The sequence below is a fragment of the Ricinus communis genome, chromosome 3, assembly GCF_019578655.1.
Source record: "Ricinus communis isolate WT05 ecotype wild-type chromosome 3, ASM1957865v1, whole genome shotgun sequence".
Classification (NCBI taxonomy): Eukaryota; Viridiplantae; Streptophyta; class Magnoliopsida; order Malpighiales; family Euphorbiaceae; genus Ricinus; species Ricinus communis.
In genome coordinates, this window is record NC_063258.1 from 21,417,358 (window position 1) to 21,561,536 (window position 144,179).

The 144,179-nt window shown below is 33.5% G+C and overlaps 3 protein-coding genes, 3 long non-coding RNA genes and 2 pseudogenes across 12 annotated transcripts; 4 read left to right on the plus strand and 4 right to left on the minus strand.

The window, feature by feature from the left end:
• Positions 1-28,999: 28,999 nt before the first annotated feature.
• On the minus strand, positions 29,000-30,961 carry LOC107262233. Of its 3 annotated transcripts, XR_007214975.1 has the most exons (3): positions 30,665-30,946; positions 29,745-30,005; positions 29,000-29,663 (listed from the first exon to the last, which is right to left on the minus strand). It is a non-coding gene; the product is annotated as an uncharacterized LOC107262233 (long non-coding RNA). The 3 variants fall into 3 exon arrangements; XR_007214973.1 differs by having other exon boundaries at positions 29,000-30,005; positions 30,665-30,961; XR_007214974.1 differs by lacking the exon at positions 30,665-30,946 and adding an exon at positions 30,117-30,495 and having other exon boundaries at positions 29,000-30,005.
• A 23,069-nt stretch (positions 30,962-54,030) lies between these two features.
• LOC112536212 lies at positions 54,031-58,745 on the plus strand (annotated as a pseudogene).
• Positions 58,746-59,362: 617 nt separating this feature from the next.
• On the minus strand, positions 59,363-60,276 carry LOC107261931. Its single transcript, XR_007214976.1, has 3 exons — positions 60,192-60,276; positions 59,647-59,963; positions 59,363-59,522 (listed from the first exon to the last, which is right to left on the minus strand). It is a non-coding gene; the product is annotated as an uncharacterized LOC107261931 (long non-coding RNA).
• Positions 60,277-60,283: 7 nt separating this feature from the next.
• LOC125369410 lies at positions 60,284-61,108 on the minus strand. The gene is made up of 3 exons (XR_007214977.1): positions 60,567-61,108; positions 60,387-60,457; positions 60,284-60,310 (listed from the first exon to the last, which is right to left on the minus strand). It is a non-coding gene; the product is annotated as an uncharacterized LOC125369410 (long non-coding RNA).
• Positions 61,109-68,203: 7,095 nt separating this feature from the next.
• On the plus strand, positions 68,204-70,265 carry LOC107261932. Of its 5 annotated transcripts, none has more exons than XM_048372081.1 (5): positions 68,204-68,795; positions 69,069-69,097; positions 69,218-69,355; positions 69,459-69,527; positions 69,772-70,265. In XM_048372081.1, the coding sequence occupies exons 1-5, from the start codon at positions 68,786-68,788 to the stop codon at positions 69,796-69,798; spliced, it is 273 nt and encodes a 90-aa protein (XP_048228038.1). In that variant the 5' UTR covers positions 68,204-68,785; the 3' UTR covers positions 69,799-70,265. The 5 variants fall into 5 exon arrangements, 4 of the variants coding, with proteins under 4 accessions (XP_048228038.1, XP_048228037.1, XP_048228039.1 ...); XM_048372080.1 differs by having other exon boundaries at positions 69,634-70,258; XM_048372082.1 differs by having other exon boundaries at positions 69,610-70,255.
• Positions 70,266-72,170: 1,905 nt separating this feature from the next.
• Positions 72,171-87,849, plus strand: LOC107261929 (protein pleiotropic regulator PRL2-like). Its single transcript, XM_048372352.1, has 7 exons — positions 72,171-72,174; positions 72,275-72,423; positions 72,731-72,851; positions 81,408-81,489; positions 81,616-81,678; positions 82,321-82,402; positions 86,709-87,849. Exons 1-7 carry the CDS (start codon positions 72,171-72,173, stop codon positions 86,727-86,729), a joined length of 522 nt encoding a protein of 173 aa, XP_048228309.1. The 3' UTR covers positions 86,730-87,849.
• A 675-nt stretch (positions 87,850-88,524) lies between these two features.
• Positions 88,525-89,478, plus strand: LOC107261928 (annotated as a pseudogene).
• A 6,368-nt stretch (positions 89,479-95,846) lies between these two features.
• On the minus strand, positions 95,847-98,108 carry LOC125369574. The gene is made up of 4 exons (XM_048372353.1): positions 98,054-98,108; positions 97,389-97,645; positions 96,937-97,154; positions 95,847-95,868 (listed from the first exon to the last, which is right to left on the minus strand). Exons 1-4 carry the CDS (start codon positions 98,106-98,108, stop codon positions 95,847-95,849), a joined length of 552 nt encoding a protein of 183 aa, XP_048228310.1.
• Between the last annotated feature and the right edge of the window lie 46,071 nt (positions 98,109-144,179).

The window sequence follows — 144,179 nt, forward strand, 5'->3', positions numbered from 1 at the left end:
AAGGTTTTGGATGTTTAATAGTAGGTAATTTCAGTTTTTTCATTAGCAAAGTACTAGCAACATTAGTACAACTTCCATTATCAATAATCATATTACACAACTTATTAGCAGTTAAACAATGAGTATGAAACAGATTTTCACGTTGTTCGCCAAACTCATCATTTTTACTTTGCAAGCTAAGATTGCGTTATACAACCAAAGCATCTCCCCTAGCATATTCAACATCACTAACATCTTTTAAAGGTGGTATTTCATCTCCATTCTCATTTTTACTTTCAGACTCAACATCCCTATCTCTCATCAACATTACCCTTTTGTTAGGATAGTCACGTGCCATATGACCAAATCCTAGACACTTAAAGCACTTAATTCCTCTAGTTTGATTCTCACCTTTACCCTTGCTGCCTATTTCATTTTTATTCTTAGACTCTTCAAATTTAGGCTTAACAATGGGTTTATCATCCTTTTTACTCTAGTTTGAATTCTAAGAAGTAGAAGAACTCGAATAAGGTTTAGAATCATACTTACTTGTAACCTTGCTTTTGAGCTGCTTTTCAATTTTCATAGCTATATTCACCATGTCTTCAATCTCCACATAGTGCTGTAATTCTACAAGGTCAGCTATGTTCTTATTTAATCCATTTAAGAAACGAGCCATAGTGGCCTCATGATACTCCTCGATATTAGCCCTTATCATAGCTATTTCCATCTCTTCGTGATATTATTCTACGCTCATGGATCCTTGTGTCAAAGTCTGTTATCGATGGTGCATATCCCTATAATAGTGGTCAGGGACAAATCTCTTTCTCATTATTCGTTTCATCTCCAGCCATGTCTCAACAGGTCTTTCACCATTTCGACGCCTGTCTTTACACAATTGATCCCACCAAACAATAGCATAATCACAAAATTCAACAGCACCGAGTTTTACCTTTTTCTTATCAGAATAGTTATGGCATTCAAAGATCATCTCCATCTTTCTTTCCCACTCAAAATATGCATCTGGGTTGTTCTTCCCTTGAAAAGGAAGAATTTTCATTTTGATGCTACCAATATTTTGATCCACATTATCAAATCGCCCTCTCATATTTTGTCTTCTAAGATTAGCATCTAAACTAACAACGGTGGCTTGGTCATCATCTGTTTCCACTCCGCCATCATAAGCATCACGAGCAAAGGCTGGTTGTCTTCTTCTTTGTTGAGATCCATCTTGTAACTGGGCAAGTGTTGTATCATGTCTTTCTAGATGTTCTCTGATATCTCCCATCATGGTAAACATTCGTTCAAATTGCTGTTGCATTGCTTTGATTACAGGATCATTTGACGAAGAGCTTGTTTCTTTATCTATGTTAGACATTTTTTTAATGAAAATCTGCAATAGAAAAATGGTAAAACAGCTTCACAAACTCCCTCACGTGTTTCACACAATCAATGATTTCGCTCCACTCGTGTTTCACACTTTAAATGGCTTTTCACGATACTGGTCTCACCTCTCTTGCCTTTTACCTCTCTTGTTTTGTTCTTTGGTTCTTAGATAAACTAAGGTACTCAAACCAAACAATTCAGACTGTAGCAATTCAATGGAGTGAAAATGGGTAGGTCTAAAAAAGAAATATCAGGATATGCTAAATTTATTTTTTTTACACTTTTTTTTATACTTGAAATAGTGCCAAATATAGTGAATGAAGGGCAAGAGTCGAAATTGAAGGAAAGGAAAATATTTACTTTTGTTTTTTTTTTAAAGTAATGGAAAGATAAATCAACAAAAAATTAAAGATACGCAAACCTCAAACTTGAAGCAAGCTCTGATACCAAAATGATAGAAATCACCAATTTAGCAACCATACACCCCATTAGCTAAAGAGTTATGATACATATGGAATGCAAATTAACACCCTCCAATAGTTTGAAACAGCCCTAGATCTTTCAAGATTGAAGTCAGATTAACTATTCCAATCACTTTATCAATTGAATGGTGATAAAATAATTAGAACAACACTTTGATTTTCTCAACACGCCACAAACAAGAAAGTTTGATAAGTAAAGAATGAAAAACAAAGATTTTGGATTTTGAACGCCACAAGCAGAATAGCTTGATAAGTTCTATAGTTCATACAAGAACTAAAAATAAAACGCTCATAAGTGCTCAAAATAACTTTTATATATATCAATGGTGTCTTTTTACAAAGGATTCAAGCCTTCTTTATATAGGCAAAGGCTGAGAACAAAGAAGGCCATTAGCTAACACATATGTAACTCCTACATTAAATGACAACTCCATAACTCCTAAAAGATAGCCCACTACTTTGCCTTAATAAAGGAGTATGTTTTTTTTAACCATTAAAGCTTATTTGTCCTTTATCCTTTGTTATGCATCTTAATAAGATTAAAACCTAATTTTAACAAAATAAAAATATTCTTGGCCGATTGAACTTTTAACCTCCAAACTTATTCCATTAGGCTTTTTATTTTTCAAGCTGATTCCATTGGGCTTTTATTCATCAACCTGGACTTTGGCTTGCTTGAAGTATGTTGAACAGCTTTAACTCTTCTTGCTTCCATGAAATTGGCTTGTTCAAGTCATGCATATTTTGTTTACACCAAATCTGATCTATGAAGGAGATTAAGGCCTCTTTCATCTTTTTAGTTCTAGCACGTGTGATTGGACCTTTATACATGGTTAATGGATCCTTGACTTTCTGGTTCATGTCATCCTTGGCCAATTGATGATCAGTTTGTAGGTCCTCATCACATCTTCAAAACATGCTCCAAGTAAGAATTTAAGGCTTGCTTGAACTTCTTACTCCTTACTGGTGTCATTGGTCCTCCATAGGCTAGTAGATCCATGGTAGTTGACTTAGATGCATCCTTGGTTGCATCATTCCCTGCCCTCTTCGAAAGGATTCGACCTCGAATCAATGCCTTCATCAAAATAAAAAGGAGACAAATCAGCAACATTGAAAGTAGCACTAACATTATACTCACCAGGTAAGTCAACTTTGTATGCATTCTTGTTAATGCGCTCTATCACTTGAAATGGACCAACACCACGTGGCATCAACTTTAATTTCCTTTGATTGGGAAACCTTTCCTTCCTGAAATGCATCTAAACCCAATCACCAACTTCAAACACCACCCTTTTGCGACCCTTATTGCGTTGTTTGGTGATTTGTTCATTGCGCCTTTCCAAGTTTACACGCACTTGTTCATGCAACTTCAACGCAAATTCAGCCTTCCTTGCGCCATCTAAATTCACTTGTTCACTCAAAGGTAAAGCAATCAAATCTAAAGGACTTAAAGGAATAAAGCCACAAACAATCTCAAATGGGCAAAATTGAGTAGAAGAATGCATACTACGATTATATGCAAATTCAAGATGCGGCAAACAATCTTCCCATGTTCTCAAGTTTCGTTTAACCATGGTCCTAAATAATTGTGACAAAGTTCTATTCACTATCTCGGTTTGACCATCGATTTAGGGATGACATGTAGTAGAAAAAAGCAATCTAGTTCCCAATTTACCCCATAAGGTCTTCCAAAAATAGCTCAAAAACCCGGTGTCCCTATCACTAACAATAGTTCTAGGCATACCATGTAAACTTACAATTTCTCTAAAGAACAATTCAGCAACATGTTGTGCATCATCGGTTTTCCTACATGCAATAAAGTATGACATCTTTGAAAACCTATCCACCACAACAAAAATACTATCATGCCCATACTTAGACCTAGGTAATCCAAGCACAAAATCCATAGATATGTCAATCCAAGGAGAATTAGGTATGGGCAAAGGCATGTACAACCCATTAGGTTGTGACTTAGACTTAGCTTGCTTGCATACAATATAGTTAGCACATAATCTATTCACATCAGATTTCATCTTAGGCCAATAGAAATGATCATGCAAAACATCTAAAGTCTTTTGAACACCAAAGTGTCCTATCAAACCATCTTCATGTGACTCTCTCACAAGCAATTCACGCATAGAACACATAGGAATACATAGACATTTTTCTTCGAACAGAAATCCATCATGTCTATAAAATTTATCAATAGCACCATGTCATGTAAACCTTCTATGGAAGAGAAGATTACATGCCAAGATCAATACTTATAAGGTTTGCCAAAAGTTATTTGTGGAACTATCACCCTTATTTATAAAGAAATAAAATCAATAGCTATAATGAGATGAATTTAATTAATCCTAGAAACTAACATGTTAATAGAATTAAATTAAGGTAGAAGTGAAATCAAAACCTAAACAATAAGCTTTAATCTCAAGAACATTCAAAGAAACTCTTTAAGCAAAAACAAGGTTTCTATTCAATCAAAAGATTATGCTTTTGCCGAATTACATAGCTCTATTTATAGAGTTTAAAACAAAATAACCCTAATCCTAGAATGACTAGGATATGCGGCCAAGATCCTAAATAAACAAAACTAAAAGAAAAGAAAACTCCTATTTTGACTTGGACTTGTTAAAAGAAAACTCCTATTTTGACTTGGACTTTGACTTTGAATATTCAACCTTGGACTTGGGCTTTACGTTTGGGCTTGAATTCAACACAAATCATACCTGATCTTCATGTCTTCACGTTGGGCTTTAATCCATGAATGAAATACAATTAATCAAAGTTGAATCTCGATAGGACTCCTAATTGGATTAGGATTCCTAATGGAAATAGGATTCCTTTTGTCGCTTGAATTCTTGATGTCATCAGGACTCTTTGCTGGATTAGGATCTTTAGTGGAATTAGGATTCTTTGTTGAAGTAGGATTCCTTGTGCTACATGGGTTCTCATCATTCCCATTTTCTTTGAAAAGATTCATCCTCGAATCTTGCTCGAATATTGTGAAAGAAGCAAATGTATAATCTCAAAGAAAAATACTAACTCATTATCAACCTGTAGATCTTTCACAAAAGTTGTTAGAGGAACTTCAGAACAAATAATACTTTCAATGCCAATAAAATCAACATGTTTAATTGGCTCAATGGCATCAAGTAAAACATTTTCATTCTTCACCAGCTCAACTTTTGCTTCATCTTCAATAATGGTCTCTTCATTTTGGATTTCGCTCAAAAGTTTATCTTTTTCACCATCTTCATTCATTATGCCTTTTGTATCTTCATTGACTTCAGTAGAGCAATTTACCTTTTCTATATCATCAATATTAGTTTCCAAAGATGGTTTAGACTCAGCTTTATCTTCAAGATGCTCCCATCCCTTTAAATCTTCAAAACTATTTTTAAGGCTACTCCTTAAAGATTTTATATCCTTTGAAAGTTCATCAATGAAATGTTGATGTGATTGTCTTTCTATCTTCTTTGGCTTAGGTTTAGGATTATAAAAATTTTGCAAACACTTTTCATAATAATCATCATACTTTCGTCCCCACAATCTATCATAAGATTGATAAAAAAGATCTCGACGTCCTCTAGCAAACTTCTCCTGACAAAACATATCTTACACACAATCGCATGTGTTTAACACTCAAAGTAAAGACATTTACTCTCGTGTTTCACTCAATTAGGCTTTTACCCTCTAATGAGCTCACCATTTGCCTTTTACCACTCAATCTCTATTTTTTGGCACTTATAGAGGCTAAAATAATCAAATACCTAACAACCAAAGTTGTAATGACTCAATAACCAACGAATCAGATTTAGAACATACAAGATCACAAACTAGGTAAACGAAACTAGACTTAATGACCAAGATTAACTCTAAACATAATAAAAACACACAAGAATAAGATGAATTAATGACGAACTAATTTTGATAAACAAATTAAATGAAAAGGACATATTTGATTTACATAGAATAAAGAATGCATTTAACACTTAAGAAACAAAAGGAGCGAATGAATTGGACTCTAAGAATATCAAAGAAGACGAATTGAATAAAAGAAAATACTCTAGACAAGAAAACGAATCACAAAGAAGAAGAAACTAATGGATTGATATTTTTTTTATTTTTTTTTGTAACATAACAAGAAAAAAACACATAGAGCTTAATTTGATTGAAACGTCTCGAAGACTTTGATCAAGTAAATTAAAGGAAACGAAATAACAAAATAAAGATATCACAGATCAATTTATCTAGAATGTCTCGAAGACTTCAACCAAACAAATTGACGAAGAGAATAAGATGAAGAGAAATCTAAAAGTAGAAGAGTATGTGAGTAGAAGAATAACAAAGATAACAAATAGGATACGTAACCAAACCTTGTAAGCTAGCTTTGATACCAAATGATGTAAACTGATGCAATAAAGACAAGAATTACAAATAATCCTTTAAGCTTTCAAGGAGGTCCAATGACAAGATTTAAGTCTAAAAGGATGCAAGAAGCTTTGTTAGGCTTAATTAAAGACATTTGGAGTGTTAAAAAACAACAAGGCTCAGCCCAAGATTTAGGATTGTAAAAAGGATCCAAAATCATCAATTTAGTGCAATAAGTTTGAGCTGAACTCATAGGTCCAATAAGATTCATTTGAAGCCTTTTTATTTTCATTTTTATTAGGTTTTTCTTAAGTTATGGTGTGATTAGTTGTCTTTAAGAGTTACAAAATGGATGCACATAATTAGTTGTCATTTGGGAGTTACAAAATGAATGACATCAATGTAAAAACAGCCACTTTTAATAAGTTTTAAGGAGAATTAAAGGGAGAAACATGGGGAAGCTCAAAAGATATCCATTTAGGTTTCTTTGTCTTGTTTTGGCTATAAATATCAAAGTCAAATCCATTTGTAAACATAGAATTTTGAATGATAATCTTTGTTTGCTCTTTGTGAGTGTTTTTGCTTAAGTTCTTGCATGAACTTTGAATTTATCAAACTATTTTTAGTTTGTGGCATTCTCTAACCAAAATCTTGTATTTGATTCTTACTTATCAAATCATTCTTGGTTTGTGGCATTTGGAGTTGAATTCAAGTGCTAGTTTCATTATTGGAACTAGTTTTTCCTACTTCACTTGAGGAGATCCTTGGGTTTTGGAATCATCTTGATTGGAGGGTGTTTTCTTGCATCCTATATGTATCATAACTCATTAGTTATTGGGGTGTGTGGTTGCTAAGATGATGATTTCCTATCACATTTTATCATCACAACAAATCTATAGTTGCATATAAATTATTAGACTAAAATATGTTTATACATAAAAGATCTAGCACTGGAATAATAATTAAAAATAAAATTATAACTGAAGGCTTATGATTACTTCTATCAATCTTTTCTCATTTAGAAATTTTGGGAGCATTCTAGAATATTTATATACACACATATACAACAACAGGCTTTTTTAGCTCTTCATCCAAAAAATAAATAAATAAAATTATATACATATATACATCCCAAGTCTAGTTCTATGCCAGACTTAGAATTATAATCTTTTTTTTTCATTTCTTATTATGTATAAATCAAATTCTCTTCTGCTAAAATCTCTTTTCTTTTTTTTTTGTTTCTATAATTAAAGAGCAACCTTTTTTTCCAAAAAATAAAAATAAAAATTCATGCTACTTAAATAAGAGAGCTTTACTGATCTTCTTTCTAATCTTGAGTGTGACATCTAAAACCTTTCTATACCAATGTTCACATTTCTTTTAAAGTGTTGGATCGAGGTCTTTGTTCATGAATCTAACTTTAGACATTTTCGGCAATAATTTCACAACATATTTCTTGCAAAATCCATCAAGAATCACATCATTTGGTATCAAGACATAGGCTCAAAATCAAGTTCTATTTATCTTTTGATATCTTCCTTATTTATGTGTTAAAATTTTGTCTTACAACCTTAATCTTTTTTCTTTCACCCATTCCTTTGAAAACCTAGCTGCCATCTATCATCCATTCACCAAGTCTGAAAGTTTGATCCTTCAATTCATGTTCTTTGTTTCTTTGATTCAAGTTTAGTTATTTCAATTTAGTTGTTGATAAAAAAAACAAAGAAAAATAGAGAAAAGAAAAGAAAAGAGAGGAATAGCATAAGTAAGAAAGTTTCGGGTCTTCAAAAAAAATTCAAGTTTGTTATATTTCTTCATTTGTGAGTATTGATATTTTATTCAAGTTATTGATGCTATCTTGTTTATCATTTATTACTGCGGTATATCACTACCCTCACACCATACTTGTTATTTTACTTTTACCTTAACCTTTTCCTTTGAACCACTTTTCTTAAAAATGTGCTACTTAAGCTTTATAAAGATTTTGAATGATTAGTATCAATTGAGCTCTAAAAAGGCTGTTTTGATTAAGAAACACTTAGTTCTTACAAGAACTATAGAAAAGATTTAGAGTGGAAAAAGGTAATAGTGTGTCACTCTAAAAGAGGGTAAAAGTCAATTTGTGTGAAACACGAGAATGTGACCCTTTTTTACTACAAACATGTAATGGAGTGTGTGAGGAACAATAAATTTCTTTATTTGCAGATTTACATAATGTCTCAAAGTAAAGATAAAGGGATTACGGAGGAGTCAGAGAATGTGGACCTAAAATTGTACATGAAAGCTATACAAGGGACCTTGGAACGGCTCAATCTAAGGTTCAAGAGCATGGATGAGAGGTTGGAGAGAGTGGAGTCAAGTTCTAAAGAGGGCAGCCTAGGCATCTCAACCAACACAATGGGAGGCCGAGGTACACCCATGACATGGACTACGGAGAATATGACGACGATGACTTTGAAGAGGTGGAATATAGGTCTAATGCAATACCGGGATAGATTTGACAGTGATGAAAGAGGAGCAAGGAGAGTAGATGGGAACTTGGGAAATATTAATATGAAAATCCCAATTTCCTAAGGAAAGAGCTATCCCGATGCTTACCATGAGTGAGAAAAGAAAGTGGAGCTTGTGTTCGATTGCCACAACTACTCGGAAGAGAGAAAGGTAAAACTTGTTCCTGTAGGATTTACTAATTATGCTATTATTTGGTGGGATCGACTTGTGATAAGTAGGAGGAGGAATCGAGAGCATCCTATTTCCATAGGGGAGGAGATGAAAGTTGTGATGAGGAAATGTTTTATTTCTTAACATTATCACAGAGAGTTGCACAGTAGATTGCAAAGTCTAGTGCAAGGATCTAAGAGTGTTGAAGAATATTATAAAGAAATGGAGATTGCAATTATTCAAGCTAACATGGAAGAAGACCGCAAAGCAACAATGGTAAGGTTATTGCATGGATTGAATCGAGACATATCTAATGTGGTTGGGCTTCAACACTATATGGAGATGGAGGATATGTTGCACATGGCCATGAAGATTGACAGATAATTGAAGAGCAAGAGTGCTAAAACCAATTCGGCCTCAACTTTCCCATGGAAGTCGAATTGGATGAAAATGTAACTCCTGCATTTTCTCATCACACATATTATGTGCATTTACATTTAATCATTGGGCAAATGATGCTATATTAATAATATTTTTATTTTATGAGAATAGATATATATTAATTATGAGTAGAGAATAAGAAGCATGATATTAGATTATTAATTTAGATAAGTTGATTAAATACTTGGGTTATGTGTATTAAGTCTTAAGACTTAATTGAACCAATAGTTGAAGGTTTGGTAAATAGATTGGACTTAAATGACACAATTGAAAGTTAGTATCTATGTATAGTTAGCAAGAATTAAACTAGGAATGATAAGACTAATTTTAGTAGGTGGTAGCATTATGAATTAGGAGCTGTCAATTAAGAGATTAATCTTGAAAATTGGAACCATGAGCAAGCTCATTTTACCTCTTCATTTCTCTAAAATTCATACCTAGACAAAAATCTAAAATTTGGAACAAGAGAGGAGTGAAATACCGAAAAAAACCTAAAATTAAGATAGGGTTTTACCAACTATTGAAGGAGCCAAGCTAAAGCTAAAGGATTTGAGCATATTAGCAATCCACAAGCTGAAATTGGTGAGTTGTTACTTGAGTATTATTAATTTGTAATTAGGGTTCTTGATTATAAATTGGAAAAACTTCAATTGATACTTTCTTAATTAATTAATGGTCTGATTATCATGAATTAATAGAGTATAGAATGATTGCATAGAAATTAAGCTGAATTTAAGCTAAAATTGAGCAAACGGATTACTGCTCGGGTACAGCAAGCTGTATGACCCTTGCTCAGTAATTTGGGAATAATTAAATCTATAAAAGTCAGAATTGAGTAATTCTTCTTGGATATGAAACTATACATATAAAGGTATATGTCTATTTAATACGAGATTTTTATATTAAGCCAATTTTGCCCAACAATAAATATACTTTGGTACTAAATTTTGTCCAAAAAACATAGATGTTGGAGATTAGTCTTATGCTATTTATTTGATATTAATTTGAGTTAAATTGGTATATAGCTAGATGGAACATGTTTCTATGATAGTAAAACAGTAGTTGAAAGTCTAAGAGGAAGAGTTAGACATATGAATTAGAAATGGGATGGTATTCTAATGCATTAGAACTAGCATTTACATGAATATTTGGAATATGCATGAAATGTGAATTGATGAATGTATTAACAGGAACTCAAAGGCCTGGAAAGGAAGTGGTGGAGAAAGGAGGTCCTTCTATAGTGAAGGAATAAGTGTATTTTGAGTAAGTAAATAGTTAATATTTGGTATATTCATATATTTAATCAAATGTTCTGCGGATGGTTATATTTGCTTAATATGATGTTATGTTTGAATGAATGAGATGGAAATGATTGGTGTTGAGTGGAACAATTATTATTGCTTGAATGTGATATAAGTGAAATGATTTAACTGTAATGTTAAGTGCGTATGCACATGTGAATGGTGGATTTCCTTATGAAATATATATATATATATATATATATATATATAAAGCCTTGGGAGGCTAAAGCTTAGAGAGGCTATAAAAGTGTGTAATGTGAGGATGAGGCGGAGCAGCACGTTAAAGGGGATCCATGAGCCATGAGAACTAACCATAATTGTTGAACTGTATTTTCTTATGATGGTTGTAATGAATTGAGTAGAATGGTATGAACTTATGCGTAAATTATAAATCATGGTAAGTTATGTGATTGAGTGGAAATTGTATTAAGTGTATGTGATATAGATTATGTTGATTATTTATTTATTCAGTTAGAGGTTCACCCTTCCAAAATTGTTTTTCAGGTTTGTAGATAGTAGTGCATCAGTTGGTTGTATCTGGGGTCTAGCATTTAGTAGTTCTGTCAAGTTGGGCCAGTTTTGCGGAGTCTTCTCATGATGCATTTTGTATGTAGTTATGTAATGTATTGTGCCTTGTAAGGTATAAGAAGATGTTTTGAATACTTGTTAAATGATGTTTAAGTATAATCATATGTTTATATGTTAATAATCTTGTGTTTTGATTCTTAATAATCTGTATTTTGACCTATTTACATGTAGTATATAGTCTATGATGCTTGTATGCCACCTGGCAAATATATGTTGGTTAGTATGTAACGGGGGTATTACCTTTAGTGGTATTAGAGCGGGGATTAGATTCATTGGGAGAAGATTCATGTTGCACATTAAGCATATGACATATGCTCTTTAAAGTTGACTGAGTCTTTACAGTTCATATATATAGATGGAGAGACAAGGAGAACATACAGCTGACCCATATGAGTCATTAGAGTCTGCATGGTCATGAAAATGCATTTGAACATGATCAACACGATGCCACATTTTGAAAATGCTGCACAACCGAATGTATAAAATTTTATGGAATAGTTTATGGATTTTCTGATGCAAAGGGTAGCTCGACAACAAGCACCGGCACCTCAAGCTCAACAATAAGAGGCCGTGATAGATAAGAATTATGAAAGGGTTAGGGAACAAGGTGCTAATGTTTTTCAGGGTAATACTGATCCTGCTGAGGCTGAAGAATGGTTATGAAATATAGAAAGGGTGTTGAACAAATTTAATTGCACATCAGAACATAGGCTTCTATATGCAGTGTCTTTAATAGAAAAAGATGCACTTGATTGGTGGGAAACAGTTCCAAGAAGCAGAGATCGACCAATGACTTTGATTTGGAATGATTTCTTGAGAGAATTTGCTAAGAAGTATACTCTAAAAATTTATGAAGATAGAAAGAAGCTTGAATTTCTTTAGTTGAAGCATAATGACATGTCAGTTGCAGAGTATAAAGTTTAGTTTGTGAGATTATCTAAGTATGCACTAGAAGAAGTAGCCAAAGAAGAACTGAAAAGGAAGAAGTTTGAGGTGGGTTTGAGGCTTGACATTCGTAAGAAAATGGTAGTAAAACCACAGAATTATAATGCCTCAATTGAAGCTGCTTTGAGAGCTGAAGAAACATCACTCAAGAGGAATACTATGGAATCTAAAAAGAAGAAAATCACTGGTACTTATAGTAATCATCCAAGACAGATTAGTACTTCTTCATTCAGAGGCTCTGGTTCATAGAGGAGTATTTATCATGGACGAGGGTTTGGTGGTCAATTTAGTAGATCCTCCACAGTACCTTATAGTAGAGGTGGATACAGTTCTTCTAGATTTGAGGGAGGACAAGCTTTGGCTAGTAGAGGGTCTGCTCCTGTTTGTCCTACATGCAACAGGAGACATATTGGAGAATGTTGGGGACCTAGACCAATAGTATGTTTCACTTGTAATAGGCCAGGACATTATTCTAGATTGTCCTGTGAGAAGAAATAATGTTGGAAAATCTTATACAGAGGCAGAGGAGGTTTGACTATTTCAGCAACACTATTAAAACATATTGGTCAACCTCAGGCATAAGCTAGAGTATTTGCTACTACTAGAAATGAAGCATGTCTAGCACCTGAAATTGTACTTGTATACTTTTTGTTCATGATTATGATGCACATGTTCTTATTAATCCTGGATCCACATGTTCATTCATATCACATGATTTTGCATCGCGTGTTCATGGTAATATAGAGGCATAGGGTTATGATATATATGTATCTATTCCTACTAGGGGTATTATCACAGTAAATACGGTAGTGAGATCAATATCCTGTAGTAGTAGATGGTGTCAAACTACATGCAAATTTGATTGTTTTTAATCTTAGAGAGTTTGATGTTATCTTGGGGATGGATTGGTTGTCAAGACATCATGCTATTATTGATTGTAAAAGGAAAGAAGTGGCTATGGAAATACAAGGAGAAATAAAAATAGTAATTATGGGTGAAAGGAAGACAATTCCTAATTGTTTGATTTTAGCAGTGACTGCATGCCAGTTAATTAAAGATGGATGTGAAGCATATCTGATTAGTTTTGTAGATACTACTGAGGTCAGTCCAGGGGTATCAGATGTTTCAGTGGTCAGATTTCTTAATGTATTCTTAGATGATTTGCCTAGTTTGCCACCAAATCGAGAGGTTGATTTTGAGATTGACATCATCCCTGGTGCAACACCTATTTCCATTGCACCATACAGAATGGCTCCATTGGAATTGAAATAATTGAAGAAGCAATTAGAAGAGTTGCTTGATAAAGGTTTCATCAGGCCAAGTAGTTCACCTTGGGGAGCACCAGTTCTGTTTGTGAAGAAAAAGGATGGCAGTATGCGATTATGTATTGATTATAGGCAATTGAATAGAATTACAATGAAGAATAAATATCCATTGCCGAGAATTAATGATTTGCTTGATTAGTTAAAAGGTGCAACTATGTTCTCTAAAATTGATTTAAGATCAGGTTATTCGCAACTCCGGGTTGAAGAGAAATCTATTGCCAAGACAGCATTCAGAATAAGGTATGGGCATTATAAATTCATTATGATGCCATTTGGGTTAACAAATACTCCTGCTGCTTTTATGTAATTGATGAACAAGACTTTCTAGCCGTATTTAGATCACATTGTTATTATGTTCATCGATGATATTCTAATTTACTCTAGAAGCCCAGAATAGCTTGAACAACACTTAAGAATTGTTTTACACATTTTGAGGGAAAAAACAATTGTATGCAAAATTCAGCAAATGTGAGATTTGGATGGAGGAAATTGCATTCTTGGGGCATATTTTTTCTAGAGATGGAGTGCAACCAAATTCATTAAAGATTAAATCAATTACTACTAGACCAATACTTGCATTGCCATATGAAAATGGAGGTTATGTTGTATATACTAATGCTTCTAGGCAAGGACTTGGATGTGTCTTAATGCAGCATGGGAAGGTTATAGCTTATGCTTCAAGGAAATTGGGACCTCATAAGCTGAATTGTCCTACACATGATCTTAAATTAGCAGCCATTATACATGCAAGATATGGCGACATTATTTATATGGGGAGACATTTTAAATATTTACTGATCATAAGAGTTTGAAATATATCCCTATGCAAAAAGAGTTGAATTTGAGACAACGGAGATGGATTGAGCTTCTGAAGGATTATGATTGCACTATTAATTATCATCTTGGAAAAGCAAATGTTGTTATTGATGCTTTAAGTAGGAAGACATTGGAACATTTTTCAAGTATGATTTATTATAACATGGACTATCTAGTTACACTTAGAGCTATGGATGTGAAGTTTTATGTTTATGACGATGTTCTGTTAGCCACATTACAAGTGAAGCCTTTGATTGGAGATCAAATTAAAGATGCACAGTGTGAAGATTCTTATTTGCAAAAGATGAAGCGTAGAGTACAAGAAGGAAAGAATACACAATTTGTGTTGAGAGATGATGGTGTCTTATTGAATGGAAATCGTATATGTGTACCTAATGTAGGAGATTTTAGAAAGGAAATCATGCATGAAGCACACTATGCACCTTATGCAATGTATCCTGGAAGTATAGAAATGTAGAAAAATTTGAAGCCTTATTATTGGTGGTCGACAATGAAGGATGTGGCAGAACTTGTGAGTAAGTGTTTGACATGTCAGCAAGTGAAAGGAGAGCATCAGGCACCTGCAGGTAAACTTCATTCTTCATCTATACCTGTGTGGAAGTGGGACAAGATTACTATAGATTTTGTTATGGGATTGCCGTGTACATTTAACAAGCATGATGCTATTTGGGTAATTATTGATCAATTTACTAAATGTGCTCATTTCTTACATATGAAGCAAACAAATTTACTTGATAAGCTTGCTGAATTGTATAAGTTTGAGATTGTTAGATTGCATGGTGTGCCTATATCTATTGTATCAGATAGGGATCCAAGATTTACTTCTCGTTTCTCGGAGAGTTTGTAGAAAGCATATGGTACTAAGTTTCATTTAAGTACAGCTTTTCATCCTCAAATAGATGGGCAATCAGAAAGAACTATTCATACATTAGAAGATATGATGAGGGCTTGCGCACTTGAGTTCAAGGGTAACTGGGATGATTACTTACCGCAGATGGAATTTGCATATAACAAAAGCTTTCATTCAAGTATCGGTATGGCTCCATATGAAGCTTTATAGGACAGGAAATGTAGGACTCCAGTATGCGCTTCTTTTCACTTTAGATGCAAAACTATTAGGATTTTAGCATATTAAGATTTTGATTTTTGCAATGTGTTTAGTGCTTGTGAGTAAGTTGCGTTTGGCAAGTTCTATAGGCATGATGGATACTTCTTTATGAAAAAAAGGCTTATGTGTGCCTATTTGCTCTTTGCATGAATTGCTTGTGAGGCAAGCTCATAGGGCCGGTTAATTCGTCATTTTGGTATTACCAAGACTTTAGATATGTTGCATGAACATTTCTTTTGGCCTAATATGAAGCGTAATGTTGTGTGAATAAGTGATAATTGTATTACTTACAAATAGGCCGAATCCAAGGTTAAACCTTATGGGTTGTATACACCATCACCTATTCCTACTACACCTTGGATTGATATCTCCATGGACATTGTGCTTGGTTGATGCAACCAAAGATGCATCTAAGTCAACTAGCATGGATCCACTAGCCTATGGAGGACCGATGACACGAGCAAGGAGTAAAAGGTTCAAGCAAGCCTTAAATTCTTACTTGGAGCATGTTTTGAAGATGGCTAATGATGGTGCTTTTAATGAAGATAACAACGCCTTGAAGATAGTGACATTAATTGCTATTAATGAAGCTTAAACTTCTGGTCATGGAACAAGGTCAAGGTCAAAGATCAGGGATCAAAGTCAACAGGCTTTCCTAGGGTTTCTAGAAGCATTGGGCCGCACATTAGGGTTTCTAGAAGCATTGGGCCACACATTAGGGTTTCTAGAAGCATTGGAGGTCTCACCTAACCCTAGGGCAGCCACCACTTATGCTTAGAGAAGGAGGCAGCCCGCATTAGAAGTCTTTTAGGGTTTGATTCTTTATTGCTTATCTCTTAGTCCTTTTTAGGGTTAGAATCATTTCAAAACTCTATAAATAGAGCTATGTATTTCGGGCTAAAGGACATAAGATCAATATACATTTCTGAATGAAGTTTAATTTGAGTTGTTAACTCTTATTCCTTAAGGTGTTCCTTATTGAATTTCTTGAGATTAAATTAACTTGTTTGATTTAGTTTCACATCTACATGTTTGATCAATCAATTAACTTTTTATTAGTTTCTTGAGTTGTTTGAACATTCTTCATCTATTTATAACTAAAGGGCTTAGTAGTTCTATTGCTAAGTTTGTTAGTTCCATAATCAATTGCAAACTTTCAAGTTAGATCTTGGGGCGACAAATTCGAACTTATTGGTAAGGGTGCTTCCTCTTAAATAGGGAGAGCGTTTATCAGTTTGATTTTCTCACCATTACTTATCTTGGTGTTTGAACGTATCCGGCTCGAGTTCGTATCATTTGGTATCGGAGCCAAACTTGTTAGTTGGTTCATTTTTTTCAATTAAAGAGTCTGTCTTCTATTTCATCTCAATTTCTGTTCGCATCATTATTAAAAAAAAAAAGTATACTATTTTCATTTCACGCCCGCATACCAAGGCAGATTTCCAAAAAAAAAAAAAAAAAAAAAAAGGGAAGGAACGGAAAACTAACCCTAACCATTTCAGGTTGGGTAGTTCTCGAAGAATTGACTCTTGATTGATTCATTCCGCAATTCCTTTTAATTAATTGGAGCTGTTCTTCATTCTTATAATTCTGATTTGGGTAATTTTGTTTGTTTTCTCTTAAAAAGCTTTTCTTTTGGGTTAATTGAGTCTTGTTCGATTAGTTGTAAGCTTGTTTTGTTCACACGCTTATAATTCGTTTTATTGATTCACGAGTGTTCTATTGAACTTCAGAATTAATAAACGTTAAGAGGTTGTGAAAAACTTGTTCTTGTGATTACTAGAACAATTTGATTTAATTTCTATAAGGAATTCAATTCTTTGTGAGTGAAACACGTGAGGGAGTTATCTTTTCTTGTTTTTGCCTTTAACTATAAGAAGCCTCCAGGAGTATAACACTTGATCACGTCCTTTTTCTTAGTCTTTTGGTTTAACCATGTCATCCGAACCATCATTGACTTTGGAAAATTTAGCTTATACATTGAGAGATGTAGTAGAACATATGACAAAACAATTTCAAAAACAAGATGACAAATTAACTAGGTTATTGAATGATATGCCTAAAACGTCTAAAGGGGATGGTTCCGATAATGACCAAGAAAGTGAGTCTAAAGGGTCTAGACATAATCTCAAACCCAAAATTGACACTAATTTGGGTAGCATTAAGATGAAAATACCATCTTTTCATGGTAAGAGTGACCTCAAGTTTATTTGGAGTGGGAAAAGAAGGTTGAAAGGGTTTTTGAATGTCATAACTATAGTGAGTCTAAAAAGGTTAAACTTGCCATTGTTGAATTTTGTGATTATGCCGCCATTTGGTGGGATCAATTGGTGAGTGGTCGAGGCGCCATGGGGAACACGAAGTTGGTTCATGGGATGAGGTTAAACGCATTATGCGTAAAAGGTTTGTGCCATCGCACTACCAAAGGGATTTGTACAACAAGTTACAAAATCTAGTACAAGGTAGTAAGAGTGTTGAGGAGTATTGGCAATCTATGGAGATAGCTATGATTAGAGCCAATATAGATGAGGATAGGGAAGCCACAATGGCAAGATTTTTGCATGGTTTGAATCGTGATATTGCTAACATAATTGAATTGCAAGCATTATGTAGAGATGGAGGATATGTTGCACATGGCCATAAAGGTGGAAAAGCAATTAAAAACCAAGAGCGGTCGCCCCTAGCTCAAAATGGAGTAATGCATGGAAAGGGAGCAACCAGCCCCCTAACAAGGGTCGTGAGGCATCAAAGGACATGAAGCCAGCCCCTAAATTTGATGTTAACACTAAACCAACGACGCAAAGTGACCTCAAATCAAAGAAAGTGCAATGCTTCAAGTGTTTGGGGTATGGACATATATCTTCCCAATGTCCAAACAAGCGAACCATGGCAATTCGAGGTGGTGAAGTGGTCTTTGAGAGTGATGAAGAATCCGAACTAGGTGAGGAGGATTACCTATACATGCCTGAGTTGGAAGAATGTGATGATGTGCAATTGGGTGAGGTTAGTAATGTACTTATAACTTTTAGAGCTCTTAATTTACAACCTATTGATGATGACGATCAAAGGGAAAACATATTCCATACTACATGTAAAGTACAAAACCATGATGCTAATTGTAGTTTAATCATTGATGGGGGTAGTTGTACTAATGTAGCCAGTGCTATGATGGTTGATAAACTTAGACTTCCAACTATTAAGCATCCTAAGCCATACACCTTGCAATGGCTTAATGATCAAAGTGGGATTAGAGTTACTAAGCAAGTACGGATTGCATTTAGTGTAAAGAAGTATAATGATGAGGTATTATGTGATGTTGTTCCCATGCAAGCATGTCATATGTTGCTAGGTAGACCATGGTTATATGATAGATCCGTAATTCATAATGGTCGAACCAATGCATATTCTCTTGTAATGGATGGAAAACCGTATGTTTTGGCACCATTAAGTCCTAAAGAAGTTTGTGAATTACAAAAAGTTGTAAAGGACCGAATGGAAGCATATGAGAAAGAAAAAAGAAAGTGTGAGAGTGCATATGAAAAAGAAAAGGTGCACAAGCAAAAGGGGAGTTGTGTGGAAAATAATGAGGGGGGAGAGCAACGAGTGGTAAAAGGAGAGTTTAGCGAGGGTTTGCGCAAGAATGTGAGCAAAAGAACGAGTAAGGCGCAAGAAAAAGGGGAGGCAAGCGAGAAAAAAGTGAGTTTCTTAGTTAGAGAGCGAGACATGAGAAAGGCTTTGAGTGAAAATAGGCAAGTACTTGTACTTATGTACAAGGAGACTTTATTTAACACTAATAATCTTAACTCTTCTCTTCCTAGTGTGTTTGTAAGTGTTTTGCGGAATATGACGATGTGTTTCCCGAGGGAGTTACCTAGTGGGTTGCCACCACTAAGGGGGATAGAGCACCAAATTGACTTTGTGCCGGGGTCATCCATTCCAAATAGACCAGCCTATAGAGTCAATCCGGAGGAGACCAAAGAGCTGCAACGCCAAGTTGAGGAACTACTAAGTAAAGGTTATGTTAAGGAAAGTCTTAGCCCATGTGCTGTTCTTGTTTTGTTAGTCCCTAAGAAAGATGGGTCTTGGCGTATGTGTATTGATTGTCGTGCAATTAACAAGATTACCATTAAATATCGTCATCCTATTCCTAGGTTAGATGATATGTTAGATGAATTGCATGGAAGTGTTATCTTTACTAAAATTGATTTGAGAAGTGGCTATCACCAAATTAGAATGAATATAGGTGATGAGTGGAAAACAGCATTCAAAACTAAATTTGGTTTGTATGAGTGGTTGGTCATGCCTTTTGGCTTAACTAACGCACCAAGTACTTTTATGAGACTAATGAACCATGTTTTGCGTGCGTATATTGGTAAATTTGTGGTAGTATACTTTGATGATATTTTGATTTATAGTAAGAGCTTTAGTGAGCATGTTGAACATGTTCGGATGGTGTTGATGGTTTTGCGTGAGAATTCTTTATATGCTAACCTTGCTAAGTGTGATTTTTGCACAAACAAACTTGTGTTTCTTGGTTTTGTTGTTAGTAAAAATAGAATTCAGGTCGATGAAGATAAGGTAAAAGCAATTAAGGAGTGGCCAACACCAAAGAATGTTAGTGATGTGAGGAGCTTTCATGGGCTTGCAAGCTTCTATAGGAGGTTTGTCAAGGACTTGATTCTGCCGCACCACTTAACGAGCTTGTAAAGAAGAACGTGAAGTTTCATTGGGGAGAACAACAAGAAAACGCATTTAATATGCTAAAGGACAAACTTACTTCATCTCCCATTCTTTCACTTCCGGATTTTTCCAAAACTTTTGAAATTGATTGTGATGCTTCTGGTGTAGGTATTGGAGCTGTTTTAATGCAAGATGGGAAGCCAATAGCCTATTTTAGTGAAAAGTTGAATGGAGCTAGCTTGAAATATCCAACTTATGATAAGGAATTGTATGCTCTTGTGCGTGCACTCAATGTTTGGCAGCATTATTTGCTACCTAAGGAGTTTGTGATTCACACGGATCATGAAGCATTAAAGCACTTGAAGGGACAGAACAAGTTGAATAAGCGCCATGCTAAATGGAGTGAATTCATTGAAGCATTTCCCTATATCATTAAGTACAAGCAAGGTAAAGAAAATGTAGTTGCCGATGCACTATCTAGAAGGTATGCTTTACTTGCTTCTCTAGAAACAAAATTGCTTGGTTTTGAGTATATCAAAGACTTGTATGTTGATGACCACGATTTTGGTTCTATTTTTCATGCTTGTGAACATGGTGCTATTGATAAATTTTACAGACATGATGGATTTTTGTTCAAAGAAAAACGTTTATGCATTCCTATGTGTTCTATGCGTGAATTGCTTGTGAGAGAATCACATGAAGGTGGTTTGATGGGACACTTTGGTGTTCAAAAGACTTTAGATGTTTTGCATGATCATTTCTATTGGCCTAAAATGAAATCTGATGTGAATAGATTATGTGCTAATCGACAGTATGCAAGCAAGCTAAGTCTAAATTACAACCTAATGGGTTATACATGCCTTTGCCCATACCTAATTCTCCTTGGATTGACATATCTATGGATTTTGTGCTTGGATTACCTAGGTCTAAGCATGGGCATGATAGTATTTTTGTTGTGGTGGATAGGTTTTCAAAGATGTCACACTTTATTGCATGTAGGAAAACCGATGATGCACAACATGTTGCTGAATTGTTCTTTAGAGAAATTGTACGTTTACATGGTATGCCTAGAACTATTGTCGTTGATAGGGACACCAAGTTTTGAGCTATTTTGGAAGACCTTATGGGGTAAACTGGGAACTAAATTACTTTTTTCTACTACATGTCATCCCCAAACCGATGGTCAAACTGAGGTAGTAAATAGAACTTTGTCACAATTACTTAGGACCATGGTTAAACGAAACTTGAGAACATGGGAAAATTGTTTGCCGCATGTTGAATTTGCATATAATCGTAGTATGCATTCTTCTACTCAATTTTGCCCATTTGAGATTGTTTATGGCTTTATTCCTTTGAGTCCTTTAGATTTGATTGCTTTACCTTTGAGTGAACAAGTGAATTTAGATGGTGCAAAGAAGGCTGAATTTGTGTTGAAGTTGCATGAGCAAGTGCGTGCAAATTTGGAAAGACGCAATGAACAAATCACCAAACAACGCAATAAGGGCCGCGAAAAGGATGGTATTTGAAGTTGGTGATTGGGTTTGGGTGCACTTCAGGAAGGAAAGGTTTCCCAATCAAAGAAAATCAAAGTTGATGCCACGTGGTGATGGTCCATTTGAAGTAATAGAGCGCATCAACGATAATGCATACAAAGTTGACTTACCCGGTGAGTATAATGTTAGTGCTACTTTTAATGTTGCTGATTTGTCTCCTTTTGATTTTGATGAAGGCGTTGATTCGAGGTCGAATCCTTTCAAAGAGGGGGGGAATGATGCAACCAAAGATGCATCTAAGTCAACTAGCATGGATCCACTAGCCTATGGAGGACCGATGACACGAGCAAGGAGTAAAAGGTTCAAGCAAGCCTTAAATTCTTACTTGGAGCATGTTTTGAAGATGGCTAATGATGGTGCTTTTAATGAAGATAACAACGCCTTGAAGATAGTGACATTAATTGCTATTAATGAAGCTTAAACTTCTGGTCATGGAACAAGGTCAAGGTCAAAGATCAGGGATCAAAGTCAACAGGCTTTCCTAGGGTTTCTAGAAGCATTGGGCCGCACATTAGGGTTTCTAGAAGCATTGGGCCACACATTAGGGTTTCTAGAAGCATTGGAGGTCTCACCTAACCCTAGGGCAGCCACCACTTATGCTTAGAGAAGGAGGCAGCCGCATTAGAAGTCTTTTAGGGTTTGATTCTTTATTGCTTATCTCTTAGTCCTTTTTAGGGTTAGAATCATTTCAAAACTCTATAAATAGAGCTATGTATTTCGGGCTAAAGGACATAAGATCAATATACATTTCTGAATGAAGTTTAATTTGAGTTGTTAACTCTTATTCCTTAAGGTGTTCCTTATTGAATTTCTTGAGATTAAATTAACTTGTTTGATTTAGTTTCACATCTACATGTTTGATCAATCAATTAACTTTTTATTAGTTTCTTGAGTTGTTTGAACATTCTTCATCTATTTATAACTAAAGGGCTTAGTAGTTCTATTGCTAAGTTTGTTAGTTCCATAATCAATTGCAAACTTTCAAGTTAGATCTTGGGGCGACAAATTCGAACTTATTGGTAAGGGTGCTTCCTCTTAAATAGGGAGAGCGTTTATCAGTTTGATTTTCTCACCATTACTTATCTTGGTGTTTGAACGTATCCGGTTCGAGTTCGTATCATTGGTTTACCTAGATCTAGGAGTAGTAAAGATTCAATATATATGGTTTTTGATAGGTTTTCTAAGATGGCACACTTTGTTCCATCATCAAACCAATGATGCATCACATATAGCTGATTTGTTTTTCAAGGAGATATTGTGTTTATATGGCATGCCTCACACTATTGTGAGTGATAGAAATGTTATTTGAAGGCTTTGTGGTGTAAGTTAGGCACTAAACTATTTCTTTCTACTACTTATCATCCACAAACTGATGGTCAAACGGAAGTGGTTAATAGAACTTTGTCTACTCTTTTGCATACTATCATTAAGAAAAACTTGAAAACTTGGGAAGAATATTATATGGATGTTGAATTTTCTTATAATAGAAGTGTGCATTCTACTACTAAGTATTCACCTTTTGAGATTCTTTATGGTTTTAATCCTTTAACTCGATTAGATTTATCTCCTTTGCCCGGGCCGTGTTAATTAGATGGTGCAAGAAAGGCCAAATATGTGAAGCAATTGCATGATAAGGTGTGGATAAACATTGAGAAGAGGACGGAGCAATATGTTACTCAACCTAACAAAGGGCAAAAGGAAGTAACTTTTGAGCCTAAAGATTGGTTTGGGTGCATATGCTAGAGGAGAGGTTTCCTGCACAAAGGCATTCTAAATTATTGATGAAACATCTCCACATATTGTAGAAGTCTCTTTCATAGACTCTGGCTGGGTCTCACCGGATATGAAATGAAGTCTTCAATTTCTGGTGCTCTGTTTTTAATCTCATTTTCCAAAACTTGCCGGGAAGCTGGAGTCCCCGTAGGGTATATGACTGCTTCTTTTCGCAACACCGCAAGGAAAAAAGAAATTCAGTATGTAGTCAACAGGAATCGGACAAGTACTTATTGAACTTGCTTAGATGGCTCTGACAGTAGCACTTAGGTGTTATCTTAGAATCCATTACAACATGCAACTATCGGTATGACGAAGGATATATTCTACATGTAAAAGTTGGAGAAAAAAGCAAGATATGAGATAAAACTTGACAATCAAAAAGTATGCTAATATTCAAGTCTGACCTGAGCTTTCTTATCATAGTTGTGAGAGTTATCAAACTAAGATTGATATGATCGCCTTCTCTGAGCCTCGCCCCATTTGCATGTGTCTGTGAAGCTTTTTCACTTCCAGCAAGGTCTACAAAATTCTGAAAATCATGGGTGATTTCAGAAAGGCCAATGCAAAGATACAGTTCTTCACTAGTCACACATACTTATAAGTTGCTTCAAATGCTGATCATTGGTTGTTGTTTCTTCTACTAACTTCTCAACCACAACACCTTTTTGCATATGAGAACCATAAAATATAGTCAAGAGAACACCTATTAGAAAATCTACTCATTCAGAAAAAAATAAAGAAAGGAAGAAAGTCATCTAATAGCTTGAGATTTCGACCTGATTCTGTGTTCAGTAGGTTCCTGACATTTTCATTATAAATCTCTAATAAAAAATTCTTAATCGTAAAGTCTCTCTGCGGGGTCTGCACCCAGGCCAGTACTCAAAGATCGGTTAGTGAAGTTACAAAAGGAAACTACAAAATCAAGTGATTTACATTTTCCACTAATAAAAAGCCTCCTTTGTTGTCTAATTATCATAATAATTTACAATTTTGATAAGCAGTAGAAACAGATACAGATTAAGCAATCGATACACTCATCTCAAATAAAGAAATTAATTCAATCGCAGGAAAATCTAAGAAGAAAAGAAAGAAAATAGCATCTAATATAACAAAACAGCACCAAAAGTTTGTAAAGGAAAAGCAAAAGGAAAGTTAGTAACAGAGAGAAAAATCATTTGGTAAGTATAACCTGCCATTTCTAAAATAATCGTATCCAATTTACATAAAGGAAAAGATCATGAAACACAACATTTCCTTCAATTTGTAACCATTTAAAGCTTCAATTTTAAGGAAATAAATTCAACAAATAAAAACAATACTGACGGAACTCTCAAGATAAGTACAATGCAGATCTATGCACAGCAAGCTTTTCAAATAGAATTAGAGAAAGAGAGAGAGAGAGGAGCATTGAGAGAGAGAAAGAGGGAGGATCGTTTAGAGAGAGAATTGAGGAGGAAGAAGAAGAGATTTGTTTGTCTTTCTATGAAGAAAAATGGACAACTTGTGTTGTGACCCAATATATATACCATTTGAATTTGTGAGCCCCAACGGCTAGTTTCTTCTTATTTTTTTCTTCTAATTTGAATTACTTTTTATTAGCCATTGGCATATTCTTCTAATGCGGTTGCTTGCATTTATTCGCCAATGCAGTGGAGTGGGTCTTTTGTCAAAGTTATGAAAATGCGAATCTTTATTATGTGAGGTTAATTATTCTTTGAGGTTAATTAATTTCTGTTCAGAAATTTTGTACATTTTTTTCTTTTATAATTTCTTCTACCTTTTTGTTTCTTTAATTTTTTTCTTTCATGCTTTGGTGATCTTTTTTCACATATAAATATAATTAATCATAATCACTTGATGAGATGGTTCAAATTTTTGATAAAAATGCAAATCATAAATTTAACAATAAAAAATTTGATTCGTAAATTTAAATAATACGTGAAAGAAAATAAAATATTTCTTTTGGGGTTTGCATTTTTATCGAGAGATCTGACAAGAAACAGAGCAAGAAGATCTTCTTGCTATGAATTATTCTTCAATTTTCATCTTCTTCTTCTTGGGCTATTTTGAAATTAGACAGAGAAGAAGATGTTGAGAAAAAAGAAGGAACATGAAGAGATCTCTTAGCCATCTGATCAAGGTGATGGGATAGAGAATGGTGGTTGCATGAATATGATGGAGATTTTGGGTACATGGATCTGATTAAGCTTCAACAAGGAAAAATTTTCGTTTATCAGTCTTAATAAAGTTGGATGGCAATGATACTCCAATTAAAGTCTAAGAGGTTTAGTGATACAAATTAAGATTTAGGAACTTTTAATGATACTAGCCCTAAAGTTGAAGAACTGTCCGTGCAATTCACCCCTTCTTTTATTAGTTAACTATTGAAATTACATGGAAATAATATATATTTTCCTATAATGGTAAAAACACTAGTCATGTGCATATTTCAATTTTTACTATTTTAACAAAAAAAACTAATCCTAATAAGATATTAGAACCAAAATACCAAAAAAATTAGCACTAAACTATATCCAATATAAACCATTTTATTAATAAGGTGAAAACGTTTATATGATTAATTAAATATTGTTAAAAAAGAGGGAAAAAAGGAAAATAATAAGCACAAGATTAAGATTCCATATGGCAAGTCTTTCTCACTAAACTCCGAGAGCATGAAATACATTTACTCTCTCTCTCTCTCGTCTCTCTTTTCTAAGTGGAATGCATATTTATTGTTTGTCTTTTAGGTTGTTTGTTCAAGAGTGCCTTTTTATTTCCTTTTTCCTGTTTAGAATTGTAATTCTGAAGTTTTTGAGTGGGTGGCTGTGGTGCAATTATTCAGAGAATGAAGAATCTTCAGTGCTCAGAGAAGACCCTTCAACCTCCTAATTTGCAGATGTTTCACTCGAAGAAGATTCTAGTTGGTAGACTCTTTTCCTTTTGTAACGTATCTGGGTTGATGATGAAGAGTCATCTCGAAAAAATTTAGAAGTTAGAGAACGAGTTTTTAGTTTAGAAAATAAATTAAATTACTTCTATTATCTTGTTTGACTCTCTCAAAGATTAAAAGAAATAGGTGTTGGTCCTTAGTTTATTTTCAATTTTCTCTTATTTTTTTGTGGAATGGCTGGCTGACACGCTTATCAATCAATTGTATTTCTTAAGGCGCCTTTTCTAGGTTTCTCCATAACCTTCCCCTGTGCAAAATCAACCTAAAAAATGTGAGAACTACTGGAAAATTATTTGTTGGTTTTATCAAGATGCATTTTTAACATGAAGGTTAGATCTTAGTTAATCTTGATCAATAAAGGCCTACTCGGTTCTGGAATGATAGGAAGAAGCTCCTAGTTTGATTGGATCCATTTTTAATATGAAAAGGCTTCAAGTACTCTGCTTTCTTTAGCGAAGAATAGGCATATCAACAAAGTCATCATCCTCGCTCTCCTATTTGTACTGACATTTCGAGTGGTGATTCTAATTTTTTCTATGGTTACATGATCATTTTATTCTAGATCTCTAGACCGAACGACTCTTTTTGAAATTGGCCTTGTATGAAGAATAGTTTCTTGACACAGTGACGAGGTTGTAAATCACTCGCGGCCTGGATCAAGATTAATCATCGTATGAGTTTGAAATAGAGTAATCATTAATTAATTCATTAGTAGGAGTAGGAATATATATTTTCTTATAGGATTGTAGGATTGAATTTTTAGATTAAGATTAGAAAGTATTAAAGTAGTTAATTAAATGAATTACTAATTAATACTGGGTATTTTTTAGTTAGTTCAAAAATTTTCCAATCCCTTCGCCATATAGTAGGAATATGTAAGTGTAATAGTTTTTTAAACTTGGGCCCCAAGTGATTTTAAACCACATCACTGTGTTGAGAAACCACTCTTCTTACTAGGCTCGTTGCAAAATGAATCGTTCGCTCTAAAGAACCTAGAAAACCACAATTATCATGTTATCATCGAAAAAGTGGGATCGCCAACCAAAAATATCGACATAAATAAAAGAGTAAGGATACATAACCTTGCGAAGAGCCTAATATTCCTCTCTTTAATATCACAGAGAAAGTTTGAGAAGGCATCCCTATCTGTCTAGGCTCACCTAGATTCCACTAAAGTAAACGAATCGTTTTCTAGCTTAATCAAATTACATTAATCTAGTCAATTCTATTTATTTTAAAGCATGGATTTTTTTTATCTAGTTTACTATGTGATGTGAGCAAATAATTCTAACCTAATTTGGTACCCCTAACTAGCCCTATAAGTTGCACTCAAAACTTTTACATGGAAGGTGACCAAGTTAGAGTACAATTTTATTACCTAAATCTAGGTGCCGAATTCATATTTTATCTTAGCATGTTAGCGTACGAAGCTTACATTGGTAAGCTTTGTTCATCTTATGTTAGGCATGTGGGTGATCACTCATAAATTCTAAGTTAATTTTAGTTCTTTTATAGACATGTGTGGTGAAAACCTAAAAACAATAAAATAAAACATACATGGAAGTGGGGAGGAGAAAAAAGAAATCTAGAAAGGGATTAAGGAGATCGGGACGATTAAGAGAAATTAATTTCAACCATGGCTTAAAAGCCGCAAAATAATCAAATAAGAAATTAACTAAACTAATCCTAAAAGTCCAAAGAAGATCGCTTAGGATCTCTAAACTAGATAAGTAGAATCTGTCATTATGAAAAAATTTAGGTTAGTAAAGGACATATTAACAAATAAAAATGCAAATAAATAAATAAATTATAAAATAAAATAATTTAAAAGTGAATTAAGAACAACTATAAAACAATATTCAAACTATTGGAAAAGAGATAACAGAAAATAAACTTGCATTTGGATTGTAGCACAATCAAGAATAAATTAATAAACTATTTAATTTAATACTTCCACTGACAAAAAAAGCTAAACCAAAAAGATAAAGTGTTACACTCGATTACTATATCACAAATATATGCCTCAAACAATATTATGACTATTGTAATGGAAATTTTAATTATTTTCACTTAAAATCCATTTATTTTCTTTAATAAATTTTATTAGGTTCTAATGGGGCTCTTAATTACTACTCATATATTTGTTTCAATTCAGACTACAGATAATTATAATACACTAATATAATTTGAACTTATTAAGGAATATAAAAAGAAAAAGTAAAGATGATAAGTTTGAAATAGAGAAAATGCTGGGAAAGAAACATCATATTACCGGTGGGTATGAATCCTGAAGTAGCAGTTTTTCTTCTACAATGCCCAGAAAGTAGCCAATTTATCTAATTATAATGGATAATACAAATGATAAAGGAATAATGCAGAAGGTTAAAAGACTTAACATAAAACACAAAAGTATTACAAGTACTTAATAACTCAGTTTTTATTGCAGAGTCACACTAGTAGAAATTTGTAAAGTTTACTAACATTATTGGTATTCTTGGTAGGAAAGGAGAAAAGGAAAACATCAATTAAAAATGTTTGGTATTTTACACTTCACAAGTGGAAGATCAACCAATCAACAGAGGAAATAATATATCACATGGAAACAAGATAAATCAATTCTTTTGTTATTAAAATATTAAGATTGCCATATCGAGACCCTCTCCCTTCATGCGCATTGGTCACACCATAATTTGAGCAAAAACCTCTAAAATTCATTTACTTGTACAGAAATAGGAAATACTTACAAATGAAAAATGCAATTGTCACAATGTAGAAGGTTTGAAATTGGATTCCACCCTATAATCCAGGGTCTGTTGGTAGTGCAAATACTATACCTAGCAAACAAGTAGCTGCTTTTGGTATTGCAGTTTGGCAACATGTTCCTTCAATTATGTCACATAAGCTCTTATGCTTCTCACAGTCACCTCTGCTGCATTCTCAACCATCTTCTGCATTTTCTTCATATTACCTGAAATAGAATGACGATAGCCTGGAGTTCCTTCCTTTGATTAAACGTCTCCACATATTGTAGAAGTATCTTTCATAGACTCTGGCTGTGTCTCGCCTGATATGAAATGAAGTCTTCATTTTCTAGTTCTCTGTTTTCAATCTCATTTTCCAAAACTTGTCGGGAAGCTGGAGTCCCGGTGGGGTATATGACCGCTTCTTTTCGCAAGTACTTATTGAACTTGCTTAGATGGCTCTGACAGTAGCACTTAGGTGTTATCTTAGAATCCATTACAACATGCAAGTATCGTACGACGAAGGATATATTCTACATGTAAAAGTTGGAGAAAAAAGAAAGATGTGAGATAAAACTTGACAATAAAAAAGTATGCTAATATTCAAGTCTGACCTGAGCTTTCTTATCACAGTTGTGAGAGTTATCAAATTAAGATTGATATGATCGCCTTCTCTGAGCCTCGCCCCATCTGCATGTGTCTGTGAAGCTCTTTCACTTCCAGCAAGGTCTACAAAATTCTGAAAATCATGGATGATTTCAGAAAGGCCAACGCAAAGATACAGTTCTTCACTAGTCACACATACTTATAAGATGCCTCAAATGCTGATCATTGGTTGTTGTTTCTTCTACCAACTTCTCGACCACAGCACCTTTCTGCATATGAGAACCATAAAATATAGTCAAGAGAACACCTATTAGAAAATCTACTCATTCAGAAAAAAAGAAAGAAAGGAAGAAAATCATCTAGTAGCTTGAGATTTCGACCTGATTCTGTGTTCAGCAGGTTCCTGACATTTTCATTATAAATCTCTAATAAAAAATTCTTAATCGTAAAGTCTCTCTGCGGGGTCTGCACTCAGGCCAGTACTCAAAGATCGGTTAGTGAAGTTACAAAAGGAAACTACAAAATCAAGTGATTTACATTTTCCACCAATAAAAAGCCTCCTTTATTGTCTAATTATCATAATAATTTACAATTTTGATAAGCAGTAGCAACAGATCCAGATTAAGCAATCGATACACTCGTCTTAAATAAAGAAATTAATTCAATCGCAAGAAAATCTAAGAAGAAAAAGAAAGAAAATAGCATCTAATATAACAAAACAGCACCAAAAGTTTGTAAAGGAAAAGCGAAAGGAAAGTTAGTAATAGAGAGACAAGTCATTTGGTAAGTATAACCTGCCATTTCTAAAATAATCGTATCCAATTTACATGAAGGAAAAGATCATGAAACACAACATTTCCTTCAATTTGTAACCATTTAAAGCTTCGATTTTAAGGAAATAAATTCAACAAATAAAAACAATACTCACAGAATTCTCAAGATAAGTACAATGCAGATCTATGCACAGCAAGCTTTTCAAACAGAATCAGAGAAAGAGAGAGAAAGAGGAGCATTGAGAGAGAGAAAGAGGGAGGAGCGTTTAGAGAGAGAAATAGAGAGAATTGAGGAGGAAGAAGAAGAGATTTGTTTGTCTTTCTATGAAGAAAAATGGACAACTTGTGTTGTGACCCAATATATATACCATTTGAATTTGTGAGCCCCAACGGCTAGTTTCTTCTTCTTTTTTTCTTCTAATTTGATTTACTTTTTATTAGCGATTGGCATTTTCTTCTAATGCGATTGCTTGCTGATGGGTTGCTACTCGTGTTAGCTACAATCTAAGGCAGTGTACCTATCGATGCAGTCTAGCACTAATGGCGAGTATCAAGGTTGTATTCCTCGGGAAAGCGAAAGCCCAGAGTTACTCCTTTGTTCTTTGTTATATTAACCTAAAATGGATGATGAATAAATTCTAAACTAACTATTAACTACAAGCTAAGTCCTAAGGGAGATGAAAGAGTGATTGATAAACGAAATAATCAAGACAAGAAGAAAAACCCAAAGGGAATCTAAACTAGTTGGCATCCGAACAAAAGATAAAGGATCGGTGAGTCTAATTATGCTACCCGTGGATCTATTTAATCAATTCGGTTTCTCTCGAGATAACCGAATTCCTAAACCTAATAACCTAAAGTTGGAATCTCTTCCTAACGATTGATTCTTAAATTAGCATTAAGCTTTAATCCGCCTCTATTAAGCTTTGTTAATTCTTAATCCGGCTAGTTAATTATCCTTATCTCTAAGCGATTATTAACCAGTTCTTGCTATTCAAAATTCCAATTGCCAAACGGATTTCTCAATCTCATAAAGCAATCTAAACATCACAATTCACAACGTCTCATGAATAATGCATTATTTTATTAATACTGAAAACAAGAAGAATACAAAACCAACTCGAACAATCCAACAATATAATATCAAGCCAACATAGTAAAGAAATCCCAATGGATTAAATCAATCTAGCTAATCATGTTCATTCTCAAAATATACAAGAATTCAATTACAACAATAAGCAAAGGTAGAGAAAACCCGATTACACCCTTGGATGAGAGTAAACAGCCCCAAATCCTTTTGCTCCAATTGAATCGATTCTTATTCCTCTTGCTCGAATAGAAAATCAATCAATGAACCTTGCCCAATCTTTGATCCTTCAAGGAAATCTGATTGAAACCTTGATCCAAGTCTCATTTTCTCTTAGTTTCAACTCAGAAAACCCTTAAAGAAAGAAAAATTAGGGTTTGGGACGTTCTAACCCTAGCCTCCTCCTCTTCTCTTCTTTTCGTTCTTTTAATTAATACCCCCTGTTGCCTCCAACACGGCCGTGTTCCTGGCCGTGTTCTCAACACGGGATGGTGTTCCTGGCCGTGTTACTCTCTGTGGCCGTGCTCCCTAGAATCTACTTCTTCTTTGATGTCTAACACGGCCGTGTTTGTCCCCGTGTTGGTAACACAGCCCATGTTTGTGACCGTGTTGAGAACACGGCCAGTGTTGAGATCAACACGGCCCTGTTCAGCTTCCTCATGCTCGTACTTAGCTCGTTTCGGCAGCTTTGATGTCCACTTATGGTCCAATTCTTTCCTTTTTCATCCTTTAACCTCTTTTGGACCTAATGCACACAAATATATGTATAAGGTGAGTGTTGAGACCAATTCACATCCAAATGTCCATAAAATCAATCTTAAAAACTCCATTTAGATGTGTGTATTTTACGCACATCACTTGTGTTTAATCGCCGAGGTTAATTAATTTCTGTTCAGAAATTTTGCACATATGCCCTCTACAACGTTTTCTTTTTTCTCTTTTCTTTGCAAGCTAATTCAATAATCTTTTTTTTTTAAATCCAACAAGGTTAAGAGTGATCACAGATATTTCATCTATTTAAGAAAATTTAAATCCAAATTCGATTAAAAATATATATATCTAAATCTGTTTTAAATTCATTTAAAAAATTATTATTTTTTATATTTAAATTTGTCTAAATTCGAATAAAAATACATACATATATACTATTTGGACTCCTTAAAAACTCATTTAATATATATAGCTATAAAATAATTTTTTGAATATTTAAATGGATATCAGATATTTTGCCCGTTAAATATCTTTTTATATAAATATTCAAAAAATTAAATAAGTACTCATTTACAATAATCAAATTCTAAGTATATTAATAAAAAGTACAAAATTATACGTAATTTTAAATAAAATCTTATAATTTTATTTTTAATTCTTTTATTTCATACACGATATATATGTATATCATTTAACCGAGTATCAGATACCATGTTTGAATACTATATACCTGTATCTATTTTAATAATCGTGTTCGGAGTAAGTATTTGAGCGTTCATATTCAAACCGACACGTATAAATTACTCGAACATGTTACATAACAGTCCAATCGAGTCAGGTACCTAGAAATATCGATCCAACTGCGATTCCTAAATAAATTTTAAGATTTAACATCGTTTAAAAAAAATTGTATTATCTTATCAATAGATAAGCTAACGAGTTTCATCATTTATTTATTGAAACTTAGATTGTATTATTTTTGGAATTACCTTTACAATGTATTAAAAAGAAAACATATGATAGCAATTGTTACATGTAATAGATGGCATGTAATTCCATTTAAGTTCTTACATAAGAAAATAAAATAAAAGAATTAGTTGCATATACTAATTTCAGCAAAGTCTTAAGTTCAAGTTTTTTTTTATATATTTGTAATTCAAAGTAACTTTTTAGCATTATAATATAATCATATTTTCTAAAATTTGGTAAAATAATTTACATTATCCTTAATACTCTAGGTTCTCTTATATTTTTAGAATATATATTTTACTAATTAATACAATTGCATTGCTCAATTTTATTAATTTTATATTAATTATTAATAATAACATTATTCTATCAAAAGAATATATCTAAATATTAATACATTTGAATATAAATATGAGTTAATTACTATTATTTTACTAAAATCTGGACAAATTTATAAGTCCAATTTTACTTTTTAAGAAGTACAATACTGCCTCCATAATAGTTGCTCTCGTTAATTATTAACTCTTTTTGTCATTTTTTTCTTATCAGTCAAAGAGCTTAATTTGGTCCTTATATTTATTATAACTTTAATTTAATATAATGGAAAGTTAAATTCAGTTCTTAAACTTATTATCAAGTATTAAACTTTTCTAAAATAATTAATTTTTGTAAATTTTTCTAATTTCCTTGAATTCTTTTATAGAAAAAAATCATAAATATATCTTTTTTTATTTATTGATTTGTTAGAAAAATCATAGGTAGCTCATTCAATTATTTATTACTATAATGAAAATAATATATACAATTCAATTCAAAGATAAAAAATTAATTCAAAGTTGAATTAATATACATAATTAGTTGTGTATGAAAATAATAAAAATAAACTGAGGCTTTCAACTATTTAAGATAAAAGATAACAAAAAAAAAACTAATTCTTCTCATTAAAACTAAAGGGAAAAGCTATACTTTTGGCCCTAATGTTTAATGCGATAGCGGATTAGCCCTTAAACTATTTTTAAAAGTAAATAAACTCTTAAATTATCAAAAACCTATAATTTAAGTTCTTCGACATAATAAAATAATTATCACAATTACTTAAAGATGATGTGGCTAATAGTGAGTCTATTAGATTAACAAAATAATTATCACCATTAATTCTCTTTTTCCCTCTTCTTCTTCTTTCTTTCCCTGTCCCATTTAAATATAAGAAGAATAAATCTCAAAAATGAAATTGCTTGTATTATTTGATATACACTTTATAATTTTGCTACATTCTTTATATGGAACTAGTCTCAGAAGCATGTGTTTACTCCGTTAAATTAGTATAGTTCTATTTCGATTGCAACAATTCAATGATGAAAAAGGATATTAGATTTTAACCAATCATACATTTTCTAAGTGTTCAAAAATTGAATCTTGTTTTAAGACCTCCTCATTGAATATCAAGTATAACTTAGTTGGACACTATATTTTTCTTTTTTGAGTCGAAGGAAAGGTTATTTATACTATAAAAAGTTGCAGCCAAATGCAATGCACACACACACACATATGTATATATATATGATATTTAATTCCTGAAAGCAAATCTTTATGAAGATTCATGCTTGACTTGTACATAAAAAAGAGCTCAAGAGAAACCAAAATCTTGATTTTTCTATGTTGGAAAAGAGAGAAGCAAGAAAGAAATGACCACCTCTCAAAAAGCAGTTATACTTCTTTGTACATCCATGCTAAGAGAGCTTATAATAAGTGGTCATAAAGGGTCAAATATGACCCAAAACAACAAAGAAATTTTCTTGTTGTACTTTATCTTTCATCGTTTAAATTCAAGCTAGTAGGTTTTGGGAGGATGAGTTCTTGATAATCTTTTTACTGCAATTATAGTAGAAAGTAACAAAGAAAAAAGCACTAAAGAATTGCAAATCAAAGTTTAGAAAACAAGAATATTGAATATGAGTACTAGTCCTATTACATAAATGGCCTTAAACTAATTTATATCAGATACATAGGTGATCAACTGTTCTCATTAGTTAGATTAGTGTTTCATGGGGCTCTCTATTGAGATCAATGAATATGAATGGCCTTAAACTAAGTTTCTTTATTAGATCCGCGATGGTGGTGGTAAGTGGTAGTGGTAACAATAAGCAATGATGGTGGAGGTTCGGTAAGACTAGAAAAAGTAATTGTATTTTTTTAATTTATTTTAATAAAAATTATTTTTTTACTATTTAATGTATTATGCATATTATTTTTATTTTATTTTGGCTAAATGCATAATTATACCTTGAACTTTGGTAATTTAATCAGTTAAAAACACTCTAACTTTCAATTTAAAAGCTAATAGACACTCGAACTTGCTCTTTTTGTGACACTTTAACACTTTTTGATATGTATCTTTATTCAATACCTCCACATATACTGCATTAAAGGCAAATATTACCAAAATAAATTCATGTATATATATTCATGTGTATTACCAAAAAAATAAAGGTGTTCAGATATTACCAAAACAAAAATTGGTGTGTATGTTAGATTAAATCGAAAGTTAAAGTGTTAAATTGACTAATCGATACAAGTTTAGGGACGTAAATATCTTTTTATAGCTATTTTATGATAATCACCAATGATATTCCTATTCATGTTACGATTACCTGGACTGAGTTTTTGGAGCAGGCTGATTAGTAGTACCCCAAACATATAGGGTGTAATGCATAACCTGAACAGCTATAGGTATGGCCCATTTGGATACTCATGTAGTTTTTAAGGCCATTAAAATTATATATCATTAAGAAGTATATATACAACTCTACTTATTTCTTAGCATAAAACACTCTTTATATTATTATTACTGTTAAAGATTGATTATTATTATATCCTTTTATTTAGATGCATAGACAACTGTTTCTTCTCTAATTTAGACTAGTTCTTTTTATTTGTGGGAGTTATTTTTCGTATTTTTGCTGCTCTTGTATGACTTTTTTTAATTGGTTTTAACAACACACACAAAAATAGTGGCTATAACAATTAGGAGAAAGTATAAATACGTACTTTGTGATTTGACGCACTTTTATTTATAGGCATATAGTATTTTTTTTGTGAATAAAATATGTGACAGCTTGGCCTAGAGAAGCGATTCGATAAGGGCGAAAGTGGATGCCAGGGCGAGGATAGGATGCTTGGACAAGGAGTAGCTTATGGCAGGCTTCTAGGATGACAACACTCTAAGGTATAGGTTACATGAATGAATCGGATTGCACATCGAAAGTTAAAGTGTTAAACTAACTAATTGATACAAGTTCAGGAATGTAAATATATATTTAGCTTTTTTATTTTTAATTAAAATTATTTATTTTTATTTTATAATGTATTAATAGATATTGTTAGCCAATTTTTTATTGACACATCAGTTGTGATAAGTCCATTTTTTATTATAATAAAAATAATTGCCACATCAATAAAATTTAACTGTATTTTAAATTACAATTTTTTGGACACTTTAAAGGTTTATTTGCACCTAAAAATAGTTTAAAGGTTAATACACTCTTCACACCTAATGTTAAAGCAAAAAATGCACCTTTTTCCAAATCTAAATAGGTTGGAGATATAATTCTTAATTATAATTTAAAATAAAAGTTTAAAAAAAATCATATTAAGAGATTAGAACAATTAAAAAATATTAATTTATATATTTCAAACGAATTTGATACTTTCTAATAAATTTAGAGGCTAAATAGAACTTTTTATTAGATCAAATTAAACTTATAATAAAGTAAAGGAGTAATTACTATTTTCCCCCTATGTTTTTCCATATTATACTAGTTACCTCATAATATTTAAAATATATATTTTTTATCATTCAATTCTATAATTTTATACTAAAAATTAAAATTTCTATTAGAAAATTATTAATTAGGTTTAGCTTTATACTATTTGCCCCATGATTGTTTGTTTAATATACAAATTACCTCCTATATTGTATTTATTGCACTAAAATCCCTTTGCATTTTGAAAGTCAATGCAATAAAGGAACTAAATCGATAAAAATTATAATTTGACCATCAAACTTTTTATTAAAGTTACAATTCTACTGTAACCAGTAATAAGAGTAATATCTATTTTATTTTAACAATTTAAAGTTAAATTATATGAATTTTTAATATTTTAATTTATATAAGTACTTTTAAGATATTTAGATTTTACTAGAATTTAATTATGCTAAAAATTAGAGTAATTAAAGAACACTGGTTAACTTTTTATATATATGCTAAAATTGATTTTTGTTTAAAAATTAGACAATGAAAATGAAATTAATTTTGAACGAGTTTGATATTTGATAATAAGTTTAAGGATCAAATTGTAATCTTAAATTACCAGTTTAATCATTCAATTAACACAAAATGGGGTATTAGTTAGTTTTATTAAAACTCAAAAGAATTTTAATGTAATAGAAAAAATGCAGGGACCGACTCATATATTAGGCCTAACTACAAAAGGTAAATAATATTTAATCCATTATTTAACAAAAATTGTGACGGAATGAGTTTTTAGTATAAAATTATAAATATTGTCTAAACATTATATGGGGTAATTAGTATAATATGAAAATACACAGGGGGCAAATAGTATTTACCTCTAAAGTAAAAAGACTAAATTAAACTTTTTTATCAATTAATTTATTTTTAAAAAAGTAAAATTAGACTTGTAAATTTATCTAAATCTCAAGAGGGTATCAATAATTAATCCTACTATCTTATGATAATCACCAATGACATTCCTATTCATGTTGCGATTACCTGGGCTGAATTTTTGGAGTAGGCTGATTAGCAGTAACCCAAATCTATAAAATGCAATGCATGTGTCCTGGACAACTATAGATATGACTCGTTTCGATACTAAAGTAGTTTTTAAGGCCATTAAGATAAGATATCAAGAAGCTTATTCAAAAAAAAAAAAAATCTTATACAAATACCTAAAAAAAACTAACCTAATTAAATTCTTTACTTCTATCTTCAAAATCTTACAAAATTACTCTAAAAATAAGAATTTAACTTTTATACACTTAATTTATAAAAAGACGCGTGTTCTTAGCTTTCTCCAAATTGCCTCCATCTTCTAATGCTACCTTATTACATTTCATACTCATTATTACCTTCTTTACAGTAATCTCTCTTTTGCATTCTTCTAATTCACGCCAAACTATTCGTTTCTTTTCTATTATTACCTTCTTTACACATTGTGGCTAACTACATCATCTTCTTCAACTATTGAAACCAACATTTTATTTACTCGCTGAATTTTATTCAATCAACGTTTTTAAAGATCTGATGAATTTTTATAGATCTTTAAAAGAAGACTTGAAAGGTAAGGAAATTCTTCCTCAACTTTCTATCGAGCTCCATTCAGTAGATATTGAGGAAGAGAAGGAGATAGCTAGAGCACAAGAAAGAAAGAGTGATTTAACATGTTTCTTTCAAGTAACAGTGGGTTAAAGTTTGGGATAATAACTATTATCTTTTAAAGTGTCAATATTTTAGTAGGCTTTTTTTTTCTTTTTTCTTTTTTAGTTTTTGGTGATCTTTCCTTTTATTTGCTCTTATAGATATCATTATATCACATCCTTGGTTGCTGTGTGAAAATGCAAGAAATGAGAAATGGAGTTTAATATAGGGTTAAAGTTTGGGATAATTACTATTTTCTTTTTTGGCTGTTAGTGAACTTTCTTTCTTTTTTATTTTAAGGTATTGAAAAGCTTTTCTTTTTATTTACACTCATTATTTGTCATATTTTTAGTATATGAAACTACAAGAAATGAGACAGACAATAATATTATTATTTATTATTTATTGAATGAGCTTTATTAGAAAATATAAATTAATTAGCTTAAACTTTTGCTGAATTATTTTTATTCTAGGAAAATGTTAAACGAATTAGAAAATTAAGAATAAAAATTATTTCTATTTTTTCTTTTATTTATGAGTCATATGCTATCCCATAAGATGTGTAATTTTGCCAATAAAACTTTAAGATATATAGAAAACAATATATACTAAGTATGCAGAGAGTATATTTCAGATATATGATACTATGATTCTTACTAAATTTTTCTCATTATATTTATTTCAAAATTACCAAATAAAATATTAAATTAGGGAAATATAATTGGTTTTTTGTTGAATCAAATATTGTAGTTTAGATATTTGACAAAATGCATGTGTTGAAAGAATCAGTTTTTTTTTTAAACTATTGTTATTATTGACTTGTATGAATACAGTAAAAAATGTATAGTAAGTATATAATGAGTTTATTTCAGGCATGTGATACTCTAATTATTACTGAGTCTTCTCCATTCAAATTTTAAAACCATCTTTTATATTTCTTTAAGAATTTATATGGACATAATTCCTACTTCTCTTCACCACAATAGATATTGAAAAGAAAACATGAGATATGTAAATTTTGATGTAATAAACATTCTAAGTATATATTTTGAGTATATAGTTTATACTAAGTTTATTTCGAGTATACAAAGGGTATCATTAAAGTATATTATAAGTATATATGAGTATACAAAATTCCTTTGATGGCAAAAGACTAACACTTATACACTTAAACTGAAGCAATAATAATTTATTCATAACAAATCCAAATAAATAAAATTTATAACTGAAAACACATCTATGAAACAATAATACTTAGTATCAAAGTGAATAGTTCTATCATTATACCTATTAATAATATCATAGAACTACTTATTCATCATTTACAATGTGTCAATAAAAAAAAACCATATGACGATCACATCAAGTTCTCCTTCAAATCTTTTTTGTTTTATCCATTTCGTTAAGCTTGCCACATGATTTATACTCACTATCAAAAATCTTCATTTTCCTTGAATTTTTCATAAGAGAATAACATAATCTTAAGCCTCTTACGATGTTAATAAGGTTTTGTTTAAAAAAAGAAAGTTACACAAGCTGATATTTCGCCATAAAAAAGAACCGTACATATGTAAAACTAGTAAAAGCAAAAAGAAACTAAGAAAAGATTTAATAAAAAAAAAAATCTAATAAGATGTATGTTTTGCTTCTTTAGAATCCAAAATTTTATTTTTCCTATGCATGATTAACATGATCTAATATAATCATATCACATGAATAGAGAAGAAAAAAATTGAACTTTTTGCTCTAATTTTTAACCAATAATTAGAATTCGCTAAGCTATATAAGCAAACATAAGAATAATACTAGAATTACAATAGAAAATGCAGTTAAAAGTATATAGTATTTTTTGAGTATATTATAAGTAGATAATGAGTGTCTACTATCATTATAATAACTAAAACTAAAACAGTAACAACAAAGCAAAAAAGAAAAAAAATAGGGAGCATGATATAGAGTTTAGGTCTTAATGTCTAGAAAAATGACCAAATTTTTCTCTTTGTCTCCCCTTCCCATTCTTTCATTTTATATTATCCTTACCTTCTTAGTTTTTAAATTCTTAAATAATACATACACTTCTCTTTTTTTCTTATTGCAACTATTTTACATTATCAGCAAGAATATATATATAATTAAGGAAATTATTAACAAAATAGAAAGAAGAAAGTTAATCTCTTCAATAGTAGTAGAAGGAATGGACTCAAAGAATTTTTCAAGCATATTAAAACCAATTGGAAGTCCTTTTGTGGTAAAAGGAACTCAAATCACCAATCACTAAAGGCATTAATTTCTAAAAGATAAAAAATCAAACCAAGCAATTAAATTCATTAGCATTTAATCAAGATCTATAAAGAAAAAATGGATAATCACATTCACGAAAGAAGACAAGAAAAAAGAATTAGGATGAACCAAGCATAAATCCCAAAACCAAGCAATCATATGTATTAGCACTTTATAAAATCTGTAAAGATAAGAAAGAGGGTAATTACTAGGGGTATGCACTATCCTATTTGAATCAAAAAGCCAAACCGAACAGAAATTTAATTCGGTTTTCAGTTGTCTATATATTAAACATAGAATAAATATAAAAATTATATATTAGTATAATATTTATGTGTCAATAATATATATATATATATATTTATTAAAATTCTCATTTCTTAATTTATCAATTAAATGTAAAATTAATTTTAAAAATATAATTAACATATTATTTTTTAAGATAAAAAATTATTGTATAATTAGAACTAATCTATTAGTTAGTATGATGGAAGAAGTATCTCTTTTTGTTTCTTCTTCCTGTAAGTCAAACCAGTTAAATGATTTAATTAAAAGAGGTAGCTGACTTTGATTCTTATACGGTTTAAGTAGCAATTTGCCCCTTGAATTTGTTGGCCGGGTCCAAATCACCCTAAGATTAATTTCTTGGCTCAATGGATCTTAATATTTAAAAAGCTGAAATACATTTACTAAACTCCGAGAGCATGAAATACATTTACTCTCTCTCTCGTCTCTCTTTTCTGATTAGAATGCATATTTATTGTTTGTCTTTTAGGTTCTTTGTTCAAGAGTGCCTTTTTAGTTCTTTTTTCCTCTTTAGAATTGTAGTTTTGAAGTTTTTGAGTGGGTGGTTGTTGATATGGACATGGCCAAGCTTAAAGATGAACTTGATGGAGAGGACAACAAGAACACCAAAGATAAAGCTAAGGATCCATTGAGCATGCTACAAGGTCCAATTACAAGGTCAAGGTCCAAGAAGCTACAAGAAGCCTTAATTGGCTATATGCAAGATTGGGCTAGTCAAGGAAGCTCAATTGGTCATGCTAGGATAGGCTCAAGTAAAGACACAACTGAAAATGGGCTTTATTTAATGTTTTGCAAGTCCAAGTACATGAAGACTAATGTGGGCTAATATTTGGGCTGAAATCTCTTATTTAAGTTCAAAATAATGTTATTTCCTATTTTTCTTATGTGACGGCTAGGTTTAATAGTTTTACTAGGGTTTCTTATGTTAGATGGCTATAAAAACGCCCTTTAAGGTGTGTTTTAGGGATTCAAATTTTGATTAAAATTATAGTAGTTGTTTCCTTTGCATATTTGCTTGAATTCTTGAATTCTTGTTGAATACATAAACCACTTATCAAGGAATTGATTTACCCTTGTGGCGTGTTAAGGGTTAGGGTTTAAAGAACTTAGTTTTCTTTAGGTTCTGATATTGATCAACCATACCTTGCAATCTGATTTAAGCGGTTCTTGCGTTTTGAAACTCAATTTGTTTTTAGGTTTCTAAGATAGTAATTCACGGGTTCATAATCATTAAGGTTCGTGGTTCTAATCTTTGGAGGTTCTTAACATTTGGTATCAGAGCTTTGGCTCTTAAATCAGGTTATTTATCCCTTTTCTTTAAGTTATTATTTGTTTTCCTTGAGTTCTTGATATTGTTCTTGAAGTATTCTTGGTATTCTTGAAATCTACATTGTTTAGTTCTTGATTCTTGTAGTTTCGATTCTGATTCAAAAAAAAAAAAATAGGTCTGATTGGTTTGATTGTCTTCGTTAGTGGAAAAACGTGTTTGGTGTTGAAATCATTGTTCTTGGTGTGTTTATATAGATATTAGGGTTGTTAAAAGGTTCCTATTACAGCTGGTCTTAAAAGTTTCCTAAAATTAAGAGGAAATTAGGGAGATTTTCATAATCCTACACAAATAAGGATTAGGTGGTTGTTTGGGAAGATTCAAAGGGACATTAAATTCCAATGACCTAAGCCCTATACATACCATCTTATTTGAATTAATTCAGCTCTAAATTCGTTTTTTTCCTTCATTTATTCTCTTCTTTATGTGTCTTTTAAGTTTGAGCAGATTTGACACATTTAAAGCATAAAGAGGTAACCTTATTTCTTGATCAACCTTCCTTGTGAGTTTTGCTTCCTAAATCTGTTCCTTACATGTCTTATACATCAAATTGAAGTTTTAATTCGTTCTTGAGCTTTAGAATCTTGTTTCCAATGCTGTTTGGTTAGAAATTTCCATTCGGGTTGAAACTTGATTGCTTGGTTCTTGAACTTAATTTCTTGTTTCTTTCACCTTATTTTCATTCCTTTTACATGCCCATTGCTTCTTTTTGGGTTTTTCATTGTTCTTGATTCATTAAACACTTGTTTTTGTTACTGTTCCTTCTTTTCCTATTTCAAGCTGAACTGCATCTTTCTTGTTTCTTACATCTAGATTGTTTCTTTATATGTCATTTGCATCTGTTTGAAGTTTTCGCTTGTTTGTAGTCCTAATTTTATTGAAAGTGTGACTATTTGTTTAATTTTCTTGACTTTTGCGATTTGCCTCAACTAAGCTTTTAGATCATAATTCTTGGTGCATTGCAAGCATAGTGAAATAACTTGATGTGTGGTTATTGATTCACATAAGAATCCTTGAAAATAAGCTAAGTGGTGTGAGTTTTCAGCCTTGTGTGATCATTCTTGATTGTGCGAAATACGAGTGACCATCCCCATTAATTGAGAGTAAACACGTGAGGGAGTGTTGGTAAGGTCCTTAATTTCCTTCGATTTTTTTTATTGCATACTAACTCTTATTGCAGCATGTCAAGTGGTTCTAGTGGAGGTAATAATGTGCCAACTACCGGCATACCCGCGGCACAAATGCATGAAAATGAGAGGTTGCAACTTGACATGGCAGCCCAACGAAGGGAAATGGCAACCAATCAACAAGCCATTATGGACCAAATTAATGCACTTGCCCGAGGTCTGGGAAATAAGCTTAATGAATGGGGGAATGTGCAAGGTAATCATGAGCAGCCAATTGGGGTGAATGAGGATGACTTTGATGAGGGTTTTGAGGAGTATGATAATGCAGCCTATGGTGGGGTTGGTAGAGGCATGGGTAGAGGAGCTAGGAGATACCAAAGTCTTGGTAGAGGTAGAGGACACTTTGGTGGTGAGTTTGGTAGTTATGGGAACTATGATGATGTTGATAGGAACTTGAGTAGTATCAAACTTAGGATTCCTACCTTCTTGGGGAAAGCTGATCCGGAGGCATATTTGGAGTGGAAAAAGCGAGTTGACCTTATCTTTGGTTGCCATAACTTTTCAGAGGAGAAAAAGGTGATATTGGTGGTTACCCAATTTAGTGACTATGCTATAGTTTGGTGGGATCAGTTGGTGGTTAGTAGGAGGAGGAACATGTAAGAGCTTATTGGTAGTTGGATTGCACTCAAAACTATCATGAGAAGGCGTTTTGTACCTAGACATTACCATAGGGAGTTACATCAAAGACTCCAATCTTTGAGGCAAGGTACAAAGAGTGTTGAGGATTATTATAGATGGAAATGCTCATGACTAGGGCTGATTTGGATGAGGATAGAGAAGCTACCATGGCACGATTCATTGGTGGGCTTAGTAAGGAGATTGCTGATAGGGTAGAGTTGCAACATTATGTGGAGCTTGAGGAGTTAGTTCACCTTGCAATTAAGGTGGAAAAGCAACTAAAACCTAAAGGGACAACAAGGTTTGAATATAAGGGCACTTCGAGTGAAAGGCCACATTAGTCTAATTCTTAGAAAAAAGGTAAGAAAGGTGATGATAAGGTTATTCCCAATGACAACAAAGGGAAAAGCATTTCAGGCAACAAAGACACATCTAAACCCAAAATTAACAAAGAAAAGAATAGAGACATCAAGTGTTTCAAATGCTTGGGGCGTGGCCATATTGCTTCATAATGTCCAAACAAGCGGGCAATGGTGGTTAGAGACCATAGGGAGATTGAAACAGCAAGTGAAGAGAGTGATAATGATGATGGGATACCACAATTGGAAGACGGCAGCGATGATTGCATTGAGGGTCCTATGGGAGGTGAGCTCTTGGTGGTTAGGCGCACACTAAGTGTTCAAATGAAGGAAGATGATACCTTGGAGCAGCAAAGAGACAACATTTTCCACACAAGATGCCATGTACAAGGTAAGACTTGTCTTATTATTATTGATGGTGGTAGTTGTACAAATGTTGCTAGCACTTTAATGGTTGAAAAATTGGGTCTAAATCTAATTCCACATCCTAGACCTTATAAATTGTTATGGTTAAATAATTGTGGTGAGATCAAAGTGAATAAGCAAGTTGTTGTACCTTTCACAATTGGTAAATATTCAGATGAGGCGCTATGTGATGTAGTGCCAATGCATGCTGGCCATATCTTGTTAGGTAGGCCATGGGAATTTGATACAAGGGCTTTCCATGATGGCTTTCTAAATAGGTACTCATTTGTGAAGGATGGGAGAAAAGTTACTTTGACACCTCTTTCTCCTAAAGAAGTATATGATAACTAATGTAAGTTGGAAATAGAGAGGCGTGAGGCTGAAAATAACAAAAAGGAGCATGAAAACCCAAAGGGTGAGATTCAGCCTAAAGAGAAAACAAAGGCAAAGGGTAGTTTTTTGGCTAGGGAAAGTGAAGTTAGGCATGCATTTCATTCAAGTCGGATGTTATTTGTTGTTACTTATAAAGATGTATATTTGAACACTACTGAACTTGATTTTTCCTTACCGAGTGTGTTTGCTAATCTTTTGTAGGAATTTGCTGATGTCTTTCCCGAGAAAATGCCAAGTGGATTACCTCCTCAAAGAGGGATAGAACATCAAATAGACTTCATACCCAGTGCTTCCATACCAAATAGACCAACCTATAGAAGTAATCCAGAGGAGACAAAGGAGCTTCAAAGGCAAGTGGAAGAACTGATGTCAAAGGGGTATGTGCGTGAGAGTTTAAGCCCTTGTGCGATTCCAGTGATTTTGGTTCCAAAGAAGGATGGCACATGGAGAATGTGTGTGGACTGCCATGCAATCAATAAAATAATGGTAAAGTATCGTCATCCCATTCCTAGGTTAGATGATATGCTTGATGAGTTGCATGGTGCATGTTTGTTTACTAAGATTGATTTGCGTTCTGGTTATTATCAAATTCGCATGAAAACTAGTGATGAGTGGAAAACGGCTTTTAAGACTAAGTATGGTCTTTATGAGTGGTTAGTTATGCCGTTTGGGCTTACAAATGCACCTAGTACTTTTATGAGGTTGATGAACCATGTCTTGCGTGAGTGTCTTGGTAAATTTGTGGTTGTGTATTTTGATGATATCTTAGTTTATTCCAGGTCCATTGATGATCATGTCATGCATGTGCGTAGGGTTCTAGACATTCTTAGGGTAGAAAAATTGTATGCCAATTTGAAAAAGTTTGCTTTTTGCATGGATAAAGTTAATTTCCTTGGTTTTGTTGTTAGTTCAAAGGGGCTCGAGGTTGATGTGGAGAAAGTGGAAGCAATTAGGGAGTGGCCAACACCTAAAAACATTAGCCAAGTTAGGAGTTTTCATAGCTTGGCTAGTTTCTATAGGAGGTTCATTAAGGACTTTAGTAGTATAGCTGCACCTTTGAATAAAATTGTCAAGAAAAATGTTGGGTTTACTTGGGCTGATGCACAAGAACATGCTTTTAATATGCTTCAAGATAAGTTGTGTGCTGCTCCTTTGTTGGTTTTACCTAACTTTGATAAAACCTTTGAGATTGAGTGTGATGCTAGTGGCATTGGGATTGGGGCTATTTCGATGCAAGAGGGCAGACCTATATGCTATTTTAGTGAAAAACTAAATGGAGCAGCCCTTCGGTACCCAACCTATGACAAAGAACTCTATGCTTTGGTTCGGGCCTTGCAAACATGGCAACACTATTTATGGCCCAAAGAATTTGTCATCCACACAGATCATGAGAGTTTGAAGCATCTCAAAAGGCAAGACAAACTGAACCGAAGACATGCTAAATGGATGGAGTTCATTGAGACATTCCCATATGTGATCAAATACAAGAAAGGTAAGGAGAATGTGGTTACTGATGCACTATCTCGCAGGTATGCTTTACTTACTACTCTTGATTCTAAATTGTTGGGCTTTGAGTTCATAAAAGAGTTGTATGTGAGTGATAATGATTTCAGCGGCATGTTTACAACTTGTGCTAATGGGGTTGTTCCTGCTGATTTTTATGTGTTTGAGGGGTTTCTTTTCAAGAAAAATCGCCTTTGTATTCCTAATTGTTCTTTGCGGGCTGTATTGGTTAGGGAAGCACATGGGGGCGGTTTAATGGGTCATTTTAGGGTGCAAAAGACTTATGATATTTTGATTGAGCATTTTTATTACCCATGCATTAAACGTGATGTGCATAAAATTTATGGTCAATGCATTGTGTGTTTGAAGGCTAAGTCCAAATTGCAACCCCATGGGTTATATACACCTTTACCTATTCCTGATGTTCCTTGGACAGATTTGTCTATGGACTTTGTACTTGGTTTGCTGAGATCTAGGAAAGGTAGAGATAATATATTTGTTGTTGTGGATAGGTTTAGTAAAATGGCTCACTTTATCCCTTGCCATAAAAGTGATGATGCTGTCCATATTGCTGATTTGTTTCTTAGGGAAGTTATGCGTTTGCATGGAGTACCTAGGACCATTGTTAGTGATAGAGATGTTAAATTTCTAAGTCACTTTTGGCGTGTGCTATGGGGTAAGTTAGGAACTAAATTGCTTTTTTCTACTACTTGCCATCCACAGACAGATGGACAAATTGAAGTTGTGAATAGGACCTTGGTTCAATTGCTTCGTGCTTTGATTTCTAGGAATTTAAAATCTTGGGAGGATTTGTTGCCATATGTTGAATTTGCATATAATAGAGCTGTTCATAGCACTACACACACTTCACCATTTGAAATTGTATATGGCTTTAATCCTTTAACTCCTATTGATTTGATTCCTTTGCCTCTTAACAAGCTTGTTAGTGTTGAAGGTTCTTCTAAGGCAGATTTGGTTAAAAAGCTACACAAACAAGTTAATGAGAGAATTGAGAAGCAAAATGCAAAAGTGGCCGAGAGGGTTAATAAAGGACGAATTCCAATGGTATTCCAACCTGGAGATTGGGTTTGGGTGCATTTTCGTAAGGAAAGGTTCCCAAATCAAAGAAAGTCTAAACTAAGTCTGAGGGGTGATGGTCCATTTCAAGTCCTTGAGAGGATCAATGACAATGCCTACAAGATTGATTTGAAAGGTGAGTATAATGTGAGTGGTACATTTAATGTTGCTGATTTGAGTCCTTTTGATGTAGGTGATGAACTTGATTCGAGGACGAATCATCCTAAAGAAGGAGGGAATGATATGGACATGGCCAAGCTTAAAGATGGACTTGATGGAGAGGACAACAAGAAAACCAAAGATAAAGCTAAGGATCCATTGAGCATGCTACAAGGTCCAATTACAAGGTCAAGGTCTAAGAAGCTACAAGAAGCCTTAATTGGCTCAATTGGTCATGCTAGGATAGGCCCAAGTAAAGACACAATTGAATGGGCTGAATTTGAGCATGCTAGGGTTTCTTATGTTAGATGGCTATAAAAACGCCCTTTAAGGTGTGTTTTAGGGATTTGAATTTTGATTAAAATTATAGTAGTTGTTTCCTTTGCATATTTGCTTGAATTCTTGAATTCTTGTTGAATACATAAACCACTTATCAAGGAATTGATCTATCCTTGTGGCGTGTTAAGGGTTAGGGTTTAAAGAACTTAGTTTTCTTTAGGTTCTGATATTGATCAACCATACCTTGCAATCTGATTTAAGCGGTTCTTGGGTTTTGAAACTCAATTTGTTTTTGGGTTTCTAAGATAGTAATTCACGGGTTCATAATCATTAGGGTTCTTGGTTCTAATCCTTAGAGGTTCTTAACAGTTGTGGTGCAATTATTCAGAGAATGAAGAAAGTGCTTAGAGAAGACCCTTTGACCTCCTAATTTGCAGATGTTCCACTCGAAGAAGATTCTAGTTGGTAGTAGACTCTTTTCCTTTTGTAACGTATTTGGGTTGATGATGAAGAGTCATCTCGAAAAAATTTAGAAGTTAGAGAACGAGTTTTTAGTTTAGAAAAGAAATTAAAATACTTCTATTATCTTGTTTGACTCTCTCAGAGATTAAAAGAAATAGGTCTTGACCCTTGGTTTATTTTCAATTTTCTCTTGGTTTTTTGTGGAATGGCTGGTTGACACGCTTATCGATCAACTGTATTTCTTAAAGCGCCTTTTCTAGGTTTCTCCATAACCTTCCCCTGAGCAAAATCAACCTAAAAAATGCGAGAACTATTGGAAAATTATTGGTTGGTTTTATCAAGGTGGAGACTATTACACCTTCGAGTTTATTTTTAACATGAAGGTCTTAGTTAATCTTGATCAACAAAAGTCTACTCGGTTCTGGAATGACAGGAAGAAGCTCCTAGTTTTATTGGATCCATTTCTAATATGGCTTCAAGAACTCTACTTTCTTTAGCGAAGAATAGGCATATGAACTAAGTCATCATCCTCGCTCTCCTATTTGTACTGACATTTCGGGTGGCGACTCTAATTTTTTCTATGGTTACATGATCATTGTATTCTAGATCTCTAGACCGAATTACTCTTTTTGAAATTGGCCTAGTATGAAGAACAGTTTCTCGACAAAGTGAGGAGGTTGCAAATCACTCGAGGCCGGGGTCAAGATTAATCATTGTGTGAGTTTGAAATAGAGTAATCATTAATTAATTCAATTAGTAGGAGTAGGAATGTATATTTTCTTATAGGATTGTAGGATTGAATTTTTAGATTAAGATTAGAAATGTATTAAAGTAGTTAATTTGATGAATTACCAATTAATACCAAATATTTTTAGTTAGTTCAAGAATTTTCCATCCCCTTCACCATAGTAGGAATGTGTAAGTGCAATAGTTTTTAGACTTAGGCCCCAAGTGATTTTAAACCATGTCACTGTGTTGAGAAACTGCTCTTCATACTAGGCTCGTTTCAAAATGAATTGTTTGCTCTAGGGAACCTAGAAGACCACAATTATCATGTTATCATCGAAAAAGTGGAGTCGCCACCCAAAAATATTGACATAAATAAGAGAGTAAGGATATACAACTTTATATCCCTTGTGAAGAGCCTAGTATTCCCCTCTTCAATATCACATAAAAGGTTTGAAGAGGCATCCCTATCTGCCAAGGCTCGCCTAGATTCCACTAAAGTAAATGAATCTTTTTCTAGCTTAATCAAATTACATTAATCTAGTCAATTCTACTTATTTTAAAGTATGAATATTTTCTTATCTAATTTACTGTGATGTGAGCAAATAATTCTAACCTAATTGGTACCCCCAACTAATCCTATAAGTTGCACTCAAAACTTTTACATGCAAGGTGACCAAATTAGATTATAATTTTATTACCTAAATCTAGGTGCCGAATTCATTTTAGCTTAGCATGTTAAAAATGGAACTATGAGGCATATGAAACTTACATTGGTAAGCTTTGTTCATCTTATATTAGGCATGTGGGGTGATCACTCATAAATTCTAAGTTGGTTTTATATTCCCTTATAGACATGTGTGGTGAAAACCTAAAAACAATAAAAAGAACATACATAGAAGGGGGAGGAGAAAAAAGAAATCCAGAAAGGGGTTAAGGAGGTCGGGACGATTAAGGGAAATTAATTACAACCATGGCTTAAAAGCCTCAAAACAATCAAATAAGAAAAACTAATTAATTAACTAAACTAATCCTAAAAGTCTAAAGAAGATCGCTTAGGATCTCTAAACCGGATAAGTAGAATCTGTCATTATCAAAAAATTTAGGTTCGTAAAGGACATTAACAAATAAAAATTGTAAATAAACAAATAAATTATAAAATAAAAGAAATTAAAAGCGAATTAAGAACAACTATAAAATAATATTAGAACTACTGGAAAAGATATAACAGAAAATAAACTTGCATTTGAATTGTAGCACAATCAGTAATAAATTAATAAACTATTAAATTTAATACTTCCACCAACAAAAGAAGCTAAACCAACAAAATAAAGTGTTATAATATTATGACTATTGTAATGGAAATTTTAATTATCTTCAGTTATAAGCCATATTTTCTTTAATAAATTTTATTAGATTCTAATGGACTTGTAATTACTACTTATATGTTTGTTTCAATTCAGACTACAGATAATTATAATCCAGTAATGTAATTTGAACTCATTAAGAAATATAAAAAGAAAGAAGTAAAGATGATAAGTTTAAAATAGACATAATGTTGGAAAAGAAACAGCCTATTACTATCACCGGTGGGTATGGGTCCTGAAGTAGCAGTTTTTCTTCTACAATGCCCCGAAAGTAGCCAATTTATCTAATTATGATGGATACAAGTGATAAAGGAAGAATGCAAACAATTAAAGGACTTAAAAAAGACACAAAAGTATTGTATAACTTAGTTTTTATTACAAAGTCACACTTGTAGAAATTTGTAAAGTCTACTAATATTGTTGGTATTCTTGACAGGAAAGGAGAAAAGGAAACATCAATTAAAACTGTTTGGTATTTTACATTCAATGGATTATTAACAGCTGCAAGTAATGTGTCAGTTCGTGTAAGTTCGTAGGCTAAAACAGAGAGAAAAACATTGACGATAGAAATTGTAAGCTCATCTCCAACATGAGGAGCAGGGCTTGTGATGTGAATCCAAGTTCAAAGCTTAAAGAGATCCAAGATCCATTAATAGTACAAGAAGGCCCAATCACAAGGTCCAAATCCAAGAAGCTTCAACAAGCCATATTGGGTTTAATTAGGGACATTTGGAAAGCCCAAGAACTTCAACCCAATAAGGCATCCATGGAGGCCCAAGGAATAATATTTAACTTGTTTTCATATTAATAACAATTAGGGTTACATGTAGCCACCATACAAGTTAATGTGGTAATTAATACCAAGTAATGGCTATCAATGTGGGTAGTGGTTATTAAGAGCCACCATATACAAGTTAATGGGGTAATCAATACCAAGTAAGGGCTATTAGTGTGGATAGTGGTTACTAAGGCCATTTAAGAGTAAAAGTAATCCTATGTGTGTGAGTCTATTTTAGTAGTGTGTGCATGGACTTATACTCTATATAAACAAGTCCTTTTCTCTTTCTTTTAGAGCATGATTGAATTTGATATATGAAATTTTGTTTGAGTTTTATTGTGAGGAATTTTGTCTTTAATTTCTTGCTTGAACTTTGCGACTTATCAAGCTTTATTCTAGCTTGTGGTGTCAAAATCTAAATCTTTGTTTTCTTGTTATTTATCAAACTTTCTTGTTTGTGGCATAAGAGGAAATTTAAAGTCTATCTTAGTATCTTTATCCTTGTTGGTAAAGGGGTTAAGTAGCATCCATCTTCTTACTTCAATCTTTGAACGATCTGAATTTGTGGATTAAATTGGTAATTTCTAGTTTTCTTCTAATTCAACTTATCATAGTATTTTTGCTATTGGGGAGTTAATTGATGAAACCTACAATTCCCATCATAAGTGGTATGAGAGCATTGACTTGAGATTGAGGTTTGCGTATCCAATACTATCTTTTAATTCTCAATATCTTGTGTTCATCTTATATTTTGCACCTTTTGTGATAGGAAATCATCATCTTAGCAACCACACACCCCAATAACTAATGAGTTATGATACATATGGAATGCAAGAAAATACCCTCCAATCAAGATGATTCCAAAACCCAAGGATCTCCTCAAGTGAAGTTAGGAAAAAAACTAGTTCCAACAATGAAACTAGCACTTGAATTCAACTCCAAACGCCACAAACCAAGTATGATTTGATAAGTTAAGAATCAAACACAAGATTTTGGTTAGAGAGCATACAAACTAAAAATAGTTTGATAAGTTCAAAGTTCATGCAAGAACTTAAGCAAAAACACTCACAAAGAGCAAACAAAGATTATCATTCAAAATTCTATTCTTTACAAATGAATTTGGCTTTGATATTTATAGCCAAAATAAGACAAAGAAACCTAAATAGATGTCTTTTAAGCTTCCCCACGTTTTCCCTTTAATTCCCCTTAAAACTCATTAAAAATGGTTGTTTTTTACATTGATGGCCCTCATTTTGTAACTCCCCAAATGACAACTAAACATGTGGCACTCATTTGTCACTCCACACAACACACATATAACTCACACCTAATAAAATAATCCTTAATTAAATGAAAATAAACTAAAACAATTACTTAAGCTAAAACCCAAAAGATAAAAACCCATATAAATATGAATTAAGCCCAAAGGCCTAATCATAGCTGAATGGCTTTTATTCTTCAAAATGGATTGAATACTTCATTATAAGGTTGGATTCTTATTTTCATGCATGAGTTGCATTTCCATTTTGGGCCTTTTGGTGCATGCCTTTTCAATGGAATCTCATGGCAGCCTTGATTCATATCATTTTGCCATCTATTGTTCTTGTTATTATTATTATTATTATCTTTATTTTTCTTATCTCAAGATTTTGTTTGCATATATCAAAAAAAAAAATCATCCTAAAAGAAAAAAATTGTTATCTTTGATATTCTTGTGTTAGATCTCAGATTACATAAAAAAAATTGACTCTTCATATTCCATTGAGATCTATCTTTATAATTCTATATCTTTGTGTTCTTTGATGATCTATCTTTGTTCTTCATTTCTATTAGCCTATTTGCTACAAATTGTTCATTTCTTTAAGCCTACCTTATTATTTTCTTGTTAGCCTACCTTATTTTTTTTTCATTGATTACTACATTCTTGAAATTTTGTTTGATTGAGAAACTTAGTTCATCTAAGAAATCAAAAGGCAAATTTGAGAGGTAAAAGGCAAGAGTGTGAGATCATTAGAAAAAAAAAAAGAAGCCAAAATTGAGTAAACACAAGTGGTATACATCAATTTTGAGTGAAAACACGTGAGGGAGTGTTGTGAGATCGTTTCTTTCTATTTTCTTTTATTAAAATTTTAGGTTTTACAATCATGTCAAAAGACACAAATTCTTCTACAAATGATCATGTGATTCAAGCTATGCAACAACAATTCGAAAGAATGTTTAGTATGATGGCGGGAGTCAATGAAAAATTAGAGAAGCATGATGGCATCCTTAACCAATTACATGGAGAGCCTAGACAAAGGAGACATCCACCAATTGACCAAGAGGACTATGAAGGAGAGGATGATTTGGATGATGATCAAGTCACCTTATTGGGACAACGAATCAATCTTAGGAGACAAGCTAGGAGAAGACATCCAAATGATGATGTTGATCGCAACCTTGGAAGCATCAAAATGAAGATTCCTTCATTCCAAGGAAGAAATGATCCAGATGTGTACCTTGAATGGGAGAGGAAAGTGGAACTCATCTTCGAATGTCATAATTATTCGGAGGAGAAAAAGGTAAAACTTGCCGCTGTTGAGTTTAGTGATTATGCAATTGTTTGGTGGGATCAATTTTGCAAGGAAAGACGTAGATATGGAGAAAGACCCGTAGAGTCTTGGAGAGAAATGAAGCAAATCATGAGAAAGAGGTTTGTTCCAAGCCACTACTACAGAGAGCTTCATCAAAGATTACAAACTCTAATTCAAGGATCCATGAGTGTGGAGGAGTATCACAAAGAAATGAAGAAGGCTATGATTAGAGCAAATGTGATAGAAGATCGTGAAGCTACCATGGCAAGGTTCTTGAGAGGGCTAAACAAAGACATTGCTGATGTTGTTGATTTGCAACATTATGTGGAGATTGAAGATATGGTGAATTTGGCCATGAAAGTGGAAAGGCAATTGAAAAGAAAGAGGTATGATTCTAAACCAAATATGGGTTCTTCTTCTTCTTGGAAAAATTCTTGGGGGAAAAAGGATGATAAACCTTTTACTAAGTCAAAAGTGGAAGAAACTAAACCTAAAATTGACTTGGGTAATAAGGGAAAGGGCGAGAATCAACCAACCCAAACTAGGGGAATCAAATGTTTTAAGTGTTTGGGTCATGGGCACATTGCTAGGGAATGTCCAAATAAGAAAGTTATGATTCTAAGGGATGGTGATATTGAGTCGGAGAGTGAGGGGGATAGTGATGATAATATGCCTTCTTTAGAAGATTGTAGTGATGTTGAATGTGCTAAAGGAGATAATCTTGTTGTTCAAAGAACGTTGAGTTTGCAAAATAAACATGATGTCCATAGGGAGCAAAGGGAAAATTTGTTTCATACTCATTGTTTGATTTCTAACAAGTTGTGCAACATGATTGTGGATAGTGGAAGTTGTACCAATGTAGCAAGCACTTTGCTAGTGGAGAAATTAAAGTTGCCTACTACCAAGCACCCAAGACCATACAAGTTGCAATGGCTTAATGAAAGTGGAGTTGTAAAGGTAAATAAGCAAGTTTTAGTTTCTTTTCAAATTGGTAAATATAAGGATGAGGTGTTGTGTGATGTGTTGCCAATGTTGGCCGGACATATGTTGTTGGGGAGACCTTGGCAATATGATAGAAGGGCTAGTCATGATGGATTCAAAAATATGTATACTTTGACTATGGATGGAAAAAGGTTTAACCTTGGACCATTAACTCCAAAATAGATTTTTGAAGACCAAATGCGCATCAAGCAACAATATGAAGAAATGGGTTCTTTATTGGGAAACTCTTTGGGAAGGGAAACCTTTGAGAGTAAAGGAAAAGGTGAGATGAGTGAACCTAAAAATTCCAATTCTCTTGACCAAAATGGGAAACACAAGGTGAGAGAAAACAAGGAAGGTTCAAATGAAAGAAAAATGAGTGTTTATGCAAAAATGAGTGATGTGAAGGAAGCTATGCTTTTGAGGCAACACATGCTTGTACTTATGTACAAGGAGATTTTGCATATTTCTAACGAAATAACCAATTATTTGCCTAGTGTTGTTGTTGATCTTTTGCAGGTTTATGAAGATTTATTTCCAGAAGAAATTTCAAATGGTTTGCCACCTAAAAGAGGCATTGAGCACCAAATTGATTTCATACCCGGAGCAAGCATTCCAAATAGACCAGCATATAGATGTAATCCGGAGGAGACCAAGGAAATCGAAAAGCAAGTGAGTGAGCTTATGGAGAAGGGTTATGTTCGTGAAAGCATGAGTCCATGTCGCATCTGCCTTGTTAGTGCCTAAGAAAGATGGAACTTGGAGGATGTGTGTTGATTATCGTGCCATCAATAAAATCACGGTGAAGTATAGACATCCCATTCCTAGGCTAGATGACATGTTGGATGAATTGCATGGTTCATATTTGTTTTCAAAAATTGATTTGAAATCTGGTTATCATCAAATTAGAATGAGAGAAGGTGATGAATGGAAAACATGTTTTAAAACTAAACATGGTTTATATGAGTGGTTAGTAATGCCTTTTGGTTAACTAATGCACCAAGCACTTTCATGAGATTGAGGAATCATGTTTTAAGAGCATTCATAGGCAAATTTGTTGTTGTTTATTTTGATGATATCTTGGTTTATAGCAAAAATTTAGATGAGCATGTACAACATTTGACTTGTGTTTTTTATGTGCTTAGAGAAGAGAAGTTGTATGCTAATTTAAAGAAATGTTGTTTTTGCACTAATGAAATTACTTTTCTTAGATATATTGTCAATGACAAGGGTATTCATGTTGATCAAGAAAAGGTAAAAGTAATTAGAGAATGGCCAACACCCACAAGTGTAAGTGATGTAAGAAGCTTTCATGGTTTAGCTAGCTTTTATAGAAGGTTCATTAAGAATTTTTCTACCATAGCTGCACCTTTAACTGAATGCATAAAAAAGAATGTTGGTTTTAAGTGGGGAATTGAACAAGATGAGGCTTTTAACTTGCTAAAAGATAAATTAAGTTCTGCACCCTTGTTATCTTTGCCAAATTTTACTAAACCTTTTAAGATTCAGTGTGATGCAAGTGGCATAGGTATTGGAGGAGTTTTGATGCAAGAAGGCAAGCCCATAGCATTCTTTAGTGAAAAGCTAAGTGGAGCAAGTCTAAACTACCCTACATATGACAAGGAGTTCTATGCATTAGTGAGGGTTCTAAAGACATGGCAGCATTACCTTGGCTACAAAGAATTCATAATTCACACTGACCATGAGTCCTTGAAGTATCTCAAAGGACAAGGAAAGCTCAACAAGAGACATGCAAAATGGGTGGAATTCATTGAATCCTTTCCATACATCATTAAGTACAGGCAAGGGAAAGAAAATGTGGTGGCCGATGCATTGTCAAGAAGGTATGCCTTGATCTCTAAACTTGATGCAAAATTATTAGGATTTGAATACATAAAAGATCCTGTATTCTAATGATCCTGATTTTGCTAATGTTTATGGGGTATGTGAGAAAGGGGTTTTGATAAGTTCTATAAGTTTGATGGTTTTCTTTTCGGAAAATAAATTGTGTGTGCCACAAAGTTCTTTGAGAGAGTTACTTGTGAGAGAGGCACATAGTGGAGGTTTAATGGGACATTTTGGGATTAAGAAAACTTTGGATATGTTGGGTGACCATTTCTTTTGGCCACACATGAAAAGAGATGTTGAGAGAATTTGTGAGAAATGCATTACTTGCAAACAAGCCAAATCCAAAGCAATGCCTCATGGTTTGTATACACCTCTTCCCATACCAAATGAACCTTGGGTAGACATTTCTATGGACTTTGTTTTAGGATTACCTAGGTCTAAGGGAGGGAGAGATTCTATTTTTGTTGTTGTGGACAGGTTTAGCAAAATGGCACATTTCATTCCATGTCACAAGACAGATGATGCAACCCATATTGCGAATCTATTCTTCAAGGAGATTGTAAGGCTGCATGGAGTGCCAAGGACCATTGTGAGTGATAGGGATGTCAAATTCCTAAGTCACTTTTGGAAGACTCTTTGGGGAAAGATGGGGACAAAGCTTTTGTATTCTACAACTTGTCATCCGCAAACGGATGGACAAACAGAGGTGGTCAATAGGACACTTGCAACACTTTTAAGGGCTCTCATCCAAAGAAATCTGAAGAATTGGGAAGAATGTTTGCCACATATGGAATTTGCTTACAATAGGAGTGTGCATGGTTCAACAAATTGCTCACCCTTTGAAGTTGTGTTTTTGATTCAATCCATTGACTCCATTAGATTTGCTACCATTGCCATTGGATAAAGCTAATTTAGAGGGGAAACAAAAAGCTGAATTCATCAAGACTTTACATGAGAAGGTGCATGCAAACATTGAGAAGAAAACACTCTAATATGAAAAGCAACACAACAAAGGGAGGAAGCAGGTCATTTTTGAGCCTGGAGATTGGGTGTGGGTGCACTTGAGGAAGGAAAGATTTCCTAACCAAAGGAAATCAAAGCTTATGCCAAGAGGAGATGGTCCTTTTAGAGTGCTTCAACGCATCAACAACAATGCCTACAAGCTAGAACTTCCAAGTGAGTATGGCAATGTTAGTGCTACTTTCAATGTTAGTGACTTGTCTTTGTTTGATGTAGGTGATGAAGATGATGGAGCTGATTTGTGGACAAATCCTTTTGAAGAAAGAGGGAATGATGTGAATCCAAGTTCAAAGCTTAAAGAGATCCAAGATCCATTAATAGTACAAGAAGGCCCAATCACAAGGTCCAAATCCAAGAAGCTTCAACAAGCCATATTGGGTTTAATTAGGGACATTTGGAAAGCCCAAGAACTTCAACCCAATAAGGCATCCATGGAGGCCTAAGGAATAATATTTAACTTGTTTTCATGTTAATAACAATTAGGGTTACATGTAGCCACCATACAAGTTAATGTGGTAATTAATACCAAGTAATGGCTATCAATGTGGGTAGTGGTTATTAAGAGCCACCATATACAAGTTAATGGGGTAATCAATACCAAGTAAGGGCTATTAGTGTGGATAGTGGTTACTAAGGCCATTTAAGAGTAAAAGTAATCCTATGTGTGTGAGTCTATTTTAGTAGTGTGTGCATGGACTTGTACTCTATATAAACAAGTCCTTTTCTCTTTCTTTTAGAGCATGATTGAATTTGATATATGAAATTTTGTTTGAGTTTTATTGTGAGGAATTTTGTCTTTAATTTCTTGCTTGAACTTTGCGACTTATCAAGCTTTATTCTAGCTTGTGGTGTCAAAATCTAAATCTTTGTTTTCTTGTTATTTATCAAACTTTCTTGTTTGTGGCATAAGAGGAAATTCAAAGTCTATCTTAGTATCTTTATCCTTGTTGGTAAAGGGGTTAAGTAGCATCCATCTTCTTACTTCAATCTTTGAATGATCCGAATTTGTGGATTAAATTGGTAATTTCTAGTTTTCTTCTAATTCAACTTATCATAGTATTTTTGCTATTGGGGAGTTAATTGATGAAACCTACAATTCCCATCAGCTTGAATTGCCAATTTCTGCCAAATGCCGCTTCATTTGCTTCCAGCTCAATGACCTATAGAGAAGACAGATGAAGAATATGAAAATGAATTTCCTGATACTAAGTTACTACGTAAATTCAAATGAAAATAACAGGCCAATATAGTAGTAGAGAACCAAAGGAACTGCAAATACTATACCTAGCAAACAAGTAGCTGCTTTTGGTATTGCAGTTTGGCAACATGTTCCTTCAATTCTGTCACATAAGCTCTTATGCTTCTCACATTCTCCTCAGCTGCATTCTAAAACACCTTCTGCATTTTCTTCGTATTAACTGAAATAGAATGAGGATAGCCTGGAGTTCCTTCCTTTGATGAAACGTCTCCACTCTGGCTGGGTCTCACCGGATATGAAATGAAGTCTTCATTTTCTGGTGCTCTCTGTTTTCAATCTCATTTTCCAAAACTTGCCGGGAAGCTGGAGTCCTAGTAGGGTACGACCGCTTCTTTTCGCAACACTACAAGGAAAAAGAAATTTAGTATGTAGTCAACGGGAATCGGACAAGTACTCATTCAACTTGCTTAGATGGCTCTGACAGTATCACATAGGTGTTATCTTAGAATCCATTACAACATGCAAGTATCGATATGACGAAGGATATATTCTACATGTAAAAGTTGGAGACAAAAGCAAGATATGAGATAAAACTTGACAATAAAAAAGTATGCTAATATTCAAGTCTGACCTGAGCTTTCTTATCACAGTTGTGAGAGTTATCAAACTAAGATTGATATGATCGCCTTCTCTGAGCCTCGCCCCCATCCGCATGTATGCACCGTGAAGCTCTTTCACTTCCAGCAAGGTCTACAAAATTCTAAAAATCATGGGTGATTTCAGAAAGGCCAACGCAAAGATACAGTTCTTCACTAGTCACACATACTTTATAAGATGCCTCAAATGCTGATTATTGGTTGTTGTTTCTTCTACCAACTTCTCGACCACAACACCTTTCTGCATATGAGAACCACAAAATATAGTCAAGAGAACACCTATTAAAAAATCCACTCATTCAGAAAAAAAAAAAAAGGAAGAAAGTCATCTAAAAGCTTGAGATTTCGACCTGATTCTGAGTTCAGCAGGTCCCTCACATTTTCATTATAAATCTCTAATAAAAAATTCTTAATCGTAAAGTCTCTCTGCAGGGTCTGCACTCAGGCCAGTACTCAAAGATCGGTTAGTGAAGTTACAAAAGGAAACTACAAAATCAAGTGATTTACATTTTCCACCAATAAAAAGCCTCCTTTATTGTCTAATTATCATAATAATTTACAATTTTAATAAGCAGTAGCAACAGATCCAGATTAAGCAATCGATACACTCATCTCAAATAAAGAAATTAATTCAATCACAAGAAAATCTAAGAAGAAAAAGAAAGAAAATAGCATCTAATATAACAAAACAGCACCAAAAGTTTGTAAAGGAAAAGCAAAAGGAAAGTTAGTAACAGAGAGACAAATCATTTGGTAAGTATAACCTGCCATTTCTAAAATAACCGTATCCAATTTACATAAAGGAAAAGATCATGAAACACAACATCTCCTTCAATTTGTAACCATTTAAAGCTTCGATTTTAAGGAAATAAATTCAACAAATAAAAACAATACTCACGGAATTCTCAAGATAAGTACAATGCAGATCTATGCGCAGCAAGCTTTTCAAACAGAATTAGAGAAAGAGAGAGAGAGGAGCATTGAGAGAGAGAAAGAGGGAGGAGCGTTTAGAGAGAGAAATAGAGAGAATTGAGGAGGAAGAAGAAGAGATTTGTTTGTCTTTCTATGAAGAAAAATGGACAACTTGTGTTGTGACCCAATATATATATCATTTGAATTTGTGAGCCCCAACAGCTAGTTTCTTCTTCTTTTTTTCTTCTAATTTGAAATACTTTTTATTAGCCATTGGCATATTCTTCTAATGCGGTTGCTTGCGTTTATTCGCCAATGCCAGTGCAGTGGGTCTTTTGTCAAAGTTATGAAAATGCGGATCTTTATTATGTGAGGTTAATTATTCTTTGAGGTTAATTAATTTATGTTTAGAAATTTTGTACATTTTTTTTTCTTTCAGGCTAATTCAATAGTCTTTTTTTTAACCCAACAAGATTAAAAGTGACTACAGATATTTCATCTATTTAAGAAAATTTAAATTCAAATTCGATTAAAAATATATATATCTAAATCTGTTTTAAATTCATTTAAAAAAATTTTGATATTTAAATTTATCTAAATTCGAATAAAAATTACATACATATATACTATTTGAACTCCTTAAGAACTCATTTAATATATATAGCTATAAAATAAATTTTTGGATATTTAAATAGATATCGGATATTCTGTCCATTAAATATCTCTTTACATAAATATTCAAAAAATTAAATAAGTACTCATTTACAATAATTAAATTCTAAGATATATTAATAAAAAGTACAAAATTATACATAATTTTAAACAAAATCTTTTAATTTTATTTTTAATTATCTTATTTCATACACGATATATATGTATATCATTTAACCTAATATCATATACCAAATTTGAATACTATATACCTGTATCTGTTTTAATAATCGTGTTCGGAGCAAGTATTTGAGCGTTCATATTTAAACCGACACATATAAATTACTCAAACATGTTACATAACAGTCCAATGGAGTCAAGTACCTAGAAATATCGGTCTAACTGCGATTCTTAAATAAATTTTAAGATTTAACATCGTTTAAAAAAAATTGTATTATCTTATCAATAGATAAGCTAACGAGTTTCATCATTTATTTATTGAAACTTAGACTGCATTTTTTTGGAATTACCTTTATAATGTATTGAAAAGAAAATATATGATAGCAATTGTTACATGTAATAGTTGGCATGTAATTTCATTTAAGTTCTTACATCAAAAAACAAAATAAAAGAATTAGTTGCATATACTAATTTCAGCAAGGTCTTAAGTTCAAGTTCTTTTCTTTTTATATTTGTAATTCAAAATAACTTTTTAGCATTATAATATAATCATATTTTCTAAAATTTGGTAAAATAATTTACATTATCCTTAATACTATAGTTTCTCTTATATTTTTAAAATATATATTTTACTAATTAATAATATTGCATTGCTCAATTTTGTTAATTTTATATTATTATTAATAACAACATTCTCCTATCAAAAGAATATATCTAAATATTAAATGTATATAAATATGAGTTAATTACCAAAATAATGAGTCTATTAGATTAACAAAATAATTATCACTATTAATTCTCCTTTTCCCTGTTCTTCTTCTTCTTTCTTTCTCTGTCCCATTTAAATTTAAGAAGAATAGATCTCATAAATGAAATTGGTTGTATTATTTGATATAAAATTTGTAATTTTGCTACATTCTTTATATGGAACGAGTCCTAGAAGCATGTGTTTAATTCGTCAAATTAGTATAGTTCTATTCAGATTGCAACAATTTATTGTTATGATGAAAAAGGATATTAGATTTCAACCAATCATACAGTTTCTAAGTGTTCAAAATTGAGTCTTGTTTTAAGACCTCCTTACTGAATGACAAGTATAACTTAGTTGGCCACTATATTTTTCTTCTTCCAGTCAAAGAAAAGGTAATTTACACTAGAAAAAGTTGCAGCCAAATGCAATGCACCCATACACACACACATAAACACACGTGTGTGGATATATATATATGTATGTATGTATGTATATATATATATGTATGTATGTATGTATGTATGTATATATATGTATGTATGTATGTATGATACTTAATTCCTGAAAACAGTTCTTTACAAAGATTCATGTTTGACTTGTACATAAAAGAGAGCTTTAGAGAAACCAAAATCTTGGTTTTTCTCTGGTGGAAAAGAGAAGCAAGAAAGGAAAGACCACCTCTTCAAAAGCAATTATACTTCTTTATACATCAATGCTAAGAGAGCTTGTAATAAGTGGTTATAAAGGGTTACATATGACCCAAAATAACAAAGAAATTTTCTTGTTCTACTTTGTGTTTCATCTTTAAAATTCAATTTAGTAGGTTTGGGAGGATGAGCTCTTGATAATCTTTTACTGCAATTATAGTAGAAAGTAAAAAAAAAAAAGCAAAAAAGAATTGCAAATCCAAGTACAGAAAACAAGAATATTGAATATGAGTACTAGTCCTATTACATAAATGGCCTGAAACTAATTTATATCAGATATATAGGTGATCAACTATTCTCATTATTTAGATTAGTGTTCCATGGGCCTCTCTATTAAGATCAATGAATATGCATGGCCTTAAACTAAGGTTCTTTGTTACATCCGCGATGGTGGTGGTAAGTGGTAGTGGTAATAATGGTCGATGATGGTGGAGGTCTGGTAAGGCTAGAAAAAGTAATTGTACTTTTTTAATTTATTTTAAAAATTATTTTTTACTGTTTAATGTATTATGCATATTATTCTTATTTTATTTTGGCCATCCATAACGTCCTAATTCTATTTCTTCATCTATTTGATTTGTATTGATTCCAATTAATGTTAAAAGGGATGCATATTTATACCTTGAACTTTGGTCATTTAATTAGTAAAAAATACTCTAACTTTCAATTTAAGCTAATAGACACTCGAACTTGCTCTTTTTGTGATATTTTAACACTTTTTGACATTGTATCATCATTCAATACGTCCACGTATATTGCATAAAAGACATTTAAATATTACCAAAATAAAGTTGTATATGTTAGGTTAAATTGAAAGCTAAAGGTATTTAGATATTACAAAAAAAAAATCATGCGTCTATTAGATTAAATCGAAAGTTAAAGTGTTAAATTGACTAATCGATACAATTTCAGGGATGTAAATATCTTTTTATAGCTATTTTATAATAATCACCAATGATATTCCTATTCATGTTATGATTACCTAGACCGAGTTTTTGGAGCAGGTTGATTAGCAGTACCCCAAACATATAGATTGTAATGCATAACTTGAACAGCTATAGGTGTTAGCCCCATTTGGATACTCATGTAGTTTTAAGGCCATTAAAATTATATATCATCAAGAAGTATATTCAAAACTCTGCTTATTTTTTAGCATTAAACACTCTTTATGTTATTATCACTGTTAAAGATTGATTATTATTAGATCTTTTTATTTAGATGCATAGACGACTCTCTTTTTCTCTAATTTAGACTAGTTCTTTTTATTTATAGGAGTTATTTTTCATACTTTTGCTGCTCTTGTGTGGCTTTTTTTAATTGGTTTTAATAACACATACAAAAATAGTGGTTATATCAATTAAAGGAAAGTATAAATACATATAGTATTTTTTTAGTGAAGAAGATATGTGACAGCTTAGCATAGAAAAGTGATCCGATGAGGGCAAAAGTGAACGCCACAGCAAGGATAGGATGCTTGGACAAGGAGCAGCTTATGACAGGCTTCTAGGATGGTAACACTCTAAAGTATGGGGTACGTGAATGAATCGTATTGCACATTGAAACAGGGCAGAGAATGGTTAATAACATATATGTAAAGAGTTGAAACTGATCACATGAGAAGCCTTTTCGTTATTTGGCCGTGGGGTTATAGGAACTCCAAAGTTAAACCTGCTTGATTCGGAGAAATTTCAAGATGAGTGACCTCCTCTAGGATCTCGAATCCGCCAAGGCGATAAAACTGTGAGTCCAATGGGTGCCAAATCGGACAATATCTCATTGTGATCTGGTTCTAGATCATTAAAAATCGTATCAGAGCAGGACTCCTCTAGTAGATGTGTGGTTCAAGGACGAACCAGGAGGAAACTGGTGGACATGTGATAGTCTGGCCTAGAGAAACGATCTGACGAGGGCAGAAATTCTGGCAAGCTTCTAGGATGACAGCACTCTAAAGTACGGAGGCAGAAATGACTTACATCGTTTAAAAAGCTGACGTGATTACATGACAGTGATTAAAATTAATTTACTCTTATTACATCAATCTTTTAAATAATGTTAGTTGTCAAGATATCATGTAGTTTGTGTTCTTCGTAAATAGAGGCAAAAATGACTTACGTTGTTTAAAAAGCTGACATGATTACATGGTAATGATTATACTAATTTACTCTTATTACATAATATTTTTAAATAACATTAGTAATCTAGAATGAATGCAATAGATGAGAGAGGAGTTGAAGAGAAGAAATAGGAGAAATGATAACGGTAATATGCAACTTGACTCACACATAAGCTTAAGATTCATTAATGAGTTGATGTGTCTAGTTGAATGAGTTGGAAAAAAGCTTAGGTGTTGTACCGCCAACTTTCTATTTATCAGTCTTAATAGTGTTGGATGATAATGATACTCTAATTAAAGTCCAAGAGGTTTAATGATAAAATTAAAATTTAGAAACTTTAATGATACTAGCCCTATGAAGGACTGTGCATGCAATTTACCCCTTCTTTTATTAGTTAACTGTTGAAATTACATGGAAATAATATATATTTCCCTATAATGGTAAAAACACTAGCCATGTGCATATTTCAAATTTTACTATTTTAACAAAAAAAAACTATTCCTAATAAAATACTAGAACTAAAATACCAAAAATATTAGCACTAAACTATTTTATTAAGAAGGTGAAAAAGTTTATATGATTAATTAAATATTGTTAAAAAAGAGGGGGAAAAAGAAAAATAATAAGCACAAGATTAAGATGGCAGGTCTTTTTCACTAAACTCCGGGGGCATGAAATATATTTACTCTCGTTATCTCTCGTTTCTTTTTTCTGAGTGGAGAGTATATTTATTATTTGTCTTTTAGGTTCTTTTTTCAAGAGTGCCTTTTTAGTTCATTTTTCCCCTTTAAAATTGTAGTTCTGAAGCTTTTGGGTGGGTGGTTGTGGTGCAATTATTCAGAGAATGAAGAACCTTTAGTGTTCAGAGAAGACCCTTTCAACCTCCTAATTTGCAGATGTTTCACTCGGAGAAGATTCTAGTTGGTAGACTTTTTTTCTTTTGTAATGTATCTGGGTTGATGATGAAGAGTCATCTCAAAAAGATCTGGAGGTTAGAGAAGGAATTTTTAGTTTAAAAAGAAATTAAAATACTTCCATTATCCTGTTTGACTCTTTCAGATATTGAAAGAAATAAGTATTGGTCCTTAGTTTATTTTCAATTTTCTCTTGGTTTTTTATGAAATGGCTGGTTGACACGCTTATCGATCAACTGTATTTCTTAAAAAGCCTTTTCTAGGTTTCTCCATAACCTTCCCTTAAGCAAAATCAACCTGAAAAATACGAGAACTACTGGAAAATTATTTGTTGGTTTTTATCAAGATGAAGACTATTACACCTTCGAGTTCATTTTTAACATGAAGAAGGTTAGGGTTTTGGTTGATCTGGATCAAAAAAGTCCTATTGGGTTCTGGAATGACAGGAAGAAGCTCCTAGTTCAATTGGATCCATTTCTAATATGAAACTCTTCGAGAACTCTGCTTTCTTTAGGGAAGAATAGGCATATGAACAATTAATATTTCTCAATTTTTATTTTTATTTTAATTGTATTAAACTTTCCTCTTTAATTTTCTATTACCTTTTTCAAAGTTCTTATTTATTACTCGTTTTAATAATTTCTAAACAAAGACGAAACTGTTGCTCTCTGTCACCTTTGCTAGAATTCCTATTAGTGATTGATCAGTGATGATTTAAATAATAATTACTGTATCACGGTTGTGTGGATTGTTGAGCAGGGAGGCTTTAATAATATAATTGCTTATCGGTGAATTATTGTCATTTATATTTTTAATGACATAGATATTAATTTAATTATTTTTTCTCCTTTTTATTAAGTGCATCATTACTTATTCTTTTCAAAGAATTTCATAAGAAAAAAATAAATATTTTATTTTAATATTAAATTAGTATTTTTAAGGAATTTAAGAAATATTTTAAATAGTTATCTATTTATTTGTAAAAGAAATTAAAATTAAGTTATTTTAAATTAAAATTAAAAGAATAGTAAATAGGATTAACTAAATAATAAAAAGTTAATTTAATCTATTCATTTTAAAATTAAGAGTTAGTGAGAAGTTTTAAATTCGAGTTGTTGTGAATTTAAGCTGTACTTCCCGCCCAAATCGGACCGTTTTTTTAGGGTAGGATGCCACAATTGGCCGACAAGAAAATCTAATGAAGATATTTAAATATTATATAAAATCAAATCTAAGTGAGCATTAATTCAAATTTCAAACAAATCCTATCAAAATATTAATATAATTAAAATAATCAATTTCAAATCTCTTTAAGATGAGTGCACGTTCTTATGAAGATAAATTACATGCAACTCTGAAAAATTTGCACCAAATTATATCGTTTGGATGAGCATTTAAAAACAAGGACTAGACCATTTGTGGTGAAGCTCTTACATCAACAAATCATTGTTAATTTTTCTTTTCTTTTTTGCTCTCTAGTCAAATCTAAAATTACTTTATCTACATATTATTCACATTAGACCTAACACCATTCTTCTTGCTATTATTGTAACAAAAGCCCTATTTGTCATATACATCAAAATTCATGCTACAATAAGTCAATTTCCACAATAAACTTTATTATTGACTCAATTTACAAAATTTTTTAAATTAAATAAAAAAAAGATTATTGTTTGGATCTAATAAAAAACAAGTTATCAAGTCATATAAAATCAATCAAACACCAGATAAAATATTTCTCAAATTTAGTTTTATTTTAATTGTATTAAACTTTCCTTTTTAATTTTTCTATTACTTTTTTCAAAGTTCTTATTTATTAGTCGTTTTAATAATTTCTAAACATTTTTAAGCATAGCTATTATAAAAATGTTAGGCATGTGATACTATGATTGGATTGGAAATTGATGCTTGTTAAATTTGGTCCATGTTTGAAGATTAAGCTCGAAGTACACAAGGATTGGGTTGGCACAAGCGATATTGAAGGCTGTTTAGAGTTTAAATTGGAGAATTGATGATGAGTTTGGAGCTATCAACTCGAAGAATTACATTGTTTGAGGATGATTCTTGGGCTAATTATAACTTTCTTATTTATGCAGCGATGACCCCATGGAGGGTGGGCAAACTGCTACTGGTGCATTATTAGATTACATCATAGAAAACCATATTGCTTCACCTCGTCTCGCAAACTGTGTTGCTTCTCAAATTAGGATATCAGTTCCGGCATATACAGATTTAATTAAATTATATTTTTACGCAGTACTACGGCTTAAGTGATTCCCAAAGTTGTTAAAGGCACACCTGGGGTGCAAGGTGCACGAAGCACAAGCCCTAGCACCTCAAATGCTAAAAGGTGGGTGATGTAGGCTCACGTTTGTAACATCTTAGTAATGCAATTCCATTTAGTCAATTCTCGTGTTTTCTAATGATTTTTTTTATTTGTTAGTGGAAATGGTTTTTTGTTTCCTTTTTTTTCTATTTATAATTATTATTTTAAAAAAATATTAGTGTCCTTATACATATAGTCTTTGTAACAGGTGCTTTTTGAAATTTCAGGGTTTACTTTTAATTCACAGGTTTTTTAGTGTATCACTTGTTCTATTCTTTGTTTCATTGCATTCTTCAGCTGGTGGAATTTCAACATTCATTACCAAGGTGCTATAACATGACTTCTAAGATGAGACATTGTGGTTTTCTAATACCTATTTCCTACTTTTCTTCATTATTCTCTGAAATTTGATTATTTTAATTTATGAGTCTAAATTTAATGTGTAGGGTACAGTTTCCATATCCACCGAACTAAAGGAGGATTTAAATATTGATGTTAGTCAAACTGATTCTCCTATGGGTTCTGGCGATTGGGGTAACCATGGATGGTTTTACATTTCTGTGAGAATTGGTTTATTTCTCTGGGTATGGTTACTGATTAGTTTCTTGCTTTTGGCTTTTGCTAGCTAATTGCTAAGTATCTTCAAATTTAGGTGATAGTAAATTTCATTGCTGTTTTGTTTTCTAGGTTGCTCTGCTTAATCTTATTACTATATCTTCAACTTGGGCTAGAGTAATTGATGTGATGGATAGTGAGGTCAGTATAACTGACATGGCATCTTAAAAAAAATTGTGGTTGTCTTAATCTGCATTTAACATTGGTCTTCACAATCAGTAAGGTTCAAGACTGTTTGGGTTCATAGGTGCTGGTGCTACACTTGGACAGCTTTTTGGATCATTATTTGCCACAGGAATGGCTTGGTTTTTCAATCATATGATATAAAGCTTCCACATTTTTATTTATCTTATGTTGCTTTAAACCATGGGCTGGTTCTTTGTAGTTCTACTTTTATTTGCGGCTTTGTTGATGGAACTTGCAGCACAGGCATCGAAAGGAATTAAGAAAGATATGTTTGAACTTCCTGAAGAATTATCTCCTATAAAGGTCATCTATCTTTTTGTATTTCTTTGCTTCATGTACTATGTGTTAGTTGCTATAAGTTGAATATTTGTATAGTTGGGAGTTGCCATAGGCACTGATCCATTTATGTGATTTGCTCTGGAATGAGTACCTAATGTTGAGATTAACAAATTACAACTAGTTGCTAAAAGCATCTTGATAGCTGCAGATGAGATTGTGTATTGTATCATATTTATATAATAGAAGACATGTCAATGCATGCACACATGAATGAGCCATGGCTTGTGTCTAGTGATTAGTTGTATAGTCTATCCGTCCATATGTAGGTCTTGTCCTAGATGCATCTGAAACCTTTCCTTTCAACAATATATGGTGAAATGATCATGAATTTTATTTCAATTCCTGTAGTTCTATTTAATACCTTTTATTTTTCTTCTCTCTGTCTTCTTGTTTCCCAACATAGAGTTGTCTTTTGGTCTTGGAGAATGCATTTGGACAGTCTTGACTATCTATGAACTCTTGCACTAGTCAATTTGATGTGTATGATAAATGTGCTTCTCATATTACTTTGTGCAAGATTATTTGGTACAATTGGCCGAATGTTATTCTTCAAGGAAACTTCTTTGAAGAGGACTTGTAAATTGATTTTCGTAACTGAAATTTTACATTTTTTTGCTAGTAGACCCTAATTTCTGTGAATGATTGTTTGCTTATGGATACAAACAGGCTGATCCCGATGAGCAAAGTAAGACTGATGACAAAACAGAAGCATCTTTGAAAATACTTTCTCCAAAGTCACCTACATCTTGAATGAAGCCTCAGCTTTCAAGCATCTTGGATGGAGCTTGGCTTATACTATCTTCAACTTATTTATTGTATATGGCCTTATTCCTCTGGCTGAGTGCAATCGTCTCATCATTCTTCTATTTTCAGGTAAAATAAACTTTTTGTTCGACTGAATAGCTAGGAAATATGAGTTGTATAAGAATGGAGAACTACCGAGATTATGTTTTTCCTTCACAATCCATTCATTTGTTCACCAGGAAAATAAGGGGAGATAAAATGAGAGAAAAATGCTAAGAAGGGCTCACTATAGACGTTATATTATTACTCAGTTTCTTATGCGCTAAATTTTAGGGCACTTGGCAAGCAAGGGTAGGAAACTAACCATATTGGAATGGTATGGAAAATAGTTGCTTCCCAAAACAAAATGTTATACCAACTATAATGTCGGATGCGTTACAATTAAAATACTTCTATGCTCGACTCCAAAGACAATTAAAATTCATATTTGGGAATCGTTGCTTTTGGTTGCAATCAACACTCAGTTGATTCGAGTTTGATTTGTTGCCTTTGGGGCCTTGGCAGGTTTCTCCCTTTTGGTTGTGGCATCTTATTTACATGTTTTTACTTGGATAATGTACAATACTTGTCCTCTAACTGTTGATTTCCCTTTCTTCATCTTTGCAAGTGTAGAAAGTGACTGTAATTGCCATGACTTTTACAAGTTCTGTTGGCAGAAGAAGATTGTTTGCCTAGATAAATAGCTTCATTGTTGTTTTTATCCTTGCTGGACAACTTACTCTAACAGTATGCTATTGTGTTATGAGTTCTTTACAATAGAAGACATGTCATTTTTATTAATGGTGCAGTCTTGAATCTTTAACTAATTGTTTGCTTTTGGAAAGAAAAGTACAAACACCAACTTTTAGCCTTAAATTTGGAGTCTTATCCTTGAGGTCATGGCGGTGATAGATGCCATAGTAAAGCTCAAATTTCCTCATAGCTTGTGTTGTGGTTAATGGAATCAATGTGTTTTCATTAGTTATATCTACTTGAAAGAAAACTTTCTTCTTCAAAATAATGGCTGCTTAGCAGAAGGCAATTATTATATAAGGTGTAATAATGATATAAAAAATGTTCATTATGATAAGCATACGGGTTTTGTTGACTTAATTTGAAAATAATGTCCTTTTATTATTATTCCCACTTGGTGCTAGTAATTATGCACGCATATATGGGAATCAAAGTTAATCTTATCACGATGTTTTAAGAGACATAATACTTGGAAGCTTGATTCCAGACTGAAGTTACCACATGCTCCGGCAAATTAAAAAAAGAAGAAGAAGAAAAGCTATGGGATAAATTTTGTTATTCCTTAATTTTCCAGGGGCTAAGTCGTATTATTATAGTTCGTCTCTTTATTCCACTTATAACAACACATACATGGGCGCATCCTTACTATTGTCAAGTTACTACTATATGCTCGACTCCAGTTGTTGCCTTTCTAAATTTGATTGCTGTTGTTGTTTGGCCAACATGGGTAGTCATTGCCATCCCATGAGACATTAAGGAAGGTTTGTCACAATTGCTGATTTCTCTTTGTTCCTTCATTGGCCTTTTATTTTTTACCGCGATTAGAGGCAAACTGTGGTGGTCAAGAAAGTTAAAGGTCACTGGGATCTCACGTTCCTTTTTTCTTTACTTTGCGGTGGTAACTTATGTGGTGACCAGGCCTAGAAGAGAACTTCTGTTTACTGTTGTTTCACAGGAAGAGAAATATAAAACAAAGGTTTGCAAACCTTTCCCGTTCTGAATGTCATGTTTAAGTGAATCAGCAACAGTGTCATCTATACTTTTCCCCGCCCACTATTTTTATCCTCATTCTATTTTATATATTTGTGGAATTGTAACCCATCACAGAGACGATCTTGAAACTCCTTTATGCATGGATGAATAGTGCTTCTATTTTCTAACTAATGCCAACATATCATGCTACATACTTTATATGTGCACTGATTCATCAGGTGTCTTATGTTGTATTGCTGCTAGGTGGAATAGTTGGAGTATCAAAACTTCATGGTTTTATGGTGCTGCAGGTGTGCATAGATGTAATAGTTCAACGGCTTGGAGATGCTACAGCAGCTGGAATGTACAAACTATTATTTAGCACTCTTCACGGAAGGACCTCAACTGTCTCCGTTTATGCTTTGCCAATACGTATAATTATGTTGTCTTTATACTCCTATTCCATACTAACCGTCTCTTTTTGAAATAAAAAAATTTCCAATTATCTGCCACTGTTTTTTCCCTTTTCTTTAACTGTTTCCTTATATATGAAGGTCCATGCATACAAAATTAAAGTAAAACAACTACAAGAAAGAAAGAAAGCCCATGTGATACGAACTCGAACCGGATACGTTCAAACACCAAGATAAGTAATGGTGAGAAAATCAAACTGATAAACGCTCTCCCTATTTAAGAGGAAGCACCCTTACCAATAAGTTCGAATTTGTCGCCCCAAGATCTAACTTGAAAGTTTGCAATTGATTATGGAACTAACAAACTTAGCAATAGAACTACTAAGCCCTTTAGTTATAAATAGATGAAGAATGTTCAAACAACTCAAGAAACTAATAAAAAGTTAATTGATTGATCAAACATGTAGATGTGAAACTAAATCAAACAAGTTAATTTAATCTCAAGAAATTCAATAAGGAACACCTTAAGGAATAAGAGTTAACAACTCAAATTAAACTTCATTCAGAAATGTATATTGATCTTATGTCCTTTAGCCCGAAATACATAGCTCTATTTATAGAGTTTTGAAATGATTCTAACCCTAAAAAGGACTAAGAGATAAGCAATAAAGAATCAAACCCTAAAAGACTTCTAATGTCGCCTCCTTCTCTAAGCATAAGTGGTGGCCGCCCTAGGGTTAGGTGAGACCTCCAATGCTTCTAGAAACCCTAATGTGTGGCCCAATGCTTTTAGAAACCCTAATGCGCGGCCCAATGCTTCTAGAAACCCTAGGAAAGCCTCGCTGACTTTGATCCCCCGATCTTTGACCTTGACCTTGTTCCATGACCGGAAGTTTAAGCTTCATTAATAGCAATTAATGTCACTATCTTCAAGGCGTTGTTATCTTCATTAAAAGCACCATCATTAGCCATCTTCAAAACATGCTCCAAGTAAGAATTTAAGGCTTGCTTGAACCTTTTACTCCTTGCTCGTGTCATCGGTCCTCCATAGGCTAGTGGATCCATGCTAGTTGACTTAGATGCATCTTTGGTTGCATCATTCCCCCCTCTTTGAAAGGATTCGACCTCGAATCAACGCCTTCATCAAAATCAAAAGGAGACAAATCAGCAACATTAAAAGTAGCACTAACATTATACTCACTGTAAGTCAACTTTGTATGCATTATCGTTGATGCGCTCTATTACTTCAAATGGACCATCACCACGTGGCATCAACTTTGATTTTCTTTGATTGGGAAACCTTTCCTTCCTGAAGTGCACCCAAACCCAATCACCAACTTCAAATACCATCCTTTTGCGGCCCTTATTGCGTTGTTTGGTGATTTGTTCATTGCGTCTTTCCAAATTTGCACGCACTTGCTCATGCAACTTCAACACAAATTCAGCCTTCTTTGCACCATCTAAATTCACTTGTTCACTCAAAGGTAAAGCAATCAAATCTAAAGGACTCAAAGGAATAAAGCCATAAACAATCTCAAATGGGCAAAATTGAGTAGAAGAATGCATACTACGATTATATGCAAATTCAACATGCGGCAAACAATTTTCCCATGTTCTCAAGTTTCGTTTAACCATGGTCCTAAGTAATTGTGATAAAGTTCTATTTACTACCTCAGTTTGACCATCGGTTTGGGGATGATATGTAGTAGAAAAAAGTAATTTAGTTCCCAGTTTACCCCATAAGGTCTTCCAAAAATAGCTCAAAAACTTGGTGTCCCTATCACTGATAATAGTTCTAGGCATACCATGTAAACGTACAATTTCTCTAAAGAACAATTCAGCAACATGTTGTGCATCATCGGTTTTCCTACATGCAATAAAGTGTGACATCTTTGAAAACCTATCCACCACAACAAAAATACTATCATGCCCATGCTTAGACCTAGGTAATCTAAGCACAAAATCCATAGATATGTCAATCCAAGGAGAATTAGGTATGGGCAAAGGCATGTATAACCCATTAGGTTGTAATTTAGACTTAGCTTGCTTGCATACAATACAGTTAGCACATAATCTATTCACATCAGGATTTCATTTTAGGCCAATAGAAATGATCATGCAAAACATCTAAAGTCTTTTGAACACCAAAGTGTCCCATCAAACCACCTTCATGTGATTCTCTCACAAGCAATTCACGCATAGAACACATAGGAATGCATAGACGTTTTTCTTTGAACAAAAATCCATCATGTCTGTAAAATTTATCAATAGCACCATGTTCACAAGCATGAAAGATAGAACCAAAATCGTGGTCATCAACATACAAGTCTTTGATATACTCAAAACCAAGCAATTTTGTTTCTAGAGAAGCAAGTAAAGCATACCTTCTAGATAGTGCATCGGCAACTACATTTTCTTTACCTTGCTTGTACTTAATGACATAGGGAAATGCTTCAATGAATTCACTCCATTTAGCATGGCGCTTATTCAACTTGTTCTGTCCCTTCAAGTGCTTTAATGCTTCATGATCCGTGTGAATCACAAACTCCTTAGGTAGCAAATAATGCTGCCAAACATTGAGTGCACGCACAAGAGCATACAATTCCTTGTCATAAGTTGGATATTTCAAGCTAGCTCCATTCAACTTTTCACTAAAATAGGCTATTGGCTTCCCATCTTGCATTAAAACAGCTCCAATACCTACACCAAAGCATCACAATCAATTTCAAAAGTTTTGGAAAAATCCGGAAGTGAAAGAATGGGAGATGAAGTAAGTTTGTCCTTTAGCATATTAAATGCGTTTTCTTGTTGTTCTCCCAATGAAACTTCACGTTCTTCTTTACAAGCTCGTTAAGTGGTGCGGCAGAATCAAGTCCTTGACAAACCTCCTATAGAAGCTTGCAAGCCCATGAAAGCTCCTCACATCACTAATATTCTTTGGTGTTGGCCACTCCTTAATTGCTTTTACCTTATCTTCATCGACCTGAATTCCATTTTTACTAACAACAAAACCAAGAAACACAAGTTTGTTTGTGCAAAAATCACACTTAGCAAGGTTAGCATATAAAGAATTCTCACGCAAAACCATCAACACCATCCGAACATGTTCAACATGCTCACTAAAGCTCTTACTATAAATCAAAATATCATCAAAGTATACTACCACAAATTTACCAATATACGCACGCAAAACATGGTTCATTAGTCTCATAAAAGTACTTGGTGCGTTAGTTAAGCCAAAAGGCATGACCAACCACTCATACAAACCAAATTTAGTTTTGAATGCCGTTTTCCACTCATCACCTATATTCATTCTAATTTGGTGATAGCCACTTCTCAAATCAATTTTAGTAAAGATAACACTTCCATGCAATTCATCTAACATATCATCTAACCTAGGAATAGGATGACGATATTTAATGGTAATCTTGTTAATTGCACGACAATCAATACACATACGCCAAGACCCATCTTTCTTAGGGACTAACAAAACAGGAACAGCACATGGGCTAAGACTTTCCCTAACATAACCTTTACTTAGTAGTTCCTCAACTTGGCGTTGCAGCTCTTTGGTCTCCTCCGGATTGACTCTATAGGCTGGTCTATTTGGAATGGATGACCCCGGGACAAAGTCAATTTGGTGCTCTATCCCCCTTAGTGGTGGCAACCCACTAGGTAACTCATTGGGAAACATATCGTCATATTCCTGCAAAACACTTACAAAAACACTAGGAAGAGAAGAGTTAAGATTATTAGTGTTAAATAAAGTCTCCTTGTACATAAGTACAAGTACTTGCCTATTTTCACTCAAAGCCTTTCTCATGTCTCGCTCTCTAACTAAGAAACTCACTTTTTTCTCGCTTGCCTCCCCTTTTTCTTGCGCCTTACTCGTTCTTTTGCTCACATTCTTGCGCAAACCCTCGCTAAACTCTCCTTTTACCACTCGTTGCTCTCCCCCCTCATTATTTTCCACACAACTCCCCTTTTGCTTGTGCACCTTTTCTTTTTCATATGCACTCTCACACTTTCTTTTTTCTTTCTCATATGCTTCCATTCGGTCCTTTACAACTTTTTGTAATTCACAAACTTCTTTAGGACTTAATGGTGCCAAAACATACGGTTTTCCATCCATTACAAGAGAATATGCATTGGTTCGACCATTATGAATTACAGATCTATCATATAACCATGGTCTACCTAGCAACATATGACATGCTTGCATGGGAACAACATCACATAATACCTCATCATTATACTTCTTTACACTAAATGCAATCCGTACTTGCTTAGTAACTCTAATCCCACTTTGATCATTAAGCCATTGCAAGGTGTATGGCTTAGGATGCTTAATAGTTGGAAGTCTAAGTTTATCAACCATCATAGCACTGGCTACATTAGTACAACTACCCCCATCAATGATTAAACTACAATTAGCATCATGGTTTTGTACTTTACATGTAGTATGAAATATGTTTTCCCTTTGAGCGTCATCATCAATAGGTTGTAAATTAAGAGCTCTAAAAGTTATAAGTACATTACTAACCTCACCCAATTGCACATCATCACATTCTTCCAACTCATGCATGTATAGGTAATCCTCCTCACCTGGTTCGGATTCTTCATCACTCTCAAAGACCACTTCACCACCTCGAATTGCCATGGTTCGCTTGTTTGGACATTGGGAAGATATATGTCCATACCCCAAACACTTGAAGCATTGCACTTTCTTTGATTTGAGGTCACTTTGCGTCGTTGGTTTAGTGTTAACATCAAATTTAGGGGCTGGCTTGATGTCCTTTGATGCGTCACGACCCTTGTTGGGGGCTGGTTGCTCCCTTTCCATGCATTACTCCATTTTGAGCTAGGGGAAGCACTTCTGCTCTTGGTTTTTAATTGCTTTTCCACCTTTATGGCCATGTGCAACATATCCTCCATCTCTACATAATGCTGCAATTCAATTATGTTAGCAATATCACGATTCAAACCATGCAAAAATCTTGCCATTGTGGCTTCCCTATCCTCATCTATATTGGCTCTAATCATAGCTATCTCCATAGATTGCCAATACTCCTCAACACTCTTACTACCTTGTACTAGATTTTGTAACTTGTTGTACAAATCCCTTTGGTAGTGCGATGGCACAAACCTTTACGCATAATGCGTTTAACCTCATCCCATGAACCAACTTCGTGTTCCCATGACGCCTCACGACCACTCACCAATTGATCCCACCAAATGGCAGCATAATCACAAAATTCAACAACAGTAAGTTTAACCTTTTAGACTCACTATAGTTATGACATTCAAAAACCCTTTCAACCTTCTTTTCCCACTCCAAATAAACTTCGTGGTCACTCTTACCATGAAAAGATGGTATTTTCATCTTAATGCTACCCAAATTAGTGTCAATTTTGGGTTGGAGATTATGTCTAGACCCTTTAGACTCACTTTCTTGGTCATTATCGGAACCATCCCCTTTAGACGTTTTAGGCATATCATTCAATAACCTAGTTAATTTGTCATCTTGTTTTTGAAATTGTTTTGTCATATGTTCTACTACATCTCTCAATGTATAAGCTAAATTTTCCAAAGTCAATGATGGTTCGGATGACATGGTTAAACCAAAAGACTAAGAAAAAGGACGTGATCAAGTGTTATACTCTAGAGGCTTCTTATAGTTAAAGGCAAAAACAAGAAAAGATCACTCCCTCACGTGTTTCACTCACAAAGAATTGAATTCCTTATAGAAATTAAATCAAATTGTTCTAGTAATCACAAGAACAAGTTTTTCACAACCTCTTAACGTTTATTAATTCAAGTTCAATAGAACACTCGTGAATCAATAAAACGAATTATAAGCGTGTGAACAAAACAAGCTTACAACTAATCGAACAAGACTCAATTAACCCAAAAGAAAAGCTTTTAAGAGAAAACAAACAAAATTACCCAAATCGGGAATTATAAGAATGAAGAATGTACTCCAATTAATTAAAAGGAATTACGGAATGAATCAATCAAGAGTCAATTCTTCGAGAACTACCCAACACAAATGGTTAGGGTTAGTTTTCCGTTCCTTCCCTTTCTTTTTTTTTTTTTTTTTTTTGGAAATCTGCCTTGGTATGCGGGCAAAGAAAGAAAATAGTATACTTTTTTTTTTTTAATAATGATGCGAATGTGAAATTGAGATGAAATAGAAGATGACTCTTTAATTGAAAAAAATGAACCAACTAACAAGTTTGGCTCCGATACCAAATGATACGAACTCGAACCGGATACGCTCAAACACCAAGATAAGTAATGGTGAGAAAATCAAACTGATAAACGCTCTCCCTATTTAAGAGGAAGCACCCTTACCAATAAGTTCGAATTTGTCGCCCCAAGATCTAACTTGAAAGTTTGCAATTGATTATGGAACTAACAAACTTAGCAATAGAACTACTAAGCCCTTTAGTTATAAATAGATGAAGAATGTTCAAACAACTCAAGAAACTAATAAAAAGTTAATTGATTGATCAAACATGTAGATGTGAAACTAAATCAAACAAGTTAATTTAATCTCAAGAAATTCAATAAGGAACACCTTAAGGAATAAGAGTTAACAACTCAAATTAAACTTCATTCGGGAAATGTATATTGATCTTATGTCCTTTAGCCCGAAATACATAGCTCTATTTATAGAGTTTTGAAATGATTCTAACCCTAAAAAGGACTAAGAGATAAGCAATAAAGAATCAAACCCTAAAAGACTTCTAATGTGCGTCGCCTCCTTCTCTAAGCATAAGTGGTGGCCGCCCTAGGGTTAGGTGAGACCTCCAATGCTTCTAGAAACCCTAATGTGTGGCCCAATGCTTTTAGAAACCCTAATGTGCGGCCCAATGCTTCTAGAAACCCTAGGAAAGCCTGTTGACTTTGATCCCTGATCTTTGACCTTGACCTTGTTCCATGACCAGAAGTTTAAGCTTCATTAATAGCAATTAATGTCACTATCTTCAAGGCGTTGTTATCTTCATTAAAAGCACCATCATTAGCCATCTTCAAAACATGCTCCAAGTAAGAATTTAAGGCTTGCTTGAACCTTTTACTCCTTGCTCGTGTCATCGGTCCTCCATAGGCTAGTGGATCCATGCTAGTTGACTTAGATGCATCTTTGGTTGCATCACCATGTTGCTTTAGATAAGATACAAATTGTCTACATGAGGGGGATAAAACGTTGCTGCTATAATTATTCTACATCACACAACTAGGTCTCTTTTCTATCTCTCTCTCCTAATTTTTATCTGTTTTCTTTGCCTCCATCTTCTCTATTCTTCTTCACTCCAATTTTACCTTTATTTTTTCTTTCAACCAGATAGGTCCTCCTTTTCTTCCTTTCATTTATTACATCTTGCACTACCTGAATCAAATGCTCTTGACATTTTGATTCTGTCTTTACTGCGCCTCAGTTCTCCATTCTCTGCACAGCCTTTTTATTTATTTTGTAGACCACTGCCTATTTTTTTTCAATTTTTTATGGCAGCTGCACTGCCCTAAATCCCTAAGTCCCAAATTTCAAATTGAAGTGTGACATTTCAGCCAGTTTCATAGAAGCTCCGCCACCCTCCACCCCCGTTCTCCGGTTAACGTCTCCTTTTTTTCGGTTAAAACGATTTTTATTACTTTTTGTGTTGACAATTTTGTGGTTGTTTTGCTATGATAATATAGAAATGTGATTTTGGGTTTAAATTTCAGTAACTATTATGTTTTGCTTTGTTTTATATTTTTGCATGTAAGGCTTTTTTTTTTGTAAGAATTGATCTAGACTACTGGACTCTGATTATTATGTTTGGAGGAACTTCAGGATTTGTATGTTTGGACTTCTTTTTTATCTTTTAACTCCATTTTCTAATCAATTCCAACTAATCAATTTTCTGCTTAATTTCAAAAAATAATTATGGTTTATTATCATATGCATGTATATAATATCTTCTCTTTTGATCATTGTCCTACCTAGATTGATCCTGTGATTATGGTTATATTTCATTTTATTTTTCCAAAAAGAACTTAGAACATAAAAATTAATGTTATGAAAGAAAGAGCCAACAAAGAACAATTTTGATAATAATATCATCTAGTTTTAAAATCTAATATTTTCTTAAAGATAAAAAATAAGAATTAATATAATAAATATATATATCTCAATTTTTAAATAAAATCTTAAATCGTAAAGGGAATCCAATGGAGCTTGTCAATTTCAATATTAACTTTATAATATTGGATTACGTATACTTTGCATACTTTTAGTCTTATAATGATATGCCCTAACTGAAGCACATGCTAGAATACTGAAAATGCAGTTAAATTTTGTGATAGCTAAATCTAGTATTCGGGGTTAATGTAACCAAGACTATATTTTCATGTATGCACAGAACTAAGTTGGAATGTTTGATTTGTATTCAATAGCTGTTGTGAAGTCAATACTTTTTTCAATCTGGTTTAATATAGAACAGGTATGGTGGAATGTTTAGTATTCTTGTGTTGGATTTTATATGCCGATTCAAGTTATTTTACCATAATATGTGTTTTCATTGTATTGCAGGTCCAGATGATTCTAGGGATCCACAAAAGGGTGGGATCCAAAACGCGTTGGTGGTTGGTCCAACTATGCAACAAAAGGGAATGTGAGTGCTTTCCATCCTTGTATCTCCTGCCTGCCTGCCTATAAGCTTTACTATCACCACAATCATAATTATCTTTATAATGAGAATCTTTGTTATTGGTGCTAATTATTTCTTTGTTTCCTTTAGAAATAATGTTGGTCCTCAGGGAAAAAGCACTGCCTTGATTTCTGGTTCTAAATCATCTGAAAGGTTCCATTTTGAGCTTGTTCTGACACTTAATGAGGCAAATATGCTTGTCTATATGATGCCACTTTACATTTACAATAATGTTTGGCTGCTGCAGTGATTATGTAATTCTACTTTTATCATTTGGCTAGAGATTCGAAGTTCATAGTTTTCTGCTGTTTTATATAGTGAAACTTAATTGAGGTGTTCTTTGTAATGCCTTGCATGAAAAAGAGAATTTGAAAGTACTGTAGAATGTAATGCAAAGTACTTAAGGAACATAAATTAATATGAAATGTAAAGTGTCCTGCTTCACTTGTGTAATGATGTAACAGAAGACCAATATAGGATGATTAAGGTTGAAAAAAGTGTAGAAAATAGTTGGGGTTTAACAAACTTTTGAATTAAAATTGTATTTGAAACCAGAAAATACAATTATCTACTAATAATAGTTAAGATAAATCCTAATCCTAGACTGAAAAGTAATCATATTAAACCAATAAAAGACTAATTAAACAAGAATCCTAATTAAGAAAATAAAATCAAAAGAAATAAGAAAACTGTAAATAAAATCCTAATTTGATATTCCTGCATCATGTAATTTTTGTGTCTATAAATTGACGTTTCCTGCGTGATATATAATTTGTACGCACTCCATCTTATAAGGTTCTCCACATCTGCTATAATGGAAAGAATTCCAAGCAAATGGCCGCGTCCTGTTTGGCATCCTCCATGGAAGAACTACAGGGTAAGAACTTTCTAATTGGTGTTACTGTGTTGTTGGTTAGGTTGCAGCATATGTTGTGTGATTACTTGCAATTTACAGTTGATGATCATTTTTTTTTTTCTGGTAATCTGTAATATGTACATCTTTTCCATAAAAGTAATGTAGTCTACATATCTTTTCCATTAGTTGACCATGCTAAATTAAGATCGAATTTAAAGAGTGAAGACATCAATTTATTTTAATAAAAATAAGTACAATTTAAATAAATATTTTGTCTGTAAAAATATTTTATCAATTATTCATACTAAAAACATTTATTTTTATTTTAAACTAAATAGTTGTTTTATTTTCTATTATATAACAATAACGAGGCAACTATTAGTTTTAAATCTAATTATAAAAGTTTAACTCCGTTGGAATTGTCAATTATTAAGTATAATTAAGTCTTCTTTCAAAATAAAAATATAATTAAATATAATTCTAGAGATCTAAGAATATATTAAAAAGTATAAATCTATATGTATTACATTTATATTCATCCTATTTACAGTACATATTTAGACTAATTAAAAATTTATCTAAAATTATTTTTATAAAAGAATAGTTATCACTTTAGTTTCTGTATTTATATTAACTACTTAAGGTTATTATTAAAAATTAAGAAAGAGAGAAAAATATTAGTAAGCATTAATTTTTAATATAAGTATTTATTTTAGCAAGCATTAATTGTCAATATAAGTATTTATTTTACGTTTTATTTAAATTTAGCAATTTGATTAAAATACTAAATGTATAATTAGGTGGGTTAGAATTAGACTTGGATACAAATTAATAAATTATAATTTAAATAAATATTATATTTAATTTATTACACTAAAATCTTTATTTTTATTCTAATTTTATTAATTATTTTAATTTTTTATTATATGGATAATAACAAGTTTAACAATTAAAACTCTCGCGCATAATATATGAGTAAAAAAACTATAAATGCATAAAATTTTTAATATTTGAACGGAGATATTTCAATATGAACCGGAATTTCATATACCTGAAAGATATTTGTTAAATATTTAATATATATTGTTTACTGTATTCATTTGGATCAATGTTAGTAATGAAGCAATACTAGCATTGTTAACCAACATAGTAAAGTAACTAAAAACGATGAGATATCAACAATTGAATCTTACAAGTGATAGCAAAAGTGCCTATCAGAAAATATTTTGGTGGTAATTTACCTCAAATTGAAAATTAATACATTGAAACGTATAAAAATAGAGAGGTTGAGGATGTTATAACAGTGTCAAGAATTGCTTATATGTAAAGTATTATAATTGAAATTACAAAATCAATTCAATATAAGACATCAATAAAAATAATACCAAAATAGTTACTTAATTCTTCCCACACATGCATTTTGACAATCTTAATTGCAATATTTGATTCAGTAAACCAGTTACATTTTCACATAATTTTTTATATAACACAAAAGAAAACATAAATCTTTCAATACTATTTCATGGCCGTAGATATTTGGCCTTGCATGCTGTTATTGTACCTTTGTTGGAGCACTTCAGTGGAAACTTAGTCTTTTAGAGGATGGATGTAACACCCGAAATTTTTTTATATATTTAATAATGAGTTATTTTCTATACCCAATTAGTTTGAAATTTTAAGAAATTATTCAAGTAAATTATTTGAGAAATGATTATATTTTGGTTATTCAAAATTTTCCCAAATGCATATTTATATAAGTAAAATTATATATTGAAAAATTTTGGAAGAAATTATAAAGGATGTTTTTATAAAAGAATTTTGGGAGAATTGGTATTATAATTGATTAGTAGTATTAAATTTTAAGTTGGAAATTGATTATTTAATTTAATTGTGTGTAGGATTTAATTGGAGGATTATTTTGGAATAAGGATTAAAAGTATAATTTTATTTTTATGGGATTTTAATGGAAATTTGTGAGCTTGGTATTTTGTAAATAAATATGCTCATTGAGGGTATATTTATAATTGTGTATTTTCAATAATTCGGTTTTGGCCCAAATTAAATAGTTAAGGGCTTAATTGAAAGGCTAAAGGAATGGAATCGGGGAGAGAGAAAGTAGATCGGGAGAGAGAGAGAGAGGGCGATGGCCGAAGAAGAAGAGGAGGAAGGCGGCGCAAGGCGTCGCTTGGTGGCGGCTTTTTGGCGCGCGGGCTGATTGAGCGCTATAAAGCGTATGCGCATGCGGAGAACGACAGCGTCTGGCAATGAAATCGCTCAGAGGCAATGGCCCGAGGTCGCTCCTACCGCTTCCGGTGGCGCCGAGTCGAGTGGCGATCGGCTCCTCTCGGCAAGGGCTCTCTTTTGGCAGCAGCGGCAACGCCTGTGGTGGCCGGAGACGGAAGATCCGGTGGAGAGAGAAAATGGTGGCAGCCGGCATTTTTGGGTTTTTTCGGCGAGATCCGGCGGAGGATGGACGATCGGAGGGCATATCTCGACTCTCCTCTGCTCAAGCTTCGCGATGGCACTGGTTTTGTGGCGATCGGGCTTCGTTTGTGAATCGACGGTCGAGATCGTCTGCAAATCTCTCCGAATGATCGGGTGTCAGATCGGAAAATCAGAAGTGGGGATCGTCATCAGCGCATCGTTGTGAGTCCGATGGTGTGTTCGGATCGTCGATCGGACTCCGGCGGCTGGAGGCGAGTCGACCGAGCGACCGAGCGTCTCGGTAATTTTTTTTGGCCCGTTAATTTTAGAAATTCTTAGTTTAATTGTGTCTATTGGATGGTATTGAGTATTTGATGATATTGTGAGTCAAAAATAATTGTCCGGTTACTGCCTTGTGTTTTGTCTTTGTGGCGGAGCTCTGGAAATAGTGAAGTTCGGGGACCCGACTCCCGTTGTTTAAATTGTTGGATATTTGAAGTGTTCTTCCGGGTGTCCTGGACCCGTTTTTGCTGTGGGGGTAATATTCGTGTTGTAGGGGAGGTTCTGCCGGATTTTCGGTAGAATTCTCCCGAGTCGAGATTCTTAGACAGTCAGTCCTAGGAGTCTAGACCTAGGATTAATGATCTATTGTCTCAGCATATTGATAAATTATTTTCCGTGATTAGATGATCTGTCTGTTCGGCTCGCTCCAACTGAGGCACCGGAGCAGAGCTAGGAGGTCGCCAATCCTGTGAGTTAAAGTCATTTAATCATTGCGCTATTGCTAAGTCTGATTTAATATGCTATTTTGAAAGTTTATGCATAATATGGTTATTAGTATCGCAACGTAAATAATTTCACTGGACTATTAATTATTGAAAATAATATAAATATTATTATTAGTAACGTTATAATAATACAGATATTATTATTCTGTCGACACGAATTGCACGTAGCCTTATCCTAAATTATTAATCTTTATTTCGATGTGTTGAATGATTTCATTAAACAATGATATTTATTAAATGTGATGATTGCGTTTTGGAAAATGTGGCTTTCGTAGAACATGCCACCTGGTGGGTTGCATCAGGACCGCGTGCGCACCGGTAATGATTATGGACATAAGGTTATTATGGATTTGTTTGCCCTGATCGAGCATTGCTCTCTGGGCTGAGTTCAGTTGATTGCCGGAGTTAAGGTCCCTGATCGAGCGATGCTCTCTGGGCGCCGGCTTATTTGGAATTCAAGTGTTCAGGCTGGAGGTAAGGACCCTGATCGAGCTTGCTCTCTGGGCGCCAGTCTTATTGGATTAAGAGAGCCAAAATGGCTGTTAGAATTTTGGGGTTAGGGTTCTACTGAGCCACTCGTCCCGTAAAAGTAAAAAATATATTTTTATTTATTTATTTATTAATTTATTATAGTATGGTTTGATATATAGTCTCTAGATTATTTGATTTTAACTCACTCTCAAGACTGACAAGTCTCATTTTTACTGTTTTTTTCAGATTCATGACTGTTAGTCCTCTCGCGACTCTTATTCAGTAACCCGACTCCTTCATCATCGGGTGATGTATTTGATTTGGTATGTAAATTGGTAAATCTTAGATTCTCCGCAGTAGTAATAGTAGATGTATCAGTTGTAAATTTTTCTGAGTTTCAGGTCTCGCCTAGTTTTTCTGGCAGACCGAAGTATTTATGTAGAATGTAGCTATTAAGATAATTTGTGGTTTTAATAATATTAATTTGAGATGAGATTTTTTTAAGTCAGTGAGTGTCAGGCTTACTACGGGTTTCGGTGGCCTTACGCCTACCCATTCCCTAGTGCCGGTCACGGGCCCACGGGTGGGGTCGTGACAATGGAGGTTTTGTTTAGTGTTGATTTAATCCTTGGCTGCCAACCCAGTATCCTTTTAAACTCAAGTAAAGCAAGCCAGCTGGGTGTCAAGTTGAAAAAGTCTCCCATCAAATCCACCCTCACTCTAAGTCATGGAATGAGTTGTTGGTAAGGCAATCTTTTAATATCGAGGAGGCTAAGACTATCCTACGACTGCCTCTGAGCTTCCTAGGGGCTAAAGATAAATTGATCTAAAACTTTACAAGGGATGGGAAGTCCAAAGTTAATTCAAAATATGCAGTGGCATCCAGCCTTCTCTCTCGGGTTGCCTCCTTCAAGGCGTTGGAAATGGAAAGACTCAAAGCCAGTAGGGTGTGGAAATGTTTATGGAATACAGGGCTCCTAAGTAAAATTTCAATCTTCCTTTGGATTAATGGTTAATGGATTGCCATTTGGAACAAAATTACAAAGAAGGGCATCCTAGCTAGTGTGCAATGTGCCTCCTACGGCTGTGAAGGATAGCCCTCTTACCTTTTTTTTTTCTTTTTTTGTGGTAAGGCAAAGGCAGTATGGTGACTCTCACCCTTTAAGCTGAAGTCTGAATTTCTTAGTGGATCTTTGTTTGGGGACCGATGGCTCTTTTTTACAGATGGTATTACAAATATATTATCAAGCGATCTAGGTTTTCAATAGGGAAGGCGAGAAACGCTATACTTTTCAATAGGGAAGACTGGGACCCTAACCTTATTGTGACTAATCCTTGCAATCTTCTTAATCAGACTATAGTACCTCAAAAGTCTGGGCAGAATTCACTGGTGCCCAATGAATTATCTAACCCACTCCCTAGAGTGCAAGAAATTTGGGTCCCCCCTCTCGCTGGCTTGGTTAAAATTAACTTTGATGCGGTTGTGTTCTTAGCAAAAAAAGAGGCTCTATTGGCTGTGTTGCTAAGGAGTGCCTAGTAAAGGCGTCTCACGATGAAGACGATAATCCAGTGCCACTATACTAGGAGGAAGAGGAGAGAATTTTCTTAGAGACAGTTCAAGCTTCCTCACATAGCAGATACGTAAATAGGACATGGAAGAATAAGACATCTTCATATCAGTCTGATGTCTCGACCTCCAAAGTATATTACTTATATATGTGTGATTGGTTACTTATATATGTATTTAGTAACAGTACCAGTATTTGTTTATAAATATCAAGTCACTTTGTCATTCCTTGTCAATATGCTCCAATACTATACATAAGGTATTTGCAGTGGAATTTCTTTCTTATAAGTATGTGAGGAGGAATTTGATGTCAAATTTTATTTGAAATTAAATATACGCATACATATTATTATTAAGTTAAATTTATCGATAAATATGCAGCAGAACAAAATTATATATCAAAACTGATAAAGTGTGAATAATTTTAATTATTATATTTTAAAAACTTTATTAAATAATTAAAGAAATTCTTACATGAATATATTACCAATTCAATAGTTATTATATAAATACTTGATAGATCATTATAGCAGTTAGCAGCAACTTTAAAAAATTTAATTAGTAAAGAATGAAAATACTGATACAAACTAAGGAAAGATACGAAAATTAATAAGAATTAAAAATATTTGTCAATACAAATAAAATAAGATAAATTAATAGAGTAAAAATAAAAAAAATTAATAGAGATTAAAAAATTTCGAGAACTAAAAATAATTATAAAAATCAGTAAAAATTACAAATAAAAACTAAAATATTTTCTATGAAAAATTAGAGCATTAAAATATAATTTTGGGGTCAGTGGGGCAACAGCTCCGACTGACCTCCAAAGTATTCTTTCTTTATGTATATATCTAATTTCTTACTACAATAATTTTAAAATTAAAATAGATTTTTTCGTTGTTTTATAGCGATAAGCGAAGCTAAAATATAAAAATTTAATTTCTCAAATTTTAAGGTATTTCTCTCATTAATAATAACAATAATAATATTAAATTTCTCTAATTCATATAAGTGTGTATTTAAGATGAAGTCACCAGGATACACATGGGATGAGATAGACTTCGAATTCTTGGGGAACTTGAGTGGTGATCCTTACACCGTTCATACAAATGCGTATAGCAATGGCAAGGATGACAACATTTTCACCTATGGTTCAACCCTACTGCAGATTTTCACACTTATTCTATTCTTTGGAATCCATACTGCATTGTGTAAGTACCATTTCTGAGTAATCCATATAAGTTTTTCTTAAATACAGTATCTAGTATTAATGGATGAGCCAAGTATTTAAGTTATTGGGAATTGCAAAGTTGCTTATATAATTGCAGGTTGAGATTCTTCAATTTTGAAAAGAAAGAATTTCAGTTTTTGTTTCCCTCGATACGTTGAAATATCTTAAATTAAATAAGAATATATCATCTAGATTGTCAATAAATGGTACGCCCATAAGAGAATTCAAGAACATGGAGTCAATTTGTGTCCCTTCCCAAAGAGGCAGGCAATGAGGATATACTCAAGCCTATGGAATGCAGATGAGTGGGCAACAAGGGGTGGTCTTATAAAGACTGATTGGAGTCAAGCTCCATTCATTGCCTCTCACAGGAACTTCAAAGCTGAGGCTTGCACTTGATCTTTTGGCAAGCATTTTTGTACTCCAAATTATGTTTGGCTAAGACAACAATTGGATGCAACTAGCCTAAGAAGGTTCAAATGAGTGCAGAAAAATTACATGATTTACAATTACTACACTGACACTAAGCGATTTCCTCATGGCTTCCCTCCAGAATGTTATCACTCATCATAGAGCATATATATGTATGTATGTATTTATGTACGTATGTTTATGTATAAACTGGCAATCACCATGCATATACTTCTCTAGTTCTCTAGTTTCATGTGTACGTTCTCTTTCACAAAGTGTAAAATATGATTATTATAACATAATGTAAATATATTCAGCAAGTTATAATATGAGAAATTTTAGCTTTCAGAATTTCAATTCCGCTTTGATCTATATAGAATCTAATATTGTTATTTCCCATAGATGATAGACCAATATGATAATATGCTTTTATTTTTATCTTTTTGCAATTTTATATTTATTATAAAAAAAATCTCAAAAGAAGAAGTAGTATTTAATTTCATAAGACTTAAGTTCTTTTAACTCTTGATCAATATAGGATGTGATACAACATTTATTTGCTTTTTGTGTTATATTGAATTAACACTTCAACATTGGACTTGTAGCCTAATGGCTTCTACATATTAAAATAGATTCATTTTATTCAAAGAAAGATAAGAGCATAATTAATGAGAACTGATCTACAAGAATTCAGAATTCTCATGGGTTGAAACTCGATGGATCATAGCAGCTTTGAATTTAATATGAGAAATTTAAATATTTTCTTTAGAAGTTGAGAGTAAAAATAAAATATATTAAAAGAATTAATATGTTAAACAATAGTAATATCTTTCTACCATCAAAGGTGGTGGATTAGAGTGAGCTATAGTCTAGGGTAATTTAGAGAAAAAAATTATTTATCTTTAAATCCGTCAATTTACTATAATTTCGAGATATACAATTTTAGCCTAAAGTGATTTGACAATTGTCACTATAAGAATATATTTATAATCTAGGTCAAATTGACTAAAATTTCTAGTTACGCTATTGATTACCTTATCATCTTTATCTTATTTTATTTATAAATAATTAGCATGTATATATATATACGAGCTTAGGTTAATAATTTGTTCAAAAAGATCGAAAATTTGTTGTATTAAACTAAAACAAATGAAACTTTAAAAAGAGAATATGAGAGCTTAATTGAAATAATACTAAAAATGGGGGAAAAAAGAAAATTAGTAAAACGCGCTACGACTTTCTGCTTAGGAAATAGATGCTTTATCCACTGAGCTCCTGGCGCCTTTTTGTAAACATCAAGTTAGTATATTCACCATGGCTAGCGACGTCATTACAATATCACAACCTATTATTTTAAGGTTAAATATTTTAATTTTAATGAATTTTATCATATTGCATGAATGAGTCTTTTTATTTTTAATAATTAATCTTAATATTCTTTTTATTTAAAAAAATTAACTATTTATATCATTCTGTTAAATTTTTCAATTAGTCAAATATTACTTTTATTTAAAACACCAACTTTAACTTTATAAGTAAAAATTCCTTAACTTTCTTAAATTTTATCACAATATACTAATCAATTTTCTATTCCGATAATTAATTCTAACATCCTTCTCATAAATATTAAAAAATTAATCTAAGTTAATGGATTTAATAATTTAAATAAAAATATTTAAATTTTATTAGACTAACACTTCTATATTTAAAATTTAGATCCTTCAATATTCAAAAGTTAAAGTTATAAGCTACTAAAAGAATTTAAAAAAAAAAAAACAGGATTTTTACTAAGTTACTTTAACTAAAGAAAACCTTATATAAAATTACATAAGAAATTTATAAGATAATATTTTATAATTAGTTAAGTTAACTATTATTAAGCTAAAAAAAATTACAACCTAATAATATTCTTTTAAAATATAAATAAATTTTAATACTATATATACAAAACTTAGAGTTATCACAGGCGATATTAATATAGTAATATTAGTGAAGATAAATAGTACTTTAGTTTTATTTAATATTTCCTTTTAACAAAATGATATAATAATTTAAAGTAATAAAATTAGAGGAGTGTTAATGTTAGTTATGAAAACAGATGGATCTAGTAATATAATTTAATGAAACTCAAATGTGTTAAAGTATTTAATCTATTAAAAGTATATTAGACTTTCTATTCACATTTAACTTCTATGTTTTATTTAATAATAGAAAAATGTTAAAATAATTATTAAAAATATAAGAATTTACTAATATAATTTGATATAATTTAAGAATGTTAAAATAATTAATCCTTATTCTAAGTATAATATTAATATTTAAATCTTAAAAATATTTATTTAAAGAAGAAAATGCAGATAAAATTCTCTTCATTCTTGGAAAGAGGAAAAAAATTGTTAGAATATCATAGATTTTGAGTTTGGAGCCAATAAGTAATAAGCTCATATTTTAATCTTTTAATCAATTTATAAGCTCATATTTTGATCTTTTAATCAATTTTATTCAATGACTTGTTAAAAATAGCTGATTCACCTAATAAAGTTAGGTCATAAAAAATTTATATAGGTTCTTGAACTTTATACTAAATATCAAATTTTATATAAAAAAATATTTATTAAATTAGAGTGAAATTTATTTTATATTTCAATATAACTTAATTCTAGTATTTAACAAAAATGATTGCATGATATTTTGCATTAGAAGTATGTAGTTAAATAATATTATCAAAATAAGATTAAGGTTTTATAGAATTAAAATAAATTTTATGCATTAGTAATGTTTAATCTTTGTTTTTAATAAAAATAATAATTTAATAAACTGAAAAATTTTAAGCTCGACTCAAATCTTAATCCAGTAAGGATGTTATTAGTTCAAACTGATATGCATGAATGACTTAATATTCTTAAATTATTCTAATTAATATTTCAGGACTTATTTGACATATTTTTATTATAATTATTAAAAAATCTTACTATTTTTATAATTTATATAATGATAATCAAATCTTATAAATATAATAAATTATCACAATTTATAATCATTAATTATCAATTAGCATGACTGTTAATTATTAATTTTAATTAAATATTAAGATTAAATTATGTAAAATTAAATAATTTTACTCTAACTCAATTTAAAACTATTTTCAGAGTTTGATATTTAGTGTAGTTCAAAGTGAAATTGAACTTCTTTTTATAAATGAAATACTTTGATCGGAGCGTATTGAGATCTTAACAAGTTGCCTGAAATTGGCTAGAAACTATATTCAGGTGAATTATTCATTAGCTCCAAGTTCAAGGGCCAACTTAACCCTTTGGCCAATAATAAGATCTTCATTTTTGAAGCGACTTTCTATCTTATTTTCCTTCTATGAAATAACTTAAACGTTCAATTATCTCTCCTTAAATTTAAGTAGAGAGAAAGTGACTTTCAAATATATTAATTATTTTTTTTTCTGTTTTTAACTTTTTTTAAGAGTCACATTCTCTCAATTTATTTTTTTATTTTATTAGTAAAAAGTTAACTAGAAAATAAAAAATATTATTGAAATACACATATATTTCAAGATAAGTTAAAATAGATAATTAATTATTTATAATTTAATAAAAAAATATAAAAATACCATTAAAAATGCTTTAAGCAAATGATTGGTTTTTAACCTCAATTCATAGATTCAAATTTGATGGCCTGCAATAGTGAAAGCAATAAAATATGAAATTTAGTATGCATGGTCACATAGTACATAAATAAAGGAAAATACAAGTTTTGCCTCTGCATTTTTATATTTTTTGATAATTACCCTTTGTATTTTTATTTATATATATTCAATCCTTGTATTTTTATTTTTATCCATATTAGATTCTTTTGTAAAAGTAAGTTAGTGATACACGCTTTGTTAACAAGAATATGAATAATTTTTTAAAGTATTAAATTTTTATACACTTGCCTCCTATATTCTTTTTTTAAATATATACACAATTTATTCTTAATATATTACTAACAAATTAATAAATTATGTAATTATTAAGATTATAGAAAGAAATATTTAATCGACTTTCAACTTTCATAATATATATATATAATATAATAAAAATACTTATTTTTTATAAACATTTTAATTGTTATTAACATTTATATATTTTATTAATTGACTTATGGTTTGACTAATTCTACATATATTCTTAATTAAAACAATAAGTTAAATTAGATTATAATAACTATTTAGGTTATAAATTTTAAATAATACGTTTCAAGGGGCTAATATTGCTAAAAATTTAAAATACCTACCATGAAAAAATTATTTTGTTTTGGTTCGATTAGTAATCATATATGAGATAGCAAACGATATAAATTTAGAAACAGGTAGGTCGGTTAGTATGGTGCCAAACACTTGGGTGAAAAGGGAAGCTTGGCTTAGAGAGTAGCTTTCCTTAGAGAATAAATATGTTAAGAGGGCATACAACCCATTCTTTGCTCTTTTTCTAAGCATTTCAGAATTACTTTGATGACTTGTTCTAGAACCTTCCTTACTTTAGCTCACTTCGAGGGTCACTATGGTGTGGCTGAATATAGAGCAATCAATAGATTATTTAGAACTTTGGAAGATGGTCAAGGTAGCTTGCTTCCAAGCCACTATACTAGATGCACATGTAGTCATAGTAGTCGGCTCAGAATGCCTCTGTTCTATACTAAAATACCACTTTGGATGAATGGGGAATTACGTCGCTCTTTGATCTACAGAACAAGGCCTATAAGCTCTCTGTTTTAGTTTTATGGCAGAGATCTCTCCACATCAAGGAACCAAATCACAATGGATCAAAGCCCCTCTTTTTCATCCAATTAGTGCCTTAAGTTGTTCATGCACATCTTGAGGAGCTCTTATTGAGTAAACTTTTGAGAACAGGCAAAAGTAAGGCTCGTCACCTTGGAATGAACTCCGTGACAGGTGAGATTGGCCCCTCTTATTGTGGAAGACCAACCCGCTCATTTCCCTAAAGATCCTCTGCTTCCCTCCATTGACGAAGATAATAATTTTCTTTATCTTTTTCATAAGCAGCGGCTGTTGAAAAAAACCACAAGAAAGCCATTGAGCTTTTATGAATGAAGCTATTGACATCTTTTCGTATTAATAGAAGCCAGGACGATGGGGTTTCATATTCGACTAAATAATAGACCAGGGTGGTTTATAAGTCTAAAGCAAAATCAATAGGAGCATAAGACCTTTGGATGAAATCCTGTTCCTCAATGTTGTGCTACTTGATTATAGAGGTATCCTGAGTGAGCTTAATTTAATGCTCTGGCTCTTTACGAAGCCTTGTTGGTATGTATCTATTAGAGGATTGTAAAGAATGTCACGGGGGCTCCTCTTTATAAACTTAGCCATAATTTCTAGGGCTCAATTTACTATTGTGTATGTCTTGTTCACGCTAATTCGGCTATCTTCAGTCAAGGTCTTTTTAGCTTTAGTGGACTTTTTTGAATGGCGAGTAGTATTGGTTAGTTTAGGCAATCCAACCTCTTCCTTTGGTAAAGTATAGACCAAAATTGATCTACTTCCTTCTATCTATGAGATTGTTAGGCAGATGGATTCGCCAAGCGTAGACCCGCATCTCGTATTTCATGGCCAATTTACAAACATCATTGAAAGTAGAGTAGTGAGTAACCTCTACCTTTCTGCCAATCCTCTTAGAAAGTCCCTTTACAAATCTTATGATTTTAAAGGTTTCTTTCTTATACAAATCACAAATCAAACACAATTTCTCAAATTCTTTCACATACTCCTCTACATTCATGTTGTCTTGTGAAAGATGAGTTAGCTTAAGGTACTGTTCTTGCTCATATTCTTTACTCACCCATTTGTCTCTCATTTTTTTCTTTAGTCTTTCCTACGAATCAAGTTTCTCTTTCCCTTCCCTTCTTCTTTGTGACTTAAGAGTTTCATACCATAGGGCAGCAAGACTTTTGAGTTTTAAAATGGCCAGTTTAAACCTCCTCCTATCATCATAGCCTTCATACTCAAACACGGTTTCAATTTGCCTTACCCAATCAAGGAAAGACTCACTATTATGACCACCATCAAAATCGGGTAGATCAATCTTAAGGCCTCTATCATCATCATTCTGCCTAGGGCCAGAAGTTTCACTATTATCATCATTTTCAAGGAAACCTAGTTTTCTAGTTGCTTGTAAAACCATATCAGCTATGGCATTCATCCTCACCTCCTGCCTTTTTTTATACTCCTCATTCTCCTCTTGAAATTTCTCCATATTCTCAAGTTTTTGTGTGATGATCTGTAACATTCTAGCAAGTTCCTCCCCAGCCATGATTTCACTATTTTGCTAATTAATTATAACTACAAGAGATGATTCTGCCAAATCTTTTAAGTAACCAATAAAGAAACAAAAATTGACCTCGAGACTCAAGGCTTACAAATTCAGAAAATTTCACAAGAAAAGAACCTGGTTGAAGAAAGAAAACTCCTCAAAAGGTATTTGGACGAGGGAGTAATCTTCAGTTCAAATCTGCCCCTCCGTTTTGATCCGCTTTTCGTATCATCATGAAAATTTTCTTCTCCTAAGCTCTGATACCAGATGATCTAAGTCAAATACACCTCACAACAGAAAACTTGTAAAGGTATTTAGACTATATTGAAAAGAACCCCTTAATTTCACTCAAGAATTCACAAACTGAAATTTTGCACCAACAATCCAAGACCAACTCAAGACTATTGGAATACTAGGTAAGAACATAAGACTTACTCAATGTTCCACCAAAATCTTATCACTCAAGACAAACTTAAAGTAACAAGAAAGACTCTTTGATTGAGACAAACTCAAAAAAATAGAGAGTACACGTTTTTCTTTGATAATCAACTGTCCCCTTTTCTCATTCCATTACTTTTATATATAAGAAACTTACAAATAAGAAAAGAATACCAAAAGTTGGCTTTAAACAGCCTTAAGACAACAATGAAAATGTTTGCACAGCATAACCCCCACTATGTGAAAAGTTTCCTTAATTAAATCAGCCTTTTAATTCTTCCATTTAAAGCTGACCGTTTTAGGAACTCTTTCACCTATTCACACACCTCACTCTTAATACTTTTATTTATAAGTTACAAACAAACTAAAATAAAAGTATTAAAATGCACACTAAAACAAAAGCATAAAATTCAAACTAAAACAAAGCATAATAAAACAGCATAATAAAACTTGGCCTTGATGTGTCCCTTCCTTTCTTGCTGCATACCACATGCTTCATGGGCTTAGGTAAACTCCCAAGTAAGACAAGTAACAAATTCAGGCTTATGAGTAAATGGAGAAAACCCAAGAGTTTCTAAGACTAGAGCAGCCGGCTCATGAGTAATGTTGCTTGACTTTGGATCATAAAAGTACTTGGTGCGTTAGTTAAGCCAAAAGGCATGACCAACCACTCATACAAACCAAATTTAGTTTTGAATGCTGTTTTCCACTCATCACCTATATTCATTCTAATTTGGTGATAGCCACTTCTCAAATCAATTTTAGCAAAGATAACACTACCATGCAATTCATCTAACATATCATCTAACCTAGGAATAGGATGACGATATTTAATGGTAATCTTTTTAATTGCACGACAATCAACACACATACGCCAAGACCCATCTTTCTTAGGGACTAACAAAACAGGAACATCACATGGACTAAGACTTTCCTTAACATAACCTTTACTTAGTAGTTCCTCAACTTGGCATTGCAACTCTTTCGTTTCCTCGGGATTGACTCTATAAGCTGGTCTATTTGGAATAGATGACCTCGGCACTAAGTCAATTTGGTGCTCTATCCCCTTTAGTGGTGACAACCCACTAGGTAACTCCTCGGGAAACACATCTTCAAACTCCTGCAAAACACTTACAAACATACTAGGAAGAGAAGAGTTAAGATCATTAGTGTTAAATAAAGTTTCCTTGTACATAAGTACAAGTACTTGCCTATTTTCGCTTAAAGCCTTTCTCATGTCTCGCTCTCTAACTAAGAAACTCGCTTTTTTCTCACTTGCCTCCCCTTTTTCTTACGCCTTACTCGTTCTTTTGCTCACATTCTTGCGCAAACCCTCACTAAACTCTCCTTTTACCACTCTTTGCTCCTGCCCCTTATTATTTTCCACACAACTCCCCTGTTGCTTGGGCACCTTCTCTTTTTCATGTGCACTCTCACACTTTTGTTTTTCTTTCTCATATGCTTCCATTCGATCCTTTACAACTCTTTTTAATTCACACACTTCTTTAGGACTCAATGGTGCTAAAACATACGGTTTTCCATCCATTACAAGAGAGTAAGCATTGGTTCGACCATTATGAATTATAGATCTATCGTATAACCATGGTCTACCTAGCAACATATGACATGCATGCATGGGAACAATATCACATAGTACCTCATCATGATACTTCTTTACACTAAATGCAATCCGTACTTGCTTAGTAACTCTAATTCCACTTTGATCATTAAGCCATTGCAAGGTGTATGGCTTAGGGTGCTTAAGAGTTGGAAGTTTAAGTTTATCAACCATCATAGCACTTGCTACATTAGTACAACTACCCCCATCAATGATTAGACTACAATTAGCATCATGGTTTTGTACTTTACATGTAGTATGGAATATGTTTTCCTTTTGAGCATCATCATCAACAGGCTGTAAATTAAGAGCTCTAAAGGTTACAAGTACATTACTAACCTTATCCAATTGCACATCATCACAATCCTCCAACTCAGGCATGTCTAGCTAATCCTCCTCACCAGGTTTGGATTCTTCATCACTCTCAAAGACCACTTCACCACCTCGAATTGCCATGGTTCGTTTGTTTGGACATTGGAAGATATATGCCTATACCCTAAACACTTGAAGCATTGCACTTTCTTTGATTTGAGGTCACCTTGCATCGTTGGTTTAGTGTTAACATCAAATTTAGGGGTTGCCTTGATGTCTTTTGATGCCTCACAACCCTTGTTAGGGGGCAGGTTGCTCCCTTTCCATGTGTTACTCCATTTTGAGCTAGGAGCAACACTTTTGCTCTTAGTTTTCAATTGTTTTTCCACCCTTACGGCCATGTCAACATGTCCTCCATCTCTACATAATGCTGCAATTCAATTATGTTAGCAATATCACGATTCAAACCATGTAGAAATCTTGCCATTGTGGCTTCCCTATCCTCATCTATATTGGCTCTAATCATAGTTATCTCCATAGATTGCCAATACTCCTCAACACTCTTACTACCTTGTACTAAATTTTGTAACTTGTTGTACAAATCCCTTTGGTAGTGCGATGGCACAAACCTTTTATGCATAATGCGCTTAACCTCATCCCATGAACCAACTTCGGGTTCTCCATAACACCTACGACCACTCACCAATTGATCCCACCAAATGACAGCATAATCACAAAATTCAACAACATCAAGTTTAACGTTTTTAGACTCACTATAGTTATGACATTCAAAAACCCTTCAACCTTCTTTTCCCACTCCAAATAAGCTTCAGGGTCACTCTTACCATGAAAAAAATGGAATTTTCATCTTAATAATACCCAAATTAGTATCAATTTTGGGTTGGAGATTATATCTAGACCCTTTAGACTCACTTTCTAGGTCATTATCAAAACCATCCCCTTTAGACGTTTTAGGCATATCATTCAATAACCTAGTTAATTTGTCATCTTATTTTTGAAATTGTCTTTGCATATGTTATACTACATCTTTCAATGTGGAAGCTAAATTTTTTGAAGTCAATTGCTGTTCAAACGACATGGTTAAACCAAAAGGCTAGAAAAGAAATAAAAAAACAAGACGTGATCAAGTGTTATAATCTAGAGGCTTCTTATAGTCAAAGGCAAAACAAGAAAAGGCCACTTCCTTACGTGTTTCACTCACAAAGAATTGAATTCCTTATAGAAATTAAATCAAATTATTCTAGCAATCACAAAAATAAGTTTTTCCATAACCTCTTAACGTTTATTAATTCTGAAGTTCAATAGAACACGTGAATCAATAAAATAAATTATAAGCGTGTGAACAAAATAAGCTTACAACTAATCGAACAAGACTCAATTAACCCAAAAGAAAAGCTTTTTAAGAGGAAATAAAGAAAATTATCCAAATTAGAAATTCAAGAATGAAGAACAGCTCCAATCAATTTTAAAAAAAAAGAATTACGGAATGAATCAATCAAGAATCAATTCTTCAAGAATCACCCAACATAAACAGTTAGGGTTACTTTTCCGTTCCTTTCCTTCTTTTTTCTTTTAAAATCTACCTTAGTATGCGGGTAGCAATGAAAATAGTATACTTCTTTTTTAATGATGCGAACAAAAATTAAGATGAAATGGAAGACAAACCCTTAATTGAAAAGAAAGTAAACCAACTTACAAGTTTGGCTCTGATACCAAATGATATAACTCGAACCGGATACGTTCAAACACTAAGATAAACAATGATGAGAAAAATCAAACTAATAAACACTCTCCCTATTAAGAGGAAGCACCCGTACCAATAAGTTTGAATTGTCACCCCAAAATCTAACTTGAAAGTTTGCAATTGATTATGGAACTAACAAACTTAGCAATAGAACTACTAAGCCCTTTAGTTATAAACAGATGAAGAATGTTCAAACAACCCAAGAACTAATAAAAAAGTTAATTGTTTGATCAAACATGTAGATGTGAAACTAAACTAAACAAGTTAATTTAATCTCAAGAAATTCAATAAGGAGCACCTTAAGGAATAAAAGTTAACAACTCAAATAAAACTTCATTCAGAATAATATATTGATCTCCTTTTCGCCGAAATACATAGCTCTATTTATAGAGTTTTGAAAATAATTCTAACCTTAAAAGGATTAAGAGTGGCGGCCAAGACTTCCTAAACATAAGGAATAAATATCAAACCCTAAAAGACTACTAATATGCGGCTGCCTCCTTTAGAATTTAGGAAACAAATCAACCTAGAATAAAACTTCCTAATTAAGATAAAACAATAAGGAAACAAATAAATCCATCTTGGAAAGAGATATGCGGCTGCCTCCTTTTCCAAGCATAAGTTGCGGCTGCCCTAGGGTTAGGTGAGATGTACAATGCTTCTAGAAACCCTAGGAAGACTTGTTGACTTTGATCCTTGATCTTGTTCCATGACTAGAAGTTAAGCTTCATTAATAGCAATTAATGTCACTATCTTCAAGGCATTGTTATCATCATTAGCCATCTTCAAAACATGCTCCAAATAAGAATTTAAGGCTTGCTTGAACTTCTTACTCCTTGCTCGTGTCATTGGTCCTTCATAGGCTAGTCGGTCCATGCTAGTTGACTTAGATGCATCCTTGGTTGCATTACTTAAGAAGTTATTTTTTAGGTTTGGCACACCTAGAGCGTTAATTAGTGACAAGGGAACACATTTCTGCAACGCTTAATTGGAGAAGGCACTCAGACGCTATAGTGTGACACAACGGTTCTCTACTCCCTATCACCCACATACCAGTGGGCAAATTGAGGTTACTAATAGGGGTTTAAAATGCATTTTAGAGATAACTGTAGGTGTGAGTAGGAAGGATTAGGCTTTGAAACTGGATGATGCATTATGGGCATTTAGGACTGCATATAGGACTTCCATAAATTTTATGCCCAATAGGCTTGTGTATGGGAAGTCTTATCATTTACCTGTTGAATTAGAGCATAGGGCTCTTTGGTCCCTTAAAACTTGCAATTTTGATGTTGATTCTGCAGGTAAGGAGAGATAGTGGCAGCTAAGTGAATTGGAGGAGTGGCGTTAGCAGGCGTATGAAAACTCTTCAATTTACAAGGCTTAGATAAAGAAGTGGCATAATCAGAGGCTCAGAGGTTCCAAGGAGTTTCAGATTGGAGATAGAGTATTACTATATAACTCACGTCTTCGTTTGTTTCCAGAGAAGCTCAATAGTCGATGGTCGAGGCCATTCGTGGTCAAGCAGGTTTTCTCATATGGCACAATCGAGCTTCATCATCCTGAGAAGGGTGATTTCAAGGTCAATGGATAGAGGCTCAAATTGTATCATGGAAACACATTGGAGATTGAGCAGCGGGTTGACATGGTTCTGTATTTGCAAGGATGATCCATGTCGAGTCCAGCTAAATGACTCGAGAACCAAAGAGAAGCGCCTTTGGGAGGCATTCCCATTTTAGCTTTATTTTTTTCTATTTTTTTTATTTTATCAGTCGTTTGCATGCTTGATGGTAGTTAGAGCACTTACTTAGTAACTAAATGTAATTGTATGAATCTAGGGTTTTAGTGACTTAAGCTGGATTTTTGGTAATTAGTGAAGACGATCTTCCTTATTTGATACATTTTACTTGAATTATAGCTAAATGTGTACGTATGTGTTTGAACGCATGTAGGGAGTTTGGCGGTTCGAGATGGCGAAGAAAAGCTTGGATTTTAATGGTTCACCACGATTTTCGTGGGCATCACGGGTTGGATCCTCAGGCTGTGCTGATCAGCATGGCTAGAGTCCCACCCGTGATGAGCATGCACATGAAGAGCTTAGAAAATCAACCATCCACCACGGCTTCCGAGTCCACCACAGGGTGCAACACTAGGCCATGCCAGTCAGCACGGCCGTGCCCTAGTCCGTGATGGACATGTACGTAGCTCACAATCAAAATCGATCGTTCACCACGCCTTCCGAAGGCACCATAGGCGGCAACACCAAGCCGTGCTGACCAGCACGCCCATGCCCTCGCCTGTGGTGAACTAGCATATGGAGGAAACTTTAGGGTTCAGCATGGGCTAAGTCCAGGCCGTGCTGACTAGCACGGCCTTGCCCTCGCCCGCGCTGACCCTCGTGACTATATAAGTAGGCCATTTCAAAAAATTTCTAACTTTTCCCCCTCTAAACTCTAAGGTGTTGTTTCTTCTTTTCCCTCGATTTTTCTTACCTGTCACGACAATTTCAAGTAAGTTTCTTTGCCTTTTGCTTTTATTTGGTTAAATTTGATTTTTCTTTTATGTAATTTTTATATTTAGGACATCTTGATATGCTCTAGTAGTTGTTAATATTTATTGCTTTGGTTGGTTTATTATTTTATTTTTGTTACACTGCTCAAGTTTGATTTGAACTAGATTTAGTTTAGATTAGTTGCTATGTTTGTGTAATTTTGAATAATGAAATGCTAAGTGTAGGGTTCGGTAGCAGTAAAGTTAATTTATGGCATTCTATTCTGAAAAATTAATAGCATAAATTCTCTTTATTTGGTGCATAATAATATTGGTTGGAATGCCATGCAAGAAATTGAGGCTTTAGTCTTAGCTTTAAGTCTAAAGTTTTCTATTAGTCAAATTATAGCCGTTATGCTGCTAAATTTTTGGTATAATTTATGTTTACTTGATTTTTTGTTCGAATACTAATGATTGACTGTATTAGGCAATATGAGGGACCAAGATCAATCCCGTCGAAAGCAACCGCAACGCGTCGCTGGCAGTAAGCGCTCGCGTGGCGAAGGAACCTTTTCCTCCATTTCACCAGCACCAGTATCGGTACCCTTACCACAACAGTAACTAGTCCGAGCACGAAGAACACCAGCTGCAAATCCACGCACACCTAGTCAACATCCCTTATGGACATTTCAGAATGCTAATAACGAGAGCCACTTCCAAGTCATGAGATGGAAGTAAGCAATGGCTGGATGTTGCATCGACTTTGTATCCCTAGAGAGAGTGGGATTGGCTTAGGATGTTCGTGCACTGTTCAACACACTATCTTACGCATGGTTATTCGACATCATTGAGCCAACCTATCGCGAGCTCACAATTGAATTCCTCAGCACATTCTTCCTACAGCAATAGATCACAAACTGGCATCAGCCTGATGTAATTTACTTTAGACTTGGAGGAAGGGATTTCTCAATGTCATTTCCACAATTCGACATGCATTCGAGTTTATGGACTGAGCAGGAGACCTCAGGCGAGGAGTATTAGGGCTGCATCTACATCAACCCAATCTTCTACAACACCATGTGGGATTCATTAGTACTTAGGCTAGAATCATACTACCTCAGCAAGTCTAAGGTGTCTAACCTTTTGGATCATCTCCGCTATCTCCGCTATCTCCATACACTGCTGTTTTGGCCCGTATGTGACTAGGTTGGCTAAGAGACTGGATGTACTGGACGACTGTCTATCCGAGCTTTCTCAGATTGGTGACATGACACCATTAGGGATCAGACAGATGATCAACATGCAGATGATCACGGCATTGAGTACAGGCTCGTCAGTACAATAGTCAGGGAGGCTAAAGAGGCAGCAGCTTGAGGAGCCCAAGACCCTACGACTGAGATTCTAGATGTTAGGATTCCTAACCCAGCCAGAGTGTTTATGCTTACATCTGGAGCCTCCTCTTCTTATTCTACAGGGACATCGAGTGCTCAGATAGTGCTTTGGCTGACCGACTAGATCGAGTTTATGATTTACAGTAGCAGCACTATACTAAGTTTATTCAGCACAAAAAGGAGTTTGGGCAGTTTCAAGATGAGACTAGGCACAGTTTCAAGGGTTAAACGATATGCTCCAACAGCTTATGCATGGGCTGGATAAGCAGGCCACCTAGACGGACCTAATGGCGGAGCAGATACAAAAGATGCCGGAAGACCGGAGCACAAAATCAGCGATTCATCGATAATATGGAGTTTGATCTAACAGGTTGCTTCACGGATCCTGTGCCACCACCACTGCCCCCTCCTTCAATGCCTTCCCCTACTCCTCACCCTCCGATCCGGCCGGTGAGGATGCCTTCAGCTAGGTGAAAAAAGAATTTATGCTCTATTTCTTTTTCCTTTTCCTTTTTATTTTCTTTCTTTATTTTAATTTTAGTTTTATTTTATTTTTACTTCTTTTTTCATTTTCATTCTATTTTATTTTCTTTCATTTTGCTTTCATGTTATGTTATTTTAGTGGAACACTTTGCTTTGCCTTCATGTTATGTACATTTAATATTATTTTCACTTTTCTAATATGCTAGCTATGTAATATACCCGATTTTATTTTTTTAGAACTGTGGCAGTGTTATATTCAAGTGTGGGGTGGGTATTTGTGGTTCTATCCCTTGATTGTTTAGGCAATGATAATGGACTATTCTTAGGATGTTAGGACCTAGGTTTTTCATGACATTTAAGCTTATTTTATTCTTTTGTAATTAATGACTTAATTCACACACTAGTAATTGATTGTCCCTCTCGATTTTTATTCTTAAAAAGCAATTTCACTGTATTCAATATGTCAATTTGGTCGGATTAAACCGGTGTTGCTTGAGTTCCTTGCAAATTTACAACCTTCAACTTTGAACTTTGATTATGCCAATATTTATACAATATATGTGATGATTCAATTGATAAGTCTGGAAACCAATTGCAATTTTTAGCCACTTCAGACGTGAGTTTTTGAACCAAAATTTAAGCATCCATTGCAAATTGTGCTCATGATTTTTCTTGTTTGAGTGTGTGCTGTACTTAATGTTGTTTCTAGAACTTTCTCTATAATACTTGTTGAGGTTACATGAATTTTTGAATACCATTAAATGATATGGGCAACTTAGGATTCACCACATCTGGCCAAAAGCCTACCCTTTGTTTCCATTAGTCAGCCAGTTTTGAGCCTTAACATTTTCTTTATAATTTACACCTATGCACTACACATACACCATTCTATACATTTATCTTTTTTTTTTCACCCTGTATACTGAATAATTATGTGTTATGCTTCTTCTTTTATGGAATCATAGTGACTAATTTTGTTATAAATTCGCATAGTCTTCTTAATCATTCTTTGATGCTCTCCTTCAATCCAAATTGGATAACTGTTCTCACGAGAAAAGAATGACAGACTCTCTAACAGTGAAAGCTGAGACACTAGATTCAATGAAAACAACAAGACAGACTTGATCCTAGCTCCGCAGTACCAAGAATCTTAACCTAGGTCGAAGGAAATCTAAACCTAGGCTCTGATACCAACTTTTTCATGAACCCATCTGTGGGCCCGTGACCGGCACTAGGGAATGGGTAGGCGTAAGGCCACCGAATCCCGTAGTAAGCCTTACACTCACTAACTCAATTAAATCTCATCTCATTTTACTGATGCCACAATTTATCTTAACTGTTAAATTTTATATATTTAATTCGGTCTGCCAGAAGAATTAGGCGAGACCCAAACTACAGAAAATTATAACTGATATGTGTACTATTTCTACTGCGGAGAATCTAAATTTTTACAAGTCAGAAAAACCGAATCAAACACGTCACCCGATGATGAAGGAGTTGGGTTGCTTGATAAGAGCCGCGAGAAGACTAACAAACTCAAATATGAAAAACAGTAAAATAGAGACAGTCAGTCTCGAGAGTAAGTTAAAATCATATATCCAAAAACAGTTGCATATACTTCAATAATACATTTATTTAATTTGAAATAATCATTAAGTCATGCCATGTCATGCCATGCTTAAATAAAATAATTTGCACACAACGGAATGGAGTATTTCAGTAGAACCTTAATCCCAACACTAACATCTCGATCAATCTCAACACTGACATCTCGACTAACCTCAACTCTAACATCTCGACTAACCTCAACTCTAACATCTCGACTCTCTCATTCCAACAGAACTGGCTCCTAGAGAGCGAAGCTCGATCAGGGACCTTACCTCCAGTCTGGTCACTTACTTATCACTATCAGCCTTAGCCTTTCGGCTCTCTTACTCCAATAAGACTGGCGCCTAGAGAGCGAAGCTCGACCAGGGACCTTACCTCCAGTCTAGTCACTTAGGTTTCCAAATAAGCCGGCGCCTAGAGAGCAATGCTCGACCAGGGACCTTTACTCTGGCAAACACACTCTACTAAGCCCAGAGAGCGATGCTCGACCAGGGCAAGTTCTAAACTTTCCTTTTTAAATTTACCCATTTAACCTTTTTCCATCACTCTCGGATCTATACCGATACACTCATCAAATTAATATGTTCTACTGCCGTCCCATCCCGTGTCATCATGCAATAATAAAATCAATGATAAAGGGAAGGATATATATGAATAGTAATAAAAAAATGATACATATGAATAATAATTAAATGAATAATTTAAAATTGCAATCAAATAATCACAATAGCTATTCAAAAATTTATGCATGACACGTGCATAAAAAATATATGATTTTAACTCACAGTTTGACGACCTCCTAACTCTGTTCTGATGCCTTGGGTGGAGCAAGCCGAACAGACGGATTATCTAATCACGGAAAATAATTTATCAATAATGCTGAAACAGTTGACAATTAAACCTAGGTCTAGATTCTTAGGACTGATTGTATAAAATCTCGACTCAGAAGAATTCTACCGAAAATCCGGCAAAACCTCCCCTAAAAATACGAACATTTACCCCCCGTAAAATGGGTCCAGGACCTACTAGAAAACACTTCAAATATTCGACAATTTATTTTAACAGGAGTCGAGTTCCCAAGACTTCACTATTTTTTCCGACTACGCCACACAACACAAAACACGACCTAAGGCAGGCAGCCAGACAAACAATTATTTTTACTCACAATATTTTCTAATACTCAACACAATTCAATTAACATATTACCGAGACGCTTGAACGCTCTGTCGACTTGCCTCCAACCGCCGAAGTCTGATCGACGATCCAAATACGCCAACGGACTCGGAACGACGCGTTGATGACGATACCCGCCTCCGATTTTTTGATCCGATGATATGGAATCAGTCCAACAAGAGGTCCATCACACAGCTCAAGTGCAAGATAATGATGCTACGGTCCATGCCTTGCTAGTGCATGAAAATGCTAAGCAAAGATCAGAACATTTCATGGGATTCTCATCAAAACAAACCTTTATCACTTGCCTTAATTGGATGGTTGAATAAAAGCTTGAGAAGGGGAATATTTACGCTCATTATGTTCGATTTTCTTTGTTCATAAAGGTGGACGTTTTGGAGTTATTCTTTGTTTAATTTGCTGTTAGAATTTCAGTTTTAAGTGTGTAATAAAACCTTTGTAATCAGCCTTTAATACTGTTACAAAGATTTTCTTTATTTAGCACTTTTATTTCTTTGTTTAATTAGGGATGTTACAAGGGAATGTGAATCCTTGTAGGCCGATTTTTAGGAGGAAGTTGAAGAGTTTATCTATGTCATGTAACTCTTCTAGTGGTTGAGTATAAATAGAACTCATGGCCAAGTGTTATAGGCATTGAGAGTTGAAAACAAATCTGATTTCTTTGTGAAATTATTCTAAGTGTTTTACTTTGTGTTTACACGCCCTTTTGCTCTTACTACTTAGTGTTTGAGAGTAGAAGTTTGAGAGTGCTTTACTTAGTGTCGTGTTCTTTTATTTGCTCCCTACCATTCAAAGTACTTAAACTCATTCCAAAAACGATCCTATTCCTTTTCCACATCATCCGACCCCCGATCATCCGGAGAGATTTATAGACGATCTCGACCGTCGATTTGCAAATGGAGTCCGATCGCCACGAAACCGGTGCCATTGTGAAGATTGAGCTGAGGAGAGTCCGGATACGTCCTCTGATCATCCATCCCTCGCTGGAGCTCGCCGAAAAATGCTGCTGCCAACACCTTGCCGAAACTCCCTCCTCCGACCATCAAAGCTGACGCCGCCGCCACCAAAAGGAAGCCCTCAACTCACTCGTCAAAACAAGACTGACCTCGCCGCCAAAGGACGTTGCAAACGGCCAGAACGGCGCCGACAGCCACAACGCCCTTTTTTCTTCTTACTGCTGCTAACGTTGTCTCACATTGCTGGACTCATGACCAATGACACCCTACTTTCTTGGCGCCTAAGGTCAACACATGCTGCGCTCTTTTTCTTTCCCCCGACGTCTTCTTCTCCCCCTTCCTTCTTCCTTCTTTCTTTTCTTCTTTCTTTCCTTCCATATTGAGTTTTGGTCCCTCAAAATTTCTTTCTTACCTTTTGGTCCCTCAACTTTTCTAATTACTAACAATTTCATCCAGCAAAATTTCCAATTAACCCTTAAACTTTTCTTTAGCCTTTCAATTAAGCCCCTAACTCTTTAATTTGGGCCAAATTAGAATTATTAAAAATATGTAATTACATATACACCCTTGCTTTTAAATGTGAAATTACTAAAAAGCCCTTGCCGACATATTTAATTACAAAAATATCAAACATACAAATTTTCATTAAAACCCCATATTAATAAAATTATACTTTTAATCCTTATTCCAAAATAAATTTCCAATTTAATCCTAACACACAATTAATTTAATTAATCAATTTGCTAAATGTTTTCCAATTAAAATTTAACACCATTAGCTAAGTAAAATACCATTTTTCCCAATAATTCTTTTATGAAATATCCTTTACAATTTCTTTCATAACTCTCAAATATAGAATTTAATTAAATATATTCATTTGGGGGAAAATTTTGAATAACCAAAAATATAATTTATTTCTCAAAGAATTTACTTAATTAATTTCTTAAAAATTCAAACTAATAGGATATAGAAAATAGCTCCTTTATTTGTCTAGCATTAAAATTCAAAATTGCATTTAATTAATCTCAATTTAAACCAAATAAAAACAAAATTATTTAAATAAAAACTCATTTATTAATATTATCATTATTATAGAAAAAAATTCTGGGTATTACATCAATACTCGACTTTAGGAGACTATTTCGCCTAATGAAGGAAGGATTACATTGGTTTAAACATCAAATTGAAGATCAAGAGTGGATTTAGTGATATGAATCAAGGCTGCCATGAGATTCCATTGCGAAGGCATGCACAAAAATGTCCAAAATGGAAATGCAACTCATGCATGAAAACAAGAGTCCAACCTTATAATGAAGCATTCAGTCCATTTGAAGAATAAAAGCCATTCGATCATGATTAGGCTTTTGGGATTAATTCATATTTACATGGGTTCTTATCTTTTTGGGTTTTAGCTTAAGTAATTGTTTTATTTTATCTTTATTTAATTAAGGATTATTTTATTAAGTGTGAGTTATATGTATCGTATGTGGAGTTACAAATGAGTGCACATGTTTAATTGTCATTTGGGAGTTACAAAATGAGGGCCATCAATGTAAAAATAGCCACTTTGAATGAGTTTTAAGGGGAATTAAAGGGGAAAACGTCTCAAAAGACATCCATTTAGCTTTCTTTGTCTTGTTTTGTCTATAAAGATCAAAGCAAAATTCATTTGTAAAATAGAATTGATGAATGATAATCTTGTTTGCTCTTTATGAGTGTTTTTACTTAAGTTCTTGCATGAACTTTGAACTTATCAAACTATTTTTAGTTTGTGGCGTTCTCTAACCAAAATCTTGTGTTTGATTCTTAACTTATCAAATCATACTTGGTTTATGGCGTTTGGAGTTGAATTCAAGTGCTAGTTTCATTGTTGGAACTAGTTTTCTCTAACTTCACTTGAGGAGATCCTTGGGTTTTGGAATCATCTTGATTGGAGGGTGTTTTCTTGCATTCCATATGTATCATAACTCATTAGTTATTGGGGTGTATGGTTGCTAAGATGATGATTTCCTATCATTTGGTATCAGAGCTTGCTTCAAGTTGAGGTTTGCTTATCTTTGTGTTTTGTGTGTTATTGAAGTTTCTCATCTTCTTTGCTTTTTTCTAGTGCCGAATTCTTCTTGTTTCAATTTTTTTCTTCTAAGTACTCTTTGTTTTAAATTTACACCTTTATGTTCACTAAATAAATTTTGTTCTCCCTTCTTGTTAATCTCTTTATGTAGTTTTTCTTTTCTTTTCCTTCAAATTCCGTATCATATCTTTTGTTCTTTCCTTCAAACTTCTTTGTGGTTCTTTATTTTTATCTTTATTTCATCCGTAGACACAAAAAAAAAGAATGTTTCATGAAGCTGAGTTCATTAGACAATATCGAAATCTTCGTTATCAATCTTATGATAAGATGTGGGGTCAAAGAAATAATCGTTATGAAGAGTGTAGACAAAATTTTTATTCTTCTAAGCCTAAACCTAAGAGGTTAGATAGACAACCAAGTCAAAGTTTTATTAATGAATTGTCAAAGGAGAACAAATCTTTAAGAATCAGTTTTGAAGCATTTAAGCATGGGCTTGAAGAGTTCAATATATTGACTAACACCTTTCTTAAGCATCTCAAAGATAAAGAAGATTCTAAGTCATCATTGAAGATTAACATCAATGGAGTAGATGAGGTAAATGGCTCTACTGAAGTCAATGTAGATTCTGAAGACGTGATAATTGAAGATGGTGAGGAAGACAATGATTTGCTACCTCTAAATAAATTCAACAATGAAGAGTTTGTTATTAATGAAGAAGCAAAGATTCAGTTAGTGAAGAATGAAGTTAATGAAATTGAATCTTTTGAGCATGTTGGATTTATTGGTACTAAAAATATTATTTGTTCTAAAGATCCTATAATCACTATAGCGAAGGAATTGCAGGTTGATGATGGCATTCTATTACCGTTTGATATTATATGTTTATTCCTTTCGCAATATTTAGGCAAAATAAAAGTACTTTGAGCATTAATTAAATCAAACGGTATGACTAACCACTCATATAATCCATGTTTTGTTTTGAAAGCGTTTCTCCATTCATCACCCTTACGCATTCTTATTTGAAGATATCCAGATTTTAAATCCACTTCAGAAAACACACAAACACCGTGCAATTCATCCAACATGTCATCTAGCCTAGGTATAGGATGGCGATACTTTACCATTATTTTGTTAATGACACGACAATCAACACACATCCTCCATGAACCATCTTTCTTAGGCACTAAAATTACAGGAACCGCACAAGGACTCGTGCTTTTTCTTACGTACCCCTTATCTATAAACTCACTCACTTGCCTTTGGATTTCTTTTGTCTCCTCGGGGTTGCATCTATATGCTGGCCTATTTGGTATGCTTGCACCCGGAATGAAATCAATTTGATGTTCAATTCCTCGAATTGGTGGTAATCCTTTAGGCACATCTTCAGGAAAGAGGTCTTCATATTCATGCAAAAGCTCAAGAACAATACTAGGCAAATCCTTGTACATGAGACCAAGGGCTGCCTCAAGGTTAGTGTTTTCCTTACATCACTTGGCTTTGCATACACATTCATTTTTCTTTTACTCTCATCTCCCTTATTTTCTCTCACCTTGTGTTTCCCATTACACTCACTTTTACCACTTACCTCACCTTTTTCTTTTTCCACTATTTCTTGCTCCCTCCCTAGATATACCCCATATGAAGATTCAAGCTCTTCATATTGTTGTTTAATTCTCACTTGATAATCAAAAATGGCCTTGGGAGATAATGGTCCAAGATTGAACTTTTGTCCATCAATAGTCAAGGAATATCGATTCTTGAACCCATCATAAATTACACGCCTATCGTATTGCCAAGATCGTCCCAACAAAACATGTCCAGCATACATGGGAACCACATCACAAAGCACCTCATCTTTATATCTCCCAATAGAACAGAAATTAGCACTTGTTTATTTACCTTCACAACACCATTATCATTCAACCATTGCAACTTGTAAGGCCTTGGATGTTGGGTAGTTGGTAATTTCAATTTCTCCACAAGCAAAGTACTAGTAACATTAGTACAACTTCCGCTATCAACAATCATGTTACACAACTTATTAGCAATTAAACAATGAGTATGAAATAAATTTTCACGCTGCTCTCCATGTTCATCGTGTTTACATTGCAAATTAAGTGTGCGTTATACTACTAACACATCCCTTTTAGCATATCAACATCACTAACATCCTCTAAAGTTGGCATGTCATCATTCTCATCATCATTTTCATCGTCACTTTCAGATTCAACAATTCCATCTCTAACAATCATGATCCTCTTATTAGGGCAATCACGTGCATAATGACCATGTCCAAGACACTTAAAACACTTCAAGTTTCTATATTGATTAGCTTGATTCTCAACTTTGCTTTTGCTGCCTATTTCATTTTTATTCTTATTCTCATCCACTTTAGGCTTAGCAAATTTATCATCCTTTTTACTCCAATTCGATTTCCAATTAGAAGAACTAGAACTCGAATTAAGTTTAGAGTCAAACTTACTTGCACCTTTTTGCTTGAGTTGCCTTTCAATTTTCATGGCCACATTCACCATGTCCTCAAGATCCACATAATGTTGTAACTCCACAAGATCAGCAATATTCTTGTTTAGACCATTCAAGAATCTTGCCATGATGTCCTTTCTATCCTCCTCCATATTTGCTTTAATCATAGCCATTTCCATTTCTTTGTGGTACTCCTCCACACTCATGGTTCCTTGCTTTAGAGTTTGCAATCGTTGATGCAAATCTCTATAGTAATAGTTAGGAGTGAACCTCTTCCTCATGATGCGTTTCATCTCCATCCATGACCCTACGGGCCTTTCTTCATTTCGTCTCCTTTCCCTACACAATTGATGCCACCAAACACTAGCGTAATCACAAAACGGCAGCAAGTTTTACCTTTTTCTCCTCTGAATAGTTATGGCATTCGAAGATCATCTCCACCTTTTGCTCCCATTCCAAGTAGACATCAGGATCATTCTTTCCTTAAAAGGAAGGAATTTTCATTTTGATGCTACCTAGGTTGCAATCTACACCATCTTGCCTTGATCTCCTATTGTGTCTCCTAGGATGGTCATCTCCACCAAAAGTGGTTGCTTGGTCATCCTTCAAGTCATCTTCGGCATCGCCATCTTCGGCGTCATAATCCTCTTGTTCAAAGGCTAGTTGCCTTTCTCTTCTAGGCTCGTTTTGAATCCTTGTAATAGTTTCACCTGGCCTTTTCACACTTTCAACAACATCATCCATCCGCCTATACATTCTTTCAAACTCCTTTTGCATTGCTTGCAAAGTTTGCTCAATGGATGCTCCAACACTACTTGAAACTTGTTCTTTTGACATTGCACAAAAACCTAGAAAACAAGTTAGGATAGCCTCATAAAAACACTCCCTCGCATGTTTCTCTCAATTAAAATGTCACACCACTCGTGTTTCACTTAAAGTTTTGGCTTGTCTCGATACTAGTCTCACCACTCTTGCCTTTTACCTCTCTTGATTTTACTTTAGGTTCTTAGATGAACTAATCACCTAAATAAACCAAATCAAATTATGGCAATTCAATGGAGTGAAAAAAAAGGTTGGTCTAGATCAAGTTATTAGGTAAAGCCAAATTTAAAGTAGCTAGACACAAGAAAGCAATGAAATAAAGCAATAGAATAGGATTTCTATATCGTCCAAACCTTCTTTTTGTTTGATCTTTTAATTCTTTTTATTTTTATTTTTAATGACAATAACAAAAGTGAAAAGAAATTAAGAACAACACAAAATTTTTTAACAAGAAGGGACAACAAAATTTTACTTTATGAACACAAATGTGTAAACTTTGAAACAAAGAGTACTTAGAAGGAAAAAATTGAAACAAGAAGAGTTCGACACAAGAAGAAGTAAAGAAGATGAGAAACTTTAATAACACACTAAACACAAAGATAAGCAAACCTCAACTTGAAGCAAGCTCTGATACCAAATGATAGGAAATCATCATCTTAGCAATCATACACCCCAATAACTAATGAGTTATGATATATATGGAATGCAAGAAAACGCCCTCCAATCAAGATGATTCCAAAACCCAATGATCTCCTCAAGTGAAGTTAGGGAAAACTAGTTCCAACAATGAAACTAGCACTTCAATTCAACTCCAAACGCCACAAACCAAGTATAATTTGATAAGTTAAGAATCAAACACAAGATTTTGGTTAGAGAACACCACAAACTAAAAATAGTTTGATAAGTTCAAAGTTCATGCAAGAACTTAAGCAAAAACACTCACAAAGAGCAAACAAAGATTATTATTCATCAATTCTATATTTACAAATGGATTTGGCTTTGATATTTATAGCCAACACTAGACAAAGAAACCTAAATGGATGTCTTTTTTTAGCTTCCCCATGTTTGTCCTTTTAATTCCCCTTATTGAAAGTGGCTGTTTTTATATTGATGTCACTCATTTTATAACTCCTAAATGACAAATAAATATGTGCATCCATTTTATAACTCCAAATTATGACTAATTATGTGCATCCATTTTGTAACTCTAAATGACAATTAATCACATTATAACTTAAAAAAATAATAAAAATGAAAATAAAAGGGCTTCAAATGAATTTTATTGGATCTATGAGTTTAGCCCAAACTTATTGCACTAAATTGATGATTTTGGATCCTTTTTGCAATCCTAAATCTTAGGCTGAGCCTTGTTGTGTTTGAACACTCCAAATGTCTTTAATTAAGCCCAATAAAGCTTCTTGCATCCTTTTGAACTTGGATCTTATCATTGAACCTTCTTGAAAGCTTAAAGGATCATTGGTAATTCTTGTCTTTATTGCATCATGGTGCATGTGTATTTACTAAGATTGATTTACATAGTGGATACCATCGAATTAAAATGAAATCAGGTGATGAATGGCATACGGCATTTAAGACCAAGTATGGGTTGTTTGAGTGGTTGGTCATGCCTTTTGGACTTACAAATGCACCTAGTACTTTCATGAGATTAATGAATCATGTCCTGCATGAGTTTCTTGGTAAATATATGGTTGTATATTTTGATGACATTTTGATTTATTCTAGGTCATTAAATGAACATGCCATGCATGCTAGGGTGTTTTAGATGTTCTTCGAAAAGAGAAGCTTTATGCTAATCTTAAGAAGTGTAGTTTTTGTTTAGATAGCATCAATTTTCTTGGTTTTATTGTTGGTATGCATGGTGTGGAGGTGGATAGTGAAAAGGTAAAGGCTATTCAAGAATGGCCGAAACCTACTAATGTGAGTTAAGTGAGGAGTTTTCATGGTTTGGCTAGTTTTTACAGGAAGTTTATTAAGGACTTTAGCACCATTGTTGCACCCTTGAATGAACTAGTCAAAAGGAATGTTATATTCCATTGGGGTGATGCACAAGAACATGCTTCTAATTTGCTTAAGGATAAATTATGCAATGCACCTTTGCTAGTTTTGCCTAACTTTGATAAGACTATTGAAATTGAATGTGATGCTAGTGGTGTTGGAATTGGGGCTATTTTGATGCAAGAGGGGTGGCCTATATTCTTCTTTAGTGAGAAATTGAATGGAGCAGCCTTGGACTATCCTACATACGACAAGGAGTTGTTTGCTTTGGTTCGTGTACTTCAAACATGGCAGCATTACTTGTGGCCAAAAGAGTTTGTTATACACAAGGATCATGAATCCTTGAACCATTTAAGAGGGCAAGATAAGCTGAATATAAGACATGCAAAGTGGATGGAATTCATAGAAACATTTCCATATGTGATCAAGTACAAGAACGGTAAGGATAATGTGGTTGCTGATGCACTTTCACGAAGGTATGCAATTCTTAATACTCTTGATTCTAAGTTATTGGGTTTTAAGTATATAAAATCATTGTATATAGATGATGCTGATTTTGTTAAAGTGTAATGTGTTGATGGGAATGCATTTGATGCCTTTTATGTCTTTGATGGGTATTTGTTTAAAAAGAACAGGTTGTGTGTGCCTCACTGTTCTTTGCGTGTGTTGTTGATTAATGAGGCATATGGGGGTGGTTTGATGGTTCACTTTAGGGTTGATAAGACTTATTCTATTCTATGTGATCATTAAACGCAATGTTTAAAATGTTTGTAGCAAATGTGTTGTTTGCATGCACGCTAAGTCTAAATTAAAACCCCATGGTTTGTATGCACCTTTACCTGTTTCTGAAATGCCATGGGTTGACTTATCTATGGATTTCGTGCTTGGATTGCATAGAACTAGGAAGGTAGAGATAGCATTTTATTGTTGTGGATCATTTCAGTAAGATGGCTCATTTTATTCCTTGTCATAAAACAGATGATGCATGTCATATTACTGATTTGTTCTTTTGAGAAGTTGTGTGTTTGCATGGTATACCTAGAACTATTGTTAGTGATAGGGATGTGAATTTTTTGAGTCATTTTTGGCGTTTTCTTTGGGCTAAATTAGGTACTAAGTTGTTGTTTCTACTACTTGTCATCCTCAAACAGATGGTCAAACTGAGGTAGTTAATAGAACTATGGTGCAGTTGCTTTGTGCTTTGATTTATAGGAATCTTAAGTCTTGGGAGGATTTATTACCATATGTTGAGTTTGCATATAATAGGGTTGTTCATAGCACTACACATACTTCACCATTTGAGGTAGTCTATGGTTTTAATCCTTTGACTCCTATTAATTTAATTCCTTTTCCTAGTAACAATCTTGTGAGTGATGATGGTGTTTCTAAGGCAGATTGTGATAAAAACTCAAACCAGATATGTTCAAACACTAAGATGAGCAATGGTGAGAAACTCAAACTGATAAACACTCTCCCTATTTAAGAGGAAGTACCCTTACCAATAAGTTCAAACTCTCGCCCCAAGATCTAACTTGAAAGTTTGCAATTGATTATGGAACTAACAAACTTAGCAATAGAACTACTAAGCCCTTTAGTTATAAATAGATGAAGAATGTTCAAACAACTCAAGAAACTAATAAAAAGTTAATTAATTGATCAAACATGTAGATGTGAAACTAAACTAAACAAGTTAATTTAATCTCAAGAAATTCAAGAGTTAACAACTCAAGGAAAATAAACTTCATTCAAAATGATATATTGATCTAATGCCCTTTTGGCGGAAACACATAGCTCTATTTATAGGGTATTGAAATGATTCTAACCCTAAAAAGGACTAAGAGATAAGGAATAAAAATCAAACCCTAAAAGACTCCTAATATCCGGCTGATCTTATCCCTATAAGGAATGATAAGATAAAGAGTAATCTAAATAAATTAAAATCCTAAATTCATGGAGAAAGTTCTCTTTATCCAGTACTTCCAAAAATAGAGGAAATTAACTAAATAATGGGTCCACTACGAATTTATCTTGAAAAATTTGAAGCTCCTTTTGCAGGTTCCAGCAGCTGATGAATTGTAAGGCGTGGTCACGCCTTAGCGGTGCATGATGGCTATCTTCGAGGACATGATCGAGGAGTCTATGGAGGTATTTATGGATGACTTCTCTATTTTTGGTGATTCTTTCTCTCTTTGTTTGGCAAATCTTGAGCGCATGTTAGCTAGGTGTATTGAGGCTAACTTGGTATTGAACTGGGAAAAATGTCATTTCATGGTGAGATAGGGGATTGTGTTAGGGCATAAGATCTCTCAGGCTGGGATGGAGGTGGATAGAGCTAAGATAGAGGTTATATCTAAGCTACCTCCTCCTAGTTCTGTTAAGGCAGTTAGGAGTTTTCTAGGCCATGTAGGGTTTTATAGGAGATTTATTAGAGATTTCTCTAAAATTGCTAGGCCTCTTACTCAGTTATTAGTTAAGGATGTACCTTTTATTTTTAATGATGCATGCTTGGCTGCTTTTGAGTTACTTAAGGAACTTCTGACTACAACCCTGATCATGGTTTCGCCTGATTGGGGGCTGCCTTTTGAGTTGATATGCGATGCTAGTGATTATGGAGTTGGAGCTGTACTTGGACAGAGGATTGAAAAGAAGTTCCAACCCATTTATTATGCTAGCAAGACTTTGACAGGAGCCTAGGAACATTACACCACCACAAAGAAAGAGTTGTTAGCTATTGTTTATGCCTTCGATAAGTGTAGATCATACCTCGTTCTCTCCAAGACCATTGTCTTCACGGACCACTCGGTATTGAGGTGCTTATTCCTAAAAAATGATGCGAAACTGAGATTGATTCAATGGATTCTTTTGTTACAGGAATTTGATGTCGAGATCAAGGATAAGAAGGGCACGGAGAATCTGGCAGCGAACCATTTATCGAGATTGGAGAATCCTCACTTGAATGCACTTGATGAAACGACCATAGACGATCGATTTCCAGAGGAGCATTTATATGTCACTCAGGTATACACTGATACTCCCTGGTTTTCAGATTATGCCAATTATTTGGTTGCTACGGTTCTACCAAAGGGTATGACTTATCAGCAAAAGAAGAAATTCTTTACTGATTTGAAATACTACATTTGGGAAGATCCCTTTCTGTTTAGTGTGTGCAGATCAGGTGATTCGCCGTTGTGTGTATGGCAAAGAGACAATCCAAATATTGAGGCACTGACATAAGGGACCCATTGGAGGTCATCAAGCGGCAAACCATACAGCGAGGAAGGTGCTAGAGGCAGGATTCTATTGGCCTACGCTCTTCCAAGGCGCATGAAAATTCGTTCAGGTTTGTGATGCTTGTCAGCGTGTAGGTAATATCTCTTCTTGTGATGAGATGCCCCAAACTAGTGTGCGAGCTGTTGAGATTTTTGATGTTTGGAGCATCAACTTCATGGGACCCTTTCCCTCTTCATATGGTAATAAGTATATTCTGGTTGCTGTTGAGTACTTTTCTAAGTGGCCTGAAACTCAGGCTGTGGCCACTGATGATGCCAGGGTTGTTTGCAGGTTCCTTAAGCGATTGTTTGCTAGGTTTGGCACACCTAAGGCGCTTATTAGTGATAGAGGAACACATTTCTGCAATGCCCAATTAGAGAAGGTACTTAAGCGGTACAGGGTTACTTAGCGGTTCTCTACTCCCTATCACCCCCAAACTAGTGGGCAGGTTGAGGTAACTAATAGGGGTATTAAGCATATTTTAGAGAGAACCGTTAGTACCAGTAGAAAGGATTGGGCTCTTAAGTTGGATGATGCATTATGGGCATTTAGGACTACTTTAAGGACATTTATAGGTTTTACGCCCTATAGGCTGGTATATGGGAAATCTTGTGTAAATGGCGTCAACAAGTGTATGAAAACTCCTCAATTTACAAGGCGAAGACAAAGAAGTGGCACAATCAGAGGCTCAAAGGTCCAAAGGAGTTTCAAAGTGGAGATAGAGTCTTGCTATATAACTCACGTCTTCGGTTGTTCCCAAGGAAGCTCAGGAGTCGATGATCGGGGCCCTTCGTGGTTAAGCAGGTTTTCCCATATGGCACAGTCGAGCTTCATCATCCCGAGAAGGGTGATTTCAAAGTCAATGGACATAGGCTCAAGGTGTATCACGGAAACTCGTTGGAGACTGAGCAACGGGTTAACATGATGTTGTACCTAAAATGATGGTTCATATTGAGTCCAGCTAAATGACTCAAGAATAAAAAAAGAAGCGCCCTTGGGAGGCATTCCCATTCTAGTTTTATGCTCTTTTCCTCAGTCCATTTTTATATTATCATTCTTTGCATGCTTATTGACCTTTAGAACAATTACTTTTTATATTAAACATAGTTGTATGAACTTAGTGTTGGAATAACTTATGTCAGTTTTTTGGTAATCAGTGAAGTATGACTTTCTTATTTGATTTACTTACTTGATCTACGGTCTAAATGTGTACGTATATGTGTCGAATACAGGTAGGGAGTTCGGTGACTCGAGATGGCGAAGGAAAGCCCGGAATCAACACTTTCACCATGGTTTTCGTGGCCATCAGGGGCTACAATACCAGACCGTGCTCATCAGCACAGCAAGAGTCAAGCCCGTTGTGAGAGAACACTTAAAGCACAAAGAAAACTTTGCAATTCAGCATGGGTTCTGAAGGCACCACGGGCAGCAACACCAAGGCGTGCTGGTCAGCACGGCCGTGCCCCCACCCATGCCAAATGGTGCACCAGTGAAGCATAAAGGCTCAGCACGGGCCGAGTCTTGGCCGTGCCGATCAGAACGACCTTACCCTCGCCCATGCTGACCCTCATGCCTATAAAAGGGAGGCTTTCAAAAAATTTTGCTACCCTCTTTTCTAAGCTCCAAGGTGTTGTTTTCTTCCATTTCTCTCATCCTACTTACCTTTCTCAGCAATTCCAAGTAAGTCTCTTCACTTTTTGCTTTTATTTATTTTTAATTTGGTTTTTTCTTTTATGCATATACTTTATTTAGGATGTGCTAGTATGTTTTGGTAGTTTTACGTTGTTACACTGCTTCAATATGACCTCAATTAGATTTAATTTACATTAGTTGTTATGTTTGCTGTGAAGTCGATTATGAAAATGATAAGTGTGGGGTTTGGCGGAAATAAAGTTTGTCTATGGCATTCTATTATGAATAATTGTTAGAATAAAGTTGCATTAGTTGGTGCACGATAAAGTAGTTTGGAATGTATCGGTTAATTATTTTATGCAGGAGATTGAGGCTTTAGTCTTTTGTTAAGTCTAAAGTTTTCTGTTAGTCGAATCATAGCCGTTATGCTGTTTAATTTTCGGTAGGATTTCTGATTAACTTGATTTCTTGTACGAATAACTAATGATTCATTACATCAGGTAATATGACGGATCACGATCAATCCCATAGAAAGCAACCGAAATGCGTCACTACCAGCAAGCAATCGCATGGCAAAGGAACATCTTCCTCCACAGTACTAGAACCAGCACCAACACAAGTACCAACACTAGCCCTAGCACTGCAATAGCAACTAGTCCGAGCTCGAAGAGCACCAGCTGTGAACCCACCTGCACCTGGTCATCATCCATTGTGGACATTCCCCAATGCAGATAATGAGAGTCGATTCCAAGTCATGAAATGGAAGCAAGTGATGGCGGGTTGTTGCATCGACTTCGTATCCCTGGAAAGAGTGGGATTGGTTTAGGATGTGCGCACTCTGTTTGAGACTCTGCCGTATGCGTTTTGACATCATTGAGCCAACCTACCGTGAGCTTACGATTGAGTTCCTCAGTACCTTCTTCATGCAGCAACATATCACAAACTAGCATCAGTCTGATGCAGTTTATTTTAGACTTGGAGAAAAGGAGTTCTCAATGTCAGTCCCATAATTCGGCATGCATTTGGGATTATGGACTGAATAGGAGATCTCAGGGGAGGAGTATCAGGGATGTTTCTACATCAACCCAATCTCGTACGACACCATGTGGGACTCATTGGTACTTAGGCCGGAAACGTACTACCCAAGCAGGTCTAAGGCGTCTAGCCTTCCGGATCATCTCCGCTATCTCCATACCCTATTAGCTTACATCATTACAGGCAGAGGAGATAGTTTTAGAGCGGTAACACAGACTGATGTCTTCATCCTCTAGGCTATGCAACATCAGAAGAAGTTAGACTTGGGATATTTGTTGGCTCGTCAAGTCTGATCATTTATAGTAGACGTCTAGAAGAAGATGCATTATTGTTTTGGCCCGTAGGTGACTAGGTTAGCTAAGAGACTGGATGTATTGGATGATTGTCTGTCAAAGCTTTCAAATATTGGTGACATGACACCACTAGGGATCAGACAAATGATCAACATGCAGATGGTCATGGCTACTAGACATCCACATGGTATAGAATACAGGCTTGTGAACACAATAGTCAGGGAGGCTAGAGAGGCAGCGGCTAGAGGAGCCCAAGATCCGTCGGCTGGGATCCCAGATGTTAGGATTCCTAACCCAGCTTGAGCGCTTATGCTTCCATCTAGCGCCTCATCCTCTTATTGTGCAGGGACATTGAGTGCTTAGATTAGTGCTTTGGCTGACCGACTAGATCGAGTCTCCAATCTATATCAGCAGCACTATACTCAATTTGGGCAGTTTCGAGAGGAGACTAGGGCACAGTTTGGCAGAATGAACACCGTGCTTTAGCAGCTTATGAGCGAGTTGGAGAGGCAGGCCACCCAGACATACTTCATAGTGGAGCATATGAAAAAGATGATGGATGCTAGAGCACAAAATCAGCAGCTCGTCGATGATATGGAGTTTGATCTGGCAGGATGCTTCACGGACCCTGATCCACCATAGCCCCCTCCTTCAGCGACTTTCCCTGCTCTTCATCTTCCAGCAGATCCAACCAGTGAGGATACACCATTGGCAGACTCCTAACAGTGAAAAAAATTGTGCTACTTTTCTTTTTCCTTTTTATTTTTATTTTTATTTTTCTTTCCTTTATTTTATTTTATTTTCTTGCTTTTTGCATGCTTAATTTTATGTTATTTCCTTTCATTTTTCCTTTTATGTTAAGTTATTTTAGTAGAACACTATGCTTTCCCATTTTGAAAACTAAGCATGATCTTCAATAACTAAGATATGCAAGTCATATGCTTACCCAGTTTTAATCTTTCTAACACTGTGGACAGTGTTATACTCAAGTGTGGGGTGGGGTCTCCCTTAATTGTTTAAAAGTAATGATAATGGACCATGCTTAGGATGTTAGGACCTAGGTTTTGCACGACATTCAAGTTTAGTTTATCCTTTCGTAATTAATGACTTAATTCATACACTAGTACTCGATTGTCCCTCCTTATCTTCTGTTCTTGAAAGCAATTTCATTGTATTCAGCATGTCAATATGGCCGGGTTAAATCGGTGTTACTTGAGTTCCTTGCGAATTTACAACCTTTGACTGTGAACTCTGATTATGTCAACCTCGTATTCAATTTATGTGATGATTCAATTGATAAGTCTAGGAATCAATTGCAAATTTTAGCCACTTCAAACGTGAGTCTTTGAACCAAAAAAATTGAGCATCCATTGCATATTATGCTCATGAATTTTCTTGTTTGAGTGTGCATTGTACTTACTTTCATTTCTAGAACTTGCTCTGTAATGCTTGTTGTGGTTACATGAATTTTTGAATACCATTAGATGATTTGGGCAACTTAGGATCTCATCACATCTGGCCAAAAGCCTACCCTCTGTTCCCATTAGTCAGCTAGTTTGAGCCGTAACCGTTTCTTCATAATTTACACCTAATCACTATGCATACACCATTCTTTACATCTGTCTTTCCTTTCACCCTGTATACTGAGTAATTATGTGTTATGTTTTTGGAATCATAGTGCTTAACATTGTTTTTAATTCACTTAATCCTTTCAATCATTCTTTGATGCTCCTTTCAATCTAAAATTGGATATTCATTCTTATTATTTATGTCCATAACCACAGCAACCCCTGCATAAGCTGCTGTAATATATATACATAGTATATATCAAAAAAAGAAGAAAGAAAAAAATAAATAAATAAATTTATTACTTACTTTTTAGCTTTTTGCTCTTCTGAATCTAACTTTAGTGAGCATACTTTACTTCAAATAAGGCTTAGTGAATACCTTTATTGTTTACCACTCAGTTCGTGAAGCATTCAGTTCAAGTTAGTGCATAATTTTTCAGTATACTTTACACTTCTATCCAAATATTCATACCTTTACCTCAGCCTCATTTCAACCCTTGAAAGAGACCCTCTGATTTTGGTATTCAATTATTCGCAGTAGCAAAGATGAGATTTATGAGCAAGCTTATGGTAAACAGGTTTTGTGCAGCTGCATTGAGGGAATTTTCTTATTTACTTGTAAACACTATGAGTGATTTGGGAGATTCTTGTGAGGCAATGGTTCTTAGTCTTTAATATTGATTTGTTATGTAAGTTGTGTTTCAAGATGATATCATTATAGTTCTTTCTTAAAGGTGTATAACTTGTTAGTTACTTGAGTTTCATTATTTATATGTTGAATAGGCTTGAGTTGTGAACTTTAGCATGGATTCTGAAGGGTGATTGTTACTTGTGCATGTATTGAGTTATTGATTGCTTGAGGACAAGCAAAAGCTCAAGTGTGGGGTGATTTGATAGGCATCATATTACACATTTTTACATGCCCAATTGTTTACATTCTTGTGCATAATTATCTCATTTTTATGCTAGAATTACCTGTCTTTTGTTCCTTTCACTTTTTAGGTCGTTATCGAAGGATATTGTCAATAATCGAGGGAAATATGCATGATTACAGACCACAATCCATCAAATTGAGCAAGGACTAGCATTCCGAGGGTTGAGCATGGCCTGAATTCTGGCCGTGCTGAATTGTCAAGAAGTTGCTCCTAGAAGTGCCATTTTGGCACGGTTTCCGTAGCCACCACGGCCCGTGGTGGCTCAGCACCGGCTTAGGCACGGCCTGGAAGAGGTCAACACAACGACATGAGCAGGTTCAGCACGGCCTGGACTCCGCCCGTGCTGACCAACACAGGCTTGACCACGGCCGTGCTGAATGGACTATATAGGCAAAATCGATTTGGTGAATGAGGTTCGATTTTCTGACTTGATTTCCAATATACACACTCAATTCATTTGTTTCTAGACTTCAATTATCGACTTTGGGAGATCAATTTCATCAATTGAAGGAAGGATTACACTTGTTTCAACATCGTTTTGAAGATCAAGACAAGATTTGGGGGCATTCAAGAGGCAAATTAAGGTTTGGGATTTTGAATTGGAAAATTATGGTTTCTCATCCATCTTGAAAGAGAAGGGTGTAAATGCTTTCAATTTGCTTTCTCTTATTTGTTCCTTACTTTGTTTTAACTATGAACATGAGTAGCTAGAGCTTTTGAACCCATTGGGGTTCCTATTGTTGATGGATTTTTTGATTTGTTTTGATTATTAAGTTACCAAATTGTAATCCTTCTTGCTTATCAGTAATAAAAGTTAATTTCATTTCACTTGAGACGTTGATTAAAATGATGTTTAGATTGTTTAATTAGTACTGAGAAATTTGTTAAATAGTCAGAACTTGATTAAGCAAGAATCGGTCAATAACACTTAGAGATGAGGTTAATCGGCTAGCTGGATTAAGGATTAACAACTCTTAATAAACTTGAATCTAAGCTTCATGTTGTGCTGAGATTAATTTTTAGGAAGAGATTCCAGCATTTAGTTCCCAGAGTTAGGAATTCGGTGAGCTCGAGAAAGGATCCGAGTTCATTTTAGGATTCAGGCACGGGTAATCAATTTGGAAATCAAGATAATCACCTTTAGTAATTCCATCGCAATTAGGTCCCCTTTGGATTTGCTTTCTTCCTGTGTTGCTCTATTATCCTTTCAGATTATTTGACATTTAATTAATTGTTTGTTTATACTCAATCATAGTATAACACTTCATTGAGTTGTTCAGACTAGATAACATAGCGAACAGTAGTAACTCTAGGTTCACCCGATCTTTAGGGATACGACCTTGATACTCACCAGTGCTAGGCTGCATCGATAGGTTCACTACCTTAGGTGTAGGTTGCATCAGTAGCCCATCATATATGTTAGGTTAAATTGAAAGTTAAAGGTGTTTAGATAGTACCAAAAAAAAGTAAAATTTATGTGTATGTTAGATTAAATTGGAAGTTAAAGTGTTAAATTGACTAATCGATACAAGTTCATGGATGTAAATATCTTTTTATAGCTATTTTATGATAATCACCAATGATATTCCTATTCATGTTACGATTACCTGGACCGAGTTTTTGGAGCAGGCTGATTAGCAGTACCCCAAACATATATGGTGTAATGCATAACCTGAACAACTATAGGTATGGACCATTTGGATACTCAAGTAGTTTTTAAGGCCATTAAAATTATATATCATTAAGAAGTATATGTACAACTCTACTTATTTTTTAGCATAAAACACTCTTTATTGTTATTATCACTGTTAAAGATTGATTAATATTATATCCTTTTATTTAGATGCATAGACAACTGTTTTTTCTCTAATTTAGACTAGTTCTTTTTATTTGTGGGAGTTATTTTTCGTACTTTTGATGCTCTTATGTGACTTTTTTTAATTGGTTTTAACAACAAACACAAAAATAGTGGCTATAACAATTAGGGGAAAGCATAAACACGTACTTTGTTATTTGAGGCACTTTCATTTATAGGTATATAGTATTTTTTTTTTTTGAATAAGATATGTGACAGCTTGGCCTAGAGAAGCGATCCGATGAAGGCGAAAGTGGATGCCAGGGCGAGGATAGGATGCTTGGACAAGGAGCAGGTTATAGCAGGCTTCTAGGATGACAACACTCTAAGGTACGGGGTACATGTGTCCTGTATAACTATAGATATGACTCGTTTCGATACTAAAGTAGTTTTTAAGGCCATTAAGATAAGATATCAAGAAGCTTATTCAAAAAAAAATCTTATACAAATACCTAATAAAAACTAACCTAATTAAATTCTTTACTTCTATCTTCAAAATCTTACAAAATTACTCTAAAAATAAAAATTTAACTTTTATACACTTAATCTATAAAAAGACACGTGTTCTTAGCTTTCTCCAAACTGCCTCCATCTTCTAATGCTACCTTATTACATTTCATACTCATTATTACCTTCTTTACAGTAATCTCTCTTTTGCATTCTTCTAATTCACACCAAACTATTCGTTTCTTTTCTATTATTACCTTCTTTACACATTTTGGCCAACTACATCATCTTCTTCAACTATTGAGACCAATATTTTATTTACTCGCTGAATTTTATTCAATCAACGTTTTTAAATATCTGATGAATTTTTATAGATCTTTAAAAGAAGACTTGAAACGTAAGGAAATTCTTCCTCAACTTTGTATCAAGCTCTATACAGTAGATATTGAGGAAGAGAAAGAGATAGCTAGAGCACATGAAAGAAAGAGTGAGTTAACATGTTTCTTTCAAGTAACAGTGGGTTAAAGTTTAGGATAATAACTATTACCTTTTACGGTGTCAATATTTTGGTGAGCTTTTCTTTTCTTTTTTCTTTTTTCTTTTTTAGTTTTTGGTGATCTTTCCTTTTATTTGCTCTTATAATGTGATAGGAAATCATCATCTTAGCGGCCACACACCCCAATAACTAATGAGTTATGATACATATGGAATGCAAGAAAATACCCTTCAATCAAGATGATTCAAAAATCCAAGGATCTCCTCAAGTGAAGTTAGGAAAAACTAGTTCCAACAATGAAACTAGCACTTGAATTCAACCCCAAACGCCACAAACCAAGTATGATTTGATAAGTTATGAATCAAACACAAGATTTTGGTTAGAGAATGCCACAAACTAAAAATAGTTTGATAAGTTCAAAGTTCATGCAAGAACTTAAGCAAAAACACTCACAAAGAGCAAACAAAGATTATCATTCAAAATTCTATTTTTTAAAAATGAATTTGGCTTTGATATTTATAGCCAAAACAAGACAAAGAAACCTAAATAGATGTCTTTTGAGCTTTCCCATGTTTTTCCTTTAATTCCCCTTAGAACTCATTAAAAATGGCTGTTTTTTACATTGATGACCCTCATTTTGTAACTCCCAAATGACAACTAAACATGTGCACTCATTTGTAACTCCACACAATACACATATAACTCACACCTAATAAAATAATCCTTAATTAAATAAAAATAAACTAAAACAAATACTTAAGCTAAAACCCAAAAGATAAGAACCCATATAAATATGAATTAAGCCCAAAGGCCTAATCATAGCCGAATGGATTTTATTCTTCAAAATGGACCGGATGCTTCATTATAAGGTTGGACTCTTGTTTTCATGCATGAGTTGCATTTCCATTTTAGACATTTTGGTACATACATTTGCAATGGAATCTCATGGCAGGCTTGATTCACATCATAATGTCATATTTTTGGTTGCTGTGTGAAAACGCAAGAAATGAGCAATGGGGTTTAATATAGGGTTAAAGTTTGGGATAATTACTATTTTCTTTTTTGGCTGTTAATGAACTTTCTTTCATTTTTTTAAGTTATTGAAGAGCTTTTCTTTTTATTTACTCTTATTATTTATCATGTTTTTAGTATATGAAGCTACAAGAAATGAGGCAGATAATGAAAGACAATAATAATATTATTTATTATTTATTGAATGAGCTTTGTTAGAAAATATAAATTAATTAGCTTAAACTTTTGCTGAATTATTTTTATTCTAGGAAAATGTTAAACAAAATAGAAAATTAAGAATAAAAATTATTTCTATTTTTTCTTTTATTTATGAGTCATATGCTATCCCTTAAGATGTGTAATCAATTTTGCCAATAAAACTTTAAGATATATAGAAAACAGTATATACTAAGTATGCAGAGAGTATATTTCAGATATATAATACTATGATTCTCATTATATTTATTTCAAAATTACCAAATAAAATATTAAATTGGGGACATGTAATTGGCTTTTTGTTGAATTAAATATTGTAGTTTAGATATTTGACAAAATGCATGTGTTGAAAGAATCAGATTTTTTTTACTATTGTTATTATTGACCTGTATGAATATAGTAAAAAATGTATAGTAAGTATACAATGAGTTTATTTCAGGCATGTGATACTCTAATTGTTATTGAGTCTTCTCCATTCAAATTTTAAAACCATCTTTTATATTTCTTTAAGAATTTATATGAACATAATTCCTACTTTTCTTCACTATAATAGATATTGAAAAGAAAACATGAGGTATGTAAATTTTGATGTAATAAACATTCTAAGTATATTATGAGTATATAGTTTATACTAAGTTTATTTCGAGTATACAAAGGGTATCATTAAAATATATTATAAATATGTGAGTATACAAAATTCCTTTGATGCCAAAAGACTAACACTTATACATTTAAACTGAAGCAATAATAATTCATTCATAATAAATCCAAACAAATAAAATTTACAACTGAAAACATATCTATGATAAAATAATACTTACTTAGTATCAAAGTGAATAGTCCTATCATTGTACCTATTAATAATATCATAGAGCTACTTATTCATCATATACAATGTGTCAATAAAAAAACCACATGACGATCACATCAAGTTCTCCTCCAAATCTTTTTTGTTTTATCCATTTCGTTAAGCTTGCCACATGAGTTATACTCACTATCAAAAATCTTCTCCTTCCTTGAATTTTGCATAAGAGAACAACATGATCTTAAGCCTCTTATGATGTTAATAAGGTTTTGTTTAAAAAAAGAAGATACACAAGCTAATTTTTCCCTATAAAAAAAACTGTATATATGTAAAACTAGTAAAAGCAAAAAGAAACTAAGAAAAGATTTAATAAAAATATCTAATAAGATGTACGTTTTGCTTCTTTAGAATCCAAAATTTTATTTTTCCTATGCATGATTAACATGATCTAACATATCACATGAATAGAGAAGGAAAAAAATTGAACCTTTTGCTCTAATTTTTAACCAATAATTAGAATTGGCTAAGCTATATAAGCAAACATATGAATAATAATAGAATTACAATAGAAAATGCAGTTAAAAGTACATAGTATTTTTCGAGTATATTATAAATAGATAATGAGTGGCTATTATCATTATAATAACTAAAACTAAAACAGTAACAACAAAGCAAAAAAGGAAAAAGATAGGGAGCATGACATAGAGTTTAGGTCTTAATGTCTAGAAAAATGACTAAATTTTTCTCTTAGTCTCCTCCTCCCATTCTTTCATTTTATATTATCCTTACTTTCTCGGTTTTTAAACTCTTAAATAACACATATGCTTCTCTTTTTTTCTTATTGCAACTATTTTACATTATCAGCAAGAATATATATATAATTAAGGGAACTATTAATAAATAAGAAAGAAGGAAGTTAATCTCTTCAATAGTAGTAGAAGAAATGGACTTAAAGAATTTTTCGAGCATATTAAAACCAATTGGGAGTCCTTTTGTGATAAAAGGAACTCAAATCACCAATCACTAAAAGCATTAATTTCTAAAAGATAAAAGATCAAACCAAGCAATTAAATTCATTAGCATTCAATCAAGATCTATAAAAAGAAAAAAGAAAAAATGGATAATTACATTCACCAACGAAGACAAGAAAAAAGAATTAGGATGAACCAAGCATAAATCCCAAAACCAAGCAATCAAATCTATTAGCACTTTATAAAAATCTGTAAAGATAAGAAAAAGGGTAATTACTAGGGGTATGCACTATCCTATTTGAACCGAAAAGCCAAACCTAACAGAAATTTAATTCAGTTTTCAGTTGTCTATATATTAAATATAGAATAAATATAAAAATTATAGATTAGTATAATATTTATGTGTCAAAAATATATATATTTATTAAAATTTTCATTTCTTAATTTATCAATTGAATGTAAAATTAATTTTAAAAATAAAATTAACATATTATTTTTTAAGATTAGAAATTATTGTATAATTAGAACTAATCTATTAGTTAGTATGATGGAGGAAGTATCTCTTTTCGTCTCTTCTTCCTGCAAGTCAAACTAGTTAAAGGATTTAATTAAAAGACGTAGCTGACTTTGATACTTATACGGTTTAAGTAGCAATTTTTGCCCCTTGAATTTGTTGGCTGGGTCTAAATCACCCTAAGATTAATTTCTTGGCTCAATTGATCTTAATATTTAAAAAGCTGATCAATTTGTTCCACATTTAAGCTGTATTCCACAGGCATATGTAGCCCAGTGAGCTATATTTAAAATATAAAAATATATTTCAACATTCTCATTTTTCGCTCTGAAAAAAAAAATATTTTCATTTTTCTTTTATAATTTCTCTTACCTTTTTGTTTCTTTAATTTTTTTCTTTCATGCTTTGGTGATCTTTTTTCACACATAAATATAATTAATCATAATCACTTGATGAGATGGTTCAAATTTTTTATAAAAATGCAAACTATAAATTCAATAATAAAAATTTTGATTCGTAAATTTAAATAATACATGAAAGAAAATAAAACATTTCTTTTGGGGTTTGCATTTTTATCGAGAGATCTGACAAGAAACAGAGCAAGAGGATCTTCTTGACGTGAATTATTCTTCAATTTTCTATAGTGACTTCCTTCCACTTTGGATTTTCCTTACATGCCATTATCTTTGTCTCTTTCTTCAACTAATGCTTTAATAAAGGCTACGGCTTCATCTTCTTCTTCTTCTTGAGCTATTTTGAAATTAGATAGAAAATGCAGTTAAAAGTATATAGTATTTTTCGAGTATATTATAAATAGATAATGAGTGTCTACTATCATTATAATAACTAAAACTAAAACAGTAACAACAAAGCAAAAAAGAAAAAAGATAGGGAGCATGACATAGAGTTTAGGTCTTAATGTCTAGAAAAATAACCAAGATTTTCTCTTAGTCTCCTCCTCCCATTCTTTCATTTTATATTTATCCTTACCTTCTCGGTTTTTAAACTCTTAAATAACACATACACTTCTCTTTTTTTCTTATTGCAACTATTTTACATTATCAGCAAGAATATATATATATAATTAAGGGAACTATTAATAAAATAGAAAGAAGAAAGTTAATCTCTTCAATAGTAGCAGAAGGAATGGACTCAAAGAATTTTTCGAGCATATTAAAACCAATTTGGAGTCCTTTTGTGATAAAAGGAACTCAAATGACCAATAACTAAAGGCATTAATTTCTAAAAGATAAAAAAATCAAACCAAGCAATTAAATTCATTAGCATTTGATCAACATCTATAAAAACAAAAAAGAAAAAATGGATAATTACATTCATCAACGAAGACAAGAAAAAAGAATTAGGATGAACCAAGCATAAATCCCAAAACCAAGCAATCAGATCTATTAGCACTTTATAAAAATCTGTAAAGATAAGAAAAAGGGTAATTACTAGGGGGTATGCCCTATCCTATTTGAACCGAAAAGTCAAACCTAACAGAAATTTAATTCAGTTTTCAGTTGTCTATATATTAAATATAGAACAAATATAAAATTATATATTAGTATAATATTTATGTGTCAAAAATATATATATTTATTAAAATTTTCATTTCTTAATTTATCAATTGAATGTAAAATTAATTTTAAAAATATAATTAACATATTATTTTTTAAGATTAGAAATTATTATATAATTAGAACTAATCTATTAGTTACTATGATGGAGGAAGTATCTCTTTTCGTTTCTACTTCCTGTTAAGTCAAACCAGTTAAAGGATTTAATTAAAAGAGGTAGCTGATTTTAATTCTTATACGGTTTAAGTAGCAATTTTTGCCCCTTGAATTTGTTGGCCAGGTCCAAATTACCCTAAGATTAATTTCTTGGCTCAATTGATCTTAATATTTAAAAAGCTAATCAATTTGCTCCACATTTAAGGTGTATTTCATAGGCATATGTAGCCAAAGGAGCTATATTTAAAATATGAAAATATATTTCAACATTCTCATTTTTCTCTCTGTAAAAAACGAAATATTTTCATTTTTCTTTCATAATTTCTCCTATCTTTTTGTTTCTTTAATTTTTTTCTTTCATGCTTTGGTGATCTTTTTTCACACATAAATATAATTAATCATAATCACTTGATGAGATGGTTCAAATTCTTGATAAAAATGCAAATCATAAATTCAATAATAAAAAATTTGATTCGTAAATTTAAATAACACGTGAAAGAAAATAAAATATTTCTTTTGGGGTTTGCATTTTTATTGAGAGATCTGACAAGAAACAGAGCAAGAAGATCTTCTTGATGTGAATTATTCTTCAATTTTCTATAATGACTTCCTTCCACTTTGGATTTTCCTCGCATGCTATTATCTTTGCCTTTTTCTTCAACTAATACTTTAGTAAAGGCTATGACTTCATCTTCTTCTTCTTGGGCTATTTTGAAATTAGACAAAGAGGAAGATGTTGAGAAAAAGAAGGAACATGAAGAGATCTCTTAGCCGTCTAATCAAGGTGGTGGGATAGAAAACGGTGGTTGCATGAATGTGATGGAGATTTTGGGTACATGGGTCTAATTGAGAATGATTTATTCGATCCGTCTTTAATATCTCAATCTGACAAACATTTTCTAGATGAGCTTCAACAAGGAAAACTTTTCGTTTATCAGTCTTAATAGAGTTGGATGGCAATGATATTCCAATTAAAGTCTAAGAAGTTTAGTGATACAAATTAAGATTTAGAAACTTTTAATGATACTAGCCCTAAAGTTGAAGGACTGTCCGTGCAATTCATCCCTTCTTTTATTAGTTAACTATTGAAATTACATGGAAATAACATATATTTCCCTATAATGGTAAAAACACTAGTCATGTGCATATTTCAATTTTTACTATTTTAACAAAAAATAACTAGTCCTAATAAAATATTAGAACCAAAATACCAAAAAAAATAGCACTAAACTATAACGAATATAAACCATTTTATTTATAAGGTGAAAAAGTTTATATGATTAATTAAATATTATTAAAAAAGAGGAAAAAAGGAAAATAATAAGCACAAGATTAAGATTCCATATGGCAGGTCTTTTTCACTAAACTCCGAGAGCATGAAATACATTTACTCTCTCTCTCGTCTCTCTTTTCTGAGTGGAATGTATATTTATTGTTTGTCTTTTAGGTTCTTTGTTCAAGAGTGCCTTTTTAGTTCCTTTTTCCCATTTAGAATTGTAGTTCTGAAGTTTTTGAGTGGGTGGTTGTGGTGCAATTATTTAGAGAATGAAGAATCTTCGGTGCTAAGAGAAGACCCTTCAACCTCCTAATTTGCAGATGTTTCACTCGAAGAAGATTCTAGTTCGTAGACTCTTTTCCTTTTGTAACGTATCTGGGTTGATGATGAAGAGTCATCTCGAAAAAATTTAGAAGTTAGAGAACGAGATTTTAATTTAGAAAAGAAATTAAAATACTTCTATTATCTTGTTTGACTCTCTCAAAGATTAAAAGAAATAGGTGGTTAGTCCTTGGTTTATTTTCAATTTTCTCTTAGTTTTTTTGTGGAATGGCTAGTTGACACGCTTATCATTTTTTTATGGAATGGCCGGTTGACACGCTTATCGATCAACTGTATTTCTTAAGGCGCCTTTTCTAGGTTTTTCCATAACCTTCCCCTGTGCAAAATCAACCTACAAAATACAAGAACTACTGGAAAATTATTTGTTGGTTTTATCAAGATGGAGATTATTACACCTTCGAGTTCATTTTTAACATGAAGGTTAGGTCTTAGTTAGTCTTGATCAACAAAGGCGTACTTGGTTTTGGAATGACAGGAAGAAGCTCCTAGTTTGATTGGATCCATTTCTAATATGAAAAGGCTTCAAGAACTCTGCTTTCTTTAGCGAAGAATAGGCATATGAACGAAGTTATCATCCTTGCTCTCCTATTTGTATTGACATTTCGAGTGGTGATTCTAATTTTTTCTATGGTTACATGATCATTGTATCCTAGGTCTCTAGACCAAACGACTCTTTTTGAAATTGGCCTAGTATGAATAACAGTTTCTCGACACAGTGAGGAGGTTGCAAATCACTCGCAGCCTGGATCAAGATTAATCATCGTATGAGTTTGAAATAGAGTAATCATTAATTAATTCATTAGTAGGAGTAGGAATATATATTTTCTTATATAGGATTGTAGGATTGAATTTTTAGATTAAGATTAGAAATGTATTAAAGTAGTTAATTAGATGAATTATCAATTAATACTGAGTATTTTTTAGTTAGTTCAAAAATTTCGCAGTCCCTTCGCCATATAGTAGGAATGTGTAAGTGCAATAGTTTTTTAAACTTGGGCCCCAAGTGATTTTAAACCACATCACTGTGTTGAGAAACCACTCTTCTTACTAGGCTCGTTTCAAAATGAATCGTTCGCTCTAGGGAACCTAGAAAACCACAATTATCATTTTATCATCGAAAAGTGGGGTCGCCAACCAAAAATACCGACATAAATAAAAGAGTAAGGATACATAACCTTGCGAAGACCTAATATTCCTCTCTTCAATATCACAGAGAAAGTTTGAGCAGGCATCCCTATCTTGCCTAGGCTCACCTAGATTCCACTAAAGTAAACAAATCATTTTCTAGCTTAATCAAATTACATTAATCTAGTCAATTCTACTTATTTTAAAGCATGATTCTTTTTTATCTAATTTACTATGTGATGTGAGCAAATAATTCTAACCTAATTTGGTACCCCCAACTAGCTCTATAAGTTGCACTCAAAACTTTTACATGTAAGGTGACCAAGTTAGAGTACAATTTTATTACCTAAATCTAGGTGCCGAATTCATATTTTATCTTAGCATGTTAAAAATGAACATAGATAGCGTACAAAGCTTACATTGGTAAGCTTTGTTCATCTTATGTTAGGCATGTGGGTGATCACTCATAAATTCTAAGTTGATTTTAGTCCCTTATAGACATGTGTGGTGAAAACCTAAAGACAATAAAAAGAACATACATAGAAGGGGGGAGGAGAAAAAAGAAATCCAGAAAGGGGTTAAGGAGATCGGGATGATTAAGGGAAATTAATTACAACCATGCTTAAAAGCCTCAAAACAATCAAATAAGAAAAACTAATTAATTAACTAAAAACTAATCCTGAAAGTCTAAAGAAGATCGCTTAGGATCTCTAAACCGGATAAATAGAATCTGTCGCTATAAAAAAATTTAGGTTAGTAAAGGACATATTAACAAATAAAAATGCAAATAAATAAATAAATTATAAAATAAAATAAATTAAAAGCGAATTAAGAACAACTATAAAACAATATTCAAACTACTGGAAAAGAGATAACAGAAAATAAACTTGCATTTGGACTGTAGCACAATCAAGAATAAATTAATAAACTATTAAATTTAATACTTCCACTAACAAAAAAAAGCTAAACCAAAAAGATAAAGTGTTACACTCAATTACTATATCTCAAATATATGCCTCAAACAATATTATGACTATTCTATTGTAATGGAAATTTTAATTATTTTCACTTAAAATCCATTTATTTTCTTTAATAAATTTTATTAGGTTCTAATGGGGCTCTTAATTACTACTCATATATTTGTTTCAATTCAGACTACAGATAATTATGATACACTAATATAATTTGAACTCATTAAGGAATATAAAAAGAAAAAGTAAAGATGATAAGTTTGAAATAAAGAAAATGTTGGGAAAGAAACAGCATATTACCATTGGGTATGAATTCTGAAGTAGCATTTTTTCTTCTATAATGCCCAGAAAGTAGCCAATTTTCCTAATTATAATGGATAATACGAATGATAAAGGAAGAATGCAGAAGGTTAGAGGACTTAAGATAAGACACAAAAGTGTAGAGTCACACTAGTAGAAATTTGTAAAGTTTACTAACATTATTGGTATTCTTGGCAGGAAAGGAGAAAAGGAAAACATTAATTAAAAATGTTTGGTATTTTACACTTCGCAAGTGGAAGATCAACCAATCAACAGAGGAAATAATAGATCACATGGAAACAAGATAAATCAATTCTTTTGTTATTAAAATATTAAGATTGCCATATCGAGACCCTCTTCCTTCATGCACATTGGTCACACCATAATTTGAGCAAAAGTAAGGATATAAACAAATGATACACGGAGAAAAAACCTCTAAAATTCATTTACTTGTACAGAAATAGGAGATACTTACAATGAAAAATGCAATTGTCACAAATGTAGAAGGTTTGAAATTGGGTTCCACCCTATAATCCAGGGTATGTTATCTCTGTTGGTAGTGCAAATACTATACCTAGCAAACAAGTAACCAAAATCTTGTGTTTGATTCATAACTTATCAAATCATACTTGGTTTGTGGCGTTTGGAGTTGAATTCAAGTGCTAGTTTCATTGTTGGAACTAGCTTTTCCTATCTTCACTTGAGGAGATCCTTGGGTTTTGGAATCATCTTGATTGGAGGGTGTTTTCTTGCATTCCATATGTATCATAACTCATTAGTTATTGGGGTGTGTGGTTGCTAAGATGATGATTTCCTATCATTTGGTATCAGAGCTTGCTTCAAGTTGAGGTTTGCTTATCTTTGTGTTTTGTGTGTTATTAAAGGTTTCTCATCTTCTTTTCTTTTATTTTATTTTAGTGCCGAATTCTTCTTGTTTCAATTTCTCCTTCTAAGTACTCTCTGTTTTAAAGTTTACACCTTTGTGTTCACTAAATAAATGTTTATTTTCCCTTCTTGTTAATCTCTTTATGTAGTTTTTTTTCCTTCAAATTCCATTTCATATCTTTTGTTCTTTCCTTCAAACTTCTTTGTGGTTCTTTATTTTTATCTTTATTTCATCCGTAGACACAAAAAAAAAAAGAATGTTTCATTAAGCTGAGTTCATTAGACAATGTCGAAATCTTCATTATCAATCTTATGATAAGATGTGGGGTCAAAGAAATGATTGTTATGAAGATTGCAGACAAAATATTTATTCTTCTAAATCTAAACCTAAGTGGTTAGATAAACAACCAAGTCTAGTTTTTGTTGATGAATTGTCCAAGGAGAACAAATCTTTAAGAATCGGTCTTGAAGCATTTAAGCATGAGCTTGAAGAGTTCAAGATGTTGACTAATAGCTTTCTTAAGCATCTTAAAGATAAAGCCGATTCTAAGCCATCATTGAAGACTAACATCGATGATGTAAAGGAGGTAAATTGCTCTACTGAAGTCAATATAGATTCTGAAGACGTGATAATTGAAGATGGCGAGGAAGACAGTGATTTGCTACCTCTAAATAAATTCAACAATGAAGAGTTTGTTGTTAAAGAAGAAGCAAAGATTCAATTAGTGAATAATGAAGCTGTTGAACCTTTTGAGCATGTTGGATTTATTGGTACTAAAAATATTATTTGTTCTAAAGATCCTCTAATCACTATTGCGAAGGAATTGCAGGTTGATGATGGCATTCTATTACCGTTTGATATTATATGTTTATTTCTTTCGCAATATTTGGGCAAAATTCGAGGACGAATTTTCTTTCAAGAAAGGGGGAATGATATGAATTAAGGCTGCCATGAGATTTCATTGCAAAGGCATGCACCAAAAGGTCCAAAATGGAAATGCAACTCATGTATGAAAACAAGAGTCCAACCTTATAATGAAGCATTCAGTCCATTTTGAAGAATAAAAGCCATTTGGCTATGATTAGGCCTTTGGGCTTAATTCATATTTATATGGGTTCTTATCTTTTGGGTTTTAGGTTAAGTAATTATTTTAGTTTATTTTTATTTAATTAAGGATTATTTTATTAGGTGTGAGGCTATAAATATCAAAGCCAAATTCATTTGTAAATATAGAATTTTGAATGATAATCTTTGTTTGCTCTTTGTGAGTGTTTTTGCTTAAGTTCTTGCATGAACTTTGAACTTATCAAACTATTTTTTAGTTTATGGCGTTCTCTAACCAAAATCTTGTGTTTGATTTATAACTTATCAAATCATACTTGGTTTGTGGCGTTTGGAGTTGAATTCAAGTGCTAGTTTCATTGTTGGAACTAGTTTTTCCTATCTTCACTTGAGGAGATCCTTGAGTTTTGGAATCATCTTGATTGGAGGGTGTTTTCTTGCATTCCATATGTATCATAACTTATTAGTTATTGGGGTGTGTGGTTGCTAAGATGATGATTTCCTATCATTTGGTATCAGAGCTTGCTTCAAGTTGAGGTTTGCTTATCTTTATGTTTTGTGTGTTATTAAAGGTTTCTCATCTTCTTTTCTTTTATTTTAATTTATTTTAGTGCCGAATTCTTCTTGTTTCAATTTCTCCTTCTAAGTACTCTCTGTTTTAAAGTTTACACCTTCTGGTCATGGAACAAGGTCAAGGTCAAAGATCAGGGATCAAAATCAACAGGCTTTCCTAGGGTTTCTAGAAGCATTGGGCCGCACATTAGGGTTTCTAGAAGCATTGGAGGTCTCACCTAACCCTAGGGCAGCCACCACTTATGCTTAGAGAAGGAGGCAGCCGCACATTAGAAGTCTTTTAGGGTTTGATTCTTTATTGCTTATCTCTTAGTCCTTTTTAGGGTTAGAATCATTTCAAGACTCTATAAATAGAGCTATGTATTTCGGCTAAAGGACATAAGATCAATATACATTTCTGAATGAAGTTTTATTTGAGTTGTTAACTCTTATTCCTTAAGGTGTTCCTTATTGAATTTCTTGAGATTAAATTAACTTGTTTGATTTAGTTTCACATCTACATGTTTGATCAATCAATTAATTTTTTATTAGTTTCTTGAGTTGTTTGAACATTCTTCATCTATTTATAACTAAAGGGCTTAGTAGTTCTATTGCTAAGTTTGTTAGTTCCATAATCAATTACAAACTTTCAAGTTAGATTTTGGGACGACAAATTCGAACTTATTGGTAAGGGTGCTTCCTCTTAAATAGGGAGAGCGTTTATCAGTTTGATTTTTTCACCATTACTTATCTTGGTGTTTGAACGTATCCGGTTCGAGTTCGTATCATTTGGTATCAGAGCCAAACTTGTTAGTTGGTTCATTTTTTTTCAATTAAAGAGTCTGTCTTCTATTTCATCTCAATTTCTGTTCGCATCATTATAAATAAAAAAGAAATGTCTTCTATTTCATCTCAATTTTTGTTCGCATCATTATAAATAAAAAAGAAAGTATACTATTTTCATTGCTGCCCGCATACCAAGGCAGATTTCTAAAAAAAGAAAGGAACGGAAAACTAACCCTAACCATTTGTGTTGGGTAGTTCTCGAAGAATTGACTCTTGATTGATTCATTCCGCAATTCCTTTTAATTAATTGGAGCTGTTCTTCATTCTTATAATTCTGATTTGGGTAATTTTGTTTGTTTTCTCTTAAAAAGCTTTTCTTTTGGGTTAATTGAGTCTTGTTCGATTAGTTGTAAGCTTGTTTTGTTCACACGCTTATAATTCGTTTTATTGATTCACGAGTGTTCTATTGAACTTCAGAATTAATAAACGTTAAGAGGTTGTGAAAAACTTGTTCTTGTGATTACTAGAAGAATAATTTGATTTAATTTCTATAAGGAATTCAATTCTTTGTGAGTGAAACACGTGAGGGATTGATCTTTTCTTGTTTTGCCTTTAACTATAAGAAACCTCCAGAGTATAACACTTGATCACATCCTTTTTTTTTATTTTCTTTCCTAGTCTTTTGGTTTAACCATGTCATCTGAACCATCATTGACTTTGGAAAATTTAGCTTATACATTGAGAGATGTAGTAGAACATATGACAAAACAATTTCAAAAACAAGATGACAAATTAACTAGGTTATTGAATGATATGCCTAAAACGTCTAAAGGGGATGGTTCTGATAATGACCAAGAAAGTGAGTCTAAAGGGTCTAGACATAATCTCCAACACAAAATTGACACTAATCTGGGTAGCATTAAGATGAAAATACCATCTTTTCATGGTAAGAGTGACCCTGAAGTTCATTTCGAGTGGGAAAAGAAGGTTGAAAGGGTTTTTGAATGTCATAACTATAGCGAGTCTAAAAAGGTTAAACTTGCTGTTGTTGAATTTTGTGATTATGCTGCCATTTGGTGGGATCAATTGGTGAGTGGTCGTACGCGTCATGGGGAACACGAAGTTGGTTCATGGGATGAGGTTAAACGCATTATGCGTAAAAGGTTTGTGTCATCGCACTACCAAAGGGATTTGTACAACAAGTTACAAAATGTAGTACAAGGTAGTAAGAGTGTTGAGGAGTATTGGCAATCTATGGAGATAGCTATGATTAGAGCCAATATAGATGAGGATAGGGAAGCCACAATGGCAAGATTTTTGCATGGTTTGAATTGTGATATTGCTAACATAATTGAATTGCAGCATTATGTAGAGATGGAGGATATGTTGCACATGGCCATAAAGGTGGAAAAGCAATTAAAAACCAAGAGCAGAAGTGTTGCCCCTAGCTCAAAATGGAGTAACGCATGGAAAGGGAGCAACCAGCCCCCTAACAAGGATCGTGAGGCATCAAAGGACATCAAGCCAACCCCTAAATTTAATGTTAACACTAAACCAACGACGCAAAGTGACCTCAAATCAAAGAAAGTGCAATGCTTCAAGTGTTTGGGGTATGGACATATATCTTCCCAATGTCCAAAACAAGCGAACCATGGCAATTCGAGGTGGTGAAGTGGTCTTTGAGAGTGATGAAGAATCCGAACCAGGTGAGGAGGAATACCTATACATGCCTGAGTTGGAAGAATGTGATGATGTGCAATTGGGTGAGGTTAGTAATGTACTTATAACTTTTAGAGCTCTTAATTTACAACCTATTGATGATGACGCTCAAAGGGAAAACATATTCCATACTACATGTAAAGTACAAAACCATGATGCTAATTGTAGTTTAATCATTAATGGGGGTAGTTGTACTAATGTAGCCAGTGCTATGATGGTTAATAAACTTAGACTTCCAACTATTAAGCATCCTAAGCCATACACCTTGCAATGGCTTAATGATCAAAGTGGGATTAGAGTTACTAAGCAAGTACAAATTGCATTTAGTGTAAAGAAGTATAATGATGAGGTATTATATGATGTTGTTCCCATGCAAGCATGTCATATGTTGCTAGGTAGACCATGGTTATATGATAGATCTGTAATTCATAATGGTCGAACCAATGCATATTCTCTTGTAATGGATGGAAAACCGTATGTTTTGGCACCATTAAGTCCTAAAGAAGTTTGTGAATTACAAAAAGTTGTAAAGGACCGAATGGAAGCATATGAGAAAGAAAAAAGAAAGTGTGAGAGTGCATATGAAAAAGAAAAGGTGCACAAGTAAAAGGGGAGTTGTGTGGAAAATAATAAGGGGCGAGAGTAACGAGTGGTAAAAGGAGAGTTTAGCGAGGGTTTGCACAAGAATGTGAGCAAAAGAACGAGTAAGGCGCAAGAAAAAGGGGAGGCAAACGAGAAAAAAGTGAGTTTCTTAGTTAGAGAGTGAGACATGAGAAAGGCTTTGAGTGAAAATAGGCAAGTACTTGTACTTATGTACAAGGAGACTTTATTTAACACTAATAATCTTCACTCTTCTCTTCCTAGTGTGTTTGTAAGTGTTTTGCAGGAATATTACGATGTGTTTCCCGAGGAGTTACCTAGTGGGTTGCCACCACTAAGGGGGATAGAGCACCAAATTGACTTTGTGCTGGGGTCATCCATTCCAAATAGACCAGCCTATAGAGTCAATCCCGAGGAGACCAAAGAGCTGCAATGCCAAGTTGAGGAACTACTAAGTAAAGGTTATGTTAGGGAAAGTCTTAGCCCATGTGCTGTTCCTGTTTTGTTAGTCCCTAAGAAAGATGGGTCTTGGCGTATGTGTGTTGATTGTCGTGCAATTAACAAGATTACCATTAAATATCGTCATCCTATTCCTAGTTTAGATGATATGTTAGATGAATTGCATGGAAGTGTTATCTTTACTAAAATTGATTTGAGAAGTGGCTATCACCAAATTAGAATGAATATAGGTGATGAGTGGAAAACAACATTCAAAACTAAATTTGGTTTGTATAAGTGGTTGGTCATGCCTTTTGGCTTAACTAACGCACCAAGTACTTTTATGAGACTAATGAACCATTTTTGCGTGCGTATATTGGTAAATTTCTGGTAGTATACTTTAATGATATTTTGATTTATAGTAAGAGCTTTAGTGAGCATGTTGAACATGTTCGGATGGTGTTAATGGTTTTGCGTGAGAATTCTTTATATGCTAACCTTGCTAAGTGTGATTTTTGCACAAACAAACTTATGTTTCTTAGTTTTGTTGTTAATGAAAATGGAATTCAGGTTGATGAAGATAAGGTAAAAGCAATTAAGGAGTGGCCAACACCAAAGAATGTTAGTGATGTGAGGAGCTTTCATGGGCTTGCAAGCTTCTATAGGAGGTTTGTGAAGGACTTGAAATTCTGCCGCACCACTTAACGAGCTTGTAAAGAAGAACGTGAAGTTTCATTGGGGAGAACAACAAGAAAATGCATTTAATATGCTGAAGGACAAACTTACTTCATCTCCCATTCTTTCACTTCCGGATTTTTCCAAAATTTTTGAAATTGATTGTGATGCTTCTGGTGTAGGTATTGGAGCTGTTTTAATGCAAGATGGGAAGCCAATAGCCTATTTTAGTGAAAAGTTAAATGGAGCTAGCTTGAAATATCACAACTTATGACAAGGAATTGTATGCTTTTGTGCGTGCACTCAATGTTTGGTAGCATTATTTTCTACCTAAGGAGTTTGTGATTCACACGGATCATGAAGCATTAAAGCACTTGAAGGGACAGAACAAGTTGAATAAGCGCCATGCTAAATGGAGTGAATTCATTGAAGCATTTCCATATGTCATTAAGTATAAGCAAGGTAAAGAAAATGTAGTTGCCGATGCACTATCTAGAAGGTATGCTTTACTTGCTTCTCTAGAAACAAAATTGCTTGGTTTTGAGTATATCAAAGACTTGGTTTTGGTTCTATTTTCTATGCTTGTGAACATGGTGCTATTGATAAATTTTATAGACATGATGGATTTTTGTTCAAAGAAAAACGTCTATGCATTCCTTTGTGTTCTATGCGTGAATTGCTTGTGAGAGAATCACATGAAGGTGGTTTGATGGGACACTTTGGTGTTCAAAAGACTTTAGATGTTTTGCATGATAATTTCTATTGGCCTAAAATGAAATCTGATGTGAATAGATTATGTGCTAACTGTATTGTATGCAAGCAAGCTAAGTCTAAATCACAACCTAATGGGTTATACATGCCTTTGCCCATACCTAATTCTCCTTGGATTGACATATCTATGGATTTTGTGCTTGGATTACCTAGGTCTAAGCATGGGCATGATAGTATTTTTGTTGTGATGGATAGGTTTTCAAAGATGTCACACTTTATTACATGTAGGAAAACCGATGATGCACAACATGTTGTTGAATTGTTCTTTAGAGAAATTGTACATTTACATGGTATGCCTAGAACTATTGTCAGTGATAGGGACACCAAGTTTTTGAGCTATTTTTGGAAGACCTTATGGGGTAAATTGGGAACTAAATTACTTTTTTCTACTACATGTCATCCCCAAACCGATGGTCAAACTGAGGTAGTAAATAGAACTTTGTCACAATTACTTAGGACCATGGTTAAACGAAACTTGAGAACATGGGAAGATTGTTTGCCGCATGTTGAATTTGCATATAATCGTAGTATGCATTCTTCTACTCAATTTTGCCCATTTGAGATTGTTTATGGCTTTATTCCTTTGAGTCCTTTAGATTTGATTGCTTTACCTTTGAGTGAACAAGTGAATTTAGATGGTGCAAAGAAGGCTGA

Excerpts from the sequence above, each read along its gene's own strand:
- LOC107261929 (XM_048372352.1), top strand. Across the intron at positions 81,490-81,615 it reads ACTATGCAACAAAAGGGAAT|AAATAATGTTGGTCCTCAGG; the intron begins GTGAGTGCTTTC and ends TGTTTCCTTTAG. Across the intron at positions 82,403-86,708 it reads CTCCATGGAAGAACTACAGG|TATCCTTTTAAACTCAAGTA; the intron begins GTAAGAACTTTC and ends CTGCCAACCCAG.
- LOC125369574 (XM_048372353.1), bottom strand. The coding sequence starts at position 98,108 with ATGGCAATTCGAGGTGGTGAAGTGGTCTTTGAGAGTGATGAAGAATCC. Across the intron at positions 97,646-98,053 it reads TGATGAAGAATCCAAACCTG|GTAGACCATGGTTATACGAT; the intron begins GTGAGGAGGATT and ends ATATGTTGCTAG. Across the intron at positions 95,869-96,936 it reads CCATGTGATGTTCCTGTTTT|ATCATCTGGTATCAGAGCTT; the intron begins GTTAGTCCCTAA and ends TATTTGACTTAG.
- LOC107261932 (XM_048372080.1), top strand. Across the intron at positions 69,098-69,217 it reads TTTCAACATTCATTACCAAG|GGTACAGTTTCCATATCCAC; the intron begins GTGCTATAACAT and ends TTTAATGTGTAG. Across the intron at positions 69,528-69,633 it reads TTGATGTGATGGATAGTGAG|GTGCTGGTGCTACACTTGGA; the intron begins GTCAGTATAACT and ends TTGGGTTCATAG.